This window comes from Hydra vulgaris, chromosome 01 (genome assembly GCF_038396675.1).
Source record: "Hydra vulgaris chromosome 01, alternate assembly HydraT2T_AEP".
Classification (NCBI taxonomy): domain Eukaryota; kingdom Metazoa; phylum Cnidaria; class Hydrozoa; order Anthoathecata; family Hydridae; genus Hydra; species Hydra vulgaris.
The window spans coordinates 59,725,828-59,870,006 of record NC_088920.1 but is presented as its reverse complement, the minus strand read 5'-3'; the positions used below and the strand labels follow the sequence as shown (position 1 = coordinate 59,870,006).

The 144,179-nt window shown below is 28.0% G+C and overlaps 3 protein-coding genes, 1 long non-coding RNA gene and 1 other non-coding gene across 11 annotated transcripts in view; 2 read left to right on the top strand and 3 right to left on the bottom strand.

Moving 5' to 3' along the window:
* LOC136075485 (uncharacterized) overlaps positions 1 to 5,873 on the top strand; it is a 190,598-nt gene extending 184,725 nt beyond the window's left edge. The window contains exon 13 of the mRNA XM_065788837.1: positions 5,549 to 5,873. Within this exon, the coding sequence (XP_065644909.1) occupies positions 5,549 to 5,758 (210 nt within the window). The 3' untranslated portion in view covers positions 5,759 to 5,873. The remainder of the gene's footprint in view (positions 1 to 5,548) is intronic.
* Positions 5,874 to 23,759: 17,886 nt separating this feature from the next.
* LOC136074916 (uncharacterized) lies at positions 23,760 to 24,190 on the bottom strand. The gene is made up of 2 exons (XR_010635558.1): positions 23,948 to 24,190; positions 23,760 to 23,865 (listed from the first exon to the last, which is right to left on the bottom strand). It is a non-coding gene; the product is annotated as an uncharacterized LOC136074916 (long non-coding RNA).
* An 11,431-nt stretch (positions 24,191 to 35,621) lies between these two features.
* Positions 35,622 to 106,541, top strand: LOC105850714 (SCL-interrupting locus protein). 7 transcript variants are annotated; one of them, XM_065788831.1, is made up of 22 exons: positions 35,622 to 35,743; positions 58,657 to 58,698; positions 62,565 to 62,618; positions 62,735 to 62,850; positions 65,514 to 65,573; positions 66,313 to 66,380; positions 68,077 to 68,148; positions 71,160 to 71,274; positions 71,413 to 71,539; positions 73,483 to 73,566; positions 73,671 to 73,754; positions 75,250 to 75,331; positions 75,785 to 75,841; positions 83,423 to 83,541; positions 83,933 to 84,011; positions 90,872 to 91,828; positions 93,038 to 93,160; positions 93,479 to 93,672; positions 93,940 to 94,190; positions 95,663 to 95,784; positions 105,485 to 105,711; positions 105,988 to 106,541. In XM_065788831.1, exons 1-22 carry the CDS (start codon positions 35,697 to 35,699, stop codon positions 106,418 to 106,420), a joined length of 3,513 nt encoding a protein of 1,170 aa, XP_065644903.1. In that variant the 5' UTR covers positions 35,622 to 35,696; the 3' UTR covers positions 106,421 to 106,541. The 7 variants fall into 7 exon arrangements, with proteins under 7 accessions (XP_065644903.1, XP_065644902.1, XP_065644905.1 ...); XM_065788830.1 differs by having other exon boundaries at positions 83,423 to 83,550; XM_065788835.1 differs by having other exon boundaries at positions 35,630 to 35,743; positions 65,514 to 65,606.
* A 4,568-nt stretch (positions 106,542 to 111,109) lies between these two features.
* On the bottom strand, positions 111,110 to 125,840 carry LOC100199104 (RNA-binding protein 42). The gene is made up of 5 exons (XM_065788829.1): positions 125,759 to 125,840; positions 112,975 to 113,249; positions 112,740 to 112,898; positions 112,140 to 112,334; positions 111,110 to 111,497 (listed from the first exon to the last, which is right to left on the bottom strand). Exons 1-5 carry the CDS (start codon positions 125,800 to 125,802, stop codon positions 111,385 to 111,387), a joined length of 786 nt encoding a protein of 261 aa, XP_065644901.1. The 5' UTR covers positions 125,803 to 125,840; the 3' UTR covers positions 111,110 to 111,384.
* Positions 125,841 to 142,463: 16,623 nt separating this feature from the next.
* trnal-aag (transfer RNA leucine (anticodon AAG)) lies at positions 142,464 to 142,545 on the bottom strand. Its single transcript has one exon. It is a non-coding gene; the product is annotated as a tRNA-Leu (tRNA).
* Positions 142,546 to 144,179: the final 1,634 nt, after the last annotated feature.

Sequence of the window (144,179 nt, the reverse complement as noted above, 5' to 3'; positions counted from 1 at the left end):
TAAAACAGACTTACAATTAGTCTAATACAAGGTTAAACAAATGCAAATAGGTATATGATAAAGAAATGCTAATAAATAAATCATAAACAACTGCTAATAAATATATTAAAAATCACATTGACAACTTTCATAGTAAAAATCGAAAATTTGAAAATGTGAATTTAACCAAAATTGGTGGGTCACACAACAAAACGGACATTATTTTCGTAATCTCCAAATCAAAATACATAAGGTAGTGTCAATGGCATTTCCGTTTTTTTTTCGTTGTTGTACAGTGTTATTAAGAAATCAGTGCAAAAAACAAATTTTGGAAAATTTACAACCATTGATTTACTATTATGGTATACGTAATGACAAAATTGTTAAATAGCAATCACTTATAAATAACTGGAAATCAAAACTAATTAATTGTGAGTCAATAACTTTTATGGAATATAAAAATATGTACAATAATGGTAGAATTTCACCAGAAAATAGCTCAATTAATCAAGACAAAAAAGTAAAATCTAGTTTATTAAAGGTTACTAATAATCTAGAGTTGATAATATGGTATACAAATGCAACATCTCCTAATATTGACGATTTAAGATTTCTGGCACATATTTTTGAACCGGATGTAATCTGTGTCACTGAAACATGGGTTCCCGTTGGATCGGATGTTAACATGATCAAATATAACATTTTTAGAAAAGATAGGCTGAAACATGGAGGTGGAGTTTGTATTTACGCAAAGAACAACTTAAATTCAAATGAAAAACTATTAAGCTTCTAATTTAGTAGTGATATTGAACAGATATGGACTTGTTTATGTTTTGGCAATCAAAAAGTTCTAGTTGAATGTATATATCGACCACCTTTAGCAACTCAGGATTTAAACAATTCTGGAATCAATAATTTCTTCTAAATTGAGTATTGATTGTAAAATGTTTAGTGATTTAATTATTACCGGTGATTTTAACTACGACACGTTTGATTGGGTCCGAAATTAATTCTCCATTCACTCCTACTGAGAGTGATTCTTAAGCTAATAAATTTATAGATTGTCTTGAAATTAGCTTCTTATATCAATGCGTTACTGATCCAACTCACCAAAAAGCAAACTTTGAATCAAAAAATAATTGGGATTTTCTAATTACTAATGATAAAAAAAAGTCTGTTCTATTGTTCACTCATCCCCTTTAGGTGATGCAAAACAAGGTCATCATTTATTAAAATGCAAGTATATACTAAAAGAATCTAATCTGAGTAATGAACTTAATAAGCCTATAAAGTTGTATCATAAAGGTAATTACAATTTATTTTCAAAGTATATTGATAACGTCGATTGGGTTAAGGAATTTAACAACAAATTAATCAATAAACATTATGAATTGTTTCCGTTCATTACAATTATGCGTCACAAGAATATATTCCAGTAATTGAAAACTCAAACAAATAGAAATAAAAAAAAATAGTGAAAAGACATCTCCTCAGAGTCGCGTCTATTATTACTGGCGTTTCGATGAGGATCAGCACTTATAACTTATAACTAGTTTATCCCGTCAGACAAACGTCATCGCCACTTATGCTTTACTTCTGCTCTATAATCAAAAATTATGTTAAAAAATAAAATGTTGCTTTTAAATAAATCAAATTGGAAGCATGAATCAAATAAAACTCAATATAATGGTTTAAAGATTGAAATTAGAAACGAAATAAAGGAAAACATTAAGTCATTTGAGAGGTAGATTGTTAATAGTTGTAAAATAAATCCGAAGTTACTTTATACGTATATTAATGAGAAAAAATCGGTAAAAAACCAAATTACATCGATCGAAAACAGCGACGGAAAAATTGTCACTGATTAAATGGCTATTGCTGAAGAATTTAATAAATATTTTCATTCTGTATATGTAGAAGATAAAGATGTAAACAAAAATATTGATAACTGTCAACTAAACACGATATTAGAAGCTCTCGAGATAACACAAAATGATATAGAAAGAAGATTAAATGCTCTTAATATATCAAAATATTCTTTTGTTCTAAAACAATGCAGTTCATCAATTTCATATCCTCTTTATTTAATATTTAAAAAATCTACAGAAGATGGTACTGTACCTGATATTTGGAAGAAGGCTAATATAACGCCTATATTGAAACAAGGAAGTAAGTTTAAACCAACAAATTACAGACCAGTATCTCTGACGTCAATACCGTGCAAAATATTAGAAAGAATAGTTGCTGATAATATAATCAAGTATTTAATAACGAACAAGCTATTAGCAAAGGAACAGCATGGCTTTCTAAAAGGTAAGAGCTGCCAACGAATTTACTAGAATTTCTTGATACCTTAACAAGCGCATTATTAAACGGTATTCCAATTGACGTTTTGTATACCGACTTTCGAAAAGCATTTGACAGAGTATCACTCATAAAATCATGTGCAAGGTTTATGCTTCTGGTATTGTTGGTATGCCTCTTAAATGGATTGAATCATTCTTATTGAATAGGAAACAATGGGTAGTGATGGGAAAATGCAAGGCAAATTGGGTTGATGTGTTATGTGGAGTACCACAGGGTTCAGTACTTGGCTCACTCCTTTTCTTGATATTCATAAACGATTTACCAAGCAGACTTCGTAATAAATGTTGTTTGTATGCCGATGACAATAAAGTAATTGCTCCTATTTATACCGAGGTTGGTTCCAAATCATTTCAAAATGACATAAAAAAACTTGATAAATGGTCTGTTGAATGGAAACTGGGTTTGAGTTTTGAGAAATGTAAAATAATGCATTTTGGTGCGAGTAGTAAAAGATATTCTTATTTCATTAAAAATGATGGTGAGCTAAAAGAAATTGAAAAATCTACTCTCGAAAAAGATTTAGGTATTTATATATCCACGGATTTGAAATGCGAAAGACAAGTAAGGAATGCTACCAGTAAAGCAAACAATATGCTTGCAATATTAAATAGTACTTTTAGGTATAAAGATAAGTACCTCACGAAAATGCTTTATTGCGCGTACGTTAGATCTCATTTGGAGTTTGCAATTCAAGCTTGGAATCCCTATTATAAAAAAGATATCAAAGAACTTGAAAAAGTTCAAAGAAGAGCAACTAAATTGATACCAGAATTAAGACATTTGGGATATTATCAAAGACTAAAAATATTAGATTTAACAACTTTAGAAGTTCGAAGACTAAGAGGTGATCTTTTACAACAATATAAATTATATAAAGGTTTTGAATCTATTGATATAAAGAAAGTCCACATACAAATGCATTCAATCGATACACCAGGTCCATCATCCAATACTAGAGGTTATAAGCATCTTGTTAAATCAGAGTTTGTTAAAAATTGTTTAAGTAGACAACACTTCTTTACAAACAGTTGTCTTTGGATGGAATACGGTTGTCTTTGGATGGAATAATTACCGGAATCGGTAATGGAGTCTACATCAGCAAAGAGTTTAAATCCAGACTTAAGCTGATTGACTTGCAGATAATATTGAACAAGAAAAACAGGTTGCAGCTAAATTACTAGACAACTATTGTGTTGGCTGTCATAGGTATTGCCTGGCGCTCTATCTCAACAGCATTTGAATTATTATTATAATAATACAATTAAAAATGCCAATTTAAACATAAAAGTACAATTTCAAGCTCCAATTTAAACATAAAAATTCTTTATAAGTTATTTATCTTCATATTGAACTTTTTCTACAAAAATATTTCTGTTCATGTATTTTGTTAATACATAACAGGAATAAGAAGTTTAAAATATATTGAAACTAGGCTTTGATTAGTCACTCTCTATGAATGTAGAAGTATGTGTTTCTGCTAGTAAAAGTATGTGTTATTGCTAGCAAAGCTTTCTTAGTCACTGCAACTAATTAGTTTTAATCTGATTTTATTCAGAATGAATTGCGTCATTTTCAAACTGGAATAGATTAGTTAATTTTCTACCAGAATGAATCAAAAAATCTTGATAATCGTATACACATTCAAGTAGAAAATCTTTCAGAAGAATATAATCATGTTAAGTTATCACTTAAAGCTCCAATCTGTGTGAATTCTTTAGATTTTAAAGCTGTTAACAAAATGATACAAAATTGTAGCCTTTAACCAGCAGAAGTTGTGCTGAAGTTACTTTAAAAAGGGATCGTCCATAAAGTACGTACGCTCATAGGGGGGAGGGGGGAGGTCTTCAGAAAGCGTAGGGGGGCGGGGGAGGGGAGGGTTCAATTTAAAAGTACGTACTTCAGTTTTCTAATTTATCACAATTAACCAGTTAATCAATAGAAAAGTTAAAATTCTGACTAAAGATCCTAGTTTGCCTACATAAAAAGATGTATGGTAAAGGGAGTAGAGTTACCCTCTATGCACACACATGCATGGGCGCCCGCAGGATTTTTTGATGTTCCAGATAGGACACTTTCACACATTGTACAAACTCCAAACTAAAGTATGTTTATACCCATGCCAAATGAGGAGGCCTTGCAAAAAATTGGGATGGCGGAAGCCTGGGATCAAAAAATCCCTAAAACGCTTGCCCCTCTGCCCAAACGTGAGGGCACTAATGTAGTAAAATTTTCAACTTTACGATCTAAAACTAAATTTAAATTTATTGAGGGATTTTAAATTTCGTAGAAAAATTTTGTAAATAGCAGTTATGACCATGCAAATTTTCGAATCCCCTCTCCCCCCTCTAAAAAAAAATGTTATTGTAAATTGGTGTAAATTTTGCATGGTCATAACTTTTGTAATTGTAAAGGGGTGGCATTTGTGCCCATGCACACATGCCACCCCTTATATACTGCCTGAAAAAACGTCCTCCATGAGTATAGTTTATTTTTATTTGATTCGTCATTAAAACAAAAAAAAATACATTAAGTCTTAACTGGGAATCGAACTCCGGATTCCGCTGCCGAAGTCCATAACATTGACCTCTCGGCCAATTGATGAATTGTAATTTAACTTTATTAAAATTAATATTTGTATATATATTTGAAGACGCTTTTTAAATTGGGATCCTGTGCCACAAACGAAGGGCTTTGAGTTCGTAAATAGTATCTAAGGTATCTCCTCCACCTTTTGTTTTTTCAATAAACTTTTTTAATGAAAAAAAAAGTTGGGGGGGGGGTTGAAAAACGTACTTATTTTTTGAGGGGGGTGGGGACTTAAAAGTACGTATGGCAACATGGGGAAGGGGGAGTTAAATTTCAAAATTTTTGATGTACGTACTGTATAGACGACCCCAAATTGGTATTTTTTAAGTATTTGTTAGTAGCCAAACCCCCTCTATATTTGCAAAAACTTGAATTTTTTGTATTTTCCGACTGCTGGAGCCAACCATAGAAGTGCCCATAAAAAATTAAATTTTTTTTTGAAAATACATATTAAAAGGAACCATCAAATTTTTTTTTTTTAATTGAAGAACTAAATTTCTTAACGTTTTTTTTTTTTTTTTTTTTTTTTTTTAAAAAAAAAAATGCACTTTTCGGTTAATTTTTTATTTGCTTTAAAAAAAAAAAAGATTTTTTTTAAAAAACAAATTTTATTTAGGTTAATGGAACAATAATCCATGGATGCAATTGGAATAGCATCGAAAGCTACGATGTGCCGAAATCCGCAAAACTGGAAGTAACAGTTTATAAATTGTTTTCTTCCAATCCTGTTTTATCAATAGTTGGACCAACTCGTTCACTCAATGCTGATCTAGCGCCTATTAATATTCAATATAAAGTTGATGATAAAAAACGAAAAAAGCTTTAGCGCTTCATTTTATACTTGAAGTTGCACAGCTTAAAAATTTCCATTATCCTATAGGATTTTGTAACCAAGAATGTAAGATTTGATACCTATTATATTAAATCAGATAAGTTAGAAACTGTATTTAATTAATAATTTTTCTGTATATTCATTTTTTTTTCTTCCCAAATTTCTATTGGAGTTTTTGATCAGGAAGCTTTTATCTTTTGAATTGAAAAATTGCTTCTAATAGACACGCATTTAATAACAAAGTCCTCAAATATGTACTCTTACCTGCCGAACAAACAGGGGAAGAGAGTTTTAATAAACGGAACGTTCTGGAAAAAATTTTAAATCTAATAAAAGGGTCTTAATAATAAAAATAATAAATAAAAGGGTTTTTGTAATCAACATTGTCAAAATTAAGATAAAAAACGGTGTGGCGGAACAGTGTCGCAAGTTTTTATTGTCGAAAATATAAAAAGGAATAGTTCTCAATTTGTCGCATTATTGATTGTCAAATAACAAAATAAGGAATAGTGTCGCAAATGAATTTAATAAATAGTGTCAAAAATAAAAAAAGAAATAATGTCGTAATGGAGTTTAATGAACTGTGTCGAAAACACTGAGAAAGAAATAGTGTTGCAAATGAATTTAATGAATAGTGTCGAAAACAAAACAAAAAAAATAGGAATAGTGTCGCAAATGAATTTAATGAATAGTGTCGAAAATAGAAAAAAAAAAATGTTCTTAAGGAGTTGAATGAATAGTAACAAAAATAAAAAATAATAACTATAAATGTGTGTTTAGATAACATGTCCGATGTCATACTGAAATAGCCTTCTGCCGCAAAGGAGTACTGCTACATCGACTGAGAGTTTAGGGTTCGGTAGCAATCTTTTCTTTCATTATTCTTTGTTTTTTTCTTCTTTTTTTTTCTGAAAAAGCCGTTTGCTATAAAGATAAACTAAACGAGTAAGTTACGGCTGAAATTAACTATGTTTTTTTGTTTTTAATGAATATTCCTTATTTTTGTTTTTGACACTACTTATTAAATTCATTTGCGACACTATTCCTTTTTTTTTTTTTTTTTTTTTTTTTTTTGCGACAGACCTTTTTAATATATTCGACATTATTCTGAAGTTCATTTTTTCGAGCCTATTCATGTCACCCTAAAAAACATGTAATAATAAGTTTTTTAAATATGAAAACTCAAGCAGATCTTTGTTTAACTCAGAAGAACACGTAATTTTTTTTTATTAAAGCTAAAAAAAAGTCTTACAAATTTTTTAAATTTTTCTCCTTTTGAATTCATTTATCTATATATATTGCGTCGCACAATATTATATATTATATACAAATTATATTGCTTTTATATAATGTTGACAAATGTTGTAAGTCTAATGGAGATTTCTCTAGTCTGCAACAGTCCAGAAGTTTCGCATCCTTTTTCAACGTCGTCTTGACAATGTGGGGCTTGCAAAATCGTTGGTTGAAATTGTTAGGCTATCGTTCAGTATTTCCAACATTGTTGTTGCTATATTGTAAGTGTCTTCTTTGCTAATTTGTTCTTTTTCAGGAATTACATCATTAGAAAACCCTTCATTAAAATTTGAATTTTTCGCCCACACAATCTAAAAGTTCGTCAATATAATTGACTGGTTATTTAAAGCCGTCTTAATTTATATGAATTAGTTTTATATTTAACACTTTTGAAGAAAGAAATTATTTCTTAAATCTTGAACCGTACTCAGGGTTATAAATTTTAAAAAAGCATTTTAATTTGTGTTTAATTTTTTTTGTTTCACAGAAAATCTTTCTGCGATGCCGCGTATTTGTACAGGGTGGAAGGTTGCGTCGAAGCATCAGTATTATACGAGTTTCATACCTCGTGGTTGCGCTTAAGGTGTGCGTAAGATGCTGCACTATCCCTGGGTACAATTAATGTACTTACATTCATTATTCATCATTATGATGATATTTTTATGAAACTTTTTGCCAACTTCCTGCAATTTTTAATTGTAAATTAATTGTCTAATCAGCTCTTAGGATTTTGGTAGCAATAAAGGTAGTTTAATTATGATTTAATGTGTTTATATGTGTTAAAGTTACAGAATAAAAGTGCGCATAAAAAAGGCAACTGAATAGTTGCCAAATATTAGGCCAATTTAATAAAAGGGTTTTTTAATAACAAGTCTACTTTAATTTTTAATTAATGCAAAACTTCTAACGGCTGTTTACTGGTTTTCTTACTTGACATTTTTATGTATAAGTTGATGACAGGATCTGGTGTTACCAAAACCATATTAAGCAAAAATATGTTTGTAGAAATACGTGAGTTTTTTCTTGTTTGATGCTCGCGAAATCGTAGAAAATTTTCATTGCGGGCTTCTTGACGTTCTTCAGATAGCTATCCACTTGGAAGAAGGCATGTTTTTCTAACTTCCGTGTTATGTACAAGTATTTTGTGCACAGTAACAGGCATATAGTACCACGTGCATAGTATCGCGTGCATAGTACCACGGGTATAGATTAAGATATAGAGTTTTGATAAAAATTCTTTCAAATTCATAATATTTAATAATTCTTAATGGATTGACGTCTAAACCCGTAATCTTCCCACTCAACTCCGGCTTCATAAAAACCTGCGAGCTGTGTTACCACCGTTTGTATTCCCTTAGCGAGGTTTTGGTCTGCGTACAATAAGAACCAAACGTTTTTGAACACTAGATTCATCTTCTTCGTTTTTTTACATCTAAATATGATCTGATTGCTAATGTGTAGCATGCACTCAAAAAAATGAATCTATGCCTGCAAAGTAGACTGACCAAAATCATAATGTTTTTTTCAACAACTAAGTTTTTTTAGTTTACCGTTCATCATTTTTGGAGTCGTGCCACATATGTAATATTTTTGTTGGGACTTTTGTTTGACTTGTGTCAGTCAAGGATTTGCAAATTTTTCTATCTATCATAGAGAGTATTAGGTTGTATTTAACAGCAATTTAAGATTCGCAAAGTCTTAAAGATGTTGCAAAAAGGTTGAGATACTACTTTTAAAATTTGGCTAGTTTCTAAAAAAATAAACTTAATTGGTCGGCAAAAAAGTGTGGATAAAGGTCGCGGATTTTTCCAAATAGTATTTTGGCTGTCACTCAGTCTCAATGGAACAAATGAAAATACAAACAGAAACTCATTAGTGGCGTCAGAATTTGTAAGTCTCTGTTTATAAGTGCTGTGAATGGAGCTCCCATCACATTTCCAAGTTAGCCCACATCACATTTCCTAGTTAATGTGAATGGCGTAGTAATGGTAGTATGGTTTTCAAAATGATGACTTCACATTGAGCTTAAATTAGGCGTTTAGTAGTTTTATAAAACTAGGTTAATTTTGACAAGTGTTTCTGTAACAGAAATATGTTTATCTAATGGATAACATAACTTTTTTGACTTGCATAGACTATAATAAGATGGAAATACTTTTAAAGACCACTTTTGCATCTGTTTATAAGAATAACTTGTATATAGAGAGTCAATGTAATAAGTTAATGTCACGTCAAGACTCAACTGCCTGCCACCACAAATAGTCTTATGATTTTATTTTTTCTGATGATTTTAAACTTTTTTTGATTAAAGTAGCTTGGTTTCTCAGCCCCGTATTACAACATGCTACTTCAGCAGCTTGTATAATAACATAACTTTGAACATACACAATTGTTCTCTTCTCTTCTAAAAATAGTTACATAAAATCGTAAACGCAATAATTATGTAAACTGGATGTCATACCAGAAAATATGTAAATAATGTAAATTATATGTGCGACGTAATATACAGGCTTTTTTTTTTTTTTTTTTTAAATATATACTCTTTTAAGCTGACTGGTATATTTCTTGTTCTTATTGATCTTCTCACAAGTTGTTCGGTTGTTGTCGAAGGTTCTGTTATTGTCGAAGGTTCGGTTTCTGTTGAAGGTTGTTGGTTGTTGTAGGTGTTTCAATAATCGCAGAAGATTCCATTGGTGGAGAAGACTAGTTGTTAGTTGGTCTCATTGTTTCAATAGGTAAGGGAGATTTTTCGTGCATGTTGTTTTGTAAATTTTTGAGTTGATTTTCTGATGACACTATTGGATGATATCGAATATCCGGAATAATGTGGTTTCTCATTGATTGGGATATTTCTTGTAAAAATATTCGATTGCGTAAAGAGTCTTCGGTTCCAATCTATTCTAACACAATATTGTTGATGCGATAAGGTTTCAATAATTTGTCCTGTGTTTTGTCATTTTATGGGTAGGTTGCCATGCTGGTTTTGAATTGCAACGGTTGAACCTACGGTGGTGTGGTTTTTTAAACTTTAACAAATTATGATATCGTTTAATTGCTGCTTTTTCGCGCATATCGGCCAATTCGGATCATTTATTTCTAATTTGTATTGGATTTGGTTTTGGTGATTGATCATTTATTGTTCTTCCAAATAATAAATCGGCTGGTGATGCTCCAATGTTTTGGGCTGGTGTGTTTCTGCGCAAAAATAATGCTCTTCCTACTTTGTTAGTGTTTGACGATCCACTCAGGCTGATATTTGTTGTTAATAAATATTTCATAGATTTTATAGCAGACTCTGCTCTGCCGTTGCTTTGTGGATAGTAGGCGGAGGATAAGAGATATTTTACATCCCAACATTTAAAAAGGATTTCATCTCGTAAGACCTAAACTGTGGTCCTCCGTCTCCTGATATCTCCTCGGGTACTCCTAAAATAATAAAATATTTTCTTAGTGCATTACAAATAACAGATGTTTTTGAGTTAGCTTTAGTTGATGCTACTTCCGTCCAACCAGAGAATCGGTCTGTGTATACTAAATAGTTGCGACCTGCCATGTAGAATATGTCTACCACTGTTTTTTGAAAAAGATATTCAGGTAATATTGGTTTTTTGAGAGGCTCTTTATGGCTTGAGGGTGCGATCTTGTTACATTTACGACATTGAGCTCTGTAGTTTTGTATTTGAGCACTCATAACTGGCCAGAAAAATCTTCCTTTTGCGTTTTCTCTCATTGCAGCTATACCTTCATATCCTTTGTGTAAATAATTGAGTAAAATTGATCTTAATTTGCTGGGTATTAAGATTTTACCATCTAAAAATATGAGACTATTTATGGCGTATAAATTGTAACGTTTTGACCAAAATTCTCTAAGATACATTTGTCGGTACTGGGAGCCTATCAACTTTCGGCATCTTTTGTAGATGGGAGCCGGCATAAAAAATTTTCTATTAAGATGGGCCGCATATTGAATTATCAATGTCAGGGCATTCACAATGCTTTTGTGTTAGTATAAAACCTATACCTGATTTACTCCAATCTGTAGATAAACAAGTTTGACGATTATTGTCAAATGCTTGTACACCTTCTTTCATCAACTCAATTATTTTAAGCTTAGATTCTTAAAAAGGTTTTTAAGGGTTAGATCCCAATAAAGTTTACCTTTCTTACTTAACAGGGTGCGGAATGGAGTCATTATTGGTGCCTGAGAAAAAGCGTATGATACCTGTGTAATCAGGACAAACCATGAGCGAATACCGATAATATTATTTGGTGATGGAAAATGTTCTATAGCGTCTGATCCTGTCATGGTTAGCTCAAACCCAGCAAACTCAATGTTGTCCAAGGCAAATTTAAATTTTTCAGGATTAAAAACTATTCCGTTGTCTGAGCTTAATTAAATATAAGACATAGTATGCCAAAATGAATATTCAATATCGTTATCCCAAAGTAGAAAACCATCAATACATCTGATAACTAGAGGAAAATTCTGGGTTATATTGTCAAAACGTTTGGTGTATCCATCGTTTGATGCATGGAATCCTTGTGATGCTCTTAAATATTGATAGTGTCCCCATTCTGTATTAAATGTTGTAGCCTTTTTAGTGGTCTGTGAGAGAGGTACACGGTGATATCCATTACAAGAGTCAATGACAGTCTTCTTTTTACCTTTTGGGATTTGATTAATAATGTTAAATGGCGAATTAGTGTGATGTGTTTCTCAGCAAGTTCAAACACATCACACTAATTCGCCATTTAATATTATTAATCAAATCCCAGGTTCTTCGAGGTGAACCGTCTTTCTTTGGCACAATAACCACTCTGGAACACCATTCCGTTGGGGTTCCTTGTGGTACTGGTTCAATAATACCGATTGCTACGTCGTTAACAAGTTTCTTTTTACCTCGTTTCGCCAATGATGTGGTATTGGTATTGGTTTATGTACTGCACTTGGAATGACCCTATCTTTTAATGTTATGTTTAATGGTCTTTTTGTCATTGATTGTAGTTTTTGGTGTGTGCATGTATTAAATGCGCTGTTGGCGTAAAAAATTTTATCCAATCTTCGATTGCTAAGCGATTTTCTATTGTAGCGACGATTGGCATCACTTTGGGCAATGGTGGACTTTTAGTTCTAGTAAAACAGCCACATTTAGCTAATGTATATTTGTTTGTTTTGCTTTCTTTTTGACGACTTAATTTACTGATGTTTGTATTTGTAATGGGATTAGGAAAATTGATTAGAATGATGGATAGATTTTTTAAACCAATTTGTGATAAGTAGATTCCACTAACGTCGCATATTTATTATAGTTGTGTTGTTAACGCAATTTTATTTGACATTTTTACTATTAACATTGAGGCTGTCGTCGACGACGTCCCGAATTCTTGATTTAATTAGGCTTTTCAGTCACGTGACTTTTTCCGTGTGACAAGTTCAGAATATATTGGCGAATTTTTTGCAACTTTCTTGGGAATTATTTTAATGCTATCTAATTTCGAACCCAATTGCCAGTTATATTTCAATGGCAAAAATTTTAAAAAATGTTGATCTGTGAAGGTTATTCTTCAAAGTTTCTTAAAAAAGAAGCTAGAAGATTTTTCAATTCGTTTTCTCTATCGTTTATTTATTTTTATTTATTATAGTTTATTTAAATTACACTTTTTGCCAAGTACAAACACTGTTTTAAATTACTTTTTTTGGGTTCGACCACATCAAAAAAGATTATTTGGCTTATTAAATTACAATATTTGATACTTGTTTTTACACTAATTTGTTTTTTATAACTGGATTTAAACAATAAAAAAAAAACACTTTATTTTTTCGGTATTTTTCTTGACGCCATTATGGTACTCCGTTCAATCTACATAGCTAGTTATTTAGGATAAACTGACCTTATTCTGGCCAATTTTCAAAAAAATCTCTAATGCAAGGTTGTATTGATTACTTAAAAGTAAAAATACAATATTTAGACTTTGCAGTTTAAAGTACTTATTGACTCGTTAACTGCTTTGAGAACTTTTTTTTAAAATTTGATAAATATTATATTCGATGTTTGGTATTTTCAAAGTTTTCCTGATTACATCCAAACATTTTGCGTTTGTAAATTTTTTAAATTGCTACTAACATTATGATATAATATTTTTAAAACTGTGTGTGCATTTTTTATAATATGTATATTATGTTCAATAATTCTTTTTTTTTTTTGTAAATTTCTGAATACAATCTTAAAACTTACTTACAAGCCATTATCCTATATCTGACAATGATAAGTCTTCATTCTGGTCATGCATAAAATGCATAGTTTTTAAAATTAATCACTTAAACACCGATATATATATATATATATATATATATATATATATATATATATATATATATATATATATATATATATATACATAGGTACGCACATAAAAATTTTAAACTGTTTATATATAATGCACAATGATCAAGGCAAAAGAAGTCAAATATCCTGATTAATAAATACCTAACGGTTACTACTGCACTAATAAATATAATCTAACTGTAAATAAATATAATCTTGTCTTATTAAGGCATCAATATTCATAGAAACAAAACTCTACATGATCGTAGTTGAAACCTTGCAATGATAGATAAAATATATCTGGTATGCTCTAGGGTAAAATAAATCAAAATAAATTAACTTCTGATGCATAAGATAATTTACCATTAAAATAGAAACATCAATTCTCTCCATAATACCTGAAATAAAATAGATGTGACATATAAAAATGAAAGTTAAAAAAATAATGATCTAACCAAATAACCAAATAATGAAATAACCAAACCATAAAGAAATCAATTAAAACTATTAAATCAATATAATAAGAACTCCTGATGTATAACACATTTTACTATTTAAATAGAAAAATCATTGATGAATAAAAAAAGCCAACCTTTTAATGTTTTCTTGAGCAACTACTCACCATAATACTTGAAATAAAACGCATTATAATAGGTCATAATATAAAATATGTCTAAGGTATGTTGGTTAAATAAAAAGACTTAACACTAACATTTTGTCTTTTTAATGCATTAGTATCTGTGTATCACCAACATCACTATCAACATATTTGTGACAAGTCAAGTAAATAGTCAAGTTTAACTTAAAGTGAGTTTTCCTGTTTCCCAGGAGGGTGTTCATGTAAATGGTGCTCACTTTGCAACCAAATCAACATTATTAGATATTGGTAACTATCCAACTACCTGAAATAAGAACTGATATATACAAATAATGAATTAAAAAAAAGCTCCTTTTATAAGCATACAAAAAAAGGAGGATATGGGGGGGGGTGGTGAAAGAGTAAAATAGATCTAATAAAAAGATCCACATCTGTAAATGAAATCTATTAATGCAAGTACATAAACTATGTTATTATTTATAATAACATATACCTTTTTACTACCTATTTGCACACAATTTGCTTATGATAACATCAAATCACCGCTTATGATGTCTGCAGATAATTGATATTTGCTCATATCATATTCACCAGCATCATCGTCCTCGTTTTCATTTGGTTTCCAATTGGAAACTATATATAAAGCATTATTTTTTTTAATGCCAAGAACCCTACCATAGTACATATTTTGGCTTTTAGTGTCAGCATCATGCCATATGTGGCATATACTTCTTCCAATAGCATCTCCATTGAGAATGTCTTCAATATCTGCAGTTTCATTATTTTCCAGGTCTGGAAAGAATTGTTTTACCTGTAGGGGCACGCATTTTTTCAATATTTTTTCCACTTTTCTTCTTTCTTTCTTTCTTCCTTATTTTGAATCTTTTTAGCCATGCGTTTAATCGATTCTGTCTTCATTTCTTCAAGGCATTGTGTGTTTGCTAAGCGCTTTTTACTGGCTGAGATAGACTAGGCTATCAATTTATTTCTTATATCAGTTGGTTTTTTAGAAAGATAATCAGTTGTCTTATTCTTGCAAGCGCGAATTTTTGATGACAAATAACAAATTGTGGCATTAGGAGCTTTTTGCTTTTCAGCACTAAACATACCCACAAGTTCTTCACAGTCAATATTATGTAGACATGAGATCACCTCCAAAAAAGTCTGTTTTTCGGTGAATAAGGGAAAGAGCCTTTGTGCTGCTTTCAACAAGTGCATTGCAAACATTTTTGATCGCTTGGATGCCAGACAAGTAGTCAAGTCCTAGTGAAACATAGAACTTTTTCATCCAGGGACCAGTCACTAACTTTCCAATTAAACCTAGGGCACACATCTCATGTATGCCTAAAATTAAATAAAGTATGCCATAAAAAAATAAGAACCAAACATTTTAATTATTAATCCATCATAACATCTAACGACTTTTTCTCAGTCCTCCACATTACACTACTCCAGAAAAAAGAAAACTCTGAAGTTTATGGTAGTGATATATTAAAATTCCACATGTATGAAAAAGTACATGCGATTGATTTCCCCTATAGAGTGGAATAGGGGAAGTCCTCTAGGAAGACCATGCTCGTCCAAAAAGGTGACAAAACTTCTTGGATCACCAATAAAAACAAAATTAAAACCAAAAGTGCAATCCAAAGAACTTATTTGCAAATTTGAAACAAGTATGTTAATCAACACATTTATTATGTTCGGATTTAAATTCAAAATAATAACTTGAAATAAAATAATTCAAAATATCAAGAAAACATCATTATAGTAAAAATATGATAAGAGTTTATCATATTTATTTACCTTTACCATCCTTGTAACGGAGTTTATTTAACTGAACAACAATGTTTGCTGCAAAATCTCTACCAAAAAGCTTCCCTTTTGAAGTTTCCAAAGCTTTAAGTGATGACTTGCAAGCAGAAGTGATTGTATCCAGTGGGTGAAGGGGACAGTTCAGTTCATTTAGAGATTTCTGCCAAAAAAGTGTTTAACTTTATAGTTGCATGGTTCACTGCCACTCTGTCACTCATTGTGTTAGTTATGTTGCTGATGATGGTGCTTCGTACATCAGTATATTGTTCATGGTAAAAGTCACTATACAACTTAGCATGGTTATCCACAGACTTTGTAATATGACTCACATAGTTATAAGCTGTACCACCAGCAAGCTGGTTAATGGCTACAACCATGCGTGGAGATTCAGTTGTTAAGTGCACAACATTAACATGAACACCCTCCTGGGTTGTGGCATCAAAACCAAGAGTCAAATTTTTTGTTGAGAATGCTATCTTAGCAGCCTGGAGTTCTGAAAAAATACCCAGCTCGTGCATCATCTGCTCCACAGTTTTGCAATGCGGAATGTCACTAAATCTATACCCAAAATATTCTCCTAATTTATGAAGAAGTTGGGGCACACTGTGTGTAGGAACTTGACATTCCATCATGTCATAGATAAGTGTCCTAATATCATATGAGTAAACTTTTTTACATCTGGTGCTTTGTACTTTCTGCTGCATTTGCTCTATCTTTTCCTGTAAAATAAGCATATCATTTTGCAGGACACTAATCTCTACATTATTGTCAGCAAGTTGTTGACGTAAGATAACTTCTTCAGTAGACAGCTTTGTTTGGGTGGGTTGCAGCTCTTTTTTCAAACGAAAATTTGAAATTTGAAGCTTATTCAGCTGTAAGTTTAGACGCTGGACTTTTAATTTATTCTGCAAAATTCAAATTGCCTTTTCTTTGCGAGCAATAGTCTCATTGAGATGTGTAAATCTTGGCCTTGTTTTAATTTTTTCTTTCAACACCTTTACATCCTCTCTATGCTTTTGTTTTTTGGTAGCGATTTCAGTCGCAAAAACACTTAATTTCCGTTTTAAAAGTTTTTTTCTTGGAGTCAACTGGTCAGCTCTAAACCTGGATAACAAAGGACTTTTTTTATTAGGCAAAGACATAATACTAATATGTTTAGGACAATTTTACTTGAATTTGGGGTTGACTGAAATGATTGTGTTGCTGGCAATGTTGTTGCTTGACAAATGAAAGGCTCATTGCAGAAGTGAAAAAACGTTTTGAATCTCTTAAAAAATTGCAAGCCCATTTTTTTGATACATGAACAAGAAATATTGAAGCCATAAAGTTTATTGGCTTGCTCAATAGTTAATTGATGTGATTCATTATTGTTAACGAATACAAGCAGAATATGCCCATTTTTACAATCATTGTCAACCTGCAAAGGCAATGCAAAGTTTGATTTTAAATAGTTTTTCGCTGCACCACGAAACACACACATATTCTTTTTGGGACCCATAATATCATACAATGTCACGTAGAGTTATTTCTAAAATGAAAAAAGAATTTCCAGTGAAAATTGGTTACTTGTTTATGTTTTAAGCAAAAATATTTAATTGATGTCATTTGTATACAATAAATATTAAGTTTAATCAATCATGAGTTAACTTTACCAACGGCTTAAAATAATTTATCATGATAATAACTATAAGCTTTATAACCATATGGTTATCATCTGGTGATATATCTATAATCTATCAATTATATTATAATACTGATGATATTGCGTTATGATAGTCGATGGTTATGTGAGTGATATCTCACTCACTTATCATAACCAACTTGCATATCCTTTTTATTATGATAAATTTATTTTTAAATTTAATTTTATATATATATATATATATTCCTGATGATCCAGCAATGGTGAAACTTAAAGTTGAAGAAAAAAGTTAGATAAGTGTTTTTTACTAATTTATTATTGCTCTGTTCTTAAAGAACAGAGCAATAATAAATTAGTACATTGAGCACTCTATTTGTAAAATAACTAACATAGTTTACATATATATATATATATATATATATATATATATATATATATATATATATATATATATATATATATATATATATATATATATATATATATATATATATATATATATATATATATATATATATATACTATTATCGTTATTATATATTATTATATAAATATACATAGAGGGGGAGGGGGGCTAACAACGATATTTTAAAAAGTTCGTTTCCATGGTTTACCGAGACATTTCTTTCCGGAAAGTTTGGGTTTTTATAAATGTATATGGATTTTTTTACTCTTACAATATAAAAAAGCTCTCGTTCTTTAACTAAAGTTTATTTCTTTGGCTTTTATAAAAATTTGGATTTTTATAAATGTATATGAATTTTTTCTTTATATCTTTGGTTTTTATAAAAATTTCATTGCCTTTGATCCAATTGCCCTAAATGGGGCAAACGAGTACTGGGTTTCTTACATACATTTTGGGTTTTTATAAATGTATATGAACTTGTTTACTCTGACAATATGAAAAAGCACTAGTTCTTTAACTAAAGTTAATTTTTATTATTTTTACAGAGCCTTAATTGTTCCCGGCGCAATCGCCTTGATTCGGGGAATTAGACCTAAAACTTTTACATTATTTTTTGATATTTATAAATGTAAATGAATTTATTCACTCTGACAGTTTGAAAAATCTCTTTTTCTTTAACTTAAGTTAATTTTTACGGTTTTAACAGAGCTTTCTGTACTCTTGTCCCGATTTGCCCCAAAATGGGAAAACAAGCCCTGTGTATTTTTACATATTTACCTAATATTTATAAATACAAATGAATTTGTTCATTCTGACTGTTTGAAAAAGCTCCTTTTTAACTAAAATTAATTTTTATTGTTTTTACAGAGCTTTGATTGTTCTTGACCCAATTGCCCTGAATGGGGAAATAAGCCCTAACACTTTTACATATTTTCTTGATATTTATAAATGTAAATGAATTTGTTCACTCTGACAGTTTGAAAAGTTATTTTTCTTTATCTAAAGTTAATTTTAAGTTATCCAAATTTAAAAAACAAATCATTCTGAAAACGTCTTTATTATCTGCGTACTTTGGTATTAATTATAGCCAGAGATAATGATAGTAGTAAAACTGAACTGTTTAATTAAATACTGCTCTAATATTGTCCATTTTTTTTTAATGTCTGAACCAGCAGTGCATGTCTGGGCACTGGTATCGGCTATAGCTAATTATGTTGTCAATGGTAATTTTATTTGTTTTATGTAGTTATTTGATGAAGATTTTATTTTTTTATGTGCCATTAGGTCTATTTCGAGTGTTACAGAAAATGGCTCGGGGTTATTTACAGTAAACTTGGTTTTACCCCATGTTCCGTGAAGTAAGATTTGATCTTTTAATCATATTTGGTCAGTAGTTACTGATGATATGAATATGTCTTTTTGGTCGTCTTCTTTTAAGCAGGATGTCTTGGTACTTTCGCATACTTAATAAAAGTGACTTTCTTTACCGCAATTTCTACATTTTTTACCGTATACAGTTCATTGCCTTCTTTCAGTTGGAAGTCTCCTTTTGCCGCATCCTCTGCAATTTAATTTGTTTGCATACGGTTTCGGAATCGAATGATTTTGGTGTGATTTGTTTTGATAGTTCGATTTTAGCTGGGCTACCCTGCTGTTTGCATCATCGCTTGTGCGTTGAAAACAAAGGGACGCCTTCTCGGTGGACTCCATTACTAATAGAGGTTAAGTTAGCTTTTTCAATGTTGTTAATAAATTGATTTCCGTTAGAATTTTGTTTTGGTGTGTGATGTTGTTGATTCCTGCTATTAATTATGGTTTAATCATATCCTCCGAATAATTGGATGTACATTTATAGGTTGAACAACCACATTTTTTATTAAAATCACAGAGCATTGCTTGTGATTTTATTCTTGCGATAAAATTTGTAGTTGTTTCTCCGTCAGATTGTTGCATTGAGAAGATTTGTTGTCTGTATACTTGAGGGTAGATTGATTTAATGGAAACTGATTTGATATGAGCTAGAAGCTCTGCTTCGTCGGAATTGTTTAAATTTTCTGGACCAACAAAATTAAAAAGCATCTCGTTAACTGTTGCGCTGCAAGTCGGTCACAGTTCATTATAGATATCTCTTGGCTCAGTTAGTTTTTTAATTTCTTTATACCTCATCCATGAGCCAAGGAAAATTATCCATTTATTGTCTGAGATATCGGATTCCATGGATGGTTGATTGATTTCCAGTGGTCGTGTATTAACATTGTTTGTTGAAGTTAATAATGAGATATTATTTTGAGTTTAGACGTTTTAGAAAAAACATTTAGAAGTTTTAGAAAAAAAAACGTTTAGGATAAAAATTCTGGAAATAAAGTTTACATAAAAGTAATGAAAGAAAGGCGATATAAGAAAGAGTGTTAGTGATAGAAAAAAAACAACTATAAACTAATTAGTTATTTATTTACATAAAAATATTTTACAAATACTTTTACTATATAACAGTATATGTAAAAGTAAAATTCAGACAAATATAAATTATATTTGTCTGAATTGTTACCTCCCCCTTGTAAATTGCTCAATGTAAGATGTTTTGATCTTTATTAAAGAATAATGATTGAAATTCTACAACTATAAAATAGTCAATAATTAGTTGATAGTTGTATAACTTCACACTAACTGTTTAGATTAGTTATATAATAATGTAAAAATAATTTACAAATATCTGTCTGAATTATACCCTCCCCCCGAGTAAATTACTAAACTGGCGTCTAAATTATCTCCTTCCTCCTAGTAAATCATTTAATAAACGATGGTGTGTTAATAGTATTTAGCGATGTAATAAATAGTAAACAACTATGAATTTTTAGATATATATTTTTAATTGAAAATACTTTTTTAAGTTTCTAAATTATTACCTCCCCTTAGTAAATATAAGATGGTGTGATAATGGTATAAAGTGATTAAATTATGCAACTATATATCAATAAGTTATAAAGTTATGTAAAAATGGTTTACAAATATACTGTCTGAATTATCACACACACACACACACACACACACACACACACACACACACACACACACACACACACACACACACACACACACACACACACACACACACATGTTTTTAAGTTCTATGTTTGCTATTTCTTATGTTCTACAAAAACTTTTGTATTGAATTTTTTATACTTTCATTAAAAGGATTATTTGTTTTGTGCAAATTGAAAAATGTTACTTTATTAATTTTTTGTTTTTAATTTTTTCAGTTTGACTGTAATGTTCTGCTCTACTTCATTTTTTATGTTTAATTTGAATACTGTTAAAATATGGTTCTAATTTAGTAAATTTTCATGAATTGAAATTTACTTTATTATTCATTAGCCAACAGGTAATAAAATTGAATTCATTACCATTAAGGTAATAATAACTTTGTTCTCTGGTAACACCATTAAATAGTTTTTTATATTTTATTTTTTTAATGGTATTTTTCACGAAAACAGTTTTTTATGATTATTATTATTATGTAATTGGTATTTTTTTTAACTACGCCTAAAGGTAATTTAGCTAACATAATTCTGAATCTATAATGGGTTTTTTTATTCATTAAGTTTTTGTTTCAGATAACCTTGTCGAAAATTACAAGAGAAGCTTGAACAAAAAATAATGATTGGTAGAAATTCTTCTATCACAGATTTTATACTTATAACATAAAAAGATGAAATAAAGATTTTTTCTGAGGGTTTTAGCAACCTTTTTGAAATTCGTACTTGTAAAACAGGAACTAAGTCAAAATTTATAAAAAAAATGCTGAATCGAGTTAAATAAATTTGACACTTTTTCTTAAATTAAAAAAATAAACTTTAAGCTAAAATAAGTTATTTTTTTTAAATTGAAAGCTGTTGGCGTCTACTGCAAAAAGTTATTTAAAAAAATTATTTTTATTAGTATGAAAAATTTCCTAAAATTTTTCCCGATTGGAGTCACAAGATTAAGCATAAGGTAAGAACCATACTCTGCTAAAGGTTTATAGTTTTTTCCAAAGTCAGTGTTTGATTTATTTAACTTAACTTATTGCATAATTTGGATTTAATAATTAAATAATATTTCCCAAAGTGGAGTAATTGTAGGAGTCTCAGGCCAAAGTATTGCATTACAATGATGGGTGTTCTATAATCGCAATAAGCCTTTTTCTAGGTACTCCTTTAGATAAATTATACTATTTATTAACAAAGTTTTGTGGTTTTAATTCACATTGCTTGCCAAACTATAATACTTTTAAGGAGTTTCATCAGTTTTATTGTTTTAAAATTAGTCTCGACCATTTTCCTGCAGATATAAATATCTTGGTATTTTTTGAAATTTAATTTCAATTGAATTTCATCAGCCATAATTATAAATAGTTTCTTTTTACACGACAATTTCTATAAATTTCCTGCACAACTTCTTTCCAAAAAAAATTTTTTAGCATTGCGATCTGGAGCTTTATACTTCTTGAAAGACTTGACCTAATGTTTTTTCTTTTATAAATTTTTGGGCAAAAAAATGGCTCAGCAATAATTTTATTTTTTTAACTCAACTATTATCCCCAAAAAACTTTTTTTTATTGATTTTAAACTGTAGCTGCTTGCACACTTTCTATTGAATGTAATATTTAATTCAGCATTTCTGACCATTATCCTTTTTGAATATTACACAATTTTTATAACTGAGTTTGAGGCAACTTAGGATTTTCCACAAAAGCAATCAAAATTGCATTTTTTTTTTTTTTTTGTGCAGCCAAATTCTGTTAGATAAAAAGTGTTTTATTAAATGATAATCCTTCCTTGTATAGAATACTGTTGCCATTATCTGGGGTGGGGGTATCTTCCAATGATGCCCTTTCCCTTTTAGACAACATTATGGCTTACTATATAACAGGCCTTGCCAACGCGCGGCTTGCGTAAAAAACTGGAGGCAAGTTTTATATTTGAAAAACTATAAAGCAGTTTTACAAAATAAATACAAGTTTGGTTTTTTAGTGACAATAATAATTATATAACATTAATAAATAACTAGCAGAAAGCAACCCGTAATACGGGTTACGGTCGGTCTATTACTTAATTTACAGTGGCTGTTTTCCACAATTTAAAGTTGCGAAACCTTAACTAATACTATGTAAGAAAAACGCCTTCAAATTAAAAAATTAAGCCATCTGCAAAATTAAAATAAATTAATTTACCAATTATTTAACGTTATTTGAGTAATTTAAAACTGACATAGGTCATATCAGTGTATGGCAGAACCATTTTCCTAGACATTCAAAGCTCAACACATTACGTTTTTAGTTACTGACACAAAATAATAACACTTCATCATGCTTTAAATTGACGAAAAAGTAAAGCTAAATTCTTATTATATTTTTTGTATGATGAACTTTAATTAATAAGATTAATATGAAGTATACTTTGACACTAATAAAAGACAGTATATTGACAGTATATTTGAAGTATATTTTCTCATATATTTTGACACTAATAAAGGACCTCCCTTCCTCGTTTTTGCCTTAATGGTGGCCAGGAGAATAAAGTTATTTTTATTAAGAGTAATCAAGTTTTTGATGAAGGCCTTTTTACCAAAATAATAAAATGTAAAACAATGATTTACATTTTTAAGAATTTTTTCTTTTTAATATATATTAGAATTTAAAATATATAAGAATTTTTTCTTTCCTCAAAAGTGTTGCAAATGCAAACTAAGCTAATTAATTAGTTCAACCCGTTATAAAATTTAAGTAACTTCGTTATTGACAAATGCGCAAAACTACAATATTCTCCATGTATTTAAAGGTTTTTAGTTTGTTTTTAGTTGCGACCCCTCTTTAAAAACATCTCTTAAGTTACGTACAACAAATTATTAGGCATAAAAAAGAGAAATTTAAAAAAAAATTGAACTAATTGCATATATTTATATCATTTTAACTGACAAAAAATTTACAATAAAAGGAAATCAGGGTATTTTTTTAAAAATCGTATAAATGCGTCAATCGTAAATCTTAAAGAAAAAAAAAATGGAATTACAAAAAATAAATAAGAATAAAAAAAAAAAACCACATAAAAACTCAAAATCGATTTACCTATTTATATTAACCTATGTTGACATGGCAGTTAATATAAACATTTATCGAAAATGTAACTATAAAATCTGTTTCCAAGTACAAAAGGATTAACAATACTAAAAAAAAAATAAAAATCAAATTAAGATATAAATTGCATTTTTAGCAAAATGTTGTCTTGGCTTTTAGTAAATAAATAAAAGCAGTAAGTTCCAATAATGAAACTACCAATTATTCATTTTTAACAATAGACACCAACGCGAAGGTAAGCCAAGCAGTCTATCAACACAAAACATCACAATATTAAAACATAACAATAGAATATTTACACCACACCCTTGATCCTAAAATCCAGCGAAAATATCAAACCAAATTAAAATATGAAAGACAAAATTAGAAAACCAATTTTAAGTTAACTATATTTATCTTTTTACTAAACATATAAATACATAAAAGTATATTTGCTTTTATATTCAATATTAGTTATTCAATTACTTCAAATTTAGGACATTAAAACGACCTAGATTTAAAGATCAAGGTTGCATACTCTCTCATACACATTACGCTAAATATTAACAGATATTATGTGTTTCCAGAATAATTAAAAAAAGGCTAGACAACACAACCTAGCTCTAAAGCAGTAACACCGCCTGGCACTAAATACTGCCAAGTCACACCTCTGTTATAAGTACACCACTTGGCTGGCAAGGTTATCAATCTTGCTCAACATAATGCCAAGTCACACCACTTTGAAAACATGGAAACAACATAATTTTAACATATATACAACTATAAACAAATATTGTTTTATATAACAAATATAAACACATTTTATAACAATATTAAATGACAGATATATTAAGAAACAAAAGCAGCGAGTTCTAGTAATGAAACTACCTATTAATAATTTTTAACAACAGACACTAACATAAAGATAAGTCAAGGGTAACAACATTACACAAAAAATAATTAAAGATGTTATGTATTTTCAGAATAGTTATATTGAAGGCTAGACTACACTTAGACCTAAAGCAGTAACACCACTTGACTGGTAAGGTTGACGAATCTTGCTCTAGATCTATATCTCAAATATATTGTGTGTTATAGTTATACTAACTATAAAACACAATATTTTTTTAAATGTTATATAACATCTAAAAACGCCTCATTTAACAATCATGGACACATTAGATAAAATCAGGGATGCAGAGTACCAAAAAGGACTCCGGATTTGAAAGTCACAAAAAGATTACTTTATCCTAGTTTTTGGTATACAGGAGCACTAAAAATATAAATAAGTTTATGGACTACTAATAGGAAAAAAATTAAGACTTTTAGGTTAGAGGAACAATCGTTTTTTTAGCCCAGAATTCTTAGGTATTATGGCGGCAAGGACTCCTGGCTTATAAACAATAAGTTTCAAGTCATTAAATCTCATGACATTATTATAGCAGATAATAAGTCAATAAACATGTTTAGAGCTTCTGGACACTACAGACTTGGAAAAAGTAGATACAAAAAGCTGGAGTCCTTTTGGGACTTCGCATCCCTGGATAAAATACATTTCATACTAATATAAAAACACATTTATATAAACACATTTATAAAACAACTATATATATCACTACATACACGTATTTATCAAACTACATATATCATCTCATACACATATTTATCAAAAACTTTTTAACTTTGAGCATAAGATAAACATATAAGCAAACCTTTAACAGCTATAAAACGACATTTATTAGCATTAATTATTTTTAATGTAACAAAGAATGCAGACTACAATTTACAACATTGTAATGAAAAAGATGAAACCATTAAAGAACAAAATTATAAATTTCAAATAAATACATATACAGATACCTTAAAATGAAGCATAACACAACATTCTTTTGACAAATTCCAGAAGAATTTTTTTTTATTTTTCTATTCCTTATTATTTTTCCTAAGAATATAAAATATACATATAGATATAGAGCAATATAAAATAGATTGAAATAAACGCAAACTTATGTATATAAACTTACATGAACACAAACAACAATCTTATTCTATTTAACTTTTCATATTAAACACATAAATAAAATTTTATACTCATTATTCTTTCTACAAAAAATAATCTTAATCTATAAATAAGAAAATGAATTGAACTTACTAAAAAAGCCATCAGCTCCTCTTAATTGCTCCAGAAAATAAAACAATACTTGCTTAAAATGTTCTAAAAAGACTAACGACAAAACTGAAACAGTTTACTAAAACAGAAATTTTAGTTAAACTTCTTCTAAAAAATGAAAACAGGCTATAAAAATTAGAAAAATAAAAACAACCAACAACAAACAAACGATTATTTAAATTTTCTATTTTAAACAATGAACAACATCAATTCTTTTCGAAAATAATAATATATCAGCTCTAATTTGCTTGCTTGCTTGCGAAAGACCGCATGGAATATATAGCCGCGCATTCAAAAGTCTAGAAACTACTTAAAAACTAAGAAATGGTGTATTTTACAGAATACAGAACCGTCATTAACAACACGAACATTAGGCGTAACTATGCGCACTATTCATTACCGTATTAATATATAGATTATTATAAAATTAACAAAATAATTTTCATTTAAAATTTTATTTGATAAAATTAATTTAAGTTGAATATATATATTTATATATATGCATAACTTTAATATTTGCATAAAATTTACAATAACTAAACACCCATCATTATTTTAACTAAGTTCCAAACTAAAAAAAAAAGTTAGTCGAGAGGTGAAGGATTAAGCAAAGGATTTAATTTAGTATTTAGAAAATGGTTCGTCGATGTTGTGTAACAAATTGCAATGGCACTTATAATCCTCAGAATAAGGTTAAAACATTTAGACTTCCAAGAAACATTGAAGAACGAAAACGTTAGATTGTTATAATACCAAGAGATAATGTTCCTGATACTACGGTACTAATGTTCCTAATGATACTAATGTTCCTAATGATGCTAATGTTCCTGATACTGTTATTACGGTGTACAGTAATACTACACATACTACTATACGGTGTACAGTAATACTACACATACTCCTAGTATGTGAAAGACATTGGCCAAAAAATTATTTAACAGTTACTGATTATGGGAAGCTGAGACCTCGTGATGCTCCCATCAGTATTTGATTGCATAAAGCCAAGCTTAGTTCCTACTGTACCCATGCCACTTAGAAAAACATCAAAAAGTCTTGATAGATTCGCTTGCCAGCGAACACTATCAAGACTTTTTGATGAGTTAGCAATATTTAATTCACAAGAAAAAATAGAAAGTATTATTGTTTTATATGAAAAGTTGAAAACTAATGAACTTAATTTTGCAATTATTGATTATTTATGCAATGATATATTCAGTCTTCAGACTTTTTAAAGGAAAGTGCTATTCCTAGATTTCTTCTTTGCATAAATAAATTATGCAAAGAAGAAATCTATATATTATTCTATAAATTGGGGGAAAAAAAGTATCCAATTGAAACAATTGTGTGAGCATTTTTCTCATTCACGATCAGCCTAAAATCGCATCAGAGAAGATTTTGAACTTCCAAGTTTACATACTTTAGGAAGAATTACATCTAAATGTGAATCTTTAGATGATACCACTTATATCAGACATATTTTCTCTAATCTTAGAGATGATAGCCAAAAAAACATGCAATTTACTTCTTGATGAGGTTTATGTTAAACCAATGTTGCAGTATCATGGTGGCGTAGAATTTGGTAAATCAGTTAACAAACCTCATCTATTAGCAAACACAGTGCTGAGCTTTTTGGTTGTAACATAGATTAATGGGCCAAAATTTCTTTACAAAATGTTACCAGTCAGAGAACTTAATGCTGAGTTTCTTTTTGAACAGACAACCCTGATTCTTGATGCAATTAAAAATAATGGGGGCAATGTTGTTGCTATTATCTGTAATGGTAACAGAGTAAATCAGAAGTTTTATAACTTTTTAGTACACCATGCTTCTTTTTTTGAAAAAAAAGAAGCATGGTGTACAAAAAACAATATTTTTCTTTTATTTGATTATGTTAATTTATTAAAAAGTATACGTAATAACTGGATCACAGAAAAAACTTAAGAACTTGAATTTTATATTGATGGAGAAATAAAATAGCACGGTGGGTTGATATTATTAATTTGTACAAGCTTGAAACAAAAAATATTGTTAAAATGTCTAAATTAACGGAAGTTTCTGTTTATCCAAAGCCAATTGAAAGACAAAAAGTAATCACTTGTCTGCAAGTGTTTTGCGATGAAACGTTGTCAGCATTAAAAAGTCATCCAGACTTGCATGAAAATGAAGGGACAATTATTTTCATCTCTAATGTCGTTGAATTTTGGAAAATTTGTAATGTTCACAGTCCATATGCAGACAATTGTTAGAAAGATTCTAATTGAGCTGCTATTGCTTCTGCTAATGATGACAATTTAAGCAAACTTTCTGCAATGGTTGATTTTGCGATACAAATATAAAAAACGGAAAAAGGAAAGAGTCAAATTACTAACAAGAGACACTGCTAATTGTTTAGCTTAGACCTGTTATGGTTTGATTTAGCTGTCAAAATATCTTTTAGATACAACTCATCAGTATGTATTATAAGGCAACTTTACAACAGATCCATCAGAAAAGCTCTTTGGAAAATTAAGACAAGGCTCAGGAGGAACTTATTTTATTTCCGTTCAACAAGTTCTTGAAAAAGTAACTATATACCGTACAAAGTTGCTATTAAAGTTTGAGAAAAGTTCAGATGTGTTAGCCAATCTAGGTTCAGTTCACGCTTGTCCAAAATGTAAATTTTTACCAAGCGAGGGTATTTGCAACGTTATTGACAATTTACCTGCTCTGTGTGATTCATTGACTGTTGATATTAAAATGTCATTAGTTTATATTGCTGGGTACATTATTCGTGAAGATGAAAATCCAGATGACACCTTTTATTTCTATGAAGCGTATGGAAATTTTGTAAAGGACATAAATCGAGGAGGTTTAACACTTCCTGGTGACAAAGTTTGTCAGTGGGCAACTTACTGTTACATTCTTTTTTATGAAGTATATAATGAAGTATAATAATTCACCTCGTTTACACAAGGAGCCAAAGCAGAAGTTGATAAAACTCAGCATAAAGTAAAATGTTTGCAATGTTTTTAACAAAAACTGTAAAATAGCGTGTAGTAAAATATCTAAAAAGCTTGTATTTACTTTTTATTCTCTAAAGATTTTATCTCTTTTTTCTCAAAAATTTATTTGTAATACTTAAAAAATCCATTTATAAATTTTGTGTTAAATGCTAATATTAAATAATAGCAAAATATAAATTTATATATGCTAAATAAATTGTTTAAACATAATTAGTTTTAGATACATTTAAGTTAATTTAAAATTGTTATAAATGTTATTTGTTAGTTATATAACAATGTTAGTTATAAACAAAATTAAAAAAAAAAAGAATAATAAATTCATCTTTTCATTTTTTATAAGTTACTTTTAGTAGATATATCATACAAATATTATATTCATGCGAAAATCACCTAACTGAAAATGTAAATTACTGCGAAGTAATATTTTTAATCTTGCCTCCAGTTTTTTATGCAAGCCGCGCGTTGGCAAGGCCTGTTATATTGTAAGCCATAGACAACATACAAAAATGCATTTTAAATATAGTTGAACCTGCTCTTGCAGCCATCCTCTAACCATTATCACATCGTCGTAATGTTGCTTCTCTTTCTATTTTCTACAATTACTATTATGGGCACTGCTCTAAAGAGCTAGCGCCTCTTGTCCCATCTACTAAAATTCATTTTTATGTTACTCATCATTTGATTAAGTTTCATACTTTTTCTGTGACTGCTCCAAAAACTCTTATTCATCTAGTTTTTTTCTTTGAACATCAGTTCTTTGAAATTTATCTCCATCAGTTGCTTTTCTGATTCATATATTTTGCAATCTTTTTAAGCCATCTGTCAATCGTTATCTTACCCTATAAGCTTCATTAATTCTCTTCAAGTAACTTCCAACTCTAATAGTGGTTGCTTTCAGCCAAGTTAGAAGCAATGATGTTGAAAAAAAAAGTGTTCTTTCTATTTAACCGCTTGTTGGCAACAGATGTTTATAATTAGGTAACCAGCAATTACCTAATTTAAAAACCTTTAACGAGTTAACCTTTTAATGAGTTAGCCTTTTCTTTTTTTTCCCATTTCAATTCACCTTTCCGAGGCCACGAAAGCTACTATAGTCAAGGAGGCAACTTTTAGTTGTGGTTACAACCCTCTCTCAATAAATCCGAAATACAAAACTTGACAAACAAAGCTGCTGCAACGAGAAACAAGTTGAGCGCAGTACTACCATGGATTTATGAGGCGAGCGCTTTACCACTACACCACTACTGAAGCTTATTAAACTTTTGATAGTTTATGAAGTATCTTAGTATTATCTTAGTATTACTAAAAGTAAGAATATTTCAATTTTTCCGAGAGCAGTATTAGCAAGAAATGTTATCTAAAAGCAAACAAAGAAATATTGTAATTCTAATTTTACTTAAAGTATAACATAAACTAATGTTGCCATGAAAAATATAATGCATTAACACAAAATAGCAATGACTTTATAATAATCATAAAAAACTGTGTAGTGGTGTTACCAGAGAACAAAGTTATTCATGCCTTATTGGTAATGAATTCAATTTTATTACCTGTTGGCTAATGAATAATAAAGTAAATTTCAATTCATGAAAATTTACTAAATTAGAACCATATTTTAACAGTATTCAAATTAAACATAAAAAATGAAGTAGAGCAGAACCTTACAGTCAAACTGAAAAAATTAAAAACAAAAAATTAATAAAGAAACATTTTTCAATTTGCACAAAACAAATAATCCTTTTAATGAAAGTATAAAAAATTCAATACAAAAGTTTTTGTAGAACATAAGAAATAGCAAACATAGATCGTAAAAACATTTATACGTAACAAAAAATTGATATGCGCAAATTTTGAAAAGAATTAAACATTAATATAACATTACAATACCTTTAAATCAGGCTAAAATAATAATGATATGTTGGACTAATAACTATACTAATTAAAGTAAGATTAACACTTTTATTCTATGTTCCTATTGTAAAAAAAAAGTCTTACAACTTAAATATCAAAAGCTCTAGAAATTTCCAATTACAGTAATATAAAAGAATAATTTTTTATCATTCAATACCAGTATCATACATTTCGTATTGCATGATTTACTTAGGTGTGTGTGTGTGTGTGTGTGTGTGTGTGTGTGTGTGTGTGTGTGTGTGTGTGTGTGTGTGTGTGTGTGTGTGTGTGTGTGTGTGTGTGTGTGTGTGTGTGTGTGTGTGTGTGTGATAATTCAGACAGTATATTTGTAAACCATTTTTACATAACTTTATAACTTATTGATATATAGTTGCATAATTCCTATTACTATCACTTTATAACATTATGACACCTCTTACATTAAGCAAATTACTAAGGGTAGGTAATAATTTAGAATCTTAAAAAAGTATTTTCAATTTAATATATAACTAAAAGTTCATAGTTGTTTACTATTTATTACATCACTTAATACTATTAACACACCATCTTTTATTAAATGATTTACTAGGAGGAAGGAGTAATTTAGATGCCAGTTTAGTAATTTACTCGGGGGGAGGGTATAATTCAGACAGATATTTGTAAATTATTTTTACATAATTATATAACTAATCTAAACAGTTAGTGATGACGTTTTAAGTACACTTCTAACAGTTATAAGCCGAAAGCGCAATCTCGTTTTGAGTTTTTCATTGGGGGATGGAATAATTTAGGCGGTGGGAATAATCTACTGCCATATTAATAAATAATTGTAATGTTTTACTTTTTTAATTTTTTGTTGTAGCTGTAATATAGTATTCGGAAAATATATTTTTTTGGCGCTAGTGCACTTTCACACTCCCCCACCCCCCTCTTTTTTTTTATTGCAGATTATGAAAGATTGTTGTTTAAAATAAAGAAAATTGGTATCCATTTTGTTTTTTCACCAACCCAAAGTGCTTGACTTTGACTTGAAGAAAAAAAACTCCCTGTCAAAACGCTAATATTCGCCTTTTTCTTAACCTTAGTATGTTTTGTTACTTCAAGCAATGTTAATATATATATTGAAAACGACATGGTTTTTACGGTCGCAGCGCTTAATTTTAAAATAGGATGTTGAAAGTGACGATAATGAACACTTAGCAATATAGTTGCGAATATTAGAAATCCTTTAATATAAAATTCCAAATAGCATCGATAGCTTAAATGATTAATTACTTTCTAAAATCTTGCATATAAGATCTTTCAAAACTTAACCAAAATAAATCAGTAAAAAAATTGCTTTAAAGTACTTTAATTCACATTAGCTCCTTCAAAACTTCATGGCTCTTCGACTCCCATCGATGATTGAGTTTGATCATATTTCTCTGATCCAAATTGGATAAAAATTTGCAAAAAATTTGGACGCTACCATACATTGGTGCAGAGAGTTTGGTTTAATTGCAGAAACAATGCGTTGTCCTTTATGTGCCAAACTTTGCATACAGCAAATTTACTCACGGGCTGTGGATATTCGGAGATGTACGCTTAAACGCTGCAAAAGAACTTTTAGCGTTAGAAAAGGCAGTTTTTTTGAAAAACCTCATTTGGAATTATGGCAAATTATCGGCATAACGTACATATGGTATAGAAGCGCCGGGTTGAGCCGCGGAAAATCTTATGAGGATATTAAACATGAATTGAACATTGGTAGTCAACATTCAGCTATTGATTAGAACCAATTTTGCCTCAACATCTGTGTTTCCTATTTTGTTAATCATCCGGAACCAATAGAAGAATCAGGACGTGTTGTTGAGATTGATAAATCTCTGTTCTCAAAAAGAAAATAGAAGCCGGGCGCTTAGTACCACAGCAATGGATATTCGGTAGTTATGAGCCGGGGCGAAGAAAGGTTTTTAATTCCGTAGCAAATCGGGACGCAGCAACTTTAATGGCAATTATACACCAATGGATTCTTTTAGGTTCAATAATATGGACTGACTTGTGGACTGCATACAAAAACTTACCAGCGCCCGCATACCTACATGGCTCAGTTAACCACAGTGTAAACTTTGTTGACCCTCAAACAGGTGTAACAACAAATCATATTGAAGCGATGTGGTGTCGAGCAAAAGCGAAAATTAAAGCAATGATGGGACCTACCAACCGTGAGATGATTCCAGACTACTTGTCAGAATTTATGTGGGCGCAGCGTTTTAGAGAACACCGTTTCTTTCATTTTTGGAGCAAAGTTGTTTCAAGCTATCCTGTCTAACCTCCGCCAACGAATGTTGTCTTTGTCAACCTTATTTTAACATACTAGAAAACTATTTTAAATCGATTTATAAAAATGAAAAATTAGCAGTTACAAAATTATAAAAACGTTTTAATTAATAAAAGTGGCTACTTTTCTAATGGTTATGTGTTTAAAAACTGCATTTGTTACAAGAATGTTTTAATTTTAACTAATAAAAACCAGGCTATTCACTGTTAACATGGAAGTGGTTTTTAAATTATGGAATTAAAACTAAACATGTTAAGAAAATGGGAATTTTTTTTTCTTCAAGTCAAGGGTTAGAGCACTTTGAGTTGGTGAAAAAACAAAATGGATACCAATGTTCTTTATTTTAAACAGCGATCTTTCATAATCTGCAATAAAAAAAGAGGGGGTGCGAAAGTGCACTACCGCCATTTTTTCTTTAAATATTGCTTAATTTAATTTTTAAATTTTTGTTTCGACTAAATCCTACTCATAGCGCCATGTATAATAGCAATTTTAAACGTGTACTATTATTCTCTTCTCTTCTAAAACTAATTACATAAAATCGTAAATGCAATAATTTTATAAACTGAACGTCATACCGGAAAATATATAAACAATGTTAATTACATGTGTGACGTTACATGTGTGACACACGGCCGCAGTCGGACTCAGTTGCACTTTGCGATTTTACAGTCAACCTTCCCCTTTTTTGGTTTTAAAGGACGAGTCTACAATGTTTTTTTTTTATGCTGTCCTTAAAAGAAATCCAAATGATGAAACGGACATTACTAATATATAAGTCATATACTTCAAATTCTACATCTGCTCCTTCTAACCATCTTTTATTTTTTATCCAAACATTTTTTATCCAAAAATGTTTAATTGCAAAGACCTCTCTGAATTTCTAGTTACATCTGTTGTGGCTAGGTTACATCTGTTGTGGCTAGTCTCCTCTACACCCCGAGCAATTTTAGAGGGCCCATTTCAAAACTTAGGGACCCTTTTGCAAATTAAAGGAGCTTTGTTATTTTTTTTGGGTTATACGTAGTGGAAATATTTTTAAGATTTTGGGGCCCTAATGGCTAGTTTTTAGTTTTTTGTTTTGTTTTAGGGAGGGGGGGGACTCTCCGCTCCACTAGCCACAGGACTCGTTTTAATAAATCTCTTTTAAATTAACTTACATAAAGTATATAATTAAATCTTAACAGCAAACCGTTAAAAACGAAACAAAAAAAACCGCGAAAATTTTTATCGTTTGTTTACTTTTTATATATATATAAATATTTTTAAATTAAAATTTGAATACAGCATAAAGTAAGATTTTATTTTTTAAACAACTAAAAAAATTAATTTACTTACATTTATGTAACCTATCTAATCTATAAAGGTTTTATTTATTTCAAGTTATACAGATTTTCAAGGTAATTCAAAGTTGTATTATTACTAATTATAATAATATATATTAATATAATTATATTATATAATATCATATATATATATAAATATATATATATATATATATATATATATATATATATATATATATATATATATATATATATAATATATATATATATATATATATATATATATATTAATATCATTATTATATAATATCATATATATTATATATATGAATAATATAGTGATAATATAGTACTACTATAGTATCATAATAAAACTTAGTGTCAGTAATACAGCATAACTTTTTTCATTAATACAGTTATGTTGCATCGTATAGGTTACTGCATACTTTTAATATATTAAGAGTATGCTCTTCATATTATTGAAAGTATGCAGTAACCTATATGATACAACGTAACTGTCTCAATCATAAAGTTTTGCTGTATTATTGATACTAAGTTTTATTACATGATACTATCAAATATTAATCATTATGATTGTTTCGATCATCAAACAACTATTTTTTTCAACATGTATATGTTTAATTTTTTTTTCTTTTTTCTTTTTAGTAAAGCATATACTAAAGGTGTAGTAAAATTATTTATATCAGGTTTTAAATTTTTATCTTTTTAGTAACCTAATTTGGTAGTTTTAAAAAAATAGTGTGTTTAAATTTGGTGAAAAATGACTTCATGGTGACAGTATAATATTGCCATCATCATTATTGTGTCATTATGTTTTTATGATAATAAGATTTTTAAGGATAATTGAAACCTAATTAATGTAAAAATACTCTATAAAAAGTTTAATTAAATGAAAATAACTGTTGTATAATGTTATATTTTTTAAATAATTGTTTTAATTTATTCAAATCTAAAGATGTACAATATTTAGCATAAATTTTTTGTTTTCATATTATTTTTTTTTTTAGTCAATAAAAAAAATGTTTTTCTAAATTTAATATCATTATGTTACAACTGGCAATATAATAAAGAAATGCAGCAGTCTCATGCTAAGTACCACATTATTGAAAATAATGAATGGTGAGTTTTTTTTTTCTTTTTTAATTTATTTTTGTACTTTGTTAACTTTATAATAAGTCATTCTAATTTATATATATATATATATATATATATATATATATATATATATATATATATATATATATATATATATATATATAAAAGATTGTATGGTGTAGAGGAAGACAGGCGTGGTGTCCCTCTATGCACACACATTCCGCCCCTTAAACACTGGCTCTGTGAACACAGACTCGCGACCGCTTTGCACATGTAAGGCAGATGTGTATTTCAGGTGACCCAATTTTTGAGTCCGCAAAATATAGGTTTTAGGCATAGTTTTCAATGTTACTTATCTCACATAAGACTCATTTTTTACAGAATTTCAAAAGAAAGGGCATGTAAAAAAAAACTTTTGCCCTAAGTAAAGTTTATTTTTTATTGGATTTGTTGATTAAAATTTTTTTTTAAATTAAAATAAAATTACGACTTAACCGCGATTCACTCACAGGCCTCCTATGCAAAATTATTGCTGATTTAAAACAAGTATAAAATCCGCAATTAAAGAATGTCAATGAGCAAATTAACTTAGCTGAAAAAGTAGCTAAAAATCGTTTTTAGAAAAAGTCATAAGAAAGATCTAATAAGAAGAAAAAGTCATCCTGGATAGTATTTATGTGGTGTGTTCCTCATCTTTTAGAGCTTGCACTAAAGGATGCTTTATCAAAACGACTTTTGATGACATCGATGAAATGCTTCTACGTTTGTTTTATCTTTACCAAAGAGCACCAAGAAAACTTTGATAACCAAAAGAAATCTACAATGCTCACAAAGAATTAAAGGAATTTGACATTGGTGGATATCAACCCAAAGAAATGCAATGGTACTAGATGGATTTCCAACAAAGTTGCTGCTATGAAAATGTGTCTTGACAAGTAGGGAATTTACATTCAGCACTTTGAAAATCTTTGTCAAGATCCATTGATATCAACTAAAGAGCGAGCTAAACTTAATAGTTATCTAACAAAATGGGATGACTGTAAATGCTATTTCTTTTAACTATGTGTATTGACTTACTGGCCATTGCGTCAGAGTTATCTGTTTCTATGCAAAGCGATAAACTTGACATTGTTATTACCATGTATTTCCTGTCAAAAGCAAAGGATCTTTTAGATTTATTAAAAAAGAAAGTCCTTGAAAAACTCCCACATGTAAAATATTTGATTTCCAAAGTTACTGATAAGGATGGAAAATATTCAAGCCATCAAGCTGAAAAATTAAGATTTTGAGATTATCATATTGTTTCTTTCTAACCGCTTTATTAAAGTCATCCTTGAAGGCCAAAACTCTTCTTCATTTCCAGTAATTTCTGGGGTACCTCAAGGTTCTATTCTTGGTCCTGTTTTTTTCTCTACATTAATGATCTTCCCAACAGCCTTACATATAAAGTAGCTCTTTTTGCTCATGACTCAACTTTATACTCCTGTCTTGAAAAAAAGTCTTCTCTTTTCAATTGCTTAGAACAGGCAGCTGATCTTGAATCTGATCTCACTTCTGTAAAAGATTGGGGCTTGCAGTGGCTTGTAAATTTTAACTCCAACAAAACTCAGTTATTTACTGCAAATAACAATCGCAATACTGTTTGTAATTAGTGTAAATAACTGTATTATATATAAACTATTGTTGCATTGCGACAGAAGGAACGTTGTGGGTGTGTCATTTATTACATTGTATATAACGTTTATAATGTTTATTATACCCTCGGGGGTATTTGCAAATGTATATATATTGAGTAAAGATATTTACAAAGTGTGTGAGAAAAACAAATATAGAATTAATATTACAAGCTATTTCGGCAATGAGTATAGTGATAAAGTTTGCAGATTTGGTGTCACAATACGATGGTTCGGGTGAGTTTTCAGAATGGATACAGAAATTGGAACTTCAAAAAGTTGACGAGTTGCATGTGGTGCTCCCCTTATTTCTCTCTGGCGGAGCTTTTGCCGTTTATCAAGGTCTTAGTGATGAAATAAAAAAAGACTACAAAGAAGTGAAAAATGCACTGACTACTGCCTTCTTTGCTTCTCCGCTAACAGCATACGAAGAATTCGTAAATCGCCGTCTTAAAGAGAACGAGTCTGTTGACGTATATCTCGCAGAATTAATGAGGCTGAGCAAGCTAATATCAACTCACGTAAGCGAAGAGTGGATAAGGTGCGCATTCATTCTCGGGTTACCTGACGAAGCAAGAAAACAGCTGCAAACAGCATGCTCAATATCAACAATGTCACTGTATCAGATCGCTGAAAAATCAAGAAGTTTGGTAATTTTACGTCGTAAAGAATCATGTTTTGTTAGTTGCGTGAATCCTGTTGCCATCAGTCCAAGGCATGTTCCTCAAGAACGCGGAAGAAAGACCGTAACTTGCTACCGTTGCGGCGAGGATGGACATATCAGTCGAAATTGTAGCGAAGAAATTGACAAGAAGAGGTGCTTTGTGTGTGGAATGGACAATCACCTGGCCCTGCACTGCTATAAAAAGTGTACGAACTCAAAAAACGTGGAAGGTAAGCCACCCGTTTTTGTGCGAGCGGCTTCCCACAAAATTTAAAACCGCCAACTCTCTGCGTATATGTTAATGGAAGAAAAATAAAAGCATTGTTGGATACTGGATGCTCCAAATCCATTTTAAGTCGGGAAATTGTAAACGCAAAAAATGTCAAACTCGCAAGAGAAAAGGTTGTTATGATGAATGGAAACTCAATTGAAATAAAACACCAGATTGTTGTTAATCTTTCTATAAATGATACCACCATCGATTTGGAATGCCTGGTGGCAGACATTGTTCCCGAATATCAAATGCTACTTGGTATGGACGCAATACGACTGCTTGGAGGTGTCCAAGTCGGGAGAGACGGCGAAACCATAAACTTCAATGTGGAACAACTAACTATCGGTGCTACTGCTATTTCTCAAGAAAAAACGAGTGAAGTATCCTCGTCTACTATTCTAAAGCTGATTGATAAAGACTTCGTAGCAGAATTCAAAAATGGCAGTTGGAGCGTGTCTTGGAAATGGCTGATGGAACCACCAACGTTAACTAACAAAATTCCAAACTATCATATCTCTGAGGATGTTAAAAGTGAGTGCGCAATGGAAATAAGTGAATGGATAGCACAGGGATGGCTGAAACCATTTGAAGGGAGATGTAATGGCATCATTTCATTGATGGCAGTAACTCAACGAAATAAGTTAAAAATACGTCCGGTGATGGACTACCGGGAGTTGAATCAATTTGTATCCAGTCATACTGCAGATGGCGATGTTTGCAGTACCAAACTTCGCAACTGGAGAAAGTTGGGAGAAAATCTTGAGATAATCAACTTAAAGAAAGCGTACCTGCAAATTCGTGTCGACGAAGCATTATGGAAATATCAAGTTGTGGAATATGAAGGGCAGCGTTACTGTCTAACAAGATTGGGTTTTGGTTTAAATGTGGCGCCCAGAATAATGACTAAAATCTTAAAAAAGGTATTATCCTTAGATAAATTTGTCGAGTCTGGGACGGATTCATTTATTGATGATATCATTGTCAATAATAACATAGTGTCAAGTTGCAGAGTTCAAGAACTCTTGAAAAAATATGGCTTGGATTCTAAGTTGCCAGAAAAACTTGTCGGTGGTCGTGTACTTGGATTGCGAGTGTACAAACAATGCAACCAAGTCGGTTGGAAACGCGACAACATACCCAAAGTTCCGAAAGGAAAAATGACACGTCGGCAAATCTTTTCTTGGTGCGGACAGCTGACCGGACATTTTCCAATAGCAAATTGGCTGCGCCCTTCGTGCAGCTATCTAAAAAGAGTTTCGAGTAGTTGTGGATGGGACTCTTTGGTGAACAAACGAGTTGTTAAATTAGTAAGCAGTTTGAATGAAAGACTTACAAAGGAAGATCCCGTTCATGGGTCATGGAACGTCAAAAACATTTCTGAAACAACAGTGTGGTGCGATGCAAGCAGTTTAGCTGTTGGCATAGTTTTGGAAGTGGCTGGGGAAATAGTAGAAGACTGTTCGTGGCTGAGGAAACAAGATGATACGGCTCACATTAATCTTGCAGAGTTAGAAGCCGTGATAAAAGGAATTAATCTAGCAACAAAATGGGGATTCGAATGTATTAACATAAAGTGTGATTCGGTTACTTTTGTCGGTTGGTTGAGATCCTTAATTATCGGTGACAAACCCGTTCGAGTACACGGTCTTGGAGAACCACTTGTTCGTCGCCGGTTGTCATTAATTGAAGACCTTGTGAAGGAGTGCAATATAAAATTAAAACTTTTCCTGGTAAAGTCAGCAGAAAACAAAGCCGATGCTCTTACGAGGGTACCACAGAACTGGCTGCATGCAAACCATTCTGCAATGACAGCAAACATTGTACTGCCTGATGTGAAGTCGTTTCATAATCTTCATCACTTTGGAGTCAATCGAACACTTTATTTGATGAAACAAACATATCCGAAGGAGAAAGTTTGCAGAAAAGACGTTGAATCAGTCGTGAAAAGTTGCGAAAGATGTTTATCGGTGGATCCTGCGCTGATTAGATGGGAAGAAAGAAATCTTGAAGTTAGAAAGAGCTGGCATCGTTTGGCTATTGACATAACCCACTACAAATCAGAGATTTACTTGTCTATTATTGACTGTGGAAAAAGGAGCAAGTTTGCAATTTGGAGAAGGCTACAGAACGAGAAAGAAACAACAGTGTGCTTCCATTTAGAAGAAATATTCCGAGAAAGAGGACCTCCGTGGCAAGTTCTACTTGACAACAGCAAGACTTTTCGCTCAAAACTCGTTGGTGAATTATGCACAGATTGGGGAGTGTTCATCTTGTTTCGTTGCGCTTACAGGCCATCTGGAAATGGAATTGTTGAACGTCATCATCGCACAATCAAGCGCATGGCAGCCAGAAGTGGCAAAGACCCGTTAAAAATGGTGTATTGGTATAACATAGCTCCCAGAAAAAATGGCGAGGAAACATCGCTCCCCTACAAAGCTATATTTTCCTACGAGTGGAAACCACACACAATTTCTGCCAAAACTAACGCGGAAGTTCTCCACAACTATACACAAGGACAAGAAGTATTTGTAAAACCACCTGACTCAAAATGCACGAGCAAATGGAACAGAGGAAGAGTCTCAGATGAAGGACGAGGAGTTTCGGTAGAAATCAATGGATTGCCGAGAAACATGTCGGACGTCCGTCCTGCTCCCATTGTAGCTGACTTGTCTATCAGAGAATCGGAAGAACCCATCACGGATAACCTAAATCTCCGAAGATCGACGCGAGTGCGGAGGTTTCCGAATAAGTATGCGGACTTTGTGATCTAGAGATCAAGGGGTGTTGTAATTAGTGTAAATAACTGTATTATATATAAACTATTGTTGTATTGCGACAGAAGGAACGTTGTGGGTGTGTCATTTATTACATTGTATATAACGTTTATAATGTTTATTATACCCTCGGGGTATTTGCAAATGTATATATATTGGGTTAAGATATTTACAAAGTGTGTGAGAAAAATAAATATAGAATTAATATTACACTGTTGACATTCCTATATTAATGAATGGCAACCCTCTCACTGAGCTTATTATTTTTATATCAATGAACATAAAATTTTAAGTACATTGTAATATGTGGTTTCTTTAAACTTTTCAAATTAATTTTTTTTATAGATATATATCTATATACATCTATATATATATATATATATATATATATATATATATATATATATATATATATATATATATATATATATATATATATATATATATATATATATATATATATATGTATGTATATATGCATATATTAGTGATGTGCCATCGGCAAAGGCCGATTAAGGCTAATTATAAAGTTTAATGTATGTATATAAAGGTAATATCTTAATATTAGGTATGCAACTTGCATATATAAGGTGTGCCTATGCACCTGTTTAGTTTGGCTTAATAGTCAATACCGATGCATCGGCCAATGCCGATTAATCAACCGATGCCATCGGCCGATTAATTGGCCGATGGTTTAGCTAATTAATCGATTGCTGGTTACCAATAGCATATGTTAGTAGGTTGAATCACTTCTGATGAATAGGAAAATGTTAAATAAGTAATTTAAATCCTTAATATTATTATAATACCCTTAAACAAATACATTAAACTTATTATTAGCCACAATCGGCATTAGCCGATGGCACATCACTAGCATATATATACAACCCTCAGAATTAGGGTCGGCTTTTGGCAATGCCGACCTAACTGCTGATCTGAATGTGTATGAGGTCAGCAAAAGATTGCTGACCTTATTTCTATGTTATATGGTAAGACCTTTGCATCAAATAATTTTTGCTGACCTGATGCCAACCTCTATAAAATTGAGGTTGGCAAATTATTGCTGACCTTGTTTTTCCTAATTCCAAGTGTTGTATATATATGTATATCTATCAGAGTGTTAACCAGGAATAAATTTAATACAGCGTTTTGACGAAATTGGGAATTTGTCAAAATATTTTCTAATCCCCCTCCTCTCCCTGAATTTAAAATGTGTTTGGAATTTTCTTTTCTTATCTTTTTTCTTATTTTACTCCATTTCAGCGCTGCATACATGGATTGGATAATGCCAAAAAAAATATATATGTTGTCTGTAACATTTATTGAAGATAAAATTTAATTGGCAACACAAAATTTAATTGGCTTTACAACAACACGGCAAACTGAACTCAAATTTTTAAAGATATATTAAGAATTATATATTTTTATACTATTTTAATTAGTGTATATTAATTGATTATTCTTAAGAATTGTATATTTGACTTTTTAATCTTAATATATCATTGCCACTTTCATTATAAGAGCATTCTTTTAAATATATATTTCTTTTTCACTGGTGCCACCAGTGAAAAATAAATATATATTCAAAAGTTGTGCAATTGCATAGTTATACCAATAGCGGGAATTTTATTTCAAGTTTTGCACAATTAATAAATTAGAATTACTTATGCTATTTTCGTTAAATTAAGTTAAAACATCATATATAGTATGTAAACTGATCCTTATAAAATTCTTTATAATATGATACAATATTTCTAGGGGTTATATATACCCTTACAGGCCTTGTTTTAAATAACGAATGCTTAATGCATTAGCTTAATGTGAGTTGGACATCATAAAACTCTCTTTATCTTTTTATTTTTTAAAGACATCAAAACTACTGCATTATTAAATTTCCGTCAAACGCAACCATAAAAAAATAACTCAATTAACAAAAAACAATAAAGAAATGTTTTATTGAAATGTTTATTTTCTTTAAATTTTTTAAATTATTATTAAATAATTAAATGAAATATTAAATTTTTTTAAATGTTTTACAAACTTTTTTTTTCTCAACATAAATATATGCATTAAAAAATTAATTTATTATTTAAAATATGATTTTTTTTTATTATTATATCTTAGTTTTTAATTTCTGCTTTGTTACTAAAAAACAATTTTTTATTTTTAAAAAGTTAGGGAGTAAAAAATTAAAAAATTAACATTTTATTAATTTACTTTACCAGTGATTTGTATTTGTTACCTGCAAGTTTTGTACGTTCAAAACATATGTATTCTGCAAATTTTTGATGCAGCCTTAGAATTCGTCTACAATTTTTAGTAAAAGAAAAAAAAAATAGTATAGGACAGAATGGCAAAAAATATTGCGATAAAAATGAGCTCTTTATTTTTTCAAGAAATAGTAAAATTAAAATATTGAACAATATTTATTAATATTTTAAAATAAAATTGACAGTTAAGTTCTACTCAAGCATAAACTTTAGTTTTATTATTTATATAAACTTATATATTATATATATATATATATATATATATATATATATATATATATATATATATATATATATATATATATATATATATACAATATTATACAGTATATATTTTCTATCAGTTAATTATTTCACGAAGAGTGTCTGTTAAAATATTATCTTTGCTATCAATATCACTATCTGTGTCATCTGTATCTCTTATTTCAATTATTTGATCAAAGTCTACTAAACTTTTCTGAACTTCTTGATCAGATGTAGTAGTTAGACATTTTCTATGCTTTTGCATATATTTTGTGAGAGAACTCTCAATAATTTTGTTTTAATCTTCAACTGACCAAAGACTATGGTTTCCAAGAATTACAACACAATCAGCAAGTGCTTCGTGACTCAAAGAGAGTCTTTTATCTGATAAAATATTTGTGACAGTGCTAAATGTCCATTCAACTTGTGAATTCGATCCAGATATACTCATAATTAATGAAACAAGGCAACATACATTTTTAAATTGAATATAAAATTTTTGAAAAATAATTTTCCACAAATTGTGCACCGGGTGACAGTCAAATTCAGTTAAATAAAATGGTTAAAGATCGGTTTGTGTGCTAACTTTATTGGAAAGTCTGAATATTGCACATACCTTTAACATATTAAAAATTAAAAGAATAATTTAAATAACTTTTTAATCAATTTTTTTTTTTTAAGCTTTAAGGATTTTTCTGTTCACTTTTTGAATAGCGCATAAGCTGTTAATTATGTAAAGCTGCTGTTAAGAATAAATACATTTTGAATAAATAAATATTTTATATAAAGTATGACATTGCAAGACCTTATTTTTATTATATATTTTGTATTGGTTTGCTTCAAGCGTGTTTGCGTTCAATAATTGTGCTTTTCAAGCAAAACAATCGATCATTACCATAAAACAAAATAAAAATAAAAATAACATAAACAGCAATAATATAAAATATAACTTTTTTGTTTTTTGTTATTCACTTGTTTTTACTGTTCAATAGAGGTTTAAGGAATTTCTTTTTATTGCTATGAAACTTTGTATAAATAAATATACTTGGGCTTGCTAAATAAAAAAATGATACATGAAAAAATTTATTGCAACATTTAATTATAAATATTTCTTTTATGGTTTTCTTTTAAGTTTCATTTAGTAACTTTGTATACAAAGCAAAAATTGAATAAACTTGTTTTTTGTTACTAATAACAATAAACAACTTTATTAATGATTTTTCATAAAATTTGCCATTATTTATCAAAATATATAGTATACTATGTATTTTGATAAAAAATAGCTTAATAAAGCTTAAGTTTTTTCATTAGTAAATAGCGCATATATCCAACATAATTGTCATTCAAACTTTTTTACATAATCGTCATATATACATAATAAAGTGGTTTTTTGTAAAATTAATTACTTTTTTATCTTACCGCTTAATAGAGCAATTTAAAAGTTTAAAAAATATCAAAGTTACTTCATGTAAATCGCTCTAGGCGTACGTAATTCATACGCAAATTGCCGGCAACTTAACGCTTTAAAACAAGTGCTGCCTTGTTATTCAAGTAATATAAAAAACAGTTAAAAAAAAATTAAATAATAAAACTTCAATGTAATGTGCTCTTGCACCTTAAATAAGAAAAATAAGGTTTCCAAAACGACAATGTGATGCAATCACCATTGTCTTCATTCAAACTACCTTCATTTGGAAACACTGGTGATACTGTATTTCCAAAAACTCTCTCATTTTTCTCTTAAAATAGTCTGCCCCTACTTTAACTGTGTTGTTTTTATTCCAGCCAAAGGCACCATGGCAATTTTCGGAATGCCCCGCCTTGGCTAAATTTTTTTGTTTTCCCTCAAAAGTTTCCCTCAATATGCATGTTGAAACCTTGAGTTTTGTTTCACCTACATAGAATTTTCTAAACAAAAGCTCCAGTTTGTAGGCTCCAGGGTAAGAGTTGCTGGGAAGTCGAGACTTGTTTTTTTGAGTTATTCATTGTCCAAGGTTTTTTGGTGATTTAAAAACTGGAGTATACCCTGCATTTTTAAATATCTTTTTTAATTGAATACTTAATTTTTGGTACCTATGGTAGAGAAATATAATTAAATTCTAGTTTTTTGATGTTATTGTTGTTGTTTTGTTGATTATTTTGCTTGTTGTTTTTTTTATTTTTTGACAATGTTTTTCATCAAAGTATTTTTGTATAATGACCATTTTCTATGAATATTTCTGTAAGAAACTTTAATTCATGGTTTTTATGTTCTTTACTGCATAATGCAAAAGCTCTTTGGATAAAACTTTTAAATACATCATAAATTATTTTTGAAACATGACAAAAATACAGCTTTATTTGCACATTTGTTATTGCAACCTTGCGATAGATGTTTAAAAGATGTATTCTGGATTTGTTGTTTGATATTAAGGGATCAAGAAAATTTATGGTGTGCGAATCACTTTCTTTTTCAATTGTAATTTGATATTTGTGTATTGATTATTTAACAACTCGAGAAAACTCTGATTCTGTCTCATTATTAAAACGGGAATGGATATTGTCAACATACATTTTAATGATTTTACATATATTGGTGGTGTAAGATATTGTGCCTGTATTAACGCTTTTTCTTTATAATGTTGTAGAAAACTCTCTGCCGTTACTACCATTAATGATAAACCTATAGGATCAGGATCTTTTAATGTGTATATGTTGTTTTCGTGTAAAAAATAACAATTTGACAAACACAAATTTAAAAGTATTTTCACTTCTGAAAATGATAATTTTGAATTGAATACAGGGCTATTACGGAGTTGTTCTAATAAATATCAATTGATTCTTTAATTGTTATTTGAAAGGTAAAGATTAACACTATTGAAATAAACTTGAAATTCACCAGGATCAATATACCATGATTGAGCACATTCAACAAATTGTTTTGAATTTTGAAGTTTTATTTTGTTAAGATTGGAGGTAGGTTAAATGAGATTTACTAAATAATTGGATAATTTATACGTAAATGACACTATTGTGCTAACTATAATTCGCATTAGGTAGTTATTAGTTGAATTATGTGCTTTGATGACACCATATAATCGTGGAGGAGTGGCATCACTTGAATAAATTGATCTATATTCATTTTTTGTAAACTTTGTTTTCAGATTTCGTAAAGTATTCTGAGCTTTGCAAAGGAGTTTTGAGTTGGATCATAGTTTATAAGTTATACTTATTATATCCATATATGGAACTTTACTTGGAATAGGAACAAAGTTAGGTCCTAAATCAAGTAATTTTTTGTGATGTGTTGGGATATTATCAGCACATAAATTAGGTGTGGTAACACCTAATTTATGTGATTGTACTTTTTATGAAATTGTACTTTTTATGAAATTGTACTTTCTTTTATCGTTATCTTTATATCTACTACTACTGTTACTACTACTTTTGTTACTACTACTACTACTACTACTACTACTACTACTACTACTACTACTACTACTACTACTACTACTACTACTACTACTACTACAACTACTACTACAACTACTGCTACTACTACTACTACTACTACTACTACTACTACTACTACTACTACTACTACTACTACTACTACTACTACTACTGCTACTACTACTAATTTAATTACCTAAAAACTTATCTAATATGTTAACCTTTAAAAGTTATGTTATTTTCCTATTGGTATTTAATAATAATTAATTTTTAATAATTTTCAGAATTATTATTAAATTTTAATTTATGATTTAGCTAACTTTATTTGGAGAATGGGATTTTTTCAATTGGAAATGTTAATTTTATGAGCATTTAGGAACACCGCATTTGACAGGACCCCACATGGCTAGTTCACACCCTGTCTATGTATATATATGTGCAGGCCTTGATGGGAAGCAAGAGCTTATGCTCTTGCTCTTGCCCACACTCCTCTAAAACAGTTTATGGGAGTAATTTATGGATCTCGCTAAAGTATAATTTTTTCTCAAAAATATAATTATCATTGTAACTAAAATTAAAGGCGCAGTCATTTTAAAATTATTTGTAATAATTCTTAAAATGCCTGCATACTATTACAATAAGAAAATATAAGCAGTAAAAACAACGCTCGTCTAGAGAATCTTTTCATGCTTCAATAAATGACACTTATTATGTATATATTCTTGTAATATTAACGTATCAAACATATGCTTGACTTGGGGCAACAAATCTGTGAACGTGCAAACTTATTTTTAAAAAAAGACAGAAAAATAAATGTTACATTTCTATATTTTTGCATATATAAACATTGTCATTTGCTTAAATGCTTTACTTCATTGATTTTTTTTTCATAATTGCAAATTTGTTCATAAATAAATGAATTTGCAATTACTTTAAAAAAAACCATGCTTAAACATTATTGTTCCTACAGTGTGTTTTTTTAATTTGCTTATTTTCTTAAAGTGAAGTAATATATATTTTAATCCAAACGGCACATAAAAAAACATAAATGAAAAATATATATATATATATATATATATATATTTTTTTTTTTATCAAGTCACAGTTCCTAGGTGTTACTATTTAGGTGTTATAATATTATTGGTTTACCTTACATAATTTTTCTAGCTTTATCCGTATTTGATTGTTTAGAATTAAACTTTTTATCGTGCATTTGTTATGGTCTCAAATATATGTTAATTCGGACCGTAGAGAAATCCTTATTTTAAAATATGTTTTCCCGCTGTTTACATTAATTACATTAACATATTTGCATGTTAAAAGACTTTTTAAATGTTTGAAACGATTTTTTAAGTTTAGAATTAATATGTTTATTATAGTTTTTATTTTTTATTGCATGTTTAACAACACCAATAATATGATATTTTTTATTAACTTATTATTAAATACTTATTTATATAAATAAACATGATATTTTTTTTTAAAGTTTTAAAAAAGAAATGTCAAAACAACTTATATTTTATTTTTAGCTCCTTTTATTTTAATTTCTTCAAGTTTATATGTTTCTTTATTTGTAAATAAATTTAGCAAACTAAATTGAGAAAAATACATTATTTAGTATCAATGGATAATAATTTACAATCCTTAGGTCATTGCATATGTAACAAGTATAAAACCAAAATTTTGTATTTAATAATTAATTTTTTTAATGAGTAAACATAGCTAGCGCAATAGCCAAAAGCTCTCCAAAGATGCTGCTTAGAGGAGCATTTCGCATGGCGAGCCAAATTCTCAGTTTATCAAAAACCTTGAACACTGTTATAATCTTCAATTTATCATATTGCAAAAATTAATGAAAAAAAAACAATAAATTTACTACTGCAAAAATAATAACAGTCAAAACATACATATTTTAAATTTTTGTTTGTTTAAACACCAGGCAAGTTAAGGATTATAAATAAAAAAAGAAGTTATTAAAAAAAAAAAGGTGTGAAAGTTTTACTAAAGGTGTGAAAGTTTTGTACAGTAATTTAAAAATCAACCAATAAAAAATTATACTAAAGCTATTTGTGCATTGTATGAAGCATTAAAATCAATTTTGTTTAGGGGGAAACTTTGAGGAATAACTTATTTAAAAATTTAAATGTTTTAAATTAGAAATTAATTAATTGACAATAAAAATAATAATAAAATAATATATTTTAAAATAAGTTATTAGAGTTTTTTTTGTTTTTGTTTTAAAATTTGCAGTTGTTTTTTAATATTATATTGTACTGTATGCTTTATTTTTCTAGTTTATTCATATATATATATATATATATATATATATATATATATATATATATATATATATATATATATATATATATATATACACACACACATATCAGGGTGTAAACTAGCCCTGTGTGGCCTGTCAAACGGAAAGTTTGAGTAAGTCAGGTTTGTATGTTGTTGTTTTTAATTTTAGACATGATTCCAAGTTGGGCATTTCCAAAAAATATAGCATGAAACTCGTATATGTTTTGTCTATTATTTTCAAAATGATAAAACTGGCGATCTTCAATTTGCTCTCATTTAATTCTAACCTATTTATGTATTTTGTAAACAAAAAATGGTATACATTAGTAACCTTAATAAAGAATAAATTAAGTTTGAAACTGAATCATGCACAGAACAGAAAAACTCAAATTTTAGTTACTAGATAAATAAACTTTATTTCCTTAAAAAAATATAAGTTTCAGCGTTATATATATATTTTTAAATTATGTTTTAAACATTAGTAAAGCTTTCCAGAAAGTTACAGGATTGCACTATGTTTCAAAGAGTCACAGCAATCATTTAAATACAGTTCATGAATGATCACGCACGGAAGTCACGCATGGAAGTTGCAAATTGGTTAATTTCATGTAGATATTTTTAAGAAAATAAATTGCTTAAGAGTATTTTAAGTGAAATATTATACTTCTTTGACTCATATTTAGTATATTTTCAATGAGAAATGGCAGTTATCAATTATTTCTAGCTAAAGTATAGCGTTTTGAAAATTGTTGTTTATTTTTAAACAGTAGTGATATTATTTCGCAAAAAAAATAAAATGTTAAAAATATATATATTTAATTTATTTAGGTAGCCTAAAATATGATAAAAATATTTTTGTTATAAAAGTTTTTTAAGAAAATCATAATAGTATGCATATTGCTTTAAGTCTCAGCTTTTAATTGCTAAAACAAAGAAAAATAAAAAATCACACACAGAAATGGAAATCCCCTCTTGATAATGTTCATGCTTGAAAAAGATTGTTCGCATATATATGTAGAACCAAAAAGGGAAAGAACAGCAAACGCAAGCTTTTTCAGCTGATCCTAAGAGTCAGGAATACTATTCCAAATGTTGAAAATGATCATGTCTTCCTTCTCCAGGTCATTCAAAGCAGACCACTTGTGTTGTGAACTAAAATCACATTTTATCTTCTCCAATATTTCCAATTCAACACAAAGTCATTCGAATTTAGAGCGGCATATCTCCTTGTTTTTTAAATCCAGCAATTGTATTTCAAAGCTACCAATTTCAATTTCAAAAGGAGTAAATTTCAAAATTATCGTAGCATTAAGAGGATTTTTGACAAATGCTAAAGTTGGTCTGCTGTTTTTAAATTCCTGAAACCTGCTGAGAAATGCTTCCCTCATATTTAAAATTATTGTTTTAAAATGGTGTTTATCAATAGGGGAATTATTTTCTTGATGCTCACAAAATGAAACAATGTTTTCCTTTCAAAATTCTGGGCAATAATGGACAATTTGTTTTTAAATGTTATTACTTCTTCTAACATCGAAAAAATTAAGTTTCCTTTCCCTTGTAGTTTATGATTAAGCTGATTTAGATGAGGCGTAATGTCTGCCATAAAATAAAAGTTTTGGATCCACTGGATAGTGAATGCTCTTCTTAAGGAGAAATGTTTTAATTTCCAGAAAAAGGGACATGAAACGGTTTAAAACGTTCCCTCTTGATAACCAAGATTAATGTATTCACTTTCCATTTCAAATAGCATTTGCAATGTCTTCTCCACGCGTCTAACCCTTGAGTGGCAATAATCCTAAAAGTTCTTCTTTAGGGCCCGAATGAGACATAAATCTTACAAAAAGTGAAACTTACGCTGTATCATTGAAGTCACAAGACTCGTCAATTGCTATTGACAAAGCCGAAATCAATTTCAGATCTTTGATATGCTGGGTGGTTATATTCGAGCACATTTTAAATTTCTATCTTTAATGGTTTTTGCAGACAATGGTACCTCTTTAATTCTTTTCAGAATATCTGCTTTGTTCTTAAAATTCTGAAATAGCTCTTCAAATGCATTTATAAAACAAATTTTTATGTATTCGCTATCTGTGTACGGTTTCCCTCTCTTAGCAATCTCATGGCTAAAAACAAAACTTGCCATATTAATATTGTTGGAAGATTGCTCCCAGTTATTAAACACAGAAGTTGACAACTTTTAACTCTTCTGAAGTTCCTCAATTGCTTTCTTCCTTGCATCACCAGTAGGATATTTAGTGCTGAATGACACGTGCTTTCTTGTAAAGTGCCTCTCTAAATTTGACTTCTTGTTATGCGCGAGTTTCTCTTTACAAATAAGTCATGTCAGAAGTCCATTAAAGTTTTGAATAAACGTAAAATTCTTGGTCCACTCAACTTTAAAGTCGCGGTTTTCATCTTCTGTTTTTCTTTGCTTTTTTTTTGTAGCCATGTTAATTGGGGTGCCTATCAAAATAATATTTTGTTTACAAAATAATATTGCTTAAAATCACACAGTTATTTATGACAGAAAAACTGTAAAAATGCACGTTTAAGAAGAAAATACATTGAAATCGTAACGTGGTGTTAAACAATAAGTGACAATAGTTATAGAGAATATGTTTGCGGGAATAAGCGTATTCTATGTAAGAAGGACTGTTCATAATTTAAAAATATATATAACAGAAGGTTGTATTCAAAGTTCACATAAGAAAAAGACAAAAGTTGTTCAGTTTTTAACAGAAGACATGGAATTTATTGTGTTACATAGAAGAACATCGCAGCTTCATCGATGAAGCGCGATATTTCAATGTATCCTACAGTTGCATATTTTTATGGAATTTCCCCATTTCTATTAATATTTATTATAATAAATTTAGTAATTGCAAATCTAGTAATAAAGATTTTGATTTCTAACTATTTGTGACTTTATTTATAAAATCATAGGATTACTGTTAAAAGTAAGCATACTTTTAATATTCATCACACATAAAATGAAAAATGTACATAAAACCCTCGAGATATTAGTTCAATTTTCTACAAATCAATATTATATCAAAAGATTATTGTCAATAAAGCTTTAATTATTTGTGACAACCATTTCAGAAAAATATTGTCTAATAAGTGACAAGTGTTTTGACAAATATTTTTTTTAATTTTATAAAAATGTTTCCACAGCGACCTATGATACACTATCTCTATCCCTTTATAACTAATTTGTTGACATTTTTTAATTTAAAAGTATACATAGGGCAGTTGTATATGTCTATCAAGACCTATGTATACTTGAAAATAAAAGAGCCCTGTATATAGCAGTTGCATTCTGTGTAGTGTTGTTACGTTCTAGAAAATCAGTTACGTTCTGTACGTGTAGTTACGTTCTAAAAAGGAGATATTTTTAATAGAAGATGTGAACCATCAAATCACCGGTTCGAAACTTCCCTCTAATGGACAAGTACTGGGATTTTGTTCTATAATATTCTTAAAGTGAATTTTAGTGTCAATGAAAGTGTAAAACTTACCATTTGTGAGTGTAATAACTTTTTTAATAAAAATTCTTTTCGCTGTGACTGCACATATTTTGGTAAAAATTTGAATGGCATAACATTGAAAACTAATTAAATTTCAATTAGTAAATCTCTTTGAAAGCATAACAAACTATATATCATTAGAAGGCTAAGCAAATAAACTTTTTAATTTAATAAGTTTTTAACACGCATCATTTGATAACCAGAAACAACCTCAAACCCCGGATAACTCGAACTTCCTGTAACTCGAAGTACTTTCAAGTTCCCCTTGAACCCTAACTAATACTTTCTCATAAAAGTTACTTGATAACTCGAAGGATCATTAAAGTCTCAGGTTACTATGAAATATGGCGTTCTAAAAAATATGCTGTCAACATGGATTAAAAATAAAGAAAAAATTTTCAATTCTAGGAGATGCAAGAGAACAAGTCAAAATATATGAGAATTAAAGTAGGAACATTTTCAAATTTAGATAATCTTTTTTTTAAATGGCTTTTAACTGAAAGGAGTAGAAGCATAGTAGTATCAGCATCAAATCTTAAACAAGCGGCCATGTATTTCAGGCACCCCCTCCCCCTTTTGTAAGTCTGTATAAAACAAGTCATGTTTTACGTATAACATTTATTAAAAACTATACTCTAACCCTGAATCCAACAATAAAGTTTACTTTTTTGAAAACCATAACCTAACCAAACCCTAAGCCAAACTAACTAAGGGTCATGGTTAGAGTTTGGTTAGGGTTATATACAATATTTGTTTCGTATAAGACTTTTTACGGACTAATGATATATTATATAAACTAAATGTCTAACTTGCAGGATTTTATTGGACGGAAAATGAAGCTGCTTTTTTTTGTTTGTAAATATAGTCTCCCATTTGTAAAATGGGCAAAATTCTGAAGCCGAAGTGTGGAATAAAAGTTGAAAATGCAAGTCAAAAGTTCCCAATAAATTAATAATTATGAAATACTTATAAAAGTTTTTTTATGAGTCTATGTTTATTAAAAAGTATGATAAATCATAAAAATGCTTCTAAAGTGTCTGTCATTTCACTTTTCTATTCAAAGCTTTAATCCCTTTCTAATAAAAAGTAAATTTAGGAATCATAAATAAAATTTTACAAGTATTCTAATTTCCTCTTAACACTTTTACATAAATAGTATTTATATTTAAAATACATTTACTTTATTTAAAAAAAAAGAAAAGTTAATAAATATTTGTTTACAAATTTAATCCACCATTGTAAAAAGGGCAAAAGCGACTTCACTTTTCAGATCAAAGTTAGACATCTAGTTTATATAATATATCATTGTTATGGGCTTACTAAAGGGGAGTGCGTTAAATACACGTCCGCCCTAAATACGAAAGCGAGAGAACTTGCTGAAAGATTATGATTAAATGATTTCAAACGTCTGATGGTTGCAAGAAAAATTGTTGGAAAAACAGATATGTTTCTTTCAAGACGGTTTGTGGAGAGGGTATCTCTTGTACAGCTGATATGACCATGTCATGAAAAGAAACAAATCTCCCTACAATTTTATCCAGATAAAAATTTGATGAAATTTATAATGCAGATGAATTTGAATTATTTTTTAGTATGCAACCTAATAAGTCACTAAATTTTTGATCTGATGCTTGTATTGAGGGAAAGCACATTAAAATTTGTCTTAATGGGATGGTTGCAACAAATGCAGCTGGTGACAAAATTCCTATGTTTGTAATAGGTAAATCAAAATCATCTTGCTGTTCCATAGGAGTTGAGCACTTGCCTTGCAGATACAGAAATCAAAATAAAAGCTGGATGAATAGCGCACTGTTCAAAGAGTGGATATGGGAAATGGATACAAAGTTTACAAAAGAAAAAAAGAAAATAGTTTATAATAAATAACTGTCCAGCACACCCAACGATTGATAATCTAAAATCTATTGAGCTTATTTTTTTACTGCCAAATACCACATCTAAACTTCAATCAATGGATCAGGGCGTTATACACTCTTTGAAAGTTTATTACAGATCTTTGGCATTACAAAGACTGGTCATAGCTATTAATAAAAGAAAAGATCTTCCTATTTTTCGATTTAAGATGCAATAAAAATGCTTGATCTTTCATGATAAAAAGTGAAAACCTCAACCATCATTAATTGTTTTACAAAATCAGGAATTTCAGAAGATCAACAGAAAGCCCATCAGGAGAAAGATAATGACCTATTTAAAGAGCTTTAAAATAAGGTAGAAAAGCTTAATAATTTTTACCCTCCAGGTACAACAGTTTAATTTGTCATTTCTGCAGATGAAAACTTAATGAGCGCAGTACCTTTACTTACAGATGAACAGTTGATAGAGGAAGTAAATAATGCACCAAATGAACATGATGCAGATGACAAGAAAGATAATGATGATAATAATGTGATCGATCCAGTTTGCCTAAAAGTTACTGATATTCGGGAAGCACTGCAAGTTTTGTATGACTATATGCCCTTCAATCTTAGTGGTGAAGATTTTCAACAAAAGCTCAATGCAGTCTCAAATATATTCGATAGAGACATTTTTTAAAAATTATGACATCGTCACATTTTTAAATTTATAATATATTGCTTTTACCTTTAAAATTAATGAATTGAAATGTTTTCACTTATTTAACACTAGAACTATTTTCTTGGTCCCTTAGAGATATTGAGAGTTCACTGTACTTACCTAAATATTTATTCTACGAGTTAAATTTTACAGTGTTAACATTGCTTTATTTTAGAACTAAATTTAAAGAAGTTGTTTTTATTTATTAAGGATTTCTCAAGATTTTCTACCTTTATCAAGTGATAACTTTCTATAATTACACAATATGGCTCTTATTTGTTCTTGATTATGTAGAGAATTGATTACCATTTAAAATAAATATTTATGTACAAAAAAGGATAAATTATGAAGCATACTCAAAAGCTGTTACCAGTGGCCTAAAAATTTATAAGAATCAAAAGCTGCTGTCAGCGGCTTGCTGTAGTGAAATAGTTAATTACTGGAAAAAGAAACTAGTTATATTATACCAAGTTTATAAAGATTTGCAAAAAAATGTCAGAGTGCAGATTCTCTGTTGTGATACTACTGTTTAAAATACAAGCTGTATCAATGGTGCATGTGTGCTTCTCTAACAAAAACTGGATAGAGAAATGCTTATTTTTGTGTATTTTATAGTATTAAAAAGTGTGTTTGAAGCTTGAAGCAAAAATCAGCCAAGTAACTACAACCCCAGACATTCTGTTGTTTAAAAGTTCTGAGAAAACTGGAAAAATGTTGGTACTTTTATCTTGCTTAAATGTTTCAGAAATTGGTAAACTGCTAGAATTTTACCTATTTGAATTTACTAAAGAAATAGCTAGAGATGACTATCATGAGTTAATTGAGCTTTCAATAATATTTCTTGGTGGAGATACAGAAAAGAAATTTAAGATTTAGCCTCCAGGTGCTATGCATAAAGCTCAGTGGATGGCAAGAGCCATTTATTTGTTAAAAATATCATTACTAAGCTCCCATTTCAGAATTTCAAACAAGGATAAGGCAGCTTTGTTCAATGTCTGTCTGTTTATTGTGACATCCTACGTTAAATGCTGATTTTAAGACATTTTAACAATAAAAGCACCTTATCAGGACTTATGTTCTTTGAAGTCCATGAAAGCTAAAAAAAACATTAGACAAGTATTTCCAAAGCAGCTGTGCAGAAGTTTTGCCAGCATTTTTGGTATTTGACAGATGAAGTGTCTGTTTCGTCTTTATTTGACAATGATTTCGATCATCAAAACTAAAGTAAAAATGGCTGCTAACTTAGCTAAAGAAAACCCATCCATAGAAAAACATTGCATCCATAGAAAAACTTTGTGGCCCACTTTTTAGTATGTCTTATATGTAAATTATGCTTTGATTTTCTTTTATAGTTTACCATATGATTGATAACCATTTCTTCTGTTTTAATTTTAAAGAAAAACAACAATAACCTCTCTGTCAAAAGCAAGTTCCTATCTAATCGATTCAAAATGGATGACAGTTTTCTGAAAAAGAACCCTTCCTTATGGTTTTTATGATTTATTCCAAAAAAAAAAAAACTAAAATAGTATAACACTGAGAGCAGTTAATGAGACAACAGAAAAAGTGGTTAAACTAATACAAGACTTTTATGGTTTAATCACTGTCGAAAAGGAGCAAAAGCAATTTTTATTAAGTTGCATACAAGAACACAGAAACATCGTCGGGGATAGTGCAAATCTGCATAACTAGCATTGGCTACTATATTTGGATATTAATAATTTTAACAACAAATATCTATTGTTGACATTACAAAAAACGTGAATAATACTCTTTATACTAAAATGAAATCAAAATCTGTTGAAATAAAAAAAAATTTAAATTTTAAACTTTTCCAGTTAAAAAAATGTACTGTAGATACGTGGTATTATCCAATGCTAGTTATGTGGTTTTGCACTATCCCCGACAATATATCCTGATTGTAAAAAGCAAACTTTGAAAAAAAATTTAGTTAATAATGTCTTTTACTATAAATACATAATAAATGTTGTAAATCTGTTTTATTTACTGAATATAAATAATGAACTCTATTGAAAAAATGTCCCTATAGCTCCATGCTAACTTTTCAACTTTAACTTTGGCATCAAGTTGGCATGGGTTATTCTTATCCGATCTCAATATTATTTAATATATAAGTTTTTGGAGTCAAATGAAAAAAAAAATAGAGGGTATGCGTTTTGAAATTCGAAAAAAAAATTTCACCCTTATTACCTAGAACACTATATATATATATATATATATATATATATATATATATATATATATATATATATATATATATATATATATATATATATATATATATATATATATATATATATATATATATATATATATAATTAAACTATAAAACATAAGCAACATGTTATTTATGTTTTACACCAACAAATTTATTAATACAATTAGATTAATATTAAAGAAATATCAAAAATTTGATGCAAAACAGCTGTACAGCTGCATTCTACACTAAAGTAACCGATTGAGACATAATATTACATCTCAAATTGAGGCATCAATTGTAATGTTATGTAAGAAAATCTCTATTTGAGACCTAATTAAAATCTCTTTTTTTTTACATTATGTTGCTTAATTGGTTACGCTTTTGTAAACTATTCAACTTTTAAAAGTGTATCCAATTGATGCCCAATGTTGCGAATTGAAACTTTTTTTTTTTTAATGTAACAAAGTAACCAATTGAGAAAAACAATTTACAATAACAAATAAAATAGCAATATATCAACAATAAACAAACAATTACTGCGTTATCAAGTTTATTTAATTAATATTTTATTAAAAGTAAGACCATGCAATCTTATACCATATGTAACTGATTGAGACATAATGTAACTTTAAAATGTTATAGGGATATTTTTTGACTTTTTTTATAAAATGCGATATCCTACTTGATCATCATAATAAATATTTTGCTCATAATAAATTGAAATAGAATATGTGATAAGAAAAATTTTATTTCAGTAAAAAGTAAAAGTAAAGTAGCCACAAATAGTTAAAGAAAAAAACTTTAAAATTTGAATTACTTTCTTGCAATTTATTCTTAGATGACCAAACTTACATGGCGGTTGAACATAGGCAATTTAACATTGTTTAATAACATAATATAAATGATGATTGCCTAATGAAAGCTTAAAGGTTCAGTATAAAGTTTAGTAGGTGTTAATTACTATTACTTCATTTATTTAATATTTAGCTCATCAAAAGTTATGTTTCCTTTGGTCAGAGAAGTATTATGGTATTTTTTTTTAATTATTATTATTTTTTTTTTTTTTAATACAATTAACAAATTTTTAAAATTTTATATAGTTAGATGTAAATTTGCAAACATAAGAGAACAACAAGTATTCTTTCTAAAAATTTGTTAATTAATTTTTTATTTAGTCATTGTAATTTTTTTTTTTTTTAAATTAATAATTTAAACAACTAAAAAAATCAATGAGCCAGAAGTGCTTTATTTTTAGTTTTCGCCTCTATCTCTTTTCTTTAAGTATGCTTAAGTAAGCTATCATCTTCCATCATGTTCCACTTTTCAATAATCAATCTTGTGTGTGTGTTTTTTTTTGTTGTTCAGCAAAATCTTTTTGCTGTAACTGTTTTTTCTGCTAAAAAAGCTTTCATTATTCTAGCTTTTTTGCTTTATTCTTACTTTTTTTCATCAGTGTTTTTTAAATCTCTCTCTCTGTTTTATATAATTTACAGCTTTTAATCCCTTGACAGTGAATGACAGTTATATTCATTGATGGTAAAGTGAAACATATATGTAAAGGATGGGTATAGCCATCGTTGAGTATGCTTTTTTTTAAAGACTGGCATCTTAGGCAAAACTGAATAAATTAGTTAAGATTTTTTTTCACTTGAACAAAAAAAATATATATAAACAGCATTAAATATAATGGATAAAGTTAAAAAAGATCTGCCACGAAAAGAGTGTTCCACTGTTAAGGGGTTTAGTCTCTCAACTGCTTTTTTACTTCTTTACTTTTTAGTAGCTCTCTTAAATTTTGAATGCAGTCTTGTTGAAAGTGAATTTTTTTTTAAATAATTAAACAAGTAACTCCTATATTCCTGACCGAAGTTTCTAAAACTTGGTTATATTCTTTCAAGCTTTCGAGCTATCTGGAATTGAGTAAGGATGCTTTAGTATTGTATAAGAAGAAGTTTTTGATTGTATCTCTTTTTGGAAGGCAGATCCAGTGTTTTGTAATATGATTCTTTTTTTCTTTACTGTAGATGTAGTTATTAAATATGATATTGGTACTAAAATCTAATTAAAACTACTAAAACACTAAAAATAAGACACAAAAAAATAATTCATTCAAAAAAATTGCTTTAAAAGTAAAAAAAATTAACATGCGCACCTTTTCCGCATATGTAGAGCTTATAAGAGTCTTATAAAATAGTTTGTTTTTCACTTAAATGTATATCTTCGATAACTCAGTGGTTTAGTGTGCTGTTATCAGTGTTGTTTCCAAGGGTTTAAATCCACCCCTGAGCATAATACATTTTTATTTTTTCAATCTTGTTGTATATATTTAAATATATATATATATATATATATATATATAATATATATATATATATATATATATATATATATATATATATATATGTATATATATATATATATATATATATATATATATATATATAACTCCTAACTGGTTGTCAGAAAGTTTTTCTGAATTTTGTTGACAAAAAGTAAAAATTAAAATGCAAGACCGGAATTTTTTTTTTATTACTTGATAGACTGCCTGCCCCAACCAAACCCTCAGTCGATGTAGCAGCACCTCCTTACAAGTCAGACTATAAGATAGTCGATGTAGCTACACTCCGTTGCAAGTCAGACTATTTGTCAGTCGATGTAGCAGCACTTTGTTGCGAGTCAGACTATAAGATAGTCAATGTAGCAACACCCCATGCATGATTTACAGTAAAAAAAATAAAAACATTTTAATAAAAAAAATAAAAACATTCAGAATGTTTTTTAAAACATTCTGGTCAATTAAATTTGCGTTTTTGCGGTTTTTTAAAAAAATGATTAATTTGTAATTAAATTAATGGTTTTAACTTTCTGACAACACTGAAATGTTGGGCAAAAGTCAAAAGTATTTAAAAGTGATGTATTTATTGACAAAAGAATCATTTTTTACCTTCCATACTCCCAAATGCAACAGTTTATAGAAATATATATATATGTATATATATATATATATATATATATATATATACAGCATATATATTATACACATTAATAAATATATATATATATATATATATATATATATATATATATATATATATATATATATATATATATATATATATATATATATATATATATATATATATATATATATAAAAGACTTCTAATTGTTAAAATAAAACTTTTATGTTTTCTAATATTATATATATACAGAAAATATGGATTTTGTCTATTTCACACCCACCATTTCTATATTTATTCTTCAATATTTTATAGAAAGCGGAAGAAAAATATATATATATATATATATATTATATAGAAAAAGTATACATATTGTCTACCTTTTAAAGTTATGAAAAAAAATATATATATAATATAATCAACTTTAAAAAATTTCAAACGCTTTGGTAGCTGTTCTGCAAACTGCTATTTATTAGCAGTTTGGATATTAGTACCAGTCCAAATAATATTTAGAATAACCGCTTGAAATGTGTTGATTAATTACAATCCATATAAAAAGTTTAAAAAACATGTGGAAATGGACTTTAAAATATGTAGAATAATGGACTTGACCCTTACTATGACCCTTATATAACAGGTCATGGTAAGTCTATTCCACATTGACCATTTTTATACTTATTCCTTATATAGTCATTTTATTTCAGTAATTTTTTTTAAGTGGTAGAAAATAAAAAGCTTTAAAATCTTTGTTGTGAATTAGCGATTAATGTTTAATAACTTCGTATTGTAAATTAGTAAACTTCTTTTTAAAAAATGAGCATTTATTAATTTTTTTATTTATTAGGACTTAATTAAAGTTTCTAAATTTTTTTATTTCTTAATTTTTTAAATTTAGGCATATTATACAAACTGTTTTTAACATTATTTATTAAGTAAAAACTATAACTTTATAAACCGGCAAATAAATGTTATAAATTAAAATTGAGGAGATATTGCCACAATGCAATTTTCAAGTAAAAGTAAAACTGTAAAACTTGATTTAATTTTTAACATTACATAGTTTGAAGTTTACACAAGTTGAGTAAACCATAACCTAGAGTTTCATGTCAAACATGCACAAGTGTGGACTACTATTAATTTCAGCAATAATATACAGTAGAATCCCATTCACTCAGACTCTGAACAGGTATATATTTGTCCAACTTAGCGAATGTCCGAGTTAAGCGAAGCTTTTATTATGTATAGTGAATTCAAGGGGAATTGAAAATTTGTCGACTTTTTTTAAAAATTTTAAAAATTAAAAAAAAAAACCATATATAAATTTTTTAAATAGTTTTTAAACAACTCTAAGTTTTGCTATCATTTATTAAAGTATATATTAACAAAAAATAACTATCAACAAATAATAACTATAAACAGTTTATTAATGACATAAACCTCAACTACTCAATGATTTCTGTCCGAAAGGGTCTAAAGCGCAAATATAAGCTGTAGCTTCAGCTTGGGGAATTGTAGTAAAATTAGTTTTTTACTACTTCTGATTGTGGCAATACGTGAAACTTTAAACAGTAATATTATGGTATAAATATTAGCAATTAAATTTATTACTGGTACTGCATGCAACAGTTACATATATATATATATATATATATATATATATATATATATATATATATATATATATATATATATATATATATATATATATATATATATATATATATATATATATATATATATATAGTATATATATATATATATGTATATATATATATATATATATATATATATATATATATATATATATATATATATATATATATATATATATATATATATATATGTGACTTATATACTACTCCTTATATACTACTTATATATATATATATATATGACTTATATACTACTCCTGTATTTGATATATGTTCTCTTTATAGGAATCGTTCACCTTTATGCAATCCATTTTCAATTAATTTCACTGAACCATTTAAGTAACTGTTTATTGGTTTCATTGTTAATCACTTTTTTTTTTAATTTCAACTACACTAAAAGTAAAATTTCTTCAGAAAAGGTAGAGTTTTTATAACAAATGAAAATTTTTGTTTAGAAAATGGAACCTTATCATAGACTATAGAACGCTAAATATTGCTTACAAACAGCTGCACATACATGGAAACAACTTTTCAGGATTTTTTATTGGTGATATTGTGTCTCAAAGTAATGGTAAGAATTTATTAATGACCTTAACTTCATTGAGCTTTACTTTATTATTGAGCTTTACTTTTACAATTATGAAAAGACTTGAAAAACTAAAAATTGTGCAAATATAACCTAATTACAATGGCAATTACAGTGATGATGATCCCCATCTAGTAAATCATCAGGTCGTCAAGCTGAGATGAAAACATGTTCAGCTAAGTTAATCATGTGTTTTTCCACTTTGTTTAAAAGAGAAAAGTCATCATTAATAGAACCAGCTTATTTATGACAACAATATTCCACACAAGAATGAGAAATTTATAGAAGTAGAGAATGGGATTAGAAGTAAAAAATTGTGATCACAATTAAAATAGGCAATCTTAGCATATGCTAATTAGATATAATAGTATTAATGAGATTATCTAAAAAGGGCTCAGTAGGAGTGTCAATATTAATATTATTATGCTGATGTAGTTAGCAGTAATAAACTAGTAACAGAAAACTGAGTTTTATTTGGGTTAAATTGAAGTTATAAGTCAGTGTTTGTGACTACCAAGCCATCTTCATTCTCCAGTTGTAGATCAGTCACATATTTTAAACTTTTACAATTTTTACAAACATTTATGATCAATTAAATACAAAAATTTTATTAAGAATTAAAAAGTGATGATTTTTTTTTAATTTTTAGGGGTTTATGTTTGTATTATCAACAAATAGATCAACTTTAGAGGTTTTTAGATTATCAGGGATCATTTATAGGCAGGGTTCAGGGTCAAATATGTATTTGCATTTGGTAAAAATAGGTTAATTTGGTTCATTTGTTTTGTATTTGACAAAATATTCCCTTAAATGTTTGTATTTGAATTTGAATTTGATTGAAATGTGTTTGCAGTTCCATAAACTAGGTTAACCAGTATTTTTGGGGGAAATACTAAAAGGTTCGATGTTTTGTTTTGTTTTTTAACACTAAAATAAATAAATAAAATTTTTTAAAGGTTTATTTAAAGACTTGTTTTCATTCTTCTATAAAATAGACCATTTATCATTCTTGTCTTTTTTTTTTTTTTTTTTTTTTTTTATTTTGTAATTTAGATTAAGAAAAAATCTTTATTATTTCTTAATCTAAATTACAAATATTTGTATTTGAATACAAATATATCCAAATTGCATATATTTGTGTTTGAATGCAAGATATTGTTGCTAAATTGTTGTCATTCTATTTGAATATTCAAGATTATTCAGTTGTAACAGTTTTTTTGATATATATATATGACTACTAGAACCCATGTATACCTTATATTATACCAGTTTAAATGACTTTCAATTAATTTTGTACTAATTACTCATATTAATAATGCATGCTGCTACGGTATGTATACACAGATACTCTACATTGACTATTTACATTACATGTACAGCTTTAAGAAATTAAAACAGTTCACAACTCTCACCAACCTCATTATTCTGCAACAAATTGCTGTACTTATTGTCACTTATGTCAAAAAACTACTTACAATTGTATGCAAGTTGTACTAAACTCCACTAAGTAGCCTCTGGTCTTAGTGTCAATACAGAGGTCTATAGCAAATTTCCTGATGGGATACCCTGTGAAAATTCCTTTTGTATAACACAAAGGGATACTCTAACAAAAAGATACCCTTGTGTACACCCAGAGTGTATACTCTCGTGGGATACCTTGGATGAATATTATTGACTAATGTTTATTACTCCTGTTTATATTTACTACATTATACTATGATAGGTTTTTAGTGTTTTTCTTCTTAGAGGCTATTTGTTTTCCACTGGACATCTTTCCTTTTGTACTTTTTTTTCACTCTGCTACACTCTTTTTAACTTATTATGCATCTCTAAGACATTCACTGCACGGTGCAGCTTCACTAAAATGCATTGCATTTATAAAAAGAAAAAATCATATTTTTTCTTAACCTGAATTACAAATATTTGTATTTGTATTTAAAAAATGTTGATTGCATATATTTGTATTTGAATTTGTATTTGGAAATCTAGAATTAACGTATTTGCATTTTTGTATTTGATCAAATGTATTTGACCCCAACCCTGTTTATAGGAAATAATAAGATCATTTAAAGGAACAACAGATGTCATTTTCTAGCTGGCAGAAAAACAAATGCATTTGTTAAGTAGTTAAGAATCTGGATGCAAGCTGTAGAGGAGTTTAAATAAAAAATTTTGCTACATAAGAAATAAATAAGAAATAACTTTAGCTACAAAACAAATGTCTAACAATAAGTTAACTTGTTTTTCAGAAAGAGTTTAGTCATTAGATTCAAAAGATGAGTTAGAGGAAAGGTTGTTTATAAATAGTTATGTTTTATACTTGGGAGTTAAGTAGTTTAGACTTCTGTATGGAGTGTTAAACTTGTCTTTGTTAAAAGTACTGTACTGTAGGATGTTGCTTGTAAATAACACCATGATGAAAGAATATAAAAAAGTTGATTAAAAAAAAAAAATCAAACCTAATTGTGGGTTTACTATGTTTTATAAATTGCAATAATGTTATATTCTAAAACTTTGAGTTGCAATAATAACCTGTTTAAATTGGTTTAGTTAAAAGTTAATTGTTAAATATAATAAAAATTTATAGATTTCCTGCACCCCTGATTAGAAAAACTCAATTCTAAAAAGAATGTGTTTTGTTTTTTCAGGTCCTCTTTTAATTCATGTTGATCGGTTTGATCCTGGAAGAGATGGACAAGTAACAATTGGTATGATATAACAATTGGTTTAAATATATTGTTGTAAGTTTTTATTTTTAATTGTAATTTTGTTTTTTATTTTATTATATTTGCACTTATTGCATTTGTACTTTTATTTTGTAGTATATTAAAATCATATAGAATAACATATTACCCTTGCTTTATTTATTTTTCGTGATTGTATTGAGTGATAGAATATAAGATTAGGTCAGATTTGGATATATTCATGATATTGTCAGTCTATCTTGTAAACATGGTAAATCCTGATTTGATCAAAAATGAGTTTTTGATACTGCTATATAATGCACAAAATTTTTCCCCAAGTAAATCTCCAAAGTTAAGTAATATCAACATTACATTACAAAACTACCATTATGAAAAACACATAAATTCAGTCTTCCCTATAATAAATATAAATGATTTTATCCTTCTTATATAAAAATGTTCCTTCTTCTGTAAAAATATCCTTCTTACGTAAAAATGGATTTACGAGTTTTAAAGATAGACTTATCATATAGTATAATAAATTAGCAAAGTATTAGCATTAATGCTTTATCATGATTTGTTGGTTTTTTTCTTCTAAAGTTTTGGTGAAGTTATGTTAGTATTTTGTGTGACTGACTTTTTTTGTGTGACTTTTACATCAATAACAATGTTTGTACTATTACAATAATACTTACTGGTGAGGTGACTGAATTTAGGCAAAGCAGATATTTCAAAATCTTATAACAAAACACATAATTTTTAGAAGGTGTCTCTAAAAATGTTCGACTACCAACATCAACATTACCTGGAAATATATGCATTCCTGTTAACGTAAGAGTTTTTTGCAAATAATTTAAACAGTTCAACTGCTTACTTTTTTCTTATATTTTACTTAGGGTATTCTGAAAAAAATTTTTGTGTAAGTCTTGTCCCCTAAAAATTTCCTATAGGTAAGTTATGGACACGTGCAAAAAAGTTGTTTAGTTCGAGTTGAATTAGTTGAGACCCATGACCTCCAAAGTTTATAAATATGAGGCAACACACATGTGACAAAAGGCAATTCCTTGACAGTTTTGTATAAACAAAACACTTCAAAGTAAAAACATTGTGTCCTTAATTATTCCTTTATTGTACTTATTCTATCATTAAACAAGACCAAATTAACTTTGTATTTGGGAACTTGGTACTTAACATTATTTTGGTGATCTACTTGGTGTCTAAAATATTTAACACCATCAGAGAAATATTCTTTAGCAAATCCAGTTTTTTAGCAAATTTTGTTTGTTATGATTTTTTGCCAAAACAAAAAATTTCTTAACAAGAACGTGACCAAAAAGGTTGCTTTGTTTTAAGCGGCACTTTACTGTTGCATTAGAGCAGGAAATATGACTGTTAATTCTCTATGAATTTTTTTGACACTCTTGGACAGTTTTGTCTTTGGCAATCTCACTACAACATTATTTTGGTGAAGAGTTGTTTACGGTTGTGGGAGTTTAGTGGACTGACAAGTCAAAATTTAATCTTGTAAAGTTCGATAGAGCTCAAAATGTATTGAGAGAAAAAAAAAGCATTTACACTCAGTTACATTTGAGAAATAGGCTGGTGCTCAGGAAAAAAAGTAATATATAAAAGAAATCTTACATCATCAGCAGTAGTGTCTTTAACAAATGAAGTATCAAAATGTGACTGATACTCTGCTGAAAAATGCCTATAAACATTACCCTTTACAAAGTTAATATTAACAGATTTTACAAACACAGATTTTACATTCATAAATCTTCTAACAATCTTAACAATAATTGAAAAACAATAAATAAAGACTACTAAGTTTTTTTAATCATTTTTTTTTTACAAACATTGAAAAGCTTAATTTATTCCCAGTGCCAGCAGAACTGCATTGAAATAAAAAATCACATCAATTCTTATCCAAAAGTATCATTTATTGCACTAATGGTTTGCTACCACCAGATATATTAGGCATGGAAACCCAGATTAACAGATTTCCAATACTGAAATTTTAAACTTGTAAAAATGAAACTGTAGACTATGACTTTTGTTTGCTAACATAACAGTATATTTTTATATTAGTTTATAACAAAAATAGTTATGAGCTAGATATTTTCAATCATGAGGTTATTCAAGTAGATAATGCTTTCATAAAAAATTCTCTAGTTGATTGGTCGCCAATATTATCACTTATTTTTGCTGTTGCTACAGTCAGCTGAAAGGTTTGTGTTAACAATGGTGTGAAATCTAAGATCACTGATGAATAATATTTTACAATACAAAACTTGTTGAACATATTTCTCAAAAATTATTTGAATGATATGCTGCTTTATTTTCTTTTTGACAAGATCTAATTTCAGATTTTGGTTTATTAAATTTAATTGTGGTTGACTAAATCAACTCATATAGATAATTTTTTTGCTTGGTTTGATAATATAACCTCCAATAAACTTTTTTTTACTTGTTGGGGCTTTTACTCACATGTAAATATATATTAATACTTAATTTTTTTTTACTTTAGCTTTGTCACAAGTCATATAACAATTGCGAATCACAATTACATTCTTTTATAGATTTTGAAGCATCAATATTAGTAAGTTTTTTTTAAAAGCAGTTTTTGGAGCTCTAATCTATTTTTTTTCTTCAACTCCTTTTGAGTTTCTTTTTCATATTTCTCCAATATTTTCACTTTAGCTAATAATTTCTTGTTTGTATAAATTATTACTCCATATACTATTAAAAGGTAAGACTAATTGAAATAAGAATAGAAACAGTGAAGTGTGCATTGACCTAATTTTGATATGAAAGTTTCCAAGATATTCTACTTTTACAGTCACTTCATTTTAAAGTCATTTTTTTAAATTATGCTTCAAAAAATTTTATTTTATTTCCTTTTAAATCTTACTGAAGAATATTCGGGTATTGAAATATATAAAATAGTGGCTACTTTGAAATAATAATCTGCAATTTTTGAATATGACTTCTAAATGCGGAAATTATTAGCAATTAATTAAATAAAAAAATTGATTGGCTATAAAATGTTTATAAATAATTTGAAACTTTTGATTGTCAAAACTTTTTTGGTGTATTAACTAATAATCAATACAAATACATTTGCAAAAAAAAATAATTAAAAAATAGAAAAATTAAAATAGAAAAAGCAGTATTATAATCTTAATTGATTCCACTATCAAATCATTAAATGATATTTGATATATTTGGATAATATGTGGTATATTTGCATGATATGTAATGCTGCATAAAAAAAATGATTAAGAAGGTTTAAACTGTGTTTAAAGCTGAGCTCTTTGAGACCATAGTTTCTATCATCTTGTCACCTCACCTAAAAACAAAACTGAGTTGTTTGCTAAAAACTTCTCATCAATATCATCTCTTGATTCCATTAGTTGTGTTCTACCAGATAAAGCCAACACACAGGTTGATTCATTGCTTGATGTTCGTATCACTCCAGTTTTTGTATCTAAAGTGATTTTCTGTTTAGACCCTTCTGTAGCTTGTGGTCCAGACAACATACCTGTTATAGTCTTGCAAAAGTGTTCTCTAGAGCTGTCGGCAATACTTTCTCCGGAGCTGACATTTATTATTTTAAAACTATTAAACAAGTGCTTATCAGAGTCTTGTTTTCCAGCCTGCTGGAAAGCAGCATCTGTTATTCCTATTTTCAAAAATTCTGGAGAGCAATCTGACTCCTCTAACTACTTTTGAATTAGTCTTCTTCCTATCATAAGCAAGGTTTTTGAGTCTTTAATTAACAAACACTTGATCTCTCATTTTGAATCTAATAACTTACTTTCTGATCAACGATATGAATTTTGATCTTCTCGTTCTACTGCTGATTTGGTTGATTCCTTCCTTACCAATCATAGTATAAAAGTTGTCCTTGATGGACAGCACTCTTATTCATATCCTGTAACTTCAGGGGTTCCTCAAGGTTTTATCCTTGACCCTATACTCTCTTTAATTCACATTAAGGATCTCCCAGAAATTATCACATCTAAAAGCTGATAGATTTTATCATACATTAGATAGATGTGGGAAGGTTAAGGTTATCACTCCTAACATTTCTAAAGCCTTTGATAAAGTTTGGCCTGCTGGTCTTCTCCATAAACTTTTCTCTTATGGTGTATCAGGTAGCATCTTTAAGATTATTGAATCCCTTCTTACTAATCATAGCATAAAAGTTGTCCTACAGCACTCTTCTTCATATCCTGTAAGTTCATGGGCTCCCCAAGGTTCTATCCTTGGCCCTATACTCTTTTTAATTTACGTTAACAATTGCCCAGAAATTCTTACATCTAAGATGGCATTGTTCGCTGATGATACTGTTATTTATTCTCGTCTTGATGAGTAGCCAACACTCTTTGATTGCTTGAAGGGGGAATTTGAGCTTGAAAATGACCTCACTTCTGCTACAGCACGGGGCACGTATTGGCTGGTAAACTTTAACTCAGATAAAACTCAATTTTTTTTCAGCTAATCGTTATCACAGTAATCTAGATCTTCCTATTTATGAATGGTAGTGTACTCAATACGTTATCTACCCTTTGTTTGTTAGGATTAACTCTTCCGATCTTTCTTGGAAACCATATATTAAATTAATTGCAAAATTAGCATCTGCTAAGGTTGCATCTCTTTATTGTGCTCAAGACTTTCTTACTTAAGATTCTATTTTTTATCTCTAATAATCTCAAATCTGTCCTTGTATGGAATACTGTTACCATATCTGGAGTGGATCTTCGAATGATGCCCTTTCTCTTTTTGACAAGGTGCAAAAAAGCATTGTAAACATAGTTGGACCTGCTCTTGCAGTCAACCTCCAACTATTATCATGTCATCGTAATGTTGCTTCTCTTACTCTTTTTTATAAATACTATAATGGGCACTGCTCTAAAGAGCTAGCGTCTCTTGTGCCATCTACTAAAATTTATTCTCGTGTAACTTGTCATTCAATTAAGTCTCATCCATTTTTTCCTCAAACATCAGCTCTTTGGAATTCACTTCCTTCATCTTGTTTTCCTGATTCATATAATTTGCAATCTTTTAAGGCGTCTGTTAATCGTTATCTGGCTCTATAAACTTCATCTTTTAAATAAATAAAAAAATCCCACACTGCATGTATATTATAGTGCAATTTGTGATATTTAAAATAAATACTTTTATTTATCTAACATTTTTTTCGAAAATGTTAGATAAATAAAAAAAATGTATATATTTAAATGTATATATTTAAAATACTGTTTTCATTTTGAGGCTTTAAATTCAATTAATTTTATGACAAGCTTCTAGGCTTGATCTAAACTAACTAATCAGCCATAACTAATCAGTGGAAATATATACAAAGAGTGGAAATATATATATAGAGATTTATTGTCAAAAATGAACTATTAACTGCTTCAATAATCCATAATAAGCGTAAACAAATAATTTTTTTATAAAATATATTTTACGAATTTATTTTATTTGTTTACAAGGAAACAACACTTTTTAAAGCCAAAAAAAATAATAACTATTATATTTTTAGTATTTCTTTCCTTTATTTTTAGAGTATTTTTACTTCTATTGATATATATTTTTTTAATTTAGTCTATCAAAAGTTGGCTTTCTCGTAAAGAGAAACTCGATGCTTCCAACCTAGTTTCAATGAAAATGAAATGTTTATTCTTTTCTGAAGAGAACAAGATTCAAGTATTAATTTCTTGTAAGTAATGAAATCTGTATAATTCATGTTACTGCTAACACTTTTACACTTGTTACTGTTAGACCTGTATGGGCACCCAAAATAATATGTAAAAAAAAAAAGAATTACTTAATACTTTTTTAATTTATTTCCATTTAGGTTCTTGCATAACCTTTGCAGACACTTTTTCTGTTCAAAGTATAAGTTCAATACCAGTTATACAAACTGCTTTGGCTCGTAATTTATGTGGAACTCTGGGTGATAAGTATACACATGTGCAAACAGGGTAAAACTGTTTCATGTTTTTGTTGTAACAAATTATAATTATATTTTGACTTCAATGATAGCAAAAAACATTTATAACTAATTTATTCATTTAAGTTAATTTATTTTAAACCTAATTATTAAACATAACTCAGTTGTTGTCTTTTTTGTTTTTTTTGTTATTATTTCTGACATTATTTTTCTAAAGGTTAAATTCTTTAGATGATGTATGCACAGTTAAGCTTATTTCTATCTATTGACTAATGTAATTACTTATTAATGTATCTACGTTATACTAAAGTAGAAAATGCTAAAATTGAACAGTATCATGTTATATTTCAGCCTGACCTTTAGTAAGCAGAACAGTACTTACAAGGTTACAAACACAACATACTTCTTACTAAGTACAAACTTAAATAAATAAAAGTTCTATTTAAAAAGTTTTATTTTATTAAAAATTGAATTAAAATCTCAAAGCGCAATAAATCTCCAGCCACTTTCTAAAATAGTTATGCATTTTCTTGAAGTCTTTAATTTTTAGAATTTTTAGAATTTTATTTTTATAGACCTGTAAACTGTAGACCTGTAAACTGTAGACCTGTAAACTGTAAAATGTTGTTCTGAAAAAAAGTAACTTTTTTAAAATAAAATAAAAAAAGTGCACTGAAATTAAATTTGAAAATCAGATACCCAATTGGATTAATGCCTGAGAAACATGATAGATACTATATGAAAAATATAAACCAATTAAAGGTTAAAAAAAAAAAGGTTTCTATAATTAAAATTTAAATGTTGATTAATTTAACATTTGTTTTTGCGTTTTACTCTTTTAAGCTCTCAAAGTTGTTTAAAAGTTAAAATTTTTAAATTTTGATTTCATTTTGCTCTTTAGGATATATACTCTTTTTTATTTTTCAATAAAAAAGAGTATATATCCTATTTCTATTTTTAAAATTTGTATTTATAGTTTATTGTTTTAGATTTTATTATATTGCATTTTAAATTATTTTAATTTAAAAAGTATTCTCAAAATTAAGAAAGTTATTTAACTTTTTTGAACAATATTCATAATGAGGCCTTTTAGTATTTAAGTTTCGTTTTAAATAACTATTTCTCTTACAATTTTTTTTCTCTCAACATCTTCACTTCCTGCAAGCAACCACTATTAGAGTTGGAAGTTACTGGAAGAGAAAAGATAAAGTTTATAGAGCAAGATAACAACTTAATCTTATATGCTATTTTTATTAAAATGATATAATGCACTTTATAGAGATGTGCTGGGTTCTTGGCTTGTTCCCGGTTTTCCAGAGGTTTTCTCGGGTCCTAGCCAGGTACCCGGTACATCTATATATTTTGAGTATCTGGAAAAAGTAAAATATGTAAATATTTGTTTGTAAACATGTCCTGGTTATGACATTAAAATGATTTATATTGGGGCAGATAAAGATTCATTAGCCATAGTGAAAGCACCTTACCCAGGAATAGAAAAACTTTAATAAAAAAAACCAGTTTAATTGTGAATATGGGTAGGAGGTGCATGCTTGAACTTGATAACAATCCTCCTAGTGTTAATAAAACAATAAAATTACTTTGTTCTGCAAAACAGGTTAACATCAGTAAGCGCATGCTGTTTTAAAATAATTGTTTCCAAAAAATACATATCTTTTACATACAATACATGATTATGTTGGTTTATTTAAAAGCACTGTTTAAGCATTATTAAGAACAGGAATTTTTACCTTTTTTACAATTACTTCATACCCCTTCTCCTCCTCTCTCTGTTGCTATAGGGAAGGGGAAGTTTTAAAATTGCAAAACATTTTTTAATCAGACTTTTTAACATTAATTCAAGTCCTGTATTATTTTTTTATGCCTAAATAAAAGCTTAAATATTTGTCACTAAATAAACCAATCACAATAGTTGAATTTTTAGCAAGTGTTACATATTTTCTTAATTATATTCAGTTTTATAACAATGGATCAAACACGCAAGCTTTTGCTATTGGTAGAAACTGATCCAAAAGTTTACTTATTACCTTTAGTTGGAGTGTAAGTTTATTTTGCTTTATATTAGATTTGTTTTGTTTATTGTTTTTTTTATAAAATTATTTAATGATTATACAGTTAGTTAAATTTTTTTTTATAACTGTTAGTTGGCTAAGTGGAGTGGATGTTACAGATCATTTAGTATTGGCCTCAATTTTGAGATTTATTTACAGCAAACATATTATAGAAAGGCAAGTTAAAACTTTTTACCTTATTAGAAAATTAATTCAAAAGTCTGACTGTTCTAAAGAAATATTATTCTGTTTATTACTGTTATTTAAATTTACAAAACTTTGGCATTTACTTTTGGGTTTGTACTTAAAGAGTGCTTGAAGATTTTGAGATTTCTAGATTCCTGCTTTGATAAGTTTATTCAAAAATAAAATAGTTTACAAATACTAAAATACTATAAATTTTTACCGCACTAAAAAATCTATACAAATAGCTTTAGATGTTTGCTTTGTTTTATCTTACAAAAATATTTTGCTGAAATTTTAGGATATTGCAAAAACTATAGAGCAATCATACCCCCAAAGGATTTTTTTGAGTCATGACATCAATGTTTAATTTTTTTACAACAGTGATGTGAATAGTACTATAGTTTTTATTAAAATTTTTATAAGAACAAATCAAATCTCCATTTTCAAATACAAGTTGTATTGTTTGAAAGAAGCTTGTTAAAAATAAATATAATTGGTGCTATCAGAAATTTAAAAGACACGATAAATTCTTCAAAATGAATAATTATTGCAAAAAAGTTCATAAAAGAGATTTTAATGATTTGTGTCAGTTAGTCCAACATGCTACCGAATAATCAGACAACACATAACACAACAATTTACGCTAACATTTTTGTAAACAATTAAAAAACAACTCAATTATTGGGTATGATATAATAATTATGATATAATTTGAATAAATATTTCTGCGTTGTTAATAATTACAAAAAACATGGAAACAAAAATTTTTCATTAAAATTTTTCCCTTTTTTTTTTTTTTTTTGCATAATTATTCCTTTTTTTTTTAAACCATTAAAATATCTCTATTATTGGTACACTTAAAGAATTAAATAAATAAAAAAAAAAGTGTTTTTTTTACTAAGACAATGTGCAGTGTCACAAGTTGATTCTCACATTAGCAAAATTTCAGTTTAAACTTTAAATACTTCCTTAAAAGACTTTAAATTACTTCCTTATTTGTGTATTTTCAAAAAATGGTTCTAATAATAAAGTAAAAAGCAAAGATCAAAGATAATTATTCTGAAAAAATCAAAATTTTGAATTTGTTTTTGTATAACTTTAGAAGGATACTATGTTAATGAATACAGATGATGATCTTGAAGGATACTATTTTCATGAATACGGATGAATACTCTTGAAGAATACTGTGCTCATAAATATGGATGAAATCTTATGAAGGATACTATGTTCACGAATATGGATGAATACTCATGAAGGATACAATGTTCATGAATTTGAATAAATAATCATAAAGGATACAATGTTCATGAATATGAATGATAATGATATATAATGATTTATTGTTGTCTTATTAGTCTTTTGATAAACTTAAATCATAAATACAGATCAAGCTCTAATACTTATTTATATTGTTTTTAATTGGTGAAAGTTTTAATGTTGTTTATTTTAAAATACCTATATGCAATATTTTAATATTTTTTTTTAGAGTCAGTGTTCCTACATGTACCTACCTTTTGGTTTTGTTTCCAGCTCATTCTGTTGAACCAAAATTCTTTGAGTTTTTTCAAGTAATTTTTATTGATTTTATTTTTCATACATTATTTTTTAACTTCAGTTTCTCACATTGTCTTTTTTTTCTTTATTAATTTATTCAAATTATTAATCAAAGTTTAGAGAATATTATAAACCTGAAATAAATGAAAAATATGAAAAAAAGATGCTTATTATAATTTTCTTTTAAAATCTGCAAATTTTTAAGAAAAGAAGGCTCAGACAAACTGTGTATATGTAAAGAGTGTTTTAGAAAAAAACAATTTAAAAATTAATACAAAGAAAACATCTCAAAACCTCTTTCCTGTACGATAAATGTTTCTTGAATATGAATTTCGAATTTCGACAAAGTTTTTTTTAATTTGTATATATGTACAAGAAAAAACTAAAAAAAAGATGCATATCAGAATGAAGAAAGTTTATTGTAGGAACACTATGATTTAATTAAAAGTTATTTTTTATGTATTCAGGTAAATGCTGGAAATACATTTCATTTGTTGGAGTTTTTTGAAAATGTTAATATTGAGGTATCTTTATTTTATTGTGATACTACTGTTATGACTATATATACATAGCAAGTTAAATTATAATCATGCTAGTTCCAATCATTCACCAAGCAATTTAAAACAATTACCAATCTTAATCAAACAGATTATCTGCCAGTTCAAAATTTATTTCAAAAGTCAAAACTTATTTCAAAAGACTGCTCCTATTCATAAAGACACATTAGAAAAGTCTGGATTTTGCAACAATCTCTATTATCATTCAAATCTAAACCCTCCTAATACTAATAAACAAAAAAAAATATTATATGGTTTAACTTCCTTTAAGCAAAAACCCTTTTCTTAAAGTTAATTAACTTGAATTTTTCCATCATAGGCAAAATTTTCAACAGAAATACGATAAAAGTTAGTTGCATGCCAAATGTTTTATTCTTTATTAATTTAAACAACCACCAAATTTCGTGCAACAAATTGTTACTGCATTAAGAAAACTACATGCCCATTAAATAACCTATTATAAATAACCTATTATATTTATCATAAAATGTTTTATATAAAACCACTGTAACATTAGATAATTCCAGTCTTTCGGAAAAATCTTATATTGGTATAAGTGAGAACACATTCAAACTTAGGTTTGCAAACCACCTGAAATTATTTAATGCAATTAGGTACAGAAATGATATAGAATTTTTTAAAGAAATCTTGAAACATAAAGATGCAGGTAACATGCCTATAATCAAGTGCAGGCCTTGTTTTGAGATTTTTGTTGCATAATGGAAAAACGTAATGCAAGTAAACGCAACTTTGTTCAATAAAAATGTTTATATCGTTATATGTTAAATAACATCATTTGCGTATTTTAAAGTACCCTATTGAAATTTAATTTAATTTTAAACCACATTAAAAATCTTTATCTTTATAAAAATTTTAAATTAAACAATATTGTTATAAAAAAAATTATCAATAAAATTTAAATGCTGTTTAAAAGTATATATATTTTCTTATTTTAAAAAGCTTATACTTATTTAAACTTACACTATTTATTTCTTAAAACATTCATCTTATGTTTGCTTTCTTACAATTTAGTTGTTATTTTTTTTTAATGAGGGGGCAATTGTTTATGGTTAAATTCCCTAACAGTCAAAAAAAAAGCCATCAAAATTTTTTTGTTATTAACATTTTCCCTTTAACAAAAAATCTTTGCATACTACTCATCTATTTAATCATTGTTTATTTTATGATCAATCTAAAAAATTAATGATAAAGAAAAAAGCTTTTGTTATAACGCAATTTCAAAACTAAAAAAAATCATCCTTTCATAAAGTTTTACTTGGAAAAATTATTTTTTTAAACATCTTCGCTTCCAACAAGGCTGCAAGCAGCCACTAATTAAAGTTGGAAGTTACTGAAAGAGAAAAAGTGAAGGTTGTAAAGCAAGATAACGATTGATGGACGACATAAAGGATTGCAAATTATATGAATCAGGAAAACAAGATGAAGGAAGCGGATTCCAAAGAGCTGATGTTCGAGAAAAAAAACTAGACAAAAAAGCGATTTTCGAGCACTTATGGAACAGTTACAGAAAAAGGATGAGACTTGATTGAATGTAGAGTAACACAAGAATGAATTTTATTAGATGGCACAAGAGACGCTAGCTCTTTAGAGCAATGTTCATTATAGTATTAGTAGAAAAGAAAAAGAGAAGCAACATTACGGCGATGTGATAATGGTTGGAGGTTGGCTGCAAGAGCAGGTCCAACTATGTTTACAATGCGTTTTTGCATCTTGTCTAAAAGAGAAAGGGCATTGTTAGAAGATCTGCCCTAGATATGGCAACAGTATTCCATACAAGGCCGGATTTGAGATTTATAGAGATAGAGAATAGAATCCGAAGTAAGAAAGTGACGAGCTTGATAAAGAGATGCAACCTTAGCAGATGCTAATTTTGCAACTGATTTGATATATGGTTTCCAAGAAAGATTGGAAGTAAGAGTTAATCCTAGAAGATGAAGAGTAGATGACTCATTGAGTACATCACTATTCATAAATATAGGAAGATCTAAATTATTGCAATAACGATTGGCTGAAAAAAATTGAGTTTTATCTGTATTGAAGTTCACCAGCCAATGTGAACCCCATGCTGTAGCAGAAAAGAGATCCTTTTTAAGCTCAAATGCCCCCTCCAAGCAATCAGAGAGTGCCAGATACACCATAAGAAGAAAGCTTATGGAGAAGACCAGCATACCAAACTTTATCAAAAGCTTTTGAAATATCAAGAGCGATGGTCTTAACCTCTCCACCTTTATCTAATGCAAGATAAATATCAGTTATTACTGTTAGCAAATCAGCTGTAGAACGAGAAGATCGAAATCCATATTGATGGACAGAAAGTAAGTTATTAGATTCAAGATGAGAGATTAAGTGTTTGTTAATTAAAGATTTAAAAACCTTGCTTATGATAGGAAGAAGACTAATGGGACGGTAGTTAGACGAATCAGATCGCTCTCCAGAATTTTTGAAGATAGGGATAACGGATGCCGTTTTCCAGCAGGCTGGAAAACAAGACTCTGATAAGCACTTGTTAAATAGTTTTGAGAGTATAGCTGACAGCTCCGGAGAACACTTCTGCAAGACAATAACAGGTATGTTGTCCGGGCCACAAACTGTAGAAGAGTCTAGGCAGGAAATCACTTTAGATACAGAAGCTGGAGTGATACGAATGTCAAACAATGGATCATCCTGTTTGTTGGCAATATCAGATAGAACACAACTAGTGGAATCAAGAGATGATATTGATGAAAAGTTTTTAGCAAACAATTCAGCTTTGTCTTTAGGTGAGGTGACAAAGTCTGAACCATACAAGAGTGGTGGAATTACAGATTTGCCCTTATTATTGATACTATTAAAGATTCTCCAGAAGTTACAAGAGCCTAATTTTTGAGATGAGATACAAGATTTCATGACCTGAGAATAGTGGGCTTTGGCGTTAGACAAAACCTTTTTACAATGGTTTTTAGCTGTAATAAACAGACATCTGTTTTCTGGAGATTTGTTTCGCTGATAAATATGGAAGTAATGGTTTCGATTGGCAATCGCAGCAGCACAGTGTGAGGAAAACCATGGAGGAGAGTGAGGCTTGACCTGGAATCGTCAAGAGGGAACAAAAGATTCCATGCCAGCCTGAATCCACAAAGTTATGTAAGATGCGCATTTGTCGACAGGAAGACTAAAGATTTCTACCCAAGAGCCTTCACAAAGAAAATCACAGAAAGAATGCCAGTCAGCTTTACGGTAGTTGTAAGAGGTACGATAATAGGGGGATTCAGGTGATGAAGAAGAATGAGAGATTTGTTTTAGAGAGATCAAATTGTGATCAGAAGCACCTAAGGGTGAATGTGGTGAAACTGGGCTTGGTCAATATGATCAGAAATAACAAAAAGAGTGCAGTCTTGAGATGAAGGAGAGCGATATAGAACAAAGAGAAAGGCAATAGAGTGAAGTCTTGCTAAACGAAAGCACATGAAAGAATAGTCTGTGGATTCAAACCTAGTTTCACAACAAATGGGTGAATTCCTACAAATGTAAATGCCCAGGCCAAGCATGTGACTATTGGAGTCTTTACGAATTAAAGGAAGATAACCATCAACACTAAGATTGCAAGATGAGACAGCTGAACTCAAATTAGTCTCACAAAGAGCAAGTAGGTCTGGTGAACTTTGCAAGAGATAAGACTCAACAGAAGAAAAGTAAATTGGTGATGATGATGGTTATTTGTGTTTTATAGTTTTTGGTACTTTATTTATTTTAAAATTAGATTGAAGAACTTGACTCAAAGCATAGATAGTACTCAGAACACTGTTTAATAGGCCAAGCAATTGCCTCATTACTACTAATAAACCTTAAGCCGTAATAAAGGGCTCCAAATGTGGCCTCCGCAATGCACACCAAAAGTACAAACAGGGACACCATCTATGCGCAACATTGCACTGTTAATACTTTGATATTTTTCAGCTGTTGATGGAATCAGCCTTTCTGAGAGCTACCACAGAGTTTGGGAAACCTGACTACCAGCCGGCCTCAGGACTATAAAAACCATAAGCCCATTTTTGTATATTAGTACTATCCTAACGGTTTAAAAAAAGTTTATTCATTTGAAACTATAAATAGAAAAACGAAATAGTTGAATGTAAAACAAACATTTTAAAGTAACTTGAATTAATTTTTTGTTTTTTTTTAATTTTATTTTCTTTAAGATGGTTTGGAAATTTTAGCAGTTAAAAAAAAATTGTAAAATGGAGCTTTGTAAATTTTTTTGAAAATTTAAGTTAAGTTTAATAAAATAAATTTTTTTGAAAATTTAGTAAAATAAATTATTTTGAAAATTTAATAAAATAAATTCAAATTAAATTTCATAAAATAAAATTTAATAAAATAAATTTAAATTAAATTTAATAAAATAAATTTAAATTAAATTTAATAAAATAAATTTAAATTAAATTTAATAAATTAAATTAAAATTAAATTTAATAAAATAAATATAAATTAAATATAATAAAATAAATTTAAATTAAATTTAATAAAATAAATTTAAATTAAATTTAATAAAATAAATTTAAATTAAATTTAATAAAATAAATTTAAATATAATAAAATAAATTTAAATTAAATTAAATAAAAATATTTTTTGCAACAATTAAATACTGCCTAATGTTTTAATTGTTTTAATTAAACTATTATATATTACATAAGTTATTTTAAAAGACTGTTTAAATAATCTAATTGAAAAAAGTTTTGGCGTAACGAAAATGGCTTAATGCGTAGGTAAAATTGCTATTTTGTATGTAAAATTCAAATGGCGTAATGCTTCTTAACAATGCCTGAAATGTAACATAATTAAATGATGCCAATCATACAACCCATCCAGAAAAAAGTGTAACATTTGTCTTTATGAAAAATATTTTATTATGACTTGATCATGGATTGCTACTGAACAAAAAAAGGGAATCAGTTTCCACATGTAGGCATAGAAAAAAAAGTTATCAAACTTTGATACTGGCCATTAGCAAATACTGGGTCAAGTAAATATCAGATGCCATTGCAATGCTGAACTTGTATTTTTAATAACTGTTTTAGTTTTATCTTTTTGAATGATATGGCTGATGATTGCTAAATGCATAATACTTAGAGTTCCATAATAAAGTTGTATTTTTTTTCATTCAAATTTTTTAATTATATATATGTATGCATGTATGTATGTATGTATGTATGTATGTATGTATGTATGTATGTATGTATGTATGTATGTATGTATGTATGTATATATATATATATATATATATATATATATATATATATATATATATATATATATATATGATAGGAAGAAGACTAATGGGACGGTAGTAGATCAGTCTGGTTGCTCTCCAGAGTTTATGAAAATAGGTACAACAAATGCCACTTTTCAGCAGGCTGAAAAACAAGACTCTGATAAGCACTTGTTTAATAGTTTTAAAAGTATAAACAACAGCTCCAGAAAACGCTTCTGCAAGACTATAACAGGTGTCTTGTCCAGGCCACACTGCAAAAGAGTCTAAGCAGAAAATCACTTCAGATATAGAAGCTGGAGTGAAACGAATGTCAAGCAATTGATCAACCTGTTTGTTGGCCATATCAGATAGGATGTGACTAGTGGAATCAAGAGTTGAGATATATATGAAATGAGATAAGAAAAGTAGCTAGACCTTATGACCATTGAATGGAATCTTTTATGTATGGTGAGAGTAGACTGCAGCTTTTTATTAGTATTTTTTTTTAATTTATGCATTAAATCTGATTATTTACCATCTAAATTTTGTGAGGTCATAATTGTTCTACTAGTAAAATCAAAAATGGCTGATTTAACAGATGTGAACAACTATAGAGTCATAGCTGTTCCTCTGCTATGTCAAAAATGTAATACATAATATTTGTAAAAATGGTAATTACCAATTTTGCTTCAAACCAAATTACTCAAAAACATCATGCCCAAACTATTTTAAAAAAAGACTGTTCAGTACTATACATCTAGAGGAAGCTGTGTATTTGCTTGTTTCATAGACTTTAATAAAGCATTTGACAGTGTCAATTATTAGCTATTGTTTCAGAAATTACTAGATAATGGGTTACCTAAAAAACTTCTTTGTTTGCTTGCATTTTGGTATAGTAATCAACAAATGTCTATTCGATGGCAGGAAACAAAATAAATAATTTTGGAGTTGGAAATGGTGTTGTTCCAGGAAGTATATTGTCGCCATTATTATTTAACTTATTATCAAACCTGCATATTGGATGTAATATAGGTGGCATCTTCATGAATGTGTAGGCTTATACTGATGATATGGTTCTAATTGCACCTTCTTGGTTTTCTAATACTAATTAGCTTCACAAATAAGGAATCTTCTTTAATTAACATGTCCTTTAATGCCAAGAAAAGAGTATGTATGTGTTTAATTTAACTCAAAAATCAACAACTATATCAAATTCCTCCTGAGAATTATGAATCTTTTAAATACCTTGGTCATATAATTCAAAATGACCTAACCGATGATCTTGATATAACCAAGGAGGGTCTTTACACACGTACAAATATTCTAATTAGACACTTTCATTTATGCTCTACCAGAGTAAAGATTAAATTGTTTAAATCATATTGCATTTGTGTATATGGTGCTCCTCTGTGGCAAAATTCTAATGATAAAACAATCGATCGCCTTTTAGTATTGCTACAGCAAATGTACTAAAATGTTTTTTGGTTACAACAAGTATGATAGTATATCTCTCATGCTTTTAGAGCACAGATTACCATCTTTTAATACAATTATCTTATAACTAATATAATATAACTTATAGTAATATAATTATAATATAACTAAAGACATGCTTTTTTCAATAAGTTGATGGCTTGTACCTTAGTGAATAATTCCATGCATTCACTTAATGTAAATTTAAAAATAATATTTTTCTTTTAAAAATTATGGACAAGGCACTTAAATTGTATATGCTTGTTGTCTGAAATATATTTATAATAACAATAATAATAACAATAATCATAATAATATATATATATATATATATATATATATATATATATATATATATATATATATGCACACATGTATATATTGTTCTACCGCTACACCATGCACACATGTACACGTTTGTATTTTATGTGTACCTGTATACAATTTTTAAATTTTTGGCATCTAATTATTTGTAATTCATACTACCAAGTTAGAATTGAATATAAGATAGGTTATACTATAAAATTAATAAGTTATAATTAAATATAAGTTAAGTTTTATATAAGTTAATTGAAACATTTGGATGAGTTGAAACATTTGTGTGAGTAGAACTGTAAGTAAAAGTATATTATACAGTAAGATCTTCTTTATTTGTCATATTATGTTATCGCTGCAGCTTTTCTTTGTATATATATTAAATTTTACTATATATAATATACTAAATTTTTTCTTTAAAGTACTTAAATATTGTAATTTTTACTTTTTTACTTATAGTTTTTTTGTTTTTTTTAAATTAATAAAACCAAATATTTTTCATTTAAAGCTACATAAAAACACAACAGAGAGTGAATATCATTTTGAGTTGAAATTATCGAAAAGTGGTTTGGATGCAGGAAACTTATCAGAAACACTATCAGACTTTAATGCTATTACAGAAGAGAAGTATGTAAAGTTAGTAAAGTTTGATTTGCAATAGTTGTAAAAAAGTTGTACAATAAATTTACTTGAAAACATTGTTTTGAGTAAGTTGTTCACCTTAACTGTTTATAACAAAATTTTTGTTGTAAAAACAGTTGTTAGGGGAATAGAAAGAAATTAATTTCTGCAACAATTGTTGTGCTGCAACAATATTGCAGCAGCTGTTGTTCAACAGTTTTTTGCAACTATCGAAAAACAAGCTTTAATAACATCATTACTGACATTACTTAGTGTCACCAATACTAACATTATTTAATGATATCATAGCTGAAATTATTTTGATGTCATTATTATGAACATAACTAATGTCATAGTTACTGGCAATTAAAAAAAATATTATTTCTTAAATTTGTAGTATGGTTGGTAAATTGCATCAAAATTATTCTTTGGATGATTCATTACCTTCTTTATCTCCTGTTCCTCATATTTTACAGGTATTATTCTGTTATACATAGTAGATGTTTATTTAGGAATTAATTAAATAATATACATATATATTTTATATATGGATGTTTATTTAGATAAAAATATGATAATATACATATATACATAAACATAACGCGAACAACTCATACTTAAAGGCGCAATTTCTTAATATACTTTTTACACTCATTTTTAAAATGCGTGCTTTAATTTTTCAGAAAAAGAAGAAAAATACAAAATATAATGAAAAGAAAAGATTACTGCCCCATGCCAAATCACTTGTTTATAATAAATGTTTATATGTATGTATATATATATATATATATATATATATATATATATATATATATATATACATATATATATATATATATATATATATATATATATATATATATATATATTTATTTATTTATATAGAGAGAGTGAGTATATATTTGTATATATATAGAGAGTGTGTATATGTATATATTTTATTTTTATTTTTTTTTTGTTAATTCACCTCCTCAAGGCCGAGAAGGCCACTGCAGACAAGGAGGCTACATATTTGTGGTATGACCCTCTCTCAACTCTATAACTTCTAAATATTATCTTATAATCTTCTTGTTTGGCGAAGTTATAGTTCAAAGTTTAAGTTGCAGTTATAGTGTAATGAGCAAGTTATGATGTAATAAGCAAGTAATACTATTACAATATTACTTTTAGTAGTTTTACTTAACATGATACTTAAAAAAGTAAAAGTAAAAACGCAAATATTATAATATTTAAACCACTTTAATTAGTTGTAGAAAACTACTTAATACATTCGTACTGACGATAAAACATGTTATTTTTAAAGAGAAATTTTAAAGATATTGTAAAAAGCTATAAAACAACAATAAAACAAACTGCAAAGTTTTGACAGTATTATAAACTTGTGTTAATATAAAACAACTTTGTGTTCTGTTATTAAACGTGTTTAAAATAAAACAAATTAAATAAATAGAAATATTTAATTTTTAAAAAATGCATAAGCATGCATATCTGTAGATCAAATGAGTAAGGTCAAAGCAAAATAACATTAGATGCCATGTTTTTTATAATTTATTTCTATTACTATTAAAAATCTAAGTATAATAAACCTACTATCAAAAATTTAAGTATAAAAAATTTTTTCCTTCCAAATGGTTTTTCAGTGAATGTTTTCATTTAATTTTTTCGTTCAAATTATTTTGTAATAAAAACTGAGAAAAAATTTGGTTTAATAAATCGATTTATATTTCGTTAAGTTTAAGTGTATGCTTAAATTATTTATTTTGAAAAAAATTTCCTTGAACAGAAGTAAATAATTTATTTTTTTTTATTTAATTTTTTTATAATTTAATTTTTGGTTTAAAGTTTGCAATATTCATTAATTTAACTTTTGCAATAGAAAATTTTTACTTAAAAAACTATTTTCAAGAAACAAAGAAAAGTTTACTATTCAAAATGTTTACAATTTAAATAACATTTTCTTCCTCACTTGCACTATGTTTTAAATCTGATATTGTTACTGTAGCTAGATATACGTTTAAATTTCAGGAATGACCCTCACTATGCCACTGGGTATTACGGATGCAGCTGCAATTAAATATATAATTATTGAACATTATAATTCTTTAAATTTTTACTTTTTTTTTTTTTTTCAAATTTTAATTGAAAAAATATTTGAATGAGAGAATTTTAGAAGACTAAAGTTCTTTTGTTAAAATAGATTTCTTTTTAAAAAAGTTCCTAAAAACAACTTGCGTATTTATAGAAAATATTTAATCTTGATATCGCTTTAAACAAAATTTAAATATTAAAAAATGGTATCGCGTTTTTCTTAATCTATTTGACATTTCTTGTTAAAATAATTTTTAGTTAAAAGCTTATATTATGTGTCAACAACATAAGATAAAAATTGAAACATTTGTATGGTTAACTTTTGTGAGTCTTTTAGTATATTAAGTAAATTAATTAGTTGATAAGTTAATATTTTATTAACTGTAAGTTTCTGTAGTAATTTAACTGGTTGTTTTAAATTAGTTTATAAGTAAATTTACTGTAATGTACTTTATCCATTCAGTAAATCAAAGTAAATGTAACTTTAAAAGGTTTAGGGTCATTAAAGCAAAAAACCTTGAAGCAAAAAAGTTACCGGTTTCTCTTAGCATTGATTAACTACTAGAAAAATATTTTAATAAAAACGAATTTAATATACATTTTAATATACATAAAGTAGTAAAATTATTAATATAAAGTTGTTGATAAAATAATAATTTAATGACTTTTTTTAAATATTATAGGCTTCCACGCAGAGATTTAAAGTAAATTAAATTGAAAAGGGCTTTACGTTGAATGAAAATCTCCTCGCAAAAGAACAAATGATCATGCTTCTATTTAAAAGATAAATTTAGCGTGACGTACTTTATGAACCCTAATAAAAAAACTTAGACATTTTTAATTTTTAAAACATTTTTATTAAGAATTAAAAAAAAATGCTAAATTAGAAAAACATAATAAATAAACAAACAAAAAATCGCAAAAATAATTTTTTTAAGAAAAAACTAATTGCGAAGGTGTGAAAAGCAATTCGCAATCACGATACGCTTAATTCCAGCCCTGATATATATCAGGGATGCAAAGTCTTATCCATTTTTGGGAACTCCGGGGCCAAAAGATAAAGACTCCAGACTCTGAACTTTTTTTTTTTTACAAATTTTGAGTTGATTAACCAGAGTTTTTAGGGATGAAATAGTCCCGGAACTGCTAGAGTAGACTATATAAGTAAATATGTAAAAAATTATAATTTATTTTTGATTTTATTTTTTGTTCTTAAAAAATATCTATTTCTTTTAGGTTAAAGGTATTTTTACTTATATAATTTATATAACAAACTTGTTAACTTTAAATGTACATGCGGTAGTGGTGTAGTGGTAGAGCGTTATATATATATATATATATATATATATATATATATATATATATATATATATATATATATATATATATATATAAATATATAAATATATATATATATATATATATATATATATATATATATATATATATATATATATATATATATATATCCGATCAAAACTTTTCTAAAAGATTTTACCCCTACGATGACTAGTGTAAAATTTTATTTTTCTAGCACAATTTTAATGCCCACTCCCCGTTTCTTCCTTAAAGCACAAAGTTTTTTTATATTGCACATACTACTATTTGCTCTTAAATCGCCAAAAAGGATGTTTTCATTATACAAAAATTTTTGGAAGGTTTCAAAAGAAAGGAAGGATCCAGAACATTTAGGAAGTTCTAATAAGGTTTCCAAAATACTTTGGAATGTTTCATTATATTGTATAAGATTCTAAAAGTTTCTACTTTATTTAAGGTAGATCAAAAATATAGAAGCTTTTTCAAAAGCATTATGGAAGATTACTGAACATTCTAAAACTTACCGAACATTCTGAAACCTTTCAGAACATTTGGTTCTGAAAAGGCAAGAATATTCTAAAATGTTATGGAAGATGCTAGAATATTTTAGAAAGGAATAAAAGATTATGGAAAAATTCTGAAAACTCTTTATCCTGAAATATGTTTTTAAAGGTTTTTAGAAGAATCACAATTTGAAAAGTTTTTGAAGGTTCCTATGGTGTATGTAAGGCAATGGTATGTGAAGTTTGCACATCTTTTAGACCAAAATAGGTGAAAAATTTACTGCTTATGGATCAAGTGAAGCAAAAAAACAATATCAGTCTTATACATAAAGTGTACAAAAAAATAGCTTCTTTTGTCATTCAATTGAAAATTATTCTGGAAACACTCCTCCATCCTAACCTTTTAAGACTGTTTCACAATCAAGATTTTTCTCCTGGAGTCAGAAACATTTTTATCTCAACTATTGCTTAGCAAGTAGCAGATGAGGCAAAAGTTATATACAATAAAGTTCTGCTGAAACTTATAAAATGGCTTAATGCTCATGAATAAGTTGTTTTTTTTCTACAATGAATGAACCTCTCTGAAAAAACATTCAAAAAATGAATTAAATTAAAAATCACAAAAAATTCAAAGAAAATATGACTCTGTGACTTCTTTACTTCTAATGCCATTGATGCAATATAAAGTGATCAAACTTAAGGAATGGCAAAGTCAAATTTTTAAGACTTGAGTTTAACTGGAAGAGGAATTTAGACCATTTTAAAAAAAAAACATTTTAAAAACACGTTCAATTTAATGGGAATTTTGGACTTTAAATCGAATGTTTACTACTCATGCACTAGTCAAATTAACATGCATTTAATAATATTTGTACATACAAGTACATTGATTTTTAATAAATTACAGTGCAAATGCAAATTAACATGCATTTAATAATATTTGTACATACAAGTACATTGATTTTTAATAAATTACAGAAAATATTACAATTTTAAGCCTAAAACTTTATCTTATAATTTAAATTTTTTTTTTTGCACTATTGCATAATTCTAATTAATTTGCATAATTCATTGTAATAATTCTGTATAATTCTAAGTAATGTAGACAAGCTTTTCTACATTGTTACTTTTAAGATTGGTTTGGGTCCAAGTTATATTAAAATAACTTATGGGTCCAAATTATATTAAAATAACTTGGCCAGCTGCAGAAAAAACTCTTTCTGAAAGAGGTGATAAACCTGGAATGATATTTTCCAGACTATGGATGCCAGCTTTGGATATTGTGTTGCCATGCTTTTTCACTGAATAATATAGCCCATCAAATTAAAAAAAAATTGAAATAGAATTCAGTCATGAAGTGGACCAAACAAAAAAATGTTTTAATTGTAAAAAAGATAGGCCTTCAAGCATCATAGTGGGTGTTCAATCTGGCGCAGAAATATTTCAGAAAGAAAAAATCAAAACAACATTTTTAAGAAACAGAATGAGTATAAACAAGAACATGAGAAGTTAGGAACGAAAGCATTGTTTTAGACCGTTCAAAGAACAAGTAAGTACAGTTATGGATTAAATATCAGTTACCGATGTTGAAGAAGCAAAACAAGAAGAATAGCTTTGTAATGGGACATTTTACAGAAAATTTCTGAGAAAGATACCTGGAAAAATACATTCCTGGTATTAGGTGTTTGAAAATACAAAGAAAGAAATTAAAGAAAATCTCTGAAAAATATCAATAGAGATATCTCTAAATATAGGATGATATTTTTAAGTTAACTGAAGGGGAGGCATTATATCCATAGAGCAAGCAAGTTTTGAATCTTTCATAATTGTTAAAGTTGAAAAAATCAACAAAATACAAGAATTTGCTTTATCGTATATTTTATGTCAACCAATTTTTCAACAAGTATTTTTAAACAATCCTCTCGTTATCAAGATTCATTAATTAAATCAGTTTTTATTTTTAAATTTGCTTACCGTTTGAATAGATTTTTTTGGTTGCTTTTTGAAAATCAACCTTCTGTGCACAAATGGCACAGCAGAGAGAGGAATTGTTACAATAGCAAACTACACAAAGATTCTCACATGAAAATGAAGAATGACAATTGATTTTGCAGCTAGTAGAACAGCAACAAAATCTGTGTGGTGATTTCAGAAAAGGATCAGTATTTAATCAAAAATGTTTATTTTCCTCCAGAAAATATTTTTCAGAATAAAAATATTGCATTGAGACTAGGGTTATATAAACATTTTTTTTTACTTTTACAGAAAATTTGGAGAAAAAAGAAAATATATTCATTTGTATATGAAGAAAAGGCTTTTTGATTATTTATTGCGTCAATAAATAATAAAAAGAAACTGTTATTAAACATGATAATGTTTAATAATAGTTTTTCAAAATGGTATATTTGCATTAACATTTTTTTTAATGAAAGAATTTGTTCATTTGTTATATTTGCATTGACATTTTTTTTCTAAATAAAATAATTTGTTTTGGTTATGTAAAACACATCAGATATATGCAAAAAAAACTAAAAAACTAAAACTTCAGGTGCCATGGGCAGGGAGGAGTTAGAGCTGTGATAAAAAAAATTAAGTTTCACACTAGTCATCACAAGGCTAAAAAATTTATATTCGTCCAGTTTCTAAGCAATACTATATTTTTTTGAACATCTTTAGTATACATTCTTAATAGGGTGACTCTTAAAAAAACATTTTTAAAAACTATCTGCTGGCACCCCTTTAATGTGTTCTATATAATAATATAATACCCAGTTTAAAATTTTTTGAATAAAAAATATTTTTAGGGGTTGCTACAGACCCTTCAAAATTAAACAAGTCCTAATATTATTTAAAAAAAATTTTTTTGTAAGTTTTATATATGTTTCATGTTCTAAAGTAATAATTTTTTTATAAAATGATTATTATTTTTAAAACTTTTATATAATTTCACTTCATTTGAGATCTTTTTCAAAAATACAATTTTAAGAACTGCCCTAATTGCATTCATGCAAATATAAATGATTTTTGATCAGTTGCTTAGTAACTAATGTTCCAAATTTCGGAAATCAGTATTATAAAGTTTGAAAACTATTTTCAGAATTTGAATACTAATGCTCCAAGAAGTTCAATCTGTAAAGTTATTTTACATTTAGTGTAAAATCTAAGGTTTCATAGTTAAAGTTGTGAAATTTTATGTTCTTGAAACCAAAAGACGTTTTGAATCTCTAATCTTTAACAACTCTAATTTTTAACAAAAAGTAAAAATAACTGCATTGTTTTAAAAGCTACATAGTTTTTAAACTAGGATCTAATATTCAATTAAAATTTTTTATGAATATATCTATGTTTATGTTTATGACATATCTAACAGTGTTATGTTATTTATCTTTGGATTTTTTTTAGTTACTTTTACATAATAATTTTTATAGATCAAGCAATCAGTTACACCCTCAGTACCAGATCTCTCCCTTTGTGATTCATCTGTAAATGAAGAACATAAAAATGAAGCTCCAGAAAGTAGCCCAAGTACACTTGAATCTCAACCCACCTGTGATAAAAGTTTTATTGATAGAAGGTTAACCATGCTTCCTCGTCAGACAAAAGCCAGTTTAGCCCGGATTACCATGAGTAAAAATCCTAAAGCTGTTAGCAAGATGGCTACAGATAAAAAGCATAATTTAGCTATTAAATTCAAGAATATAGATACAAAGAAAAATGAAACAATAAATTTTCATGTTCAAAAGAATAAAGTTTTAGAAGCAGATACATCAGTGTTACAGCATGATGATTCTGTAAAGCTTCCTCTTAACTTTTTCAGTAACACATCACACAAAACTAAAAATATTGAACATTCATCGAGTTTACCTTCTCTTAATACTCTAGATAAAACAACATACGCTACAACACCATACACTACAACACATACACCTCTTAACACTCTAGATAAAATAACATACACTACAACACATACATCTTCTCTTAACACTCTAGATAAGACAACATATGCTACAACACCATACACAGGCAAAAATGTGGAATATACATCAAAAAACTATGTGAACTTGGAAGATGATAAAAGTTTTATTTTTGATGATAAAAATAAAAGTTTTGCAGAGCCAAAAAATATAAATAAAAATTATTCTCAAAATGAAGGATTCCAAGATCCAAGATGTTTTGCAGATTCCAATTCAGATGATAGATCTCAAAATAATTTCAAAACACAAAGTATTACTCAAAATTTGAACAATTCTAAAATTAACTCTTTGATTGATGATAAAAATATTCCTGATTATTTGAATTATCATAATGGTTATAAACAAGACAATGATTTACTATTAGAGTTAGTTCTATCGCAACAAAAACAGTTAGCTGATTTGCAGTCACAGGTAGGCGACATTTTAATGTTTGATTATAATTATCAGCAAATATCTTAATGCATAATTATGCATTTCTATGGAATGTTTTTAGAATTAATTCTTAAATATAAGTTAATAATTCTAAAGATTCGAAATTACTTTTTCAGAAAGTTGAATGGGATTATTGGTAACAAAAATTTTTTCTTATAACTAGCCACCATTTATAAGACTTTTGAAATTATAAAAATACTGTATTAATGTAAATTACTGTATAATATAAAGAGCTCTTATATTAAAAAAGTTTACAATTTAGTGACAAGTCACTGTGATTTAATTGATAAATAGGATAATAAAAACATGTGGTTCAAAACATGAGTACAATTGTTTAATTGTTATTTTTAGTTTATGCAATCATGAAAACCTTGAAAGGAAAAAAAACCACATTGTTTTAAAAGTTTATTGTTCATTGTTTTAAGTTACATGAGTTTTTATTTAGAAACTTTTTCATTAAAATATCTTCAAATATATATGTTATGTTTATGATAATGTTACTGTTTATGTTTATGACAATCTAATAGTGTTATGTTACATTATTTTGTTTATGACAAATAATAAAAAATTACCTGATGATAAAATGATGAAAAATATTTAATGAAGTATCTGTATATTTAAATGTAATCAACATTAAAAAATTTCATTTTTTAAATAAAGAAAGTTAAGCCATAGTAAAATAATTTTATTTCATTACTTCTTTTGTCCCACTTTTTAAAAATTTTTAAAAAGAAATTTGTTTGTTTTTTTAAAAATAAAAATAGTTCAAATCTGAAATTGCGTTTTTTTCATGTCAATCATAAAAAAAAAATTTTTGATACTTAAATTTTTTGCTTTATTCAAAAACTGTAGTTACATTCAGTTGCTGAGGTTGCATGTAGTTGCTGAAGTTACATGTAGTGGCTTAGGTTACATGTAGTTACTGTGGTTATATGTAAAAACAGTTAGTTAAGACTTTATTCGAAATTTATTTGAAATTATATTTTTAAAAAATTTGTTAAAATTGTGAAATTCTTCAGGTAACTACTGCAAGATCGACCAGTTTTACCTAAAATATGAAGCATATAAAAAAATATCAAGCATATAACCAAAATATTAGTAAAAAGTACTCTTAATGAAAACAGTCATTGGATTAGGGAACTCTTGAATTTTTTAAGCAAACAAAATAATTTTTTTTTATTATTTTAGCTAACTTTATTTTTGAACAATGAAAAATCACAAAAAGTTGCTGAAAAAAACAACAGTGTCGATGAAACAATTAAAGCTGTCCAGATAAAACAACAAGAACAATTGGATGATTTACAAAAAAAGGTATTTGATATTTTTACAAATTATAAATACCAATCAAGTAATAGTAAACTTTGTTCTAATATCCATTCATAACCAAATAACATTTATTTGTCAAAATTTTTAAAATTTTATCAAAGGTATTAAACTTTTAATAATTATTTTAAAATTTAAATAATTTAATAGAGTTTTTATTTCAAACATGAAAATATATATGACTATTTTAAAAATTTATGGTAGGTACCAAAACAAATTTTTTAAATTTATTTTCATAGAATCGCCTTCGATACCAAATCAAGTATGCATAGTTTTTTAAACTTTTTAATTTTTTTTTTTTTTTAGCTGCAACTGTTTTTAGATTCAGCTTTATCTAAATCTACTAGTTCTATAGAAAATATCGGTGTCCAATGCAATATGGTGTCACCTGAAAAAATATCAACTGCAACAAATACAGGAAGTAGTTTACTGTGTGAAGAAGCTACAACCACTAATAATACAAAGAAAAATATTTGTCCACACTGCTGCAGTTGTTCAAGGTATTTTTGGTTTTTTTCATATAACTTAAGTAGAAAATATTTTCTCATTTGCATATAACTTAATTAGAAAATAATTTCTCATTTGCTGATAACTTAAGTAGAAAATATTTTCTCATTTGCTGATAAAAATTGATAAAAATTTCTGCTGATAAAAATTTCTTATTTGATGTTTATTTATTTATATTTGATGTTTATTTATTTATTCTTATTTGATTCGGGAAAATGATTCTGTGCAGGTAGTGGTATTCATTTTTCTCTTTTATTAAGAAAAAAAGGTTTGCGACATTCACACTCAATTGGCAAAAGAAATTCATTACAGAATAATGATTCAATTTTTTTATCCGCTGATTTATCTGATCTTAAAAAAGATGATATACAAATAGCTTTAAATAATACAGGCACTTCTGGTGTGACACTTGCATCCTCCTTGCAGGCAGTAGATCTCCCTGTATTTGATGATGGTCAAGATAGCTGTGTTTCTCAAAATAGTGACGAGTGGAATCGAAGTCCGATGCTAGGTTAGACTTATTTTGTTTTCTTTTTATCAATACTTAATACTAATATAGTTGCTGTAGTAAATTAAATTATTATGCTTATATGTAAGCTATTATGAATGGTGTCTTGATAAATATAATCATCTTGGGCAGGTATTAACTGCATCCAGCTACTGTCTTATAGATGGCCTTCTATTTGTTTGTGCCTCCTTGATAGTGGCTATGCAGCTCTTCCTGTTATATCCCAATGAATGAATGGCTTTAAAACTCAGTGTAATGGTTCTGAGAACAACTAGTAGTATGATTTCTGGAGCTCTGTGGTAGCTAAGGAGAGGCTGGTTCCATCAACAACTGTAAAATATCATAGTATTAAGAGTGTAATGCTGCACATTGGTGATATCTCTGTTTGTGCTTTTAGTGTAGATTATCAAGGCTAAATAAGGAGCCCTTAGAAAGGACTTAATTACCAAAAGGTTAATTAGCAAGACTGAGGCAATTACATTGTTTATTTCTAGGTGTGGCCTGCTTTATCTATAATTGAGTCAAGTTTTTTAACTTAAAACATGACCAAAGTACTCAAAAGTATTAAACACAAATAACCATCACCTAACTGTTTCAATCTTTTACAAATATTTGTGGTCTTTATAACTTTTTATTAGTTGAATCGTGCAAAATTTACCAGACTTACTTGCTTTATTTAAATTTGACTGTTTTCTCTTCAGATCTCAGTGTTGATAGATATCTTTTAATTTGAAAAAACTTTAACAGTCACATTTTGGCTAGGGCATATACTTACACATCAATTTGTCTATTTGTTGAATCAATCAGGTTTGAATCCTCTGACAATTTTTATGTGTTTTTGTTAAGCACCTCTTCACTCAATCAACTTTCTCTTTGTTCTTTATTGTTTTACTTCTTCTCAAGACTGCGCTCTTTTTGATTTCTGACTAAATTGACCAAGTCCTTATCCCTCAGCCAATTATTGCTACTTATTGGTGACTTTAGTGTTCATCATACTGAATGGCTTGGCTCTAATGACTGACCCTGCTAGAAGTAAAGCTCATAACTTTTGTATTTCTCAATCTCTTAACTTTGTGACTCTTTTTCCTAACAACCCTAATCACTTAACATCTCTTCTTGATTTGTGTCTTTGACTGTAGCTTGTGTTCAGTTACTCTCATAATTCTTCATGATATCTGCAATCTTTCATCTTTCTACTGATTGGCTTCTCACATAACCTCCTGGATCTATGAGTTTTTTAATTGTATTTTTTGATTATGATTTTTCTTAATAAATTTTTGTAATTTGACTGAAAAAATATTAGTTTACAATTTTTTTAAGTTACTTTGCTATCATTCTTTTAACATTCTTTATTCAGAAAATACTGTTAAAAGTGATATCTTGATTGCAAAATACACACAAAAAAATTATTTTCTGCAATTTTGATATTTTTTTATTTATTTTTATCATTATTCGAATAGTTTTGTTTTCGGTAGGTGAAAGTGCTAGTATGTTAATAGATCAACAGAACCAATTAAATGCTGTTAAAAAGCAAGTGGATAATGTAATAGAGAATGATACAGCAAGTTATAATAATCACTTTTACTCACAAATGATGGTATGCTTTATTTTTTTTGTTGTTAATTTTATTTATTTTTTGCTGTTATTATTATTATTATTATTGCTGTTGTGTTATTACTATTGCTATTATTAGTTTTGCTTTTCTTGTTATCGTTATTATTGAAATGGCTATTTATGTTTTGGTTATTATTGTTTATTAAAGTACTAACTCAATTCTTGCACCTTGTATACCAAGGCAAGAAACAAAGCTGAAGTAGCAGCCTTGTTTACAAAGGCTTGTTAGGAAGTTAAAAGTAGGTAGCAACCTTAAGTGGCAACCTTTTTTTATCATGTACTTCATAGTTGCTTATGTGAGGGTTGAAAAAAGAAAAAGAAATAAATAAAAATAAGTATCTTTTTTTATTTAGTTGTCTTACCTTGGATAGTAAATATATTTAAAAAATTATAGTATTGAAATATATATATTTAAATATAAAAAATATTCTTTTTTTATAGAATTATTGCTTGTATTTTAGATTTTGTTTAAAAGGTTTTAATGTAAAAGTTTAAGGTTATCAATTAGAACAGTGTTTAGAAAGTTCAGTATTTTACAAATTCAATTTGTAAAATAAATTCAATTTGTAAAATAAACTCCAGATCCTTTTTCCTTATTCAAAAAATGAGCTTGCTCCAAGTTCATTAAAAATAGAATTCCAACTTTTTTTCTTTATTTTAAACTTATTTTTTAGTTGTAAGTTATTTGTAATTACATATGCCACCTTTAGGACCAAATTGGAACAAATTTGTTATTTAGCTTAGAGCAAGGCTTTCTTTGACATGTTATGTGTATGTCTGTCTCATTTACTTTATACACCTATTATAATATATTAATTTTAGCTGTATGAACCTATTGTAATATATTATATTTTGATCTATTCAATGGTTCTTTTATCTTTGCTCGAACAGTAAGCTGCGGTTGTAGCATACATAATATTTCCAAGTGTTGATGTAATGTTTCCAATCATTGATCAAATTAATAATACATAGTTTTAAATTTTTTTTTCAAATAATATTCTGGTCTTTAGGAAATCCCAATTTCACCAAATTTATAAATTATGGTTTATTTATGACTATATTTGAAGGTTTTTTTCCTAAAAACAAAATTTACAACAAGTTGATCTAAACCTTTTTGTTTTGATTTCAAATGCTCATTTCTCTATCTGTTTCATAATTCTTTTCATCTATCTGTTTCATATTTCTTTTCATCTATCTGTTTCATATTTCTTTTCATCTATCTGTTTCATATTTCTTTTCATCTATCTGTTTCATATTTCTTTTCATCTATCTGTTTCATATTTCTTTTCATCTATCTGTTTCATATTTCTTTTCATCTATCTGTTTCATATTTCTTTTCATCTATCTGTTTCATATTTCTTTTCATCTATCTTCATATTTCTTTAGAATAGATAGCACCATCAAAATGAGAGCAACATTTTTTTAATGGGTGGTTTCTCTAAAAAATGAAAAACAAAAAGTTTAAATTTTATTTGAATAAATTTATTGACTATTGTTTAACAAATTATTTTAAACTTTAACAAATTAAAAAAGTTGTGGTCTTTATTTAACATGATGTAATTATTGAAACTACATATGGTATGGTACAATGGTGCTACACAAGTACATATGGTGGTGGTACAATGGTGCTACAAAAGTACATATAGAGGTGGTACATTAGTATTAAAATGGTGTAGTTATTGAAAATACATACTTATCAAATACATATTTATCAACTATGTTTAATTGTTAAAGTAACATCAATTTTATAAAATTTTCCTTTTTGCATGTATAAGACACAATAGTATGCATTTCATTTCATACATAATTTAAAGTAAATTTACATAAACTCAAAATTGTAAGAAACACCAATATTTATTTAGCTTAACACATTGTTTTCAGTTAGATGATGTACTTTTAGTTGCACTTATTTCTTTACCTGAAGGGCTACACAAAACACATTTTGCATTCATATTATTGCCATTTTTTTCCATTGAAAAAAAAAATAACTCTAAACCACTCCAAGCCAAATATTCAATAGAGAGAAAAAACAAACATTACAGTTGCATAGAATTAAGCCTTATTACTTTAGCTATGTATTAAAATTAAGTACTAAAGTTAGGGTGTAAGTTATCAAACTTAAGTTACTTTAAAAATCCTAACCTAATGTCAATGTGATATAAAATAGATAAAAAAGAACAGGGTCATTCCATGCCAAATTTTTATGTGGATCATTTCAGATTTTGCTGAAATTTTTTGATTTTGTGCATATATACAAAAAAATGTTTTGAATGTTTTGAATGCATGTTTTGAAAATTTCAGAAAAATATCTAATATACAATAGCAATTATGCTATCGGTACTTTTAAAAAAACTGTTAAAAAAATTTTAAATATTCCCAAAAGATTAACTTTAAAAGGCAGGTAAATTTTCCATATAAGCAACCTAAAATTAATCGTTTGTCTTTTGATAATTAAAAAGTATAAATGTTCATAACCTTACAACCCTAATAGATAGAATTTTTAGCAAAAAATATGCAAAATGTTTTGCAAATTGTAAATCAATGTGATGAAAAAGGTTTACATAAGTTTCAAATACAACGTATAATGCTATTTAAGTATATAAAGTATATTGCTGTTTAAAGTATTTAAAGATATTTAAAAACAGTAAAAATTACTTCAAATTACAGTTAAAAATTACTTTAAATTACAGTTAAAAAGTAGTTTTTTAATTAAAGTAATATTTAGTTAATAAGATTCTAAAAAGTGATTAAAATAACAAACAAAATTATTATATTTTAAAGATAATTAAAATTCTCAAATAAGAAACTAATTTTATTGGCTTCTATAAAGGTCAATATGATAAAATGTTTCTCTGTTAGACTGGACTTTAAGCTTTGCATGAAGTAAAAAAATTTTTTCAATCATTGTCAGGTCAGGTTATCCTGCTACTGTTAACATGCGGTAGTGGTGTAGTGGTAAGAGCGCTCGCTTTGTAAGCGAGAGGTGCCGAGTTCGACTCCCACCACGTCCCTGGAAGTACCGCGCTCAACTTAGTTTCTCCGCGCAGCGGCCTTGCTCGGCAAGGTTTGTGTTTCGGAGTTAAAGAGTTGAGAGAGGGTTGCACCACGAATAATAACTAAAAAATAAAATAACACAAAAAAATGAGTAGCTTCCCCGACTGTAGTGGCCCCCCTCGGGCCTTGGGGAGGCGAATAATCTAAAAAAAAAAAAAAAAAAAAAAAACCAGTACAATCTGCCCATATCCTGCTGCCTTGTAGGATATGCCTTTTTAGGCAAAGGCTAGGAGATGCCAACTCCAACTTAAAACACCCACTGCCTTGGGGCTCTTGGTTGAGTAAAGGCAAGAGATGGTGTCTCGATAAAAATACTCATCTTGGGCAGATGTTAAATGCATCCGGCTACTGTCTTCTAGAAGGCCTCCTAGGCAAAGACTTAAGAGGTAAACAGATTCTATCTGTTAACCAACCTCGCACCCCTTCTTCATCTATTAGTCTGGCGCAGATGTATTTTTAATACATTGTTTCCAGTTAAGGATGTTGAATGCTGGATCTTCTTGACTCAATGCATGGGTTTTGCTTGTGTCTCTGTTTTTATGACTAGGCAACTCATTCTATTATCTCCTAATGAGGGTACAGCTCTTAAACTCAGTTTTATGGTTCTGAGGCCGGCTGGTAGTCAGGTTTCCCAAACTCCGTGGTAGCTCTCAGAGATTTACATCAACAGCTGAAAAATATCAAAGTATTAACAGTGCCATGCTGCGCATGGATGGTGTCCCTGTTTGTACTTTTGGTGTGCATTGTCAAGGCCACATTTGGAGCCCTTTGTTACAGCTTAGGGTTTATTAATAGTAATGAGGCAATTGCTTGGGCTATTAAACAGTGTACTGAATACTGTCTATACTTTGAGTCAAGTTCTTTAACAAATTTAAAAATGAATAAAGTACCAAAAACTATAAAACACAAAAAACCATCATCATCACCAAGTTCTCTAAACCTATTATTCACTAATATTCGTGGTCTTCGAAGTAACTTTTCTTCTGTTGAGTCTTATCTCTTGCAAAGTTCACCAGATCTACTGGCTCTTTGTGAGACTAATTTGAGTTCAGCTGTCTTATCTTGTGATCTTAGTGTTGATGGTTATCTTCCTTTAATTTGTAAAGACTCCAATAGCCACATGCTTGGTCTTGGCATTTACATTCGTAACAATTCACCCATTTGTTGGGAAACTAGGTTTGAATCACTGACTATTCTTTTATGTACTTTCATTTAGCACCTTCACTCTATCGCCTTTCTCTTTGTTCTATATCGCTCTCTTTCGTCTCAAGACTGCACTCTTTTTGATATTGTTTCTGATCATATTGATCAAGCCCTCTCTCTTTATTCATCAGCTAATATTGTTGTTGTCAGTGACTTTAATGCTCATCACACTGAATGGCTTGGCTCTAGTGTCAGTGACTCTGCAGGCATTAAAGCTCACAACTTTTGCCTTTCTCAATCCCTAACTCAAGTAGTCAACTTTCCAACTCACTTTCCAGACAACCCGAATCATTACCTTCTCTACTCGGCTTATGTCTTGTTTTTGATCTTAGTTAGTGCTAAGTTTCTCTACATTCACCCTTAGGTGCTTCTGATCACAGTTTGATCACTCTAAAACTATTATCTCATTCTTCTTCATCATCTGAATCCCCCTATCATTGTACCTCTTTCAACTACCTTAAAGCTGACTGGGACTCTTTCCGTGATTTTCTTCATGATGGCCTTTGGGTAGAAATCTTTCATCTTCCTGTTGAAAAATGTGCTTCTTACATAACTTCGTGGATTCAGGCTGGCATGGAATCTTTTATTCCCTCTTGACAATTCCAGGTCAAGCCTCACTCTTCTCCATGGTATTCCTCACATTGTGCTGCTACAATTGTCGATTGAAACCATTAATTCTATATTTATCAGCAAAACAATTCTCCAGAAAGTAGACGTCTGTTTACTACTGCTAAAAACCATGGTAAAAAGGTTTTGTCTAACGCCAAAGCCCGCTATTTTCAGGTCATGAAATTTTGTATTTCATCACAAAAATTAGGCTTTCGTGACTTCTGGAGAATCTTTAATTGTGTCAATAATAAGGGCAAATCTGTTATTCCACCTCTCTTGTATGGTTCAGACTTTGTCAGCTCACCTTAAGACAAAGCTGAATTATTTGCTAAGAACTTTTCATTAATATCATCTTTTGACTCCACTAGTTGCATTCTTCCTGATATAGCTGTCAAACAAGTTGATCCATTGCTTGACACTCATCTCACTCCAACATCTATATCTAAAGTGATTTCCTGCTTAGACTCTTCTACAGCTTGTGGCCCGAACAGCATACCTGTTATAGTCTTGCAGAAGTGTTCTCTGGAGCTATCGTCTATACTTTCAAAACTATTCAACAAGTGCTTATCAGAGTCTTGTTTTCCAGCCTGGTGGAAAGCAGGATCTGTTATCCCTATCTTCAAAAATTCTGGAGAGCGATCTGATTCGTCTAACTACCGTCCCATTAGTCTTCTTCCTATCATAAGCAAGGTTTTTGAATCTTTAATTAACAAACAATTAATCTCTCATCTTGAATCTAATAACTTACTTTCTGATCATCAATATGGATTTCGATCTTCTCGTTCTACAGCTGATTTGCTAACAGTAATAACCAATAGGTTTTATCTTGCATTAGATAAAGGTGGAGAGGTTAAGGCCATCACTCTTGACATTTCTAAAGCATTTAATAAAATTTGGCATGCTGGTCTTTTCCTTTAGCTTTTTTCTTATGGTGTATCTGGTAACATCTTTAAGATTATTGAATAATATTTCTTCTTTCAGTGTTTAAGTAAAGAAAAAGTTTTTTTTGCATATTTTTACTATTACTAATAACTAGATTTACTGTATTTTATAAAATAGTTTCTGTGTATTAAAATACTTAGATATAAGATAGAAGATTGTGAGGCGTTTTAAATATTTTTTTTTTTTTTTTTTAATTCATAATAAGTTTCCAATCGTAGTGTAAAAGTTGTCTTCAATGGACAGTGCTCTTCTTTTTTTTCTGTAACTTCAGGGATTCCTCAAGGTTCAATCCTTGGCCCTATACTCTTTTTAATTTACATTAACGATCTTACAGATATTCTGACACCTAAGGTGGCATTGTTCGCTGATGATACTACCATTTATTCTTGTCATGATAAGAAGATAACACTCTCTGATTTCTATTAGATTAAATTAGATTTATAGAGATAGAGAATAGATAACTATTCTCTATCTCTATAAATCTCAAATCTGGCCTTGTATGGAATACTGTTGCCATATCTGAGGCAGGTATTCTAATGGTGTGCTTTCTCTTTTAGACAGGGTGCAAAAACGCATTGTAAACATAGTTGGACCTACTCTAGCAGCCAATCTCTAATCATTATCACAAGGTTGTAATGTTGCTTCTCTTTCTCTTTTCTAAAAATACTATAATGGGCACTGCTCTAAAGAGCTAGCGTCTCTTTTGCCATCTACTAAAATTCATTCTCATGTTACTCCTTTTTCTGTGACTGTTCCTAAGTGCTCTAAAAACTCTTATTCCTCTAGCTTTTTTTCTCGAACATCAGTTCTTTGGAATTCGCTTCCTTTATCTTGCTTTCCTGATTCATATAATTTGCAATCCTTTAAGTCGTCCGTCAATCGTTATCTACAATCTTCATCTTTTCTCATCCAGTAACTTCCAACTCTAAGTAGTGGTTGCTTACAGCCTTGTTGGAAGCAAAGATGTTTAAAAAAAAAAATTTATCACAGTTACCCAACTCAGATAATCTCTGCATGGCCATGTGAATTCGCTACATAAAGAAAACTCTTTCATAAATTTAATATGAAGATCTTGATGCTCCTCTGAAATACTAAGAGTATTTACTTAATACCATTGAGCGTCATAAATGCAGACTGTATATGATCTTGTTGTATGACAAAATTTTATTATTATAAAATCAGCAGTTAGAAACATACACATAGGAAATGCCATCAAATGAAACTGTTCTTATTTTTTAAAAGATAATCAACATTGGTATAGAACTGTGTGCTGGTTTCGTGTCACAGGTATTGTAGAAGATGAATGTTATCTCTCTTCCAAATTGAAACTTCTAATATGTTTTTCTGTAGAAACTTTTTCAATAAAAATAAATGATATTTCTTTGAACACACCATCTGTACATTTTGCCTAATGTGTCAAGTCTGACTCGGGCAACAAGACATTTTTCTGGTCCTTCATTAATATTATCCAACAACAAGAGCTTTTACTATGTTGCAAAAAAGTGAAAACTCTGCAGTTGAAATCTTGTTTATGGTAGCATAAGTGATAATATTTTTGTAATTTTTTTAATGTGATGCAGTTTTTCAAATTGGTAAAGCAATTTGTTTTCAAGGAATCTAGGAACAGCATTTGGTCCATGATGTTCTGAAACATGGAACAGATGCTGTTTGTTACTTTATAACACAGTAACTCTGATTATCAAGTTTTTTATCTTTTAGAAAATAAACAACAAAGAGGTGAAAAGTTGCCTGGCTGCTATTTCAGTAGACACCTTTCACTGCATCTTGTATTAGAAAACTTTCGTTTTTTGTAAAGTCAAGGAAAAGCTAAATCTTGTTTTACTTTTAAATTAGTATTTAAATGTTGGAAGTAGGTGGCTTGACTTTTTGATATAAAATGATGCTCTCATAAATTGTTTAACTGTTCACAAGCCAATTTTATAAAATCATCTAAAGGTATAAGTTGCTGGGCTAAAGTATATTCGAAATTTGATTTTTGTCATTGATTAAAATTAACTTCACAAACTTTATTTTTGTCAAACTAATTTCCAATATAATCAGACAAAACCTAAGACATTTATGACAGTATGCAGCAAACAAACTCTATTTTCAATATTACAAACCATTAATTTCAATAAGCTTTTGTAATCAGCTATTTCTGAAATTTTCTATACAAGAAATACAAGAAACTTTACATTTTGATTGTACTGATAAACACAAACTTCATACAGACCAAAAGCACAACCCACAGAAATGCTAAAATAAGGTCTAAAATTTTTTAAATCTTTTTTAAGATGATCATGTTTTTTTCAAACTCAATATGAAGTTCATAATGGCTAAAAGAAGTCGTTTGAAACCCTTGAATATTCATTGCATCGATATTATTGAACAACCTCTGTGATTATCTATTTGTTTAGTTTTCTACTTAATTTTGGAGAAGGTTTTGATAATATTATTTGTTTTCTTAATTTTCTGGCTTGTGTTACAGATCTTTTTGAAGATTTCCTTTTTGTCCAGCTTATTGTCCAACTCTCCAACTTGTCCAACTTATTGCCCAACTCTCTGGAGTAAGTGTAAGAAGAAATTAAACCAAAATCTCTACCATATGACTAAAAACTTAAAGGAAATTTATAAAGTAAAAGTTAGTAATTACTAAATATTATTTAACATTTATTTATCACCAAAGGTGTTAGTTTAAATATTAAAACTTACTTTTCACTTTTTTTGAGTGCGTGTTGAAAAGATTAAAACAATACTTTGATGTTCATTCTCATACCTCAATAAATAAACTTTCTGGAGGTAATTACAAATAACTTTTATGGGATTTACTTTGCCTCTCAAACAAAGAAGCTCTTGGTTTAAGTTAAACTGTTCTTTAAAACATTATTTTTTTTTTAGATTTGCTAAATTTAATAAGATAGCATTGTTCATTTAAGGCTTTACCAATACAAAAAAGAGAGCGCTCAGGCTACTTGTTAATAATAAGTTTTCCGGCTACTCATTAATAATTAGCTCTCAGGCTACTCATTAATAATAAGTTCTGAAACAATAAAAATTTATTTGGTAAAATTTAGTGAACAAATAATTTTTTCAAAAAAAAATAAAGTTTTTTTACCAAAAATTTGCCTGAGACTATCTTTTGGGATTATAAATAATGAACATTCTTTGATCAATGCATGAAAGAGATTTTTAGAGAAAAAGAAAAAAAGTGATGCTTTCTTAAATTCTTTGTATCAGGGATCAATTAAAAAAAAAAAACTTTATTTGACTCACTTATAAATTTTGAATGCAGCTCTCTAATCAGCAGAATTTTTTTGAAATGTTTATCCATCACGTGTAGATCAACAGGCAATGAGATTTGTATTAATTTTTTAATTTAATTTTTAAGATAAGGCTCTTTAAAATCCCAAAATATTTCTATTCTAAAACAAAAATATCAATTTTAGTCCGCTAATATGGAAAAAGCTAAAATGCCAGATTTTAAATTTTTTTTAAGCATTTTTTTTCTATATAATATTAAATTAATTGGAGCATAAAACTAACTTGTTCATTATTAGTTTTATTATTGAATTAAACTTTAATTTTTGTTAAAGTATACAAGAAGTCAGACTTAATGTCTACTAACTTATTTTCTTGAAATTTATGTTCTAAACATATAAATTTTCTATAACTCTTCGGGGCGATTACAGAAAATACATTTAAATAAAATTTATTAGTGTTTAAATGTGCACGCAAGTTTTTTGCTTATTTCTGTTTCTGTTTCCGGGTACGATCTGTTCCCGACTACTTAAGACTTTATATCGATGCATTTTTAAGTGCTCACTTTATGAACATATTCGTTTCATATAAAATTTAACTAATCAAATATTTTTTAGGAACACGTTAAACAAATGATGTGTGCTCAAAATATCTCAGTATCATCAAGTAATTCAGATGACGCATCTGATTCGAATAAGGTTTTATTATCGACGACATCTCCGAAAGTTAACATGGTAAAAACAGTGACATCTTCGAGTATTGATACGATTAAATTAGCAACACCTACAAATAATACAGTAAAGTTAGCTACAGAAGCTCAATTGCAGAAGATCATTAATCAACCGTGAGTAACTTAGTTTATTTACCATTTGTGTTCTAAGTATCCAGAGATCTATTTTAACGATTATATTTATATCGTAACTAAGTAACTACAATTAATTTTATATTGTATTAATATTATATATTTTTTCTCTTTATTTAGTGTCTTTTTTTTGTGACATTTGTATTAGTGCCATTGGTATTCATGTATTTTAATTAAAAGTTTCATTTTAATGCGTTGCAGCACGTTGCGACGTCTATTATTATTGTTTCATTTATTTTATTGGTATACCTTGTTTAGTTTCGAAGTTCGGATGCAATCTATATCAACAGGCGCAGTGTACAATCACCCTAAAATTAACTATCATTCGATGTCTGTAGACGAAACACTAAGCGAATATTCACAAAATAATATTGATGTCATAGCTGCAAAGTATCTTCCTGTAACGGACTTACGTGCTGAACTACGCAACAAAACGGTAACTTTTGAAGGTGTTGTAGAAAGTAACACAACAAGTGTTAATTTTTCATGCAATATGAGTATAGCTTCTAAAAGATACCTCCAAAGATATCAACTCAATGATGAAAAAAATGGCGATTTCATAACTAAACCGATTGTTAGACCTTCAGTTGATGCGAACGAAACAGTTAGTCGGGAAATTAAGAAATCCCGCGATGGTAAAGAAAATATATTAGACATGAAAAAGATAAGAAATCTTCCAAAATTAATTTGATAAATTTAAGAATTTTTTGTGCAGCTTAAAAACTTTTTACAAAAATTTGATAAAAGAATATAAAGTAAAAGATTGTGATAAAAATTGCTTTGTGTTATGTGAATTAAATTATTTTTTTAAATATTTTATATTAAATTTTGTTGCTCACCACTGCCACCGTAGTCATATTTATTTCTGTTTTAATAATAGTTAGACTGCATCCATTTTTGGTGCTATTATTACCCTGACGATCGCTAGTGAAAAATGAATTTTGAAACAAAAAATATATTCTTTTTAAAAATAAGTGTAAAGAAATCCAAGCTCCAGGATGAGTACTAAACGAACGTAAAAAAAATAATGCAGATTATAAGTTCTTCTAATAAAACATATTGCCCGATGTACTTGTTCTACTTGAGGGTAGTACAACGAAGGAAGTAAAAGTATAAGGTGTTGCAATTTCAAGAATAACATATTGGAAAGTTCAAACCAATATTTCACAGCAGCCAACTCAAACCAATTCTATTCAGTATGGCGCATCTCTATTCAAACAAAAAAGATAGATATCTTTATTAATTTAAAAACAAACTCTAGAAAGATAAAGTTATGGAGGATCAACAATACAGAAGCAGTTGCTTGAGTGGTCCGTTAATTGATAACATATTCGCTGGATAGCAAACTTTGTGACTTTGTTTTTCTCCCCTGTACAATTCTGTAACATTGCATATACAACTAGTTGATTTTACGAATTCTTTCACAGAACACTTTTTCAATCTTACTAGTAGGTCTTACATTTGAACAGTTTGAGAACGCTCTAGAATGTTCTCAAATTTTCTTGATCTTCTAAAGGTTTCTTAAAAGTTCTAAAACATTCTAAAAATTTCTCGGACCTTCTAGAAAATTCAAACAGTTCAAAAATATTTAGAAGAATGCTCAGTATTCAATTTATGTCAATGTTTGCAAATTCTTTTAGCGCACTTATCCTAGTTTGCACTTAAGCCATATTCACATTTGTTCCAGTTTTTGCAATTTCTTTACACTTATGACAATTCTCACTATTGACAACTTTTGCAAATTCTTTTGTGTACTTATGCCATTTTACACTTGTGCCAGTTTTTGCAATTGCTTCGCGCTTATGCCAATTTGCACTTATGCGAGTTTGCAATTACGCCAGTTCGCACTTATGGTGGTTCGCAAAGTTATGAAATTTCAATACGAATTGAAGATTTCTAAAATTTCTAAAAAGCGCGAAATTTTCAAAGTATCGTTGTTCTGGTTACAGAAACAAAGTTTTTATGGAACAGCAGATATTTCCTATTTGTTTTCAACAAAGCATATTACGAAACCACTTCCATTCAAGGACAAAACAAAAATGATAGCTTGTGACAACAGAGGTTATAAACGACACTTGTAATAAACGCAATAAAGCACGCTATTACAGGGTTCGTACTGTACCTGGAAAATCTGGTAAACCTGGAAAATTAGTTAATTTTGGCTAAAGTCATGGAATACCTGGAAAAGTCAGGGAATTTATTTTTTCTTTAGATAGTCATGGAAAAGTCAAGGAATTCTGATTGAGAAGTTACTCGATTTACAATTTTATTTTTTCTGAAACTTATGTTTTTTTTAGTATTCATTCTTAGTCATCCTTAATAATAAGATTCGTATTAACATGTATAATAAGATCCATACTAATAACCAACTTAACTAATAGTTAAGTTTTATAAGTTTTGTCATTCAGGGCATGTACAATATTAGCATTTCCATTACAATAGATAGTAACTTTAAACATTTTATAAAAACCATTGTTGAAAATGGTCAGGGAAATTCATCTGCTATTTCGAAAAAGTCAGGGAAAAGTCAGGGAATTTTATATAAATATTTGGCTACGAACCCTGTATATACAGACGATCTTTTATTTATAAAAAAAATTTTTACAAATCCTTATTACAAAAGAGATGTAAACGGAGAAACTCTTTACTTTATTGATGACCAGTATTTAGATTTATAATGAATCCAATAAAGTTGTCAGATTTCGTTTCAACGTTACTTGGTAACACAAAAATTAGTTTATGTGAAAAAGCAAAAACAAATAGACTTTATCATATATGACATTTGATAAAAAGTGATTACAATACCTAAGCAAGACCATATGTTTACAAAAAATATTTTATATTCAAAATTAAATAATAAATGCGAAATAAATAAGAAAAAATTACTTTAATTAATCAAATAATAATCAATAAAATTAAACTCATAAAAATTGGAATTAAAATATATTTTACTTTAAAGTTTTTAAGTAAAAACCACAAAATGAACAATTCTTTAGCTAAATTTTAATAATTCTTTAATAAATTTTAATAGCTCCTATCTACGACAGACTGGGAATGCAATTTAAAATTTAAAAATGTTAACAAAGCTCATGACATTTTTAAAATTATTATGATAAAGCATATTCAATATAATTTACTAAAATAAAAATATTACAAAATCTTTGGGTAACATTAAAAATAATAAAATATTCAAAAAAAAATCCACAACGAGAATTAGAACATTCAACTCAAAAAATATTTGAATTGAACTATCTATGACTACCGTCTTCTTAAAAATTTATTCTTTTGGGTGAATACTATTTTGTCACCGGGAGCCACTCCAATGAAAATCGTATAATGTTAATTTTTTACAATTTGATTTTTTTTTTAAAAACATTAATTACAAATATAGTTGACATAAATTACATATATAGGTTGGATGAAGTCAGAATAAAATTTTTTATTTTAAAATCCGAACAAAAAAGTTGGTTTTGGTCCCAAAAAGGGGGTAAAACCGTTCACGATTATTTAACATACGATGACTGTTAAACTATGAAATTCGTCCAGTTGTTTTATAACATTAAACTACAATCTGTGCCAGTTTCACATTTAAACTATCAAAACTAGTCATTTTCATAAGAATGGTAACTTTCGCAATATTACTCGCTTATTCAAAATTTCATAAGTACAAATTTGAATAAGCGAGACTATATTTAAAATATTAGATGGTTATCTTCAATGAGGGTCATTTTGTAGCTATATAAGTAACAAAAACTTATGGAAAATTTCAAAAAGTTTCATTAAGTATTAGTAAAGATACTATGTAAACGTTCAAAAAAATTATGTACTGTGAAAAAACAGTTTTAAAAATCAGATCATTTTATTAAAATAACACAAAACAGAACTTAATGGAATCCAGAACTATAGGATTGGCATCCTAGGATGGCATCCTTCGGTGTTTTTGAAACTCTTTCCTTGGACCTCTTCTTACTACTCTCTATATTTTTAAAATTTTAGATATTCTAAATATTAAATATTCTAAATATTAAATATTCTAAATATTAAATATTCTAAATATTAAATATTCTAAATATTAAATATTCTAAATATTAAATATTCTAAATATTAGATGACTATTTACAACTAGTTAAATCTCAATTATGGTCACTTTTTAATACATTTTAAAAAAACTTTTACGTGAAAAATTTAAACAATCAAAAGCATTTACAATACCATTAATACTATCATCAAAACATATGATAGCAGAACACACACCAATTGTAAGTACTTTTTTTGTTATAATAAGTAGATTTGGGACAGAGTGTCCAAATAATTTCATTTAAACACTCACTTACATTTTGCGTTTGGTCATTGAGGTATTACTCTGGCAATAAGTTTAGGCATAACTAAAAAAAAAAAAAATTTAGTTATGCTAAGTATATAACTTGAAAAAAAATCGGAAATGACAAATTCAGATTCTGTGATAAACTTTGATTTTAAAGCAATTGTAACAGAAAAAATGAAAATTCTACGATTTTCACCTTTTTAATAGTTTAGAAGTACGTTAAGACGTTATTTGCAAGCAACTTGTATTTCATACGGTGAGTAAATTTAAGATCGGTACATCATATTAGTGCAACAGTTTCGGCAATTCTACTAGACGATATTTTGTAGTAAAAAGTTTGTCAAAATTTATTTTAGGCTATTTCATAGTCAAAAATTCTGTTCAAAATTGAAATACTTTCATAGTGAAAAACTATTTAAAACGTTTTTTGTCATAACAGTTGTCGTCAAAATTGTAATTTAAAACATTTTGTAGTTATCACATGATATTAAAATGTTAATGCTACTTCTTTTTTTAAGAAATAAACTCTAAAAATTTCTAGGCCTTCGTTAAGGGTCGTCCAATAAAGTACGTACCGTTTTTTATTTAGATATACCCCCCCCCCATCCCGCGCATTTGCTATATGCTTTTTGAGTACACTTTTTTATCTGCATTCTATCTGCGCATCTTATAAGATTTATAAAAAGATTTGCTCTATTGTTTTTTTTTTAAAAAACCACAACAAAAAATGCTTATTAATTACATAAATACCTAAAATATAATAATTTTTTAGAAAATATTACTTAGGATTTTCTTTAATCATTTTAAGTTTACCAATGACACGTTGAAAAAGAGATCATTCTGAAGAACTCGATAATTTAGTAAGAAAATTTGTCCAAGAAAAAGTGTCCCGCTATGGTTAAACAAATATTTACTTATTTTAATTTCTATATATTTACTTATTTTTATTCTATATAAAAACTCGAAATAAATTAATGGATTAATGAATTCAGATCCTTACTTTTGGTTCATAAAAAAAAAAGCAAAAAATATATAAACCAAGCAAAAATACAAAACTATTTTGTTAAAAGATATTAAACAAACTTTAAGTAAACGCAATCATACGTTATATGTAGAATGCTATTACAACTATGCAAAAATGGTATAGTGGCACATTCCTTGATCGAACTTTTCTGACCAAACATTGTTATAGTGGCATATTCCTTAATCTTTTCTGATCAAACTTTGTTATCTTGATCGTGTTGAGATTTTTGATGAAACATTTTCATTATCGCCTATTGTTTACATCACAGTTTGAAATTAAATATTATTATTATATTATAAATATACTATTAACGAATGCCTAATTTCTTCTTTTCTTTTTCTTTTTTTCTCGCTTGACCGATGTTTCGTTCTTTCCAGGAACTTTTCCTTAATTTTATAGGCCGGTTTCCAACGTATTTTCCTGAACAAAAAAACACTATAATTTAGCGCACAAGATAAACTAACGTACATCCATAAATATATCATTAGTATATTTCTAAGTAAAACATTTAATGGGGGCGTATTATTTAGGGCGTGTTGCGCCTCGGCAAATAAAAAATTTACTTTAGTTGGATAAGAGCGCTATGAAAGGTATTTTTTAAAATAACAACATACACTTTCCAGAAAAACTGTTAAAATTGTTGATTGCAATTGTCTTCTAAACTGAGTTGTCATCGCTGCTTTATCTTGTTTTAGCCTTTTCCTTTTTGCATCGATAGTACAAAAGGTTTAACGTACCATGACTTATTTTATAGCTTATCAACAATTGTAAACTCGAATAAAAATTTTGCCAAAAAAAAACTTAATTAAAAATTTTATTACAAAATCAAGCCCTTGGAACTTCCAAGAAGAAATAAAAACTGGTGAACCCTAAGTAAATTCTCCTCAATAGCATTTTTCTACTGGATTTTTCTATTGCATTTATATTACACCCATTAAATAAACGGATCTATACCTATATAATTAATTTTTTTATCTTACAAAAAATAGCAGTATTATACATATATAAATATATAGTATTTATTATTTTATCTTAAAAAAAATAGCAATTAAATAAATTTACCATTCATCTCTCTCATTGCTTTTAAATAATCTTGGGGATCTTTAAAACTAACAAACCCATAACCTTTAGTTTTTTTAGTTTTTTTATCTCTTACAATCTTTGCACGAAGCAAGGATGGATATTTAGAAAATGCACGAAGTAAAGCATCATCAGAGACTTCATTGCCAAGGTCACCAACGAATATACGAAAATCGTCTAAAAAATAATTTATCACATACAATAAATCTAAAAATGTAAAGATTTTTAAACACCCATTTGGATATAAAAAAGCATATTTAACAGGATGGGGAGCGACTGATCTTAGCTTTAACATAAGAAAACTTACAAGATATCCATGGCTAACAGTAGCAATCTTTTCAGCGATAAAGTTAATTATGAATTCCTTGAAACTTACAGAAAATATTAATTGCAAATTCCAATAGTAAAAAAAAACATGTTGAAATAACTTTAAATTTCTTGAAACAATTATTCTTAGAAATTAAAAGGTGCATCCCATTACCTCATTAGAACGTTCTTACCAATCTCTTACCTAATAAGTACAAGCTACCTAATTCCTTTTCTAGTGTCTACATTTTTGAACAATTATAGTTAAAAACTTACTTGGATCCCAATCAAGTAATGTGCTGTCTTCCCAAACAGTACCACCTGCAACACGAACAACAGTTTTTTTTTTTTCTTTTTTCATTCCTTTTTTACCATCACGACGATCTTTGTCAAAATTTGGTATAATCATACTTGGAGGCAAAAGTCCAGAAGGTCCTAAAACAAGTATAATTATAGGTATTAACATATTACCTTTTTTACATTGCTTTTAAAAAATCTAAGGTATAAATACCACTGTGAGGCATCATCATATGTGGAGGCATCATAGGAGGAACCATTAAATGAGGAGGCATTATTCCTGGAGGATGAAGACCATCCATTGATGGTAGTCCATGAAACATGTGATTATTTAAAGTTGGAGGAAATGTTGGCATCCTAGGTGGTGGGTTAGGTGGTTTTGCAGGCAGACTAAAACTTGATGGTTGAGAACTAGGTGTTGATGTTGGCAGACGAAGCATTGGTATTTTTGGAGGAGGTGGCAAGTTTCCAGAAATCTCAGATTCAAACCTGAAAATAAACTTTAAACAATAAAATGCATCCAGTTTTTAAAAACAACTTTACTCGCCTGTTTATTAGCAAGTAAGCAATTCCATATAAAATCATCAAGAAAAACAACAACAACAAAAAATCACCCTTAAGACACTAAATTAGTCCATTCTTAATTTATTTCCCAATGACTATGGGTCAAGAAAACAAGGTGTGCCAGCTGTGCAAATGTAGAAAACTTTTAAGAAAGGTTCTTCATGGACTATTTTAGATTATGCTGACAATTCATGATTTTTTACATAAGTATGAAAAAAGGATGTCCCAAAATTTCAGAATAATATCTTACACAACTCTTGAGAAAATACTATTTAACTAGTGGGTTACTTTGCTAAGATATTTTTCATTGTCTTTAACAGCTATTAATCTTTGAACAAGTTAGTTTTACGCTTCTTTTTTTAATACTTTCTTTCTTAAATAGTACGTATACTATGTATACTTTTAGAAAATAAAAACTTTAAAATCTGACTTGGTTTGTTTTGTTTTTTAATGATTGGCTAAATTTTATATTTTTTATTATTTTATGTAGCGCAAAGGTTGATTACATTGTGTCAAATAGATAACATTTTTTTATGTTTAATTTGCTTTGTAGACATTAGAAATTATAAAAGTTTTTTAATTTTTAAATAATTAAGTTTCGAAGTAATTAAGATTATTTTGGATTAAATAACTTTGAAACTTCGATTTTTTCTGTACTTTTTGCAGTGACTTTTAAATTAAAATAAAAATATATATTAATTTTATGCTTTTATTTTTTGTGTCGTTGTTTTTTCTATTCATTTTATCATTCGATAAAATTTTTTATTTTTTATTTACGCTTGCTTTTTTTTTTAGTTTTTTATTTCTCTTTCCAGTTAATTTTTTTTTTTAATTTTTAATTTTAGTTTAAGTTAACCTTGGTTTATTCAGCGCATTTTTTAAAAGGGGTAAATGTAAAACATGCAAGGAGTTGTGGCCAGGTTATCAAAACAAAATACTATATGCGTGGTCATATAAGGCGTGCGATCACAAGCGCCTTCTTAGAGCAGCCGTGGCGCAGTGGTAGCACACTTGCCTCAAAAACAAAGGATCTGTGGTTCAAACCCACCTCTGGGCAAGTTTTGCGACATCGGTTAGGAAGGAGGCGTGAACTTCCAATTAAATGCTCATCCACGGTGCTCTGTGATAAGACTGTAAGGACTTCTTGGGGCACCTAAATAAAATTAAAAAAAAAAAAAAAGAAAAGATATTTATGTGTGCTTCTTAGAAAGCTTGATTACAAGATTTATTAAACATTGATGGATTTCAGTGGGTAGAGATGGCTAAAGATGTAAGTAAACATGATATAAAAATCATGATATAAATGATATAAAAAAGATTTTTGTCTACCTACCAATCAGCTAACAGCTCATTTTACAAAAGGAAGATGAAAAATGCTGGGTGCTTAACTTTAAAGTTAAATGCCTAATTTATACATCCACAACAATATCATGTCATATGTACAACACCACATCATAAGTACAACCAACTGATTAAGAATCTCAGCAGTTGCAAAAAAATAATAATCACTGCGAAAAAAAAAAAGCTGCGAAAATCTTAAAAAGTTCAAGCAGGTTTAGCAATGTTTTTATCAACCCTGACTTAACTGAAGCCAAAAGGTATAATGTCAAATTATTAAAAGGTGAGAGCAAAAAACTAAATTTAGAAAACCTTTGGTTTATTATTATGGAATACGTAACAACAGAGTTGTTAAAATCAACAAGTAGCAATTAATTTCAAATAACAGGAATCAAATCTGAACTGTTACGAATCATTAACTTCTGTTGGTTTTAACTATATGTCAATTAACAATAAATTTTCGTCCAAAAATAACTCGATTTATCAAATAACCAAAAAAGTTAAAAATGAAAAAATAAGTTGAAAAAATATTGCTAACAACAAATTAATTTCAATAACAATGACAGCCTTTCTTTACAAAAAAATTCAAATAAAAAAATTTTCTTTTCGTCTTTTTAACGCAAGAAGCCTTGCCAATAAACTTCATGAGTTTTATTTATATGCTGAGGCTACAAAACCGGCTGTAATCTGTGTGTGTGAGACATTTTTCAATAATAAACTTTTTAACGCTATTTTATGTCCTAAAGATTACTCAATTTATCGCAAAGACCGTATTAAAATTGGCGGAGGAGTCGCAATTTACTGTAGAAATGACATTAAAGTAGAAAAAGTGCAGATTAAGCAAACAGATACTGATATTGATATCATCTGTGTTGATATGATTTTCGGATCTCAGTAACTCCGTCTTGTAACTTGCTATCGTCCACCTTTCTATACAATAACAGATGTTGCTTATCTTGAATTGATGATTTCAATTATTTATAATTTGTGTTACTCGGTGTCGCAGATTATTATTGTTGGTGACTTCAACTTACCTAAAATGGATTGGCCTAATATGTCTCACCAAATGAAAAGTGTCATAGTATATTCTTAAATTTGGTAAACGAACTCGGTTTGCACCAATTTGTTAAAGAACCCACGCACAATATGAATTTTCTTGATCTTGTTTTTTCAAACAACAGTTCTCTTATAAGTGATATATCTGTTTAGTGTCCTTTTAGCACTAGCGACCATAACACAGTCCAATTTTTTACAAATACGAACAATTTCAACCAGTGTGAAAATAAACCAGAATCTTTCTACGACTTTTCTAATGCTGATTTTAAGAGCCTTGAGTTATATTTATCAAAAATAAATTGGGATTTCGAGTTTTTGAGTACAATTAATGATTACTAATATTTAAACTTTCATTATACAATATTCGTGGTAACCTTTTAAAGTGGATCACTGCATTTCTCACAGAAAGATCTCAACAGGTAAAGATTAGTAGTGCTTTATCAGATCCGATTCGAATTGTAAGTGGTGTACCTCAGGTTAGTGTGCTAGGATCAACTTTTTTCTTATTATTTATAAATGACTCATCATCTGTAGTAAACAAACTTGAATGTACAATAAAACTTTTTGCTGATGATTTAAAGTTATACAGTTCGTATTGCGATATGAATCATAGCCACGATTTAACTGTTGCTCTTGATAGAATAATTATTTGGTCGGATATTTGGCAATTGCCAGCAAGAAATGTTTTGCACACAGAATAGCACTTTCTCCATTGCATGGTATTAGTTTTAATTACAAGTTTGGTGATTGTATTCTAGCTTGGTCATCTAACCCAAAAGATCTTGGAGTAATTATGGACTCCCGCCAAAACTACAAAAAACACATTGCCAGAGTCATTCATGTAGCAAATACTAGAGCATACCAAATCTTAAAATGCTTTAAAACTCGCAATCCTATTATATTAGTACGTGCATTTACCACTTATATAAGACTAATTATTGAATATTGCTCTCCAGTTTGGTCGCCACACCAAACTATGTTAATTAAATCTATTGAAAATATTCAAAAACGATTCACAAAAAAAATTGCTAATATTAGTTGTTTAAGCTATTCTAGCCGTTTACAGTTGCTTGGTTTGGATTCTCTAAAACTCAGACGTTTAAAACATGATTTAGTCTTATGTTTCAAAATTATGCATACTTTGGTTTGCATAGATAAAAACTTGTTTTTCGAAATTAACAATAATAATTATACCCCTGGTCATACTTTTAGGATTCGAAAGCAACAATGTCAACTTGACATTCGCAAATATTGTTTTTCTCAACGAGTTGTAAATATCTGGAATAATCTGACATCAGAAGCTGTAAATGCTGATAACATTTGTATTTTTAAAAATAAAATAAAATCGTGCAATTTCGATAAACAATGTGTCTATAAAGTAAATGAATGAAATCTTGAATGTTTCTATTATAAACTATATTTGTTCCTATGTACTTTGTTTTCTTATTTAAGGGCATAATGTCAGTGTCTATTTATTGGACCTGTATGTCCTTTAGAACATGTATTTTTTTATTTTTTTTTTAACTTGTTCTAATAAATCTTTATTTATTTATTTATTTATTTTGTAAATAAACATCAGAAAAAAGGTTTGGAGTTAAACTTACCAAAATAAATTATTTATTAAGATATTAACAAAAAAACATTTGTTGTTTTGCCATTATACTTCCAGTCAAGAGGTTATTTTTAACTCCATGAATTGGCATATTTTTTTCTGTTATAAAAATATCTAGTTTGAATAATAAATGCTTTTCACAGAGTTTTTTTTTAACAAGATTATGAAATTAGATTGGGTTTTCCCTATTTTTAAAGGTTTGTGCTACATTAGACATTTCAGTTAAACTGTAGATTTTTGATAAAATGAAAATTGTATTAAACTAAGAATACCGCTTTTCTAATTTGTTCTATTTTTTAGTACATTAAAGTTTTTATTTACAGTGAAATCATATTTATTTGGATTATTTTTCACTAAACCCAAAAAGTTAAAATAGTATTTTTGGTTTTGGGATTTTATTTGCAGAACTCGTTTTTAACAAATTTTAGGATTATTTTCAGACTTACATATTATTATTTATTTGATTTAAATTATACAAATCAAATAGATGATAAATGTAAGTAATATGTAAAAGTAACACAATTAATAATATGTGAAAATATCATGATCAATAAGTATGCTTTAAAAATTCGTATTGTTCTAAAAAATATATATAAGTTTAAAAAAATATATAAGTTTAAAAAATATATATATAAGTCATATAATTTGCAATCTTTTAAGTCGTCTGTCAATTGTTATCTTGCTCTACAAATTTCATCTTTTCTATTCCAGGAACTTCCAACTCTTATAGTGGTTGCTTGCAGACTTGTTGGAAGCAAAGATGTAAAAAGAAATAAAAAGAAAAGTTAGATTTTTAAAATTGTTTCTTATTGATAATGTTATTTTTAATTGGTTATTATACATTTATTAAAGGCATTCATCTACATAAAAATGAAGATGCTGGTCACACTATTGCATATTTTTATCTTGTTTATTTTTATTTAAACAATAACTTTGTTTTAATTTTGTTTAGTTTACCAACTGCTACAACATTTTTTTTTCTTCAACCAAAATAAAATATTTATTAATTATTAATTTCTATAATCTATAGTAGAAGTAACAGATTCTTGATAAATTGTTAAATTTTTATTATAAAATATTGACATTTAATTTAATAGATGTTTAATTTAACTGGTTGGTAAATTTAAAATCGTTATTCATAAACTTTATTTTGAATTAAGCTTTATTGAATTTATTAAAATGTTGCTTACCAGATACATTATATATTAAATAAACAAAATAACATTAATATAATCAAAACAAATTATTTAAAATTGATTAAGATAATCAATTTAAACCAATAGATAACTTTGATAAGGATTTTATTTTGTAAATCAATAATAAAAGTATTGAGTAACAAATTAAAGTTAAGTAAATACAAAAGAATAAAATAGTTCAAATAAAGTAAACAATGTGTAAAATTCAAGTAAACAATGGGTAAAAGTATTTAAAATAAAATGACTTTAATTAATTTTTGAAAAGATAATGGCTTATTTAACATTTTATCATTTTGTTACTTTTTAGAATCTGTCAGCCTAAACAGTATTGCTGTTGCGTAGGAGTTTGATTTAATACCTGGCCATAAGCTTTGTACATAATATTTAAAAATATTGTATTTTCAAAAAAATTAGGAAAATTATGGAAGCATAAAGATAATGATTTTAGTGAGACATTTAAAAGAAAACTTTAATTAAAACATTAATTTGCCTTGGTTGTTCATCTTTAAAACTAGTAGCTCATAAAGTACGCTGGAATTAATTAAAGCAAATTTGATGTTTCTTTAAAATCAGAAAAAATTACATTACTGACTTTGGTTCCTGTAAGTTGAAACATTAGTTATATAAAAAACTATTTTTTGCTTCCCTAAAAATGGTAAAAGCTGCGTGATATTTGAAACAAATGCAAAGCATAACCATGGCAGAACCATCTAAAATATAAAAATAACAAAAAGATCTATGGGAAAGTAAAAAATCAAGTTGGTGAATGCTACTAATTAGATAATTACTCTTAAAAGTGTCCATGTATGACATACTATGTTTCAATGCAAGTTGATTGTAAAAGGCAACATATTCAAAAAAAGACTTATATTAGTTAATATAAAACAACTTTATTAAGAGTTCATTAAAATTTCCTTTGCCACCAAGCCTCATTCTACTCCATGGTTTTCACCTTCTTGTGCAGCTGTTATATCTAATTGTTATCTTTTTTTTTTCCATCAATTTCTAAAGAACAACTTTTTTGAGAGCAAATATTATTTTATCATTGAAAGAAATCAATGTAAAAAGGTACTGCCTGATGCTAAGCTCCATTATTCCAAGTTTACTAAATCTGTATTAAATCTCAGAAGTTAGGCTCTAGAGACTTTAAGGAAATCTTCAACAGCATCATTAACAAAGTTAAGATGCTGTTGAAGATTTCATTTTCTAATATTCCATCTCTAATTCATGGGAATGATCTTATTATCTCTCCCAAAGATAAGGCTAAACTATTTGCAAAGAACTTTTTTTTAATTTGGCTCTTGAATTTTATTACCATACTTTTCCTGTTAATCCAGTTAAACAGGTGAACCCATTGCTAGAAACTTAAATCTCTCCAACTTCTGTAGCTAGTTGTATCTCAATAAAACTCTTATATGGCTTGTGGTCCAGACAATATTTCTGTCATAGCCTTACAAAAGTGTTCTCCAGAGCTCTCTTCAATTCACTAAACTGTTTAATAAGTGCTTGACTGATTCTTGTTTTTATGCTTGCTAGAAAATGTCATCTTTGATTCCAGTTCTTGAAAATTCTGTAGAATGTTCTGACCCCTCTGACTACTGTCCAATCAGTCTTCTCCCTATTTGAGTCTTTGATCAACAAACTTCTAACATTCCATCTTGAGTTAAATAACTTACTGTCAGACAATCTAAGTCTAAGAAAATATGGTTTTTGATCTCTTATAAATTAATAACTTAGAAAATTATATTATGAATTAGATGGAGGCAGTAAGGCATAAGCTGTTGCATCTAAAGATTTCGATAAAGTATTTATAAAAGTCATCCTCATAGGCCAACACTCTTCTCCATTTATAGTAACTTCTGGGGTACCTAAAAGTTTTATCCTTGGTCCTGATTTGTTTCTTATCTACATTATTGATCATCCTGACAACTTTATATCTGAAGTGGCTTTATTTGCTGATGACTCAACTTTATACTCCTATCTTGACAAAAGTCTTTTCTTTTTGATTGCTTAAAACAGGCAGTCAATCTTGAATCCGACCTCACTTCTGTAACAGATTGTGGCTTGCAGTGGATTGTGAATTTTAGCTTAAACACTCAGTTATTTACTGCAAACTACTATACACAGACTTGGATAGGAATGCCGTGCGATCGAACGCTACTGCTGACCACACAAGTGATTTTTTTTGTTGAAAAGTTGTCAACAAAAAAAATCATTTGCATGAAAAACATCTAAACAGTCATGATTTTTTTTTCACACCTTCATGTTTTACATAAAAATGTGAAAAAAAAGTCCTCCATTTTAAATTTGGATGCTGCCGAAATATGGCCAGCTCTGTCAAAAAGGGTCTAGAATAGCCCCTGTCTATTCTTTGTTTTCTAGTAACTCCCAACTTAAAAGTGGTTGCAGCCTTGTTAGGAGTAAATTAGAAAAATAAAAATAAAAAAAATTGTTTTGTTTTTTCTTCAGGTCTCCACTTAGTATGTGTTTGTGAGTACCACCAGAATGCAAAACTTTTAGCATTAAAAATACCAGATATTTCAGACTATAGAGATCTCTTGACATTAGTTGTATATGACTTAACAAATCAAGACTGCATGCTGCACAGTTGCTATAACTGCTGAGATACCAACACACTAAAAGAGTATTTTATAACTTTGTTTGATAAACACAGCATGGAAGAAATCACCTTTAATCAGTGGCAAAAAGCCAACAAAAAACATGATATAGCTCCAGTGACTCTTCTAGTGGATGATCTTATTGAAAATGCTTGGAATATTTAAAATATCTTTTAATGTCGTTTATGTGGCATTTATTGATAAAATATTAGGCCATACAAGCCTTTCTTGAAAATGCATGCAGTTTTTTGTTTTGCATATCTATGAATAAGTATTTTATTTTAGACAACTTGCTCACGGCAGGTTTTATTATATATTAGGTGTTTCATTAATACTTAGCAGAAAAAACTATAGCTCAAAAAAAAAGAAAGTAAAACTAACAAAATAGGAAACTAAAATAAACTTAAATAGAAAAAAAATTAATAAAAAGTTTACAACTTAAACAATTTGTATACTGCTTTTATATATATATTTTTTTGAGTGGTTATTTTTAGCATCAAAATTGGATAAGGCAAATTAAAAAAAAAAAAAAAAAAAATAAACAGCTTAAAGTCAATATTAAATAGAATGATATTCCTAAAATTTATTTGTTTCTTTTAAAGAGGAAAGCATAATTATAAATTGCTATCTGTTTGTAAAAAATATTTTTATAACTTTAAGGTAACAAGTATATACTGTCCCTATTTGAAAGCATCTATAAAATGCATGCATATACTCTTGCATATAACTTTTTTTATTATATAACTATATTTACTAGCTTATTTGGATAAAGTGTTTATTTCAAACATGGAATGTTCGCGGTATGAATCCCATCTCTTCCCATATTTTTCTGTTCCAACCCACCTCCTCCCTTTTGGTCTACTACTTACTGATGAAATATACGTAAACAATTATTAACAATTATCATTAATAATTGCACAACAATTAATAATAATTAATATTAATAATTGTTCACCAATAATATTGTAGACCAAAAAAGATAGGGTAGGTAGAACTATACGAACAGAGCCGAATGTTAAAAAACAACAGGTATCCAAAACTAAAAAGCACTAAAAGATTGTAGATAAAAAACGCACAGGAATAGAAAGATAATATGAAACAATTAAGGTTATATGAAAGATGTGTAGACATGAAATACACTGAAAGACTTAAATGGTATAAGAAACCTAGATTTGAAAAGAAGTGTATCATTCAAAAAGATACAACAAAGAGATTGTTAAATACAAAAAAGAAAAGTAAGCCAAAGTTAAAAAGCAAATATATGACCAATGGTATTTAAAAAAACAATTTAAAAAAATGGACAAGGGTAGAATTGGAACCACAGACATTCCATGTATAGAGTCAACACCTTATTCAAATAAGCTTAATGTGCATATATCTGTGAACACACAATTATAATTGTATAATAAAAAAAGTTATACATAAAAGTATACGCAGGCTTGGCTAGGAATGGTATGCGATCGCACACTGTAACTGACCACCTTAAAATATTTTTTCTTTACAATTTGACCACGGCAGTTTTGATGTTTTAACAATTTAAATGCTATAAAAAAAATTGTTACATTATAAATAAATTTTAATCGTGGATCTTTTCTAAAGTTTTTATTTTATGCGAACTTTAAGTAAAATAAAAAAGTCATTATAGTGATTTTTTAAAATGAACGTATTTTGTGCAAATTAACAAATAATGTTATATTTAAATTAGTTTTTTTCTTCAATGATAAATTTAAATATAATAATTTGTTTGAAACTATTTTTCCATGTCTTTCTAAAAATCTTTTGAAAGATAATTTTTTAAGTTACTTTAAATTATAAATAAGTTAAACTAAATTTTCAGTTGCAATGGAATGATTGCTTTATTTTTCTGTTTCTATTTTTACAAAGAATTGTTTAAAACCCTTTTTTTTTAACTTGACTAACAAATCAGAGCATAAAATGATTAAAATTACTATTTTAAATAGACTATGGTATTTTTTAAAACATTTGTTTATTTTTTTGCAATTATTTGGAAAAAATGTTTATACAATTTAAAAATAATATATATAACACTTTACACTTTAGTAATTTAAACAAAATTTGTTCATTTATTTAACAATCATTAGAAGTAATTTGTAAAAGCATTTTGCGTAACTTTAATAAAACGTTTCAAAAGATAAATTTTTTAAGTAATTTATTTTAAACGCAATTAAAAATGTAACAAAAAGTAATTTTTGATTCGAGTTTGAGTTTTGAATTAGTGCTTATAAATTTTCTTTTTCGTAAGGAATGTTTGTTGTTTTTTTTTAACTCTCTTTCTACTTTAAGTTTAGCTAGCACTTCTTTATTCAGCACATTTCTAAAATGTTTAAAAATCATCTAAACATTTAAACAGTCGTGGTCAAGTTGTCAAAAAATAAAACCATTTGCGTGGTGAGCAATAATGCTCAATCACACACTATTTCTATCCAAACCTGTATACACATGCATTATATAGAGGCTTTATATAGGGACGATATGTTCTTGTTACATTAAAATTATACAAATAAATTTAACAAACAGATAGCTATTTATATTTTTACGTTCCTCTTTTTAAACAAAATAAATAAAATATAGGTAAATCATTCTTTTTATTGTTGACTTTAAAAATTTTTTTTTTTTTTTTTTTTTACTTTGCTTTATTCAATTTCATTGCTGAAAATAACAACCACTCTAAAAAAATAAAATAAAAACAGCACACAAATTATTTAAATTATTAATTTTTTTTTCTATTTAAATTTTATTTTTATTTCCTATTTTGTTAGTTTTGCTTTCTTTGTTTTTAAAACATAGTTTTTTCTGCAACACCTAATATAATAAAACTTGCAAACAACCATGACCAAGTTACCTAAAATAAAATACTCATGTGTGGACATACAAGGCGAAAAACTGCACGCGTTTCCTAGGAAGACTTGCCTAAAAAAAAAGTATTTAACCGCAACTGTTAATATCTTATAGGTAACTAAGATCTATCTATAATTGTTTATAATCTTTAAACATTACATTAAATACATAAAAAAAAAATGTTTTGATAAAGAAACAGAAGATTATGTTAAGAATAAGATTGTTTTAAGAAATAAACTATAAGTAAATATAATCTTTTTCAAATACTGATATTAGATATCATTTGTAATTTTTGTTTTATTAGTTTAAATGATTTTTAATGTGGTTTAAAATTAAATTTAGTTACAATGCAATACTTTAAAATATGCTAATGATGTAATTTAACTTTTAATAATTAAATACCAAGTTGTGATAAAGTTATATTTATTTAAGTTTTTTTGTTATGCAATAAAATCTCATAACAAGGCTTGTATTTAGCTCATAAAAAAACTGAATTAACACTTTTTTACAATAACAAATAATTATAAATTTAGTACTTTTTATTACATAATTAATCTGTGGCTTGTATTGACAAGTCAAATAACTCTTATAACTTGGTATAAGTTGTAATCAAAATTTAAAAATGATAATCAATGTCAAATAAATGGCGAGAAGTGGAATAGTGAAAGGATTTCAAAAATGTTACAAAATTTATAGTCATGATGTTAAATAGTGAGGAAACTAGAATAAAAGTCTTTCTTTTCATTTTTGTATACTTATAAATTTTACATGCAGTCTTTTTATCTAACATTACAAACTCAATTTCCCAGCTTTTACATGTTTAAGTTCAGTAGTGTGTTTGTGTATAAAGGCACTTCAGAAATGTTTAATTATAATTTTTTTTCTAAATTCTGGACAAAAATGTACATGTTAAAAAGTAAATGGACAGGGGAGAAGAAGGCTAGGGATATTTAAAAACTGAATTTAATTCAGGTTTAATTTAAGACATATATATAAGACATATATTTAAGACATATATACAAATTTTGTATTGTATTATATTGGTTTTGTAATTTTCCCATAAGTACCCACTAATTTTTTTTACTGAAACCACTGTAATAAAGTCTATTAAATCAGTAGGAAAAATAATTCATATTAAAATCAGTTGATCCTAGGTTACAGGTAGTTTGAGGTGAAGAAACAAATTCTTAAGTTTTAGCCAAAGCCATTTTTAGGAATTTGCAAACAATTTTTTTAGTTAGCCATAATGAATAAAAGGGACATTCAAAAATTCAATGTCAAGGTTTTACTAAATTCTAGAAAATTTAATGTCTTAGTTTTATTAAAGTACATCTAGTTTTAATTATTGTTTACAATAAAAAAAACTAAAAGATTTTATGAAATTTTGTTTTTAAAATATGGAGGTTCAAAGTATGAACAAAAGATATTTTCGGATAAAAATAAAAACAAGTTTTTATTTTTTGACAAATCAGAAGTTTTAAATGACCATATCTCATGAACAAAGAATGTAAAAGTTTTATGTTGAAATTTCTAGGAATTGCTTTTCTTATTGATATAAACTAACCCACCAAGTTTTATCAAAACTTGAGGTGGCCCATATTAAACCTTGGTCCACTTGGCATGGAATGACTCTTTTCTGTTTTAAATTAACTAAAAACTATTTCACTAATCAGGTGAAAAAATTATACAGTTTTTCTTTTTGTTTGTGCGCAGACTTAAAATTTGATTATATTAGTCTGTAAAACAACATTATACCTGCTCATTTCATCTTCTAAATCACGCTTACGCTTGTCTTCCATTTTTTTTGTTTAATAATATCTAAATAAAATAAAAATATTATGATTACTTTGACAAAATATGTTATAAAAAAAAACTTTAGTGTTGAATATATAAAACATAAAATATTAATTTTTAAGTACTAATTTCTAGTAAATTACTAAATTTTAGCTAAGTACTAATTTTTAATTTCTTTATGTAATATTTCAGTCTGATTAGCTCACACCATTGTCAGACGTAAAATAAAATGCAATAATAATATCACAAAAAAACGTATGCAAAAAACCATTAAGAAGACATAAAGATTATTATGTTATATATTAAATTATTTATCAAGTACTACAAGAAATGTCATGTCAAAACGTCAAAAATGTCATGCCAAATGTCAAGACAATTACTAAAATCTTAAATTCTATTAATATTTTAACTCAAATCAAATTTAAACAAAAAAAAAGTGTGGCTTCTAAAAATCCAGTCATAAAACTTTTCAGTATAAATTTACAAAAACATGATGCCAAATATTATATGTATAGCAGTAATAACCTTGAAATATTATTGAGGCCCACCTATACCTATTTTCTTAGTATTTCTGGAAGAAATTAAGTATACAATACATGCTTTAATGAGGTGATATTCTTTTCGCACTCAGCTTTTTATAAAGCGTGATTAATGATGTCATGATGGAATAGCTAAAAAAGCAATTTTTATGCTGCAATAAATGCTTTTCATATCTAGATTGCAGATTGCAAAATTAAATCTTTAACTATAGTTACTAAAGCCCAGACAGATGACTTTTTAATGACACAGAACTGGAAAAGCTTAGTTGGTTTTAGTTCTGTTATAGTTAAGAATTATTATTAATTATAGCAGCAGGATTACATGTTTAAATCCTGGCTCCTCCTACTCAGTATATGAGTAGTACCTTGGTACAAAGGAAACTAGTCTCGCATAGCTCTGCTATTATGTTTCCTTCTCAATTAGTAAATAAAAAAGTGTAGTAAAAAAAATGTAAATAATAATGAAAATTATTTTTTCAGTATGAAATCATAAATGATATTTCATGCAAGATGTCTGTGTATTTTACAAAAAGAGTGCTCAATGTTCTTAAAAAACAGAACAATTATAAATTAGTTAAAAAAACGCTTGTTTAACTTGAGCTTATATATATAAATATATATATATATATATATATATATATATACATATATATATAAATATATATATATATATATACATATATATATATATATATATATATATATATATATATATATATATATATATATATATATATATACATATATATATATATATATACATATATATATTTATGTATATATATAATGTATATATATATATATGTATATATATGCATGTATATATGAACACATATATATGCATGTATATATGAACACATATATATGTATATATATACATATATAAATATATATACACATATATGTATACATATATATATATATATATATATATATATATATATATATATTTATATATATATATATATATATATATATATATATATATATATATATATATATATAATTCTATTTAAAACAAAAAGAATTCATAATGAACATAATATAATCAATGATATTGTTAAAAGTTGAATGTTAATTTTAATTATGTAACTGTTATACTTTTTATTATCTACAACTATTTGATTTACTGAAACAAAAAACTATTCAATATATATATTATCTTATAGACATAAACAATATACAAATTTTATATATGGAAAACTTAAAAACTCTATTAAAATAGTGTTTTTCATAATTAATGAAAAAAATTTAAAAAGTTTAATAGGCATTTATAGTAGACATTTACAATAGCTTTAGTAGACAGTTTAGTTTCAGTTTTAGTAGATAGGTTAGTTTCAGTTTAGCAGGCAATTACAATAGTTTTTTTTAATATATTGCACTAAACAACCATGGAGGTCTACTATTTATCTATCATTTAAAAGTATAAGCTCTCCGCAGCAGCTTTCTCAGCTCAGTTTTAACAGTGATATAGAAGTAGACTTTTATAACTTCAATTGAAGTTATAATGTTGTTAAGCATATTTGATCAAATAAGCTTAACAACAAACAAACAATATTTTAATAAGATTTTATGAGAATAAAAGATTGATTCCAAAAAGTTAATCTTTTCCTTGCATTAAATATTTTACAAAAAGGCTTAATTTTTTTTTTTTTTTTTTGTTGTTGATAAAATAAAAAAATATATACTAATAATTAGAATAATTAGGGAAGTAATTATTAAAATAAAATGTAGTAATCTTTTTTAGTATAAAAAAAATGATTATAACACATTTCTTTTTTTTTATTAATACTGAAATTTAGTCACTGAATACAATAAGAAAAATATTTTTTATGCCATACATTTATTTGTGAGACTAATATGAAATACCAACTCGACATTAATTCGACATTTTAAAAATATAATATTGTAATCAATAAATGAAGAAAAACTAAAATTATTTATGTGAATTGTTGAGTAGAAAACTGATATTTAAAAAAAAAATTAAATAAAAACTGTTAAAATCCTAATTATGTAAAAAAGAAAAACTGTTGAAATCTTATTTATGTAAATTGTTGAGTAGAAAACCGACGGGTTTTTTTTTTGTTTTTTTTTTTTTGTTTTTTTTTTTTGTGTTGATTCTCAGCGCTTCGAACCTAAATCCATTTTACTAAAACTAGTCCATGTCGGCACGGAAAATAAGATACTAAAAAATTACTGAAAATAAAAATATTTTTGAGTCTAGTATACTGTATTTGTATATTTGCTTTATTTATCACTCATAATTTAAACGTTGATTATTCTAATACTTTTTTAGTATTTCACCTTAATTTTGATTTCTAAAACCAAAATTTTTGAATCTTTTGATTCCATTTGATTTAATTCTGTATGTAAGAGTTCAGATGCTAACACAGGCACGCTTTGAATCAAAATTACGTTAGGTAAGCCAACACTTAGCTGTCATTTTTGGAAGTTAAATTATCACAAAATTGCAAATTAGTATACTGTATTATGTCAAATAAATCCCCATCTTCATTAGTTTGGAAAACAAAACCTCAACTCATTAAATCGTCATCGGCTGCGATGCTAATTCCTCAAAATGATTTGAATCAAAGTAGAAGGCAAAGAAGCGTCAGTGAAAGTCAAGCTGAAGTGCAACCTGGTGAGGGAAGACAAAGAAGCGGATCCGTTCAAGTTGACATACCACTATGCATTGATATCCCTAAGTCACCTCAATCACCTTCATTGTCATTTACTGGTTTTAATTTTCTTGACAGGAAACGAAGTTCTTTTTCTATTGGCTATGATGACTAATGTCAATAACAATAATGATATTTTTCAGATTTAATGATTTGAATAACGACTTTAAATATTTTAAAAATAATTTTATCAAAATTTTATTAATGCTGAACGTCTAAGTTATTTTATTGAAGTAACTTTTATATAAGGGAGCTATTTAGCAACCTATATACTCTTAATGTATTTTTAGATGTGTACAAGATGTTCTTTGTAAATAGTTAGAGCTAAGTCTAAATAAATAAGTGAAACATTTAAGATTGTAGTATAGTTATTGTTTTTATTTTTAAACTAGCACGCTTGCAAAATGCAAGCATGTTTACTTATGTTTGCAAAGTTGAGTTTTTAATGGAGTTTATTACAATTTTAAGTGATTTGCAGTTTCTTCATAAGTATAATAATTTTTTGTGGAACAAAAAATCTTCTTGATTTGAAGTTACTGAATTGTAAAACTTTTGATTTTTTTAAAAAATACTTTATGGTACTGTAGCTTTTAATTATTTTGTAAATTGAATACTTGCTTTAACTGCTTGCTATTTTCTTTAGAAAATAAAAATTTTATGATAATTTGTAAAAGTAATTTACATTGATATGAGTATATATATTTTTTCATTATTGTAAAATCCATATATTGTAATGTTTTCATAACTTCTTCGTAGTTGTAATCTTTATTGATTTTTATGTTTATCATAACTAAATGTTATATTTATCAGCTTTGTTGCATTAGTTTACTGTATTTTCTTAAACTACTATTGTATTATCTATTTATGTATGCAATTTTTATTTGATGAAAAAACTTCAGGTTCCCTATCAGTAAAACTACTAGAGAGTAAGACATTCAGTTATAAAAGCTTTGCAATTTGAATATCTTTAAAATTGCCCAACTTGTGTATGCTTGAGAAATAGAAGTTGATTCAATTTAAAAAATGGTAATTTTTATTCAATTTGAAAATTAGAATGTAAATCAAAAATGTATTACTATGACTAATTAAATGATGATTATAAAAGCAATTATTTTGGGGTTAATTGGTTTCTATGCTTATTTAAGATTTTAATAATATAATTTATACGCCAAGAAATAACCTTATCAAAAAATAATAGTTTGTGACTAGTGGTTTTTCATTTTATTTAGTACATTTATATTATGGAAAGAATTTATTCTCTTCCCTACATACATGCATACATATACAAAGAGAGAATGTGTTTTAAAGTATATATACTATTAAAGTATGTATATATGAAATATGCATACTTAAATAGTATATATTCTTGCAAACTGATTCTACAGTTAAGACTACTATATCTGAAAAAAGAAGTTTACTCGTTTCAAAGCAATATAGCCAACCATAAATTACCTTTAAAAGTAATTGAACTAGTTTTAATTTCATTATTGTAAGTTTGCAATTGATGATAAACAATACATGCTTTAACACCATATTAAAATATTGGGGGTTGGTATCTTTTAAACAAAAGCTTATGTCATATAGGTACAGAATAAAAACTAGTATTCCAAATATTGAATAATTTACTTCATAATTGAGCTGAACAAGATTAAACCACTACAAAGCGAATAAACAAAAATTTCGATTATCCTATGTGCTAGCCACTAACATGTGCCAACTAGGTAAAGTTAAAAAAAAAAACCATTTTTAACAAATAATAAATTTCTGTATAATAATTCTACATTATAATTTAAATCTCGCCTTGATCTTTTTGTCAGTGTGTGCATAGTCGACCAAACGTTCAATCTAAAATTAATAACGTTGTGATAGCTAAAAAAAACGTAATATTTGTAAATCTACAGAATGAAATGCTTAGAAAATAAATAAAAGAAAAAGATAACTATAAACAAAATCTGAAAATTTCAGATAGTCAAAGCCAGAATTTTTGTAAACTTCTAAATTATAAAAATCATATCTTTTTAAAAGTATCCTTTTTTTAACACAATTTGCATATAAATTATATTAGCTAATATAGATATAGCTTTGAATTTTGAAAACTTTGTAGCCAATGTCTCGCATATAATATCGAAATTACCTTTTTAACGACTATCTTATCATTTGATATGAAACTTTTTCATTTAGTTGTTTTAATAGCTATGTTTTCCTGATTGACTTAATGATAAAAAACACCGCCGTCTAATAGTTTTAAAGAAAAATATAAATAACAATGAATTAAAACACAGCTTATTTGTTTAAATGACATTTCTTGCCGTACTTGATTATAAAATAAAAAGAACTTAGTAATCGGTATCTGCATGTAAGCAGCTTTGATGATAAGAAACGATGTGTAGCATTTGCAGCGGTTTGCTGTGCAGCAATAAACATATTGATGTATTTTTCCAAGTTTATGTTGCGAATCCGAGCTAATAATGTCTGAATCTTACGTTTATCAGTTGAGTTCATGCTAAATAGTACTTGAAATAGTCGGTCAATATCGTAAACAAAAGCACTCAAGCTGCAGTCTTTTATTTCATCAGTCCCTGAACAAAAGTTAGCAATAAAATCAAACACTAGGTTCTCGAGGTCACCACCATAAAATTATGTTGTTTGGTTAAATAATAAGGCGTTAACAGCAGTTCTCAGCAAGAATGTGGCAATATTCCAAAAATTATTAATCAACTGGACGTCAGAAAAGTATTTAAGTCATTGAATTTGTGTGACATCGAAATCGGTCATTCAAAGTCCAGTCATAATTTTCAACTTAACTAAAAAGAGCACATAGCTTACGCATACTTGAAAACAAGTAATACAAATGTTATAATAATGAATATGCATTCTAAATCAATTTTTCCTTTTCAACAATATATATATATATATATATATATATATATATATATATATATATATATATATATATATATATATATATATATATATATATATATATATATATATATATATATATATATATATATATATAGTATATATATATATATATATATATATATATATATATATATATATATATATATATATATATATATATATATATATATATATATATCTTTACTAGTGTACAGAAAAGTTCTTAACACGGTATTGTGAAGAATTAAGATTCCACATGTGTAAAAAAAATGTTTAGTAATATTTTTCTGTAATGTGGCAGCAATACTCTGAGAAGCTTGATATTATATATTATGTATAGCTTGTCATTATTTGTATCATGTAGAGAAATCTTCTGTAAAACTAAGATATTTTACAAAACTTGGTTGAACCTCTAGTAAGTTGATCCATTGCGACAACGTACATATTGTCTTATTTGTAAAATGAAATAAAAACTTATGAAAACACTCTTCCTAACTGTGGCATTAAAACCTAAAGTCTCTTTTTTTTTTTACCTCAATCTGTAATCTGTATATTTGATATAACACCTAGCTCACAAAGGTGGACCAGATGATGCGTGAGTTAGGTATGATGTAAATACCAAATAATCGCCCTGATAATTTTTCTATTTGCTGCATTACTTTCAACTTTTCCTGTATTAAATACCGTTCTACTGGAACGATATTTTAATACAATTTTTCAAAGTAAGTTGATATTGGAAGAATACTGCTTAAAAAGATGTATGAGACTGGGCTAATGCTAATTGCTTATTAAAATGAAGATTTACAATTTGAAGTTGGTTAAACTTCAGGCTAAAGTAATTTTTATTTACCTTCTCAAGCAACTGGAAGACTGTCGCTTTCTTCCGTTTAATAGTCTTATTACGAAGTATAAGCCTATATGATTTTGATCTAATTTTTTTCTACAAAATTTTCAAATTCCTTCAGGTATTAATCTTTTTGCAGCAATTTTACTTGCCAAAACAGATAACATCTGTATAAAGAGGTCATCGAATGCAATGATATCGCAAATGGCAGAAGCGTTTATTTAACGGTGAAAAGGAAAAAAAGAGAAAAAAAAAAGCGAAGGAAATTATTTTGAAGAATAAGGTATAAACGAACTAAAAGATTGAAGACAACTTAAAACAAGAAAATAAATAAAAGAATAAAAGAATATAGTAAAAATAATAAAACAAAATAATATATAAAACAAAAATAACAAATAATAAAACAAAAACAAACAAACAAAAAAAAATCAATTAAAAGCAAAGCGCCATGAAATGTTCACCACCAAAAATGTGCTAATTAATAATAAAAAGAACTAATTAAAACGTAAAAATAAATCGCTACCATGTTTTCTCCGCCTTTTTTTTCCCGCCAAATATAACAAAAGATTGTTATTAATTTTTAACTTTATTTTTTAATTTATTATTTCATTTTATTTTGTAGAAGTTTTTCTGTTTGCATTTTCGTTTTGAAGATTTTGCTTTCATTTTGTTGTTTTTGTGTTTTGCCTTTTCGTTTGCATTAAGTTTGTTTTTATCTATGCTGTTTTGTTAATTATTTTTATTTTTGTTTGTTTGTATTGCCGTTGTTTTTAATTGAGTGTTTTTATATTTTTGTCTTATTATTTAATTAAGTATAGCTTTATCGTTGATATTATTTTATTAAAATAATTTAATTTACCCGTGCTGCATTAATTTATGCATGCTGTATTAATTTACGCATGCTTTATTATTAAATGCCGATTTGTTTTTTTGTTTGTTTGTTTATTTATTTAGCTGTCACTCCAATGACTAGTTTTTAACTATGTGAGTTAACCTAACCTAATTTTATGAAAGTATAAATAGATTATTTTCTAATTCTATTATAGAATTCTATTATAGAAATTTTCTATTATAGAAATTCTATTATAGAATTAGAAAAAGGAACAGCACACGAATTAGAAAATTTATTTGGTTAAATGAAAGTTAAACAAAGTAAAAAATTGGATGTAAGACTGGAGTAGAGTAACCAAAAATTAAATTTAAATATAGAAAATAAAATAATTACAGTTTGTCACATAGTGATGTTTCTAATAATAGTAAACTAAATTTACAGAAATATTCCTTAATCGAAAAATTTTCGATTAGAAGTTAAAACGCAAGAAATTCTTACAAAAATTCTTAGCGCTGATTTTTAAAAACACACAATAAATTTATTTCAAATAATTACTATCAGAAGTAGGGTTGAAAATTTTTTATTGCAATTAGCTTATAGTTATTAAATAGTTTTATATTTTCTTAATAATAATAATTTTTATATTTTTACATTTCTTTGTTTCAAAAATATTCGTTTTATCATTGTAGTATTTGGTTAAAAAATGTACACCTATTTTGTCAAACTTTTATAAAAAAGTAATAAAGCGCTTTAGTTACTTTTACTTCTGTGAAACAACAAAAAGTAGACGTTTTTCGAGTTAGCTTGCCTTATGAGCTAGCGTATAACATATTTCTAGCTTTTACTTCTCTCAAGTACGATGTAAAATATTCACAAAATACAAAGAGTAAAATCTTTTTTAGAGTTTTATTGTGTATTATTTTTGTAGAGTGTTTTAAAGAAATAAAAATTTTTTATGAGTAAAGATTGCATACAAAGACGATTTTAGGATTTAAGGAGAGGGTATGTTGATTTAGGGAAGGGTATGTCGAGGACGATTTTAGAGGAGGGTATGTCGGGGAAGGAGTTGTTCCACCCCTACAAAGAACGTTTAGCCGGCTAGCCAGGTATTTGTAGAGTTGAAAATTTCCTGGAAATTTTCAGTTTGGGAAGATTTCCGGCGAATTTCCGTAAATTTTCTGGAAATTTTGGAAATTTTAAAAAAAAAAAAAATTAGTTTATAATAAATGAATAAAATTTTATATCTTATTTAGGCAGTTGTTGTGGACAATTTTATGTAAAATATTGTGAAGCAGATTATAAAAATTTTAGAAAACCCCTTTTTGAAAAACACTTTTTTTCGGTATTTCGCTTTTTTATTATAACTATAAGTGGTAAATATAATAAGTTGTTTTCAAAATTTTCTAGAATATTTTATCCAATTACTTGCTAAGCATATCGATGTTCATTACCATAACAGACTTTGTTTAAGGCTAAACATAATTTGTACCCCCATCCCTAAAAAGGATTGGGGTACAAATTATGTTAGCCTAAAACAAAGCTTAAACAAAGCATTTTTTTATTATCTATTAAATTGGCCAACAAGTTACTAGAAGTTGTAAAACTATATATATAAAGACTTGATTATATATTTATAGTATTTTACAGTTTTTTTTTGATTTAATGGCGTTATCTATTAATGAAAGACAAAAAGCAAAGAATTTTTTGTGCTAAACTTGAACTATTTAAAAATATAGTTAGCAATAAAAAAAAAGAACTAATGATTTTAAGGTTACAAATTCAGTCGCTATGCTTATACAAGTACTTTTAAGACTTGAGTCTAACTCGACAAAACTTTGCTTGGGCACTTTTGACTTTATAAACCAATAAATTAAAAAATTATGATATTCTTTAAAATAGTTTAAATGTATACCGTATTTTTCAACCAATACTGTGTGTGTGTGTGTGTGTGTGTGTGTGTGTGTGTGTGTGTGTGTGTGTGTGTGTGTGTGTGTGTCTGTGCTTTATAAGTATATAACTTTGAGATTTTTGACTTAAGTCTCACTCGTCACAACCTTGCTAGGGCACTTTTGACTTTATAAATCAACCAAATCAAAAAAAGAGGGGGGGGGGGGAACGAATCCAAAAAAAGCACCGACTAGTTACTTAAAAATAAAAAAAAAGTTCCTTAAAAACTAAAATTCACCTGACTGAATTGTGTCAAATACCTGGGGTTGAAAACTTTTCGGAAAATTTCGCTCAAAATTCCCGGGAAATTTTTAAAAATCTTTTATTGCAATAAACTTATAGTTATTACATAGTTTTGTAAAATTTCTTTGTTTCAAAAATATGCGTTCTATCATCGTAGTATTTGGATATTCTTTAAATATTTCAACAAAAAATATAAAATGATAACAACCCACAAGCGAAAAATACACATCTTTTAGTCAAATTGATGGTTGAGTTTCATGTAAACAAATTGTGTGCAGGGCTGGCTCAAGGGCCATGCAAATTATGTGGTTGCATAGGGTACCAGCGTGGCTGGAGCGCCGCGCTGACGTAGCCAAAATATTTTTTTCCTGTTTTTTTTTTTTTTAATCATAATTGTGATTTGATTGATAAAAAATATATATTTAAATACAATTTTTGGCGTTTATAATGTGTACAAGTACTTAATTGTTTACATATTAGGGGCGTAAAAGTTTATATCCTAGACTATTAATTTTGTACATTTTTGCTCAGCACTTCAGTTAAAAAACAATTAGAGCAGTAGTTAGTTAATTGTTTGAAAGAACAAATTATATATTTACTTAAATCGCATGCATGTTAAATGTTTATTGTAATCGTAAATTTACATTTAGAAACGCCAAAGTTTATATTATAAATTATTGAATTGTATTTGTAGATCTGAACTTCAATTAAATTTCAATAAAAAAAATTTTGTAGATTGGAAGAACACAATCCAAACGATAATCAGCATCATTTGCAGGTAAGATTTGATATAAGAAAGCATTTATTTCTATTAAGCTAGTTAGTAATAATTGATTTCTGTTATTTTAGCCTTAATGACTAATTGTGTTCTATTTCTATAATATATTTTTCATGATGTTGGGTGTTAGGTGTACTTTTAACTATTTTTAAAAACCATTACCCACAGAAACTAAAACAACTTCTACGCTAGAAGCAGAAGACATCAGGAGAAAATTTACAGTCCCAAGATTTAAAAGCCATTCCTGATAAAGCAGTTAAAGCTTTTTCTGTATAAGAGCGCTTTAATTTACAACTGAGTAACTGTATGAGTTCGCCATTTTTATTTAAGCCTTTTCTTGAAAAAATAAATTGTATACAAACACAATACACAGTTTTAAAACAAAATCTTTAGTTTTAATTCATCTCTTTATATTGTACAATTCCTTGGTACTCAAGCTTTTTGTGGAACAAGTTTTCAAAGAAAGCAACGGAAATTTTTAAAAACTTATTGAACACATTTCAAAATATGGCACTGTTCTTTCTGAGCATCTACAATGGAAAACTTAATTTTATTATTTAAGCAGAAAAAAATTTAAATAAGCTTAGTTCTCTTCTTTCCTGTAAAGTTACCAAGTTTTACTTCTTTTCTCTACTTTTAAATTTGTGTGAACTGCAACATGAAAGAATGTAGGCGTACAAAAAAAGGATCCTTGACCTTAACCCACAAGCTTTTTTTGTTTCTTGTGGAAGCCGTATACTAAACTTGTTGTAAATAATGCAGCACTTTTCTGCACTGTGTCTGTGCACTGTAACTTTTTTAGCAATATTCCAGAGGCTTATAACTTTTTTTCTGGATCAATCCATGAATGGAGTATATTAACAAATCATGTAAAAAGTTTGAATGTAAAAGCTCTTAGTGAAACCCGCTGGGAGAGATAAAAATTATCATCAAGTAAAAAACTTTTCTTGCCTTAAATTTAACAAAGTCTTTCAAAAATGAATTGGTTTCAGTTGTACTAAGACCTTGTATTCAATTGCTAATGTGGCCATCCACATTGGGTCAATCGAAGGTAGTTTATAATAATTCAATTTAGAAAAACTGCTATCTCCGCTTGCCACTAATACCGGGAGGGTAAGCAAAATTCTCAATGCTATATAGACATTAGGAATGATGTCAATCAAACATTTTTTTGTAATATAAGACAAGATAAGTTTTGTTATAGGGCAGCAATCGTAAAACCCCAAAAATACAATAAAAACATAACTATGTTTTTATCGTATTTTAGGGGTTTTAATAAACATGTTCGGTTTACCAACACACATTATATGATAAGTTAATAATAAACATACCATTATATCTTGACTTTTGCGGTTACTATCGGGAAAAGTTATTGATTTATATGACGAATTTTACTAATATATTTGATTGTTCATTTAAATTTTTAAGAAACAATCACATTAACAAAACTTATCCAATTATTTAAAAACTTATATAAATAATAAACCCTCAAAATAAAGCCAAATCTTAATCTCGCATATATCAAAAAAAATGCTTAAACCGGCCCTATATATATATATATATATATATATATATATATATATATATATATATATATATATATATATATATATATATATATATATATAATAATTATAATAATATACAATACTGTTGAGATTTAACGTTATTTTAAATCTTTTACAGACATAACAAGAAAGTTAAATATACTCGATTAAGTCTAGTTTAGCTTTAAATAAGTGATAAGATTTTAAACTTCCACTGATTCAATTGGTAATTTGTTCCAGAATTTGACTGTGCTATTCGTAAAAAAACCTTCACGATTTAAGTATTTCTTATCTTATTTATAGTTTGCAATAGATGGTGCAAGTTTGATTTGTGGTTCCCATTTGAGGTCATCTGAAATTAATACGCTGAGATCCTTTTCCAATTTAGTTGTAAGTAATTCTTGCTTTGTAATATTGTTAGTCATGAAATATTTATAATTTTTATTTTTGTTACCAATATGCATGATTTTTCATTTTTTTAAATTGAATTGCATTTTCCAGTTTATTACCCATTTTTCTAACATAGCAATGTCATTTTGTAAAGCATGTGCCGTTTAATCATTAATTTCAGCTATTACTTCATAATCATCTGCATATAACAACGATTGGTTTGTAAGTTGACTTGAAAGATCATTGATGTATATTAAAAATAAAACTGGACCAAGCACAGAACCTTGTGGTAAACCACTTGCTGTGTCCATCCTTGATGATACACTTTCTCCAAGTACAACTCTTTGCTTTCTATCAGTTAAAAATGAAATTATCCACTTCAATAACGTAGATGTAGATGCCATATGCTTCAAGTTTTAGTGCTCTTCTATGTGAAACTTTGTCAAAAGCTTTTTTAAAAAATAGGATATCAAACAATTTACCATTTGCGACACCTGTTGTTACTTTATCCATGTATTCTAGGAGATTAGTTGTGCAACTTTTACCTTTTGAAAAATCATGTTGATTAGAAAATAAAAAATTGTTAGTTGTTAAATAATGTAAGAGTTGGTTAGATATTAAACGTTCTAAAGTTTAACAAAGAATTGAAGCCAAGGAAACTGGCCTATAATTTGAAACTTTAATTCTACTGACATTTTTAAACAACGGTGTTATGTTTGCTGTCTTCCATGAAATAGGTACTACAGCTTCGTAAATTGATTTGTTAAATAATAAAGTTAATGGATTAGAAAAAACCTTTACACATTCTTTTAATACAAAAGGATGAATTTCATCTGGTCCAACCGATTTTCTTATATTTATAGCATTTATCATATTAATAGCTTCAGTTGAGGTAATACTAATAAACTGTAGTGAATTTAAACACTTTTTTTCAAAGTTTGGTAAAATATCATTGTTATTTCCTATAAATAATGATTAAAAATATTTATTCAAAGTATCAGAAATCTGCTTTTGGTCCGTAATGATGCAAGCATTAAAAAATGTTAAATAATTGTTAATTTTTCGTTTTCTGTTGATATAATTATGCAGCAGTTTTGGATCTGATTTTGCTTTTTTAGCTATGTATTTTTCATACTCTATTGTAGCTTTTTAAACTTTTTTATATTCTCTTTTTGCTTTATGGTATTGAGATTTTTTTTAAACTATCTGTCCATTATGAGAATCTATTGATAGACCAGAGTTTATTCTTCCTTTTGATATCATTTAAAATCTCTTTGTTAAGAAATACTTTTCTGTTATTATAATAACAGAACTAATTACTGCAAGGCTGCAATATTTGCTTTGAAGTTTGAATAATATCGGGCTAGGATTTTTATTAGTTTTTTTAAAACGATTTTTTTATCTTTTTTAAAACGATGAATTCTTGCAATTTTAAAGCTATCAGCGCCAATCTCCTCAAATACCTTTAAAACAGCCCCTTTATCATCAAATTTTTTTTCATTAATATCAAGTTTGTTTGACTCCGTTATGCCAAATGTAACAACATTTTTTTCTTTACGTTTTCTGTCATTTTGCTCATTTGTCATTGCTCATCAACGGCAGGAACGTTAGGTTTGTTTGGTAATTTTTTTATAAATTCTTGACCTTTTTCTATAATGCATTGTTTTCAACTTCAACTAAAATTAACTTAATCTCCAAAGTTTTAATCTTCTCTTGATGTTTTTTGATGCAACCTTTCTACTTACTCTTGCAACTTTTTCGACTCTTTTCATTAACTCAGCAATTTCAATTTTTTGAACCAAGTAAATATGATATATAAATTTCAGACTTTTTTAAATATTAAAACACGTCCCCTAACTACATGCGTGCGTGCGTTTTAATGTTATATATGTTATATATATAATATTAATGAAAATAATGAGTCAATATTTTTAAGCGCTACTTATGATTTTACTAATCCTACTAGTAATTCCCTTTTATGAAAAAAAAGGGGGTTACTAGTAGGATTATGAAACCCTTTGTTTCCGTTACTACAAAATACAATTTAACTTTTGTACAATAAGTAAACACTACCTATCTACATTATGACATGTTATACTATAAAATCGAGCAGCCGCGGCGCAGTGGTAACGCACTTGCCTCAGAAACAAAGGATCCCTGGTTCAAATCCCACCTCTGGGCAAGTTTTGCGACATCGGTTTGGAAGGAGACGTGAACTTCCTATTAAATGTTCATCCGTGGTGCTTTGTCATAAGACCGTAAGGACTCCTTGGGGCAGCACACTAAAAATTAAAAAAAAATTAAAAAATTATGATAAAAAAGTTTAATGGAGTTTTAGTATCAGTAGTTTGAGAAAGGAGGGGGGGGGTGTAAACCCTTAAAAAGGACACGACTGGTATCTAAAAAAAAAATCGCAAAAAAAGAATGTGCTGACTATACACTAGATTTAATAGCAAAAAATGGGTTAAAGGCGCGAACAATGGGCGCGAAAAATAAAAGGAATTAAAAAAAAAGATGTGCTGACTATACACTAAATTTGATATCAAAAAATGGTGTGGAGAAAACTTTACAGATTTCAGAAAGTAGTTTATAAAAAAAACTATAGGAAAACAATGAGTAATTATTCATTGTTATGGAGTAAATAAAATAAATTAAATAGTGTTGCTAAAAAAGTTCATTAGAGGCTAGAAGATTATTTAAAAACTTCAAGCAAAACAAGATAAAACTATATTTACGATATGAGTTTATAACAAATTAAATATATTTTTTTAGAGTCTAATAGACATAACAAACTGAACAATATAATGGATTTCTGTAAAATACAAAGATTCGCGCATAAAGTATTTAAAACCTATAATTTATGCTTTGATTAAAAAATTAATCACTTCTCAATTAAAATTTTTTTTTATGGTCTACAAGTCATTTAGTCTCGATTTAGTCTTGATTTAGTCTCGATATGGGAAAAAAAACTATTATTTGCATCATTTTTTTTTCCGATTTCAAACGATTTCAAACGTTTCTTAGCAGAAGCCTGGTTAAAATCTTTATTTGAAAATCTGGATTCTAGTTTTACAGCTAATAAAATTAAATCCTGATTGCATATACTAAGAGGTATATCTAAAGAGGAGATTTTTGGTTTACCTGGGGATAGCAACTTGATTATAAATTCTGGTGTTGAGGAGTAAGACTTATATTTAAAATCGCAGTCAAAAGAGTTAACTGTGTTATTATCATACACATCAGTATTTTGAAAACTTAATACATTTTTTTCACCGAGTGCTCCACTTGAGAGGCTATTTTCAACAGGGTCTAATGTGATGACTGAAAAAAAAAAGAGTTCAGTGAATCGCTACTTTAAAGTTTTACTAAAAAAAAATCAAGTTGATATTTTATATATTCTTTATATTCATATTTTTTTATTTACTTTCTAAACTTTTGTTTTCCAATAACATTTTTATATTGTTTATACTTCCAAGCTGAAATTAATATATAATTAAGTATATATAAAGAACACGCAGAGGCAGAATAGACCAATAGGACACTAATATTAAAAAGCTTAAAAATAATATTCAAATAAAACTGACGGGAATTTACTTGAAAAACACTTACGATTTTTATACTACATTAAAGATGTAAATAACTTTAAAATTTGCTCATAGATGATGTATATAAAAACTTTAAAAAAAGGTTTATAAAATTGACATTGCTTTGGTCTCAACACATCACCCTTCTTACCGCCCCCACCCCCCTGCAGTGTCAATTAATGTCAAAAAATTTCAGCACCCCTCTATCTGCAAACATTATTTATGGATAGCCTCATATTATCAAAAATGAAAAATCATTATTGTAAACATAATAAACAAAAAATTTAAAAGAATATAAAATATATATGGTTTAATTCTTTTTAAACAAAAAATAAAATAAGTCATCCAAACAGAATGTCGTTACAGGTGCGCAAAAAGTATGATAGAGGCGAGATTCGAACTCGCGCCACCGAAGTGACTGGTGCCTTAAACCAGCGCCTTAGACCGCTCGGCCACTCTACCGATGCGTTTAGTAATAAAAATTATATATATAATTTTAAAATTATGTAAATCATATATTAATTAATAAGTTTGTAAGCTCAAAAACCTGTTTTTTTGTTTCCGAAATTTTTTGGGTGGTACTTTTTGGTTTTCAACTTATTTCAAGTAATATCAATAGAAAATGTACAAAATAGTGTTTATAGTTTTTTAATTTGAACTTTGCTATTTTGGTCTACTTTCCGATATTTTGGTCTACTTTTCGTTAGTTTGTATCATTTCGTTAATGATACTATCATTGATAGATTTCAAATTGAAACTCAACTCGATGTCGCAATAATATATATTTTTTTATATATTTTACTATGTTTTTTTTTTTATATATGCTTTTATTTAGTTTGTCCCTTTTCGGAAAAAACAACAACTCCAAATGATAATTAAGTTACAACATTTTATCAAAATTTCCGTAACTAGGATTCATATATATTTATCCATTTCTACGGTAACTTGCAGTTTTAAGATTTTTTAGCAATATTTTTTGTTCTTAAAAAAGAATAAAAATATGCAAATTACTAATTTATAGGTTTTATTTTAATTGGTTATAGGATTTTCTCCTAGTTCTTTGTTGGCTTAAATTAATGAAAAACGCTCAATAACTCATTTTTAGCTAATTTATTCATAATTATTAGAAATAGATCGTCTGGCCACTTTCGGTATTCCTCTGATCAACTCTTTGTTTGAACTTTTTTAGTATCCAGTCCGCTGCAAAGTGCACAAAATTTGTTAGGGTTTAATGTTTATCAGCAAAACGCTTCTTACATGTTTTAGATCAGGTATGTCAAAGTGGCGGCCCGCAACACCTTCAATGGCGGCCCCGAACATTTTCATTATTTTATTGCATATAGCGGCCCGCAGACATTCATTTCAAAAATGTTTTATTAAAAACAACGATAAAAAAATCACAAATAGTTTTCGGAACTCCTTTATTAAAAAGGACATGAATACTAAATTAATTTTTTAACTATTTATTGAAATTGAAACTCTGAAATTAAAAATTATTAAAAAATAATGACGATATATTTTAATTTTAACAATCGATATGAGAAAATAACGCGGGTGAATACAAAAAGCAATTGCTTTTACTCAGCATTTTTGGAGTAATTGTTTTACTTTACGTGAATAAGATTTAACGTGATGTGGATGATATTGATGAAAAGTTCTTAGCAAATAATTTAGCTTTCTCTTTAGGTGAGGTGACAGAATCTGAACCATACAAGAGGTGGAACAACAGATTCTCCCTTATCATAGAGACTGTTAAAAATTCTCCAGAAGTCACGAGAGCCAAATTTTTGAGATGAAATACGAGATTTCGTGACATAAGAGTGAACTGAGATATAGCAGACCAAAAATACTGAGAATAACGGGCTTTGACCCGCTATTCTCAGTATTTTCTGTCCGCTATATCTCAGTATTTGATATTACCAAAGAATTATTATTTTAAATAAATGCTATACCCGCTATATCTCGGTATTTGGTATTACCAAAGAGTTATAATTTAAATAACTTATTTCTTTAATAAATTATTAAAGAAGGAAATTAAAACTATAAAATAACCACTCGGTCTTGTGACAGAGAACCGCTGTTAAAGATATTAGAAG

What these genes read in the sequence shown, in the direction of transcription:
- LOC105850714 (XM_065788830.1), top strand. Translation starts at nt 35,697, where the DNA reads ATGCAGCAGTCTCATGCTAAGTACCACATTATTGAAAATAATGAATG. An exon ending in TAGCTGATTTGCAGTCACAG is followed by an intron (nt 91,829 to 93,037) that starts GTAGGCGACATT and finishes TTATTATTTTAG; the next exon opens with CTAACTTTATTTTTGAACAA. An exon ending in TGGATGATTTACAAAAAAAG is followed by an intron (nt 93,161 to 93,478) that starts GTATTTGATATT and finishes TTTTTTTTTTAG; the next exon opens with CTGCAACTGTTTTTAGATTC.
- LOC100199104 (XM_065788829.1), bottom strand. Translation starts at nt 125,802, where the DNA reads ATGGAAGACAAGCGTAAGCGTGATTTAGAAGATGAAATGAGCAG. An exon ending in TATGATGATGCCTCACAGTG is followed by an intron (nt 112,899 to 112,974) that starts GTATTTATACCT and finishes TACTTGTTTTAG; the next exon opens with GACCTTCTGGACTTTTGCCT. An exon ending in AGCAATGAGAGAGATGAATG is followed by an intron (nt 111,498 to 112,139) that starts GTAAATTTATTT and finishes TTTTTTGTTCAG; the next exon opens with GAAAATACGTTGGAAACCGG.